The sequence below is a fragment of the Galendromus occidentalis genome, unplaced genomic scaffold (genome assembly GCF_000255335.2).
Source record: "Galendromus occidentalis unplaced genomic scaffold, Mocc_1.1 scf7180000077504, whole genome shotgun sequence".
Classification (NCBI taxonomy): Eukaryota; Metazoa; Arthropoda; class Arachnida; order Mesostigmata; family Phytoseiidae; genus Galendromus; species Galendromus occidentalis.
Window position 1 is genome coordinate 299,520 of NW_003805492.1, and position 140,752 is coordinate 440,271.

At 52.7% G+C, this 140,752-nt stretch overlaps 7 protein-coding genes across 7 annotated transcripts; 5 read left to right on the forward strand and 2 right to left on the reverse strand.

The window, feature by feature from the left end:
* The first annotated feature begins 7,055 nt into the window (after window positions 1-7,055).
* LOC100908426 (protein LZIC) lies at window positions 7,056-9,952 on the forward strand. Its single transcript, XM_003746840.1, has 6 exons — window positions 7,056-7,165; window positions 8,777-8,869; window positions 9,127-9,226; window positions 9,361-9,490; window positions 9,618-9,789; window positions 9,881-9,952. Exons 2-6 carry the CDS (start codon window positions 8,777-8,779, stop codon window positions 9,950-9,952), a joined length of 567 nt encoding a protein of 188 aa, XP_003746888.1. The 5' UTR covers window positions 7,056-7,165.
* A 1,322-nt stretch (window positions 9,953-11,274) lies between these two features.
* On the forward strand, window positions 11,275-14,475 carry LOC100908702 (nucleolar transcription factor 1). The gene is made up of 11 exons (XM_003746842.1): window positions 11,275-11,419; window positions 11,729-11,856; window positions 12,015-12,155; window positions 12,272-12,400; window positions 12,505-12,622; window positions 12,731-12,904; window positions 13,055-13,180; window positions 13,260-13,407; window positions 13,553-13,733; window positions 13,861-14,083; window positions 14,193-14,475. Exons 2-11 carry the CDS (start codon window positions 11,729-11,731, stop codon window positions 14,295-14,297), a joined length of 1,473 nt encoding a protein of 490 aa, XP_003746890.1. The 5' UTR covers window positions 11,275-11,419; the 3' UTR covers window positions 14,298-14,475.
* Window positions 14,476-15,719: 1,244 nt separating this feature from the next.
* LOC100902467 (leucine-rich repeat-containing protein 4C) lies at window positions 15,720-17,935 on the forward strand. The gene is made up of 6 exons (XM_003746805.2): window positions 15,720-15,832; window positions 15,959-16,178; window positions 16,314-16,524; window positions 16,664-16,845; window positions 16,961-17,106; window positions 17,332-17,935. Exons 1-6 carry the CDS (start codon window positions 15,799-15,801, stop codon window positions 17,631-17,633), a joined length of 1,095 nt encoding a protein of 364 aa, XP_003746853.1. The 5' UTR covers window positions 15,720-15,798; the 3' UTR covers window positions 17,634-17,935.
* A 404-nt stretch (window positions 17,936-18,339) lies between these two features.
* LOC100908848 (uncharacterized) lies at window positions 18,340-19,414 on the reverse strand. Its single transcript, XM_003746843.2, has 2 exons — window positions 19,294-19,414; window positions 18,340-18,943 (listed from the first exon to the last, which is right to left on the reverse strand). Exons 1-2 carry the CDS (start codon window positions 19,390-19,392, stop codon window positions 18,380-18,382), a joined length of 663 nt encoding a protein of 220 aa, XP_003746891.1. The 5' UTR covers window positions 19,393-19,414; the 3' UTR covers window positions 18,340-18,379.
* Window positions 19,415-19,638: 224 nt separating this feature from the next.
* On the forward strand, window positions 19,639-22,543 carry LOC100902608 (ceramide synthase 1). The gene is made up of 7 exons (XM_003746806.2): window positions 19,639-19,890; window positions 20,645-20,779; window positions 20,908-21,058; window positions 21,173-21,335; window positions 21,473-21,653; window positions 21,798-22,199; window positions 22,388-22,543. Exons 2-7 carry the CDS (start codon window positions 20,667-20,669, stop codon window positions 22,422-22,424), a joined length of 1,047 nt encoding a protein of 348 aa, XP_003746854.1. The 5' UTR covers window positions 19,639-19,890; window positions 20,645-20,666; the 3' UTR covers window positions 22,425-22,543.
* A 1,000-nt stretch (window positions 22,544-23,543) lies between these two features.
* On the forward strand, window positions 23,544-27,778 carry LOC100908990 (lysosomal alpha-mannosidase-like). The gene is made up of 11 exons (XM_029112460.1): window positions 23,544-23,800; window positions 24,060-24,252; window positions 24,482-24,686; window positions 24,818-24,980; window positions 25,082-25,431; window positions 25,566-25,724; window positions 25,807-26,053; window positions 26,305-26,492; window positions 26,633-26,886; window positions 26,978-27,177; window positions 27,256-27,778. Exons 1-11 carry the CDS (start codon window positions 23,544-23,546, stop codon window positions 27,776-27,778), a joined length of 2,739 nt encoding a protein of 912 aa, XP_028968293.1.
* An 8,322-nt stretch (window positions 27,779-36,100) lies between these two features.
* mbl (splicing regulator muscleblind) lies at window positions 36,101-116,711 on the reverse strand. Its single transcript, XM_018640842.1, has 7 exons — window positions 116,655-116,711; window positions 115,361-115,483; window positions 46,505-46,705; window positions 45,645-45,794; window positions 44,754-44,996; window positions 38,690-38,843; window positions 36,101-36,135 (listed from the first exon to the last, which is right to left on the reverse strand). The coding sequence occupies exons 1-7, from the start codon at window positions 116,709-116,711 to the stop codon at window positions 36,101-36,103; spliced, it is 963 nt and encodes a 320-aa protein (XP_018496358.1).
* Between the last annotated feature and the right edge of the window lie 24,041 nt (window positions 116,712-140,752).

Below are 140,752 nucleotides of genomic sequence, written 5' to 3' on the forward strand. Positions count from 1 at the left end.
CGGAAAGAGCTCTCGCGACGAGCAGCGATTCTGAATTCTCGAATTTTTTGGTCCGTGCTCCGATATGATCGAGCAAGGCGTGTTCCATCGCAACACCGTCAGAACTTTATCCCGAGGAGCTCTATCGGATTGAGAGATGCAACGTTGGTACCAGAAAATGAGGCATGGATTTTTTCCTCAGAATCATCGATGGATTATCCGCTGAAATAGAGAGCCCTCTTGTGGAAACTTCTCGGACGAGAACACATTGGAGCAGTTCTGCCGCAAATCCACTGACTAATTTATTAACATCGATTTCCACACCGTTGAGGATGAAATCGTCGGACAGCTAGAGATTCCGAGAGTCTCATGGACGAACGGAAGCTTAGATCGTCCCTGGAACGCCTGGAGATTTTGCTCTCACTGAATGCCGGCTTCCAGGAGCTCGTCAAATATCTTAGAATGGCCCTTTCTTTCCCGTAAGAAGAGCGTCCTGTGAGAGGAGCTCCAGTGCTCCACGGAGGATCAAATCATACTCGCGTGCTTCGATGGCCGATCCGAGGCTCTCTGGCCTCGCTTTCTTGTCGTCAGAGAGACACCTGATCGACACCCTCATCGGAAATCCAAAACGAGTCGTAGACGAATTCGCCGAGAACAAAAATCGTGGGTTGTGCCCGGTAGAATGACTGCGGCGATCGTACGCCGTCGCTCACGGCGCGGCGCCTCTAAGACGCATCGAGCTCTGTGTACCCCTTGCGCTAGATCATAACACGGGAAGTCTCTGCTATTTCACTATATTCAAATGTGTGTACATGAATGTATATAGTACATGCATCTCTGCATAAACATTTCTCTAAGCATTTATAACTCTATCTCATAAAAAACTCTTTGTGGCTCCAAGTATTTCGACGGTGACTGACTCAGGGCGGGGGAGGTCAAAAAAGACGATTGCCCACAGCAACCTTTTTCTACCACAAGCAATGTCCATGCAGTTTCTAAAATCACAATAAAGGAAACATCCTCATCTACCTAAACAGCGAAATCTTGAGAAACAAAAGATCCTCTCCAAGAGTTCCGTTCTGCGAACGATTCCCGCGAGAATTGAATGTCTAACATTCAACGTTTCCCTCAACTAAGGGAATTTCGATATGTACCGAGGTCGATTCTCAAGAAGCCAGTCACATGCAGAGGGGAGATCTTTGTGTAAACGTCAGTGTAATGATCCATGGAAGGCTGACTCGATGGATCTGAAATGATCAATCGGAAGGCGTCGAGAGACTTCAGCGTCTCTCTGAACTTATTAGGAACGTCATAAAAAAAACGTTTCGAGGATTCTAACAACATCAACCAGAGGCAAATCGTATTGAGGCGAATGGGTCTAAGCAAATGTCTCCAGACGCAAACTCTTCTCCCGATGAGCCCCAATGTGTTATTCTAGAACTTCCGACAGATCATCCGATATAGAAATTTGTGAGCTTTGCTGATCTCGCAAATCAGCTAGTTGTGACCTCTCCAGATAAACCCGGAGATATTCCGGTAGATTCTCGCCTTTCAGTCTGCAGAGTCGATTCAATTGATTCGCCTTGGATTCCGCCATCATCCAAGCGGGGAGTTGGGATTTTCCAATCGGGATCTCTACCACGCCGTTCCCGCTCCCCGATGCATGAGAATCAGCGAGAGTTCTGCTCGATCCAGGGGAGTCTTGACTAGTGCCGCGTTCTGTGCGCCGGTGAGAAGGTTTCGACCGACTTCTAGAATTGCCTATCGTCAGTAAATTCCGTAGCTTGCCATCTCGAGCCGGACTGCTTCCGGATACACTCGCTGGATCGGAGAACAACTGTTCTGTTGAGCTGGTTGTGCTGCGCAGGCTGAGCTCGGACATGTCGTCTGAGGCTGCCGCTGCTGCGTACCTATTAGGAAATAACAAACTACCTAATATCGTATCTTTGTTTGGATCAACTATCACGGCGAACCGATTGGCTTTGTCGTCGAGAAAAACACTTGATCTGCATTGTGCGTCCGATTTGAAGTCTTCCCCGATTCTAGAGGCGACGATGCCCAGCGGCGGAGGGTCATCCTGATTCCGTATGTGATCCGAGCTCATGGGGCCCAACAAAGCTGCATGGTCCGCCAGGAGAGCTGGCGCCGCTTCTGCGCTTCCATCTGGATTGTATTTGAAGGGTAGTTTCTTGCCGACGCCATTCGGCGCGTAGCCGAGCTGGAACTCGCCTTTCCCAGATCTCGATTTAATTTCGAACCTCGCACCGCTGCTTGCCTGCTCCGTGGCGATTCCTCTCGGAACATTGGCCTGACTCTTATCCGGAGAGAAATCATTTAAGTAGGTCAATGCGCTGCCGTTTGTTTGTTCGGACTTCGGTGTCCCAACGACGTAAATTCCGTTCTCCGAAGGAGCTCTGCTCAATATGAAGGCTTCATCCAGCAGAGTATTGTCCCCATTCATTCCTGTGGCCCCGTCTCCCACGGTAAGATCACCTATCGACCCCTGAGGGTCGATCGCTATGACTTCGTAAATTGTTGTGAGCCCATCTGTCGCTTTTGAGCCGTCGCTGTAGCTCGATACGTCATCCGTCAGATCTCCGTCAGTGATATGTAGAATCCGTCCGGTTGTCATTGGCACTTCGTTCATATTTGTGGTCGCCAGAATCTCCTCCGAAGTTATTTCCAGATCCTCCGCCATCATGCCCACATCATCGGTTCCGTCTGTTCTTGTGGATGAGTTTTCGAAAGTGAATCTACTACGACCTTCGGTTTCCGAAGGGGTTCTGTTTTCGTGGGGAACGTCAATTCCTGAGAAAACCATGGCGTCCGCTGAAACTTCACACGACGACCGGAGTTCACTACTGATTTCATCACTGGCTAAGAAAGCTATTTCTCCCTGAACGTCGGTTTCATTTGGCATCCCCAGTCTCGGGGGTGATTTGTCTGTGTGGGGTGTGATTGGAGCGAACTCGTTCGTGGTGGAAGGTTCGAGAATTTCCTGAGCGACTCCATTCGATAGCGTCGGAATTCTTTGATGCTCTAGCTCCGACGAGCTCTCGAACTCTTGCGGATCGCTCCTGCTTCCCGCTAAGGACGCCGCCGGAGACTCTGCCGAAAGCGACCCTTCCGAAATCTCTGTGCCGCTGCGTTCAGGAAGAGGGGGCACACTTGAAATAGCTCGAGCCCGGTGCTCCAACACGAGCTCATCATAACTCGTCCGCCGACCCCGCACCGCTCTCCGATGTCGAACCGGATGGGCTTTGCAGGCTCCGAGCGCGTAACAACACGGTTTGCCTGAAACGACTCTCGTGTTAACAATCCTGTACGAGGATCCTACACGGGGGAATATCTCGAAACCGCACGGGATCGCGGCTCGGAGTACCGGGGGACTTACCGTTCGTCTCGCTGACGACACCACAGTGTTCATTGGGATCATATTCTCGGTCCTTCTCGAGCGAAAACTTGCGTTTGAGGACGGGTTCCGGTATACTATGGTTCGAGCTTCGCTTCAGAGAACTCAAAGTTTCTGTTTGAAGGGCTAAGGCTGCAAAGAAACCTTCACCTTGAGCATCCGCCCCCATTCGAATTCTCGAAGTGACGCCCCGAGAAACGAGGATTTCGATTCGGATGCGTCTTCTTCATTTGGTAGAGGAAATGAAGAACACCAACCCGATGATGAAGGTTCATCAGACGTAGGAGCAACGGGTGCATCAGGCATTCTCACTCGTCTTCGCGAAGAATTTCTCTTCTGGACAGGAATACATTACGGTTAGTTAATGGCACCGCTCTTCGACGGCAACGTTCATAAATTGGGCTTGGGGTAGGCTTATGAGAGCATATGTACTCCATTCGAGCCCCGACGAACCTTAATCACAAGAGTTTCAATGAAGGCTCCCGGAGGGGCAGGCAGTTTTGTTTCGTCTTCGACCGGGTGACTCTCGACGAACCACGTCTCGGCTTGGTTGGCTTCGTCGTCCGGATTTGAATGAACCCGATCGTGACAAAGCTCCGAAGTGCTCTTGTTGATTTCATTTTGATGTTCATCCACTGCGAGAAAACATCACCACCATACATGAAACTAGTTCTCGCGGACGGTCACGGTTCTCCATTAGGAGTATCAGAACGTCACATCCTCGATTACCAGACGTGGGGAGAAGCCAATATCTGAGGTTACTCACGCATGTGTTGTGCGATATTTTCAATTCTGCGCACCACATCGCAGAACAGACATTTAGCCACGACCAGCCGGTCGTATTCCGGAGCTCCGCCGAACAGTGCGCAGTCTGTAAGATGTGCAATTTTCACATTATCGGAACCATGAACCCCGTCAGATCGAGGGGAGTCAGTGGGGAAAAGTATCACAGCGAGAGTTCACCTTGATCCTTAAGCACGACTGAAGGAGCTTCCCGTCGACTGGCTGTAAGAAGAGAAAATAGATCCGCACTTGAAACTTCGGAATACAAAGTCCCCGGCAAGAACCCATCCGCTCTAAGTCCTTCAGAACAGGAACGCCATCAGAAGGTCTCTGAGCGTGAGGCTTTCGAACACATGCCATTCTCTGTTTTCGATAATAATTTGTCCATAAGTTGCCAAAAAGCTCGTGAAGTTCGTAAGTCTGGATTCTTCAAGAGCCGAGTAGCTCCCGAGTTCGATCGGGGCAAATCGCACGCGAGAGAAGCTCTTCCGGGACATTGAAAGGAATCGCTACCAGAGAGGCATGACAAGAGCGTGCTGTGTAGACACCTTCTCAGATGAGGCTTCTTAAAATCTGAGAAAGTCGCGGAACAATCACTCGCAGCCGATCGTTTCTGCTTTTACCTTGCGTAGGAGGTCGCAACCAATCAACGGAACTCCATGGTCCCCACATGCTCATATTTGCCGCGCTGCTCAAAACTATTTGGCAGCGATAGGATGTCAAGCCAAAGCGCTTGCTTGGCTATGGTTCTGGCGCTACCACTCAACGTACGCAAACAGAGACCCTGGAAACAGGCTCGAGAACCCAGACAGACGCCACTGATTGGATCGGACCGCGCGAACATCTGTTCCCACCCCGTCAGTGTAAGCTCGGCGCGCTTTTTGAAAGTCCGAGTTCTGTCCGCCGATCACAGATCCGTCTCGAGCATCAGCTCCGAGAATTTTGGGCTGAAGAGCCCGAGAATTTTCGAAGCCCTATTAGCGAGCCCTCACGAGTCCAAACTTCGGAAAACCCCGGGAGAAAAGGCCTGAGAATCATCGAAGTCCGATCCGCAAAACGGGATCCACGGAGATTCTCGGGTCTCTTATCCCGAGCACCCCACGAGCGGAACCTGTGAGAGCTCCGCGGATGAATCCCCGATGATTTCCAAATTCCTCGACCCGGAGTTTCTCGGGGTTTGCTGCTTCCCTGACGCTGGGGGTCCGGACTCCGGAAAAGCTCGGGTTCCCTATCTCCTGTTTCTGGGCTTCTCCGAATCGATTCCACGAAGAAAATCCTGAGTTGATTCGTGGCAGGGCTTTTGCTGTGTGCTCCGGGTATGGAGCACCGTCCATCGCCGGGCTTCTTGTGCCGAGCATTCTTGGGGTTTGTTCTTACGAAGGCTCTATGACAGGACTTCGACAGTTTCAGGGTTGCTCATCCGCGACAAGCACGGGTATGATCCCTCTGAGGGCTCTGGCTATTGGTTATAAGCTCTTGGGATGGAGTCTAAAATAGCCCTTGCATCTCGATTACTGTAATATTTATCTGATTTGAATAATGATCATGTATGAATGCTTAAGTCGACGACTTTTTTGTTGCTGTTTCGTATCCTTCATTTCATGCTAAGACCGCATAGGATGAGCATTCAACGTGAAAGGGACCCTTTTGTCACAGGTCTTGGGACCCCCGGCCGAAAATCCCCGGTCTAGAACATGAGGTTTCCAGTCTCACTCGTAGAGACTGGCAACAGAGGAAGATGTGCTCCTTCCTTTTGAGTTCATCAAGTACGTCCCCTGATGAAAATGAATGCTTTCACTTTCCCGCGATTTTCGATGGTATTTCGTGGCTCTCCCCGAAAATCCGAGTTCCCTCACCGCACTACGGCGCGATTCTAGCATTTTTTTCGCGCGAGAATCATTGCTTAGCCTCCTGTACAAATCATAGGATACGAAGAAATCGTTAGTCGAGAAATCGTTGTAATCGCCGTGATAATATTACTGACCACTAGCCGTGAGGGCGCTACGCGCTCAGTGGACCTATGACAAAAGTACAGTTAAAACGTTAAGAAGCTCCTCATTTGCTAAGAAAATAACGATAATTGGAGAAATACGTAAATCTTGCGGAAAGCATGCATCTGAGCAGCCTGAGAAATATATCTTGACCTCATTGAGGTGGAAACGAATCGATTGAGAAAAATTCGACATCTGGGGAAACGTGGGCCTCAGACAATCTCGGAGGCTCTACTCAGGAGAACGGTGACTGACACTCTGAGCGCTGGGAAAGGAGCGCGCAATAACTTCGAGCGCTGAGTTTTGTGCGCAAGTAGCGTTGAAGAACCGGCTCTTCCTTGGACTGATTCCGCGAGGCAGGGATCGAATTCACGCCCGCTCCCGCGCGAGCGGGATCGTTGCGACAGACGCGCTGCACCGTCGACGTGCTCGAAACAGGATAGATCATCTCCGAGCGCTATGTGCCGCGATCCGCAATCTATTACTTCCAGCTTCGTGCATCTCGCATCGCGGATCCTGTATCGCGGCATTGCGGTCTTCCTGCTGACTCATAGAGTAGCCATGGAGCAGAACGATTCGCTGTCACCCTTTTTGCGTCGTGGACAGAGGACTCAGCAATCCCTAAGATTCCCCGTGCGTTAGGCGCACCGTCGTGGAGGCGGGTCGATGGAACTCAGCGAAACGGCTCGATCCGAGAACCACGATCAATGCATTCCATAGGGGAACTTACGCTCGAGCTGGATGTAAATTGCCCCTCGATTTCGGCGCCTCTCATTCAAAGTCGCGGAACGCAGTCGCTGCAGCTGTAAACAGCAGACAGCCGAATGGAGAGGAGCTCGCTAGCAATAATCGAGGGAGAGAGTTGTGTTCCCATCGAGTAATATGTGTCAATCGTAGAGTCATTCATCTACTGTTCAGAGTATTGTCCATCAAATATATCCGTGGTTTCTCTGGGCGGACATCGAGCCAAAGCTTTAGGCTGAGCAGGAACGAACACAATGTAAGTAACCGAGGTTTCGTAGAAGAGCTTCGTCACGTTCTACTCACCGTTACATCATTAGAGTAGGATCGAGCTCGAGAGAGTGCCCCTTGGTGTTGAGCAGGACGCTTCCGATGGAAAGGAGCCGCTCTGAGTGGAATGAACAGCCGTCGGAAATGGCATGATGTTATCCAGCTCTTGATGAAGAATCGTGCACAGGAGCGAACGTATAGGTGGGAGCTTTCGCGCTGTTGGTGGAGCCAGCTGATGACTGAGTTGCGATGCACTGAACTATGTTCCACTAGAGCTTTGCGCCGGCAGACATCCTTTCATTCGAGCTGGGTCTTGAGGGACTTCATGCGATCGCGCATGGCATGATGGTGCATCGATGCTTGCGAGTACCGACGGTGGACAAAAGGGCTCGACGGAAACATACGATTTGACCACTACCAAAGTTCGTCTCAAAGATCCTAATCGTGCAACTGCAGCTTTTAGATACAGCCATTGGAAAATTCAGGAGTCTCACACCCGAGAATAACTGTCGAAAGAAAAGCGTTCATCCGAGTTTGACTCTCCCGGATTACTGACGGAGCGGGAGCCCGGCGCTGGGTACAGGGCGGCAGTCCCTAATCGAGATCTCGGTGTTCTTTCCAGGATCGCTGACCATTCATTCCGTCAAGCGCCGGCGGCGGACGCGGAGCTCCAGCACAGGGTTCAGTCTGTGTGTAATAAATTTTGTGATAACGTGCATATCATTGCCAACGAGCCAACTCTCGCTTGCTATCGACTCGAAGAACACGTCCGTAAATCGACGCCAGCGCTCGTCGAACGTAGAATCGCTTTGACCAAGAACGATAGGCTCCTCGAAGGAAGAGTTTTCGATTTGGAATACGATCTGAAAGCTGTCAAGCAGATTTATCCTGCGGAAACTCGATTATGCAGCGTGAAGGAGATGCTGAAGAACTCTGTCTTCATGAAGCAGGAGCTCGGCAAGTCGGCGAGAGGAAGGAAAATGAAGGAAGCAAATGAAAAAAAAATGAAGCGGCTCTCCGGCTCGTTCGATGTCCGTGCAGAAACCCGGAGTCTGGAGCGAACTTCCCCGGTGCCTATCACCTCTATGGCTATGGAGTCCGTTTTGAAAAACAGCCCGACTGAGCAGTCTGGGAGCGCCAGGCCTAGCCTATTCTACAAGACCAGTACTCCGACAAAATGAGGAGACTAGGGAGAATGACCGTGAAAATATCATTTTGTGAATATAGTGATAATATTCGAGATGATCCTAAGTGGGCGTGACCCCCATAGGATTACTCGACGTCATGTTATTGAATGTCATTACATGTTTTTCTAAAATAAAATCGTGGAATACGCCTGCGGACCAGAGATCCCGAGCTTTCCCTTCCTGAGTCCTCTGCGAGAAATTTTTCCTCAAAAGCTCGATCATTGACCATGTCTGCCGGGGTGTTTCCAAAGGATTTCGAAACTCTAGAGAGATCTTCGGCCTTGTAGCGTCGAGAAAACCGACTTCAAGTCAATGCAATTCGGAGAGCCTGTCTTTTATTTCCCGAATTCTTGAACAATCGAAAGATTTGCACCCCCGCGATTGGAGGCTATCAGCTTGGCATTCGATTGCAGATGTCGAGAGGAAAGGCGGAAACCACGCAACTTCAGAAGAAGCTGGAGGAGCAACTCGAGAGACTGGTCGATCAGCTGGCGGATCTTGAACAGGTGCGTACGTTGAGTAGGTTAATGAAATGGGTGAGATGACTCTGAAGTTCCGTCAGAATCTCGCTCAAGCTCCTGGAGAGTTTGGGAAATCCCCAGAAGAAGGAATTTCGCCGATGACACAACTTCTTCCCCATAAAAATTCTGCACGAAGATCATTCTCCTGAACGAGTACAGGAAACCACTCGACGAAGTCTTCCGAAATAGGCGTCGGATATCGAACTCCCGAGCTGACAACGGGATTTTTTCATGTCTTGCAGGAGAAGAGCGAACTCAGCGAAGAGGAGTACAATGACATGAAGCAGGACACGGTAGAGCAACTTAAAGAGTTTCAAGCCTCACTCGATAGAATTCTGAAGGGTCAGTTGTCTGGGCGGATCATGTCTCAAGAACGTCCCGGCTACGGTCCAGCCGATTTTCCGAATGGGAATATCTCCCTCTACGGGGCCCTTCACCGTGATTCGATTGTGGTTGATTGAACGTCTCGACTGCAGGTGATATCACCCTCGTGGACACTTTGAATGGCCTGCAACTCGCGATCCAAGCAGCCATCTCGGACGCCTTCCGAACGCCGGAAATCATTCGATTGTTCGCGAAGAAACAACCCGTGCAGCTTCGACAAAGGTACATGGACGAACTCACATCGAACGGAGCGAGGTTCCAACAGCTCAGGTCGGAGGTTCTGGTGTGGTGAGGCACCGATCCGTATATTCTAATTGTTGATTTCTCGCACGCGCTTCTGCTTTTCAAGACTCACGGAGCTGGAGAGAGACTTGAAAATATCCAAAATCGCGTTGGAACCCTACAACCGAGAGAAGGTCGAGATACTCCTCGCGTTGCGGAAACTCGGTGATACTTTAAGTCCCGGGGAGAACTCGTTCATCGAAAACCATTCGAGCGCCAGCATGAAACAATTCGAGAAGGTCCGTATCCACCGCGGAAGTAAAGAAGGTATACGATTGCTCCTGTCGAGACGAGCAAAATATTCATCTTCGCGAATACTCTCTCCCTCAGATTGACGAAAACGTCGAGATCTCAGATCGAAAGCTGTTCCAATTGGCCGCGACCAGTACCGACTCATCATGAGAAGTCAGCATGCTCGTGCGTTCATGCTTCATCAATTCATGCTGCCAAAACAAGAAGTCAAGAGAGTGCGCTAAGGCGCCGGATGAGGCAACGCACGACTGGCGGGAGTTCCTCCTCTCAACTCCCTCTGAGAATATATACCGCTTGATAACCCCTAAATCATGATGAAGTTCTCCCGCATCGTGAGAATGCATCGTGCCTATTTTCGGTCGGGGAGACTTGGGGATTTGGGCTTGTGGACTGAGGAATTTCGTACTACGAATACACGATGATAGACAGAATATGAGAGCCGGTCAAGGGTGGACCGAAGGCCCGACCGCACTCCGGTTTGTCAGAAGGACTTCGTGTCATGGGCGGATCGGATATTTCCACGCTCCATTATCGTTCCCCTCTCGAGGGGAACGGAATCGGGAGATGCTGCCACTAGTTTGACGGCATCCATTGCAGCGAGACAACGAATTCACCCATGAACTCCCAGGTTTCCACCTGTCAAACATGAGCGGGCGTTCTTTCGTGAAACGCCCGAGCCTGATGGAGAGAGCAAGCTCCAGTCTCACTGTCTTCACCCCGCGTGTGATCGATCTCGTTCTGTACTTGACGGAAGCGTCGCTGGGGATTCTCATCATATCGTTCAGCTCTTCTCTACTGCAGCTCAGCACTACAGTCATGCTGCTTTTCGGAACGGCACTTTTCTCGATGGCGCTTGGGTTCACGATGGTCTTCGCTAGTCTGATCAGAAGGAACGTCGTCTCATTATTCTTCAATACACTCATCCTTTTTGAGCTTTTTATCTTCTATCTGACGTCTTCCATACTGGTGCTGACCAAGTACAGCTCGTCGCCACTCCAACAAGGGAAATACATGACGATTGGAGGCTTGGGAGTCTCCGCCGGTGTGGTGCACTTCGCCCATTCCATTTCCTCGGCGTTGAGTGTGAGAAAATGAAAAATAAATTGTGCATTTCGTGGTGGTCTGCGAGGTATCATCCTTCTGTGAGATAATCTATGATAATATGATCCGACGAACCCATGTCTCGTCCACGGTCATTCGTAGCCCATGAGCCATGAGAGGATCGGTGACCGAGGAGATCCGGACTTCCCCCCGGAACATTTGTCTCTCGCGACTCGCGAGGTCGATTCTGCTCGGGGCAGAACCCCGAGTGAAGTAATCTTATGAGTCCCTCGCTATTTTCATATTGCCGAATCCTCTCCGTCTCTAGGGTGGGGGACCCTGCGCGGAAACCTCCGTAGGAAAAATGGCGCCAAAGTTTTCGAAACCGGGTGCTGTTTACGAATGAAGCCTCCTCTCTCAAACAGAAGAGCGCGTGTGCTGGTGCTGGGCAGAGCAGCGAGAAGTGTGTCTTTCTTCGAAAGCAGAAGAAAAGCCGAAGAATCGACATCAGGTCTCGTTCAACATCTGTTGTCAGTGTTTTACCCCAGGAGACGAAACGAACTCTGGGGTAAAAAGGTACGCATGCTCGGGTGACGCTTCTCCCCTCGGTCTCCGGTCTCGTCTTGATATAAGCCCGAATTATCGAACGTTTGAATTCGCCAGCGACCCCGGTCAGACCGTATCATGGATATTCCGTCGATAATAATTAATGACTAGTTATTGAACCAATCACAAGCTCTATCCCGTCTAGACTCGGGACTCCCCTCCACTGACTGGAGTAAGAGATTTCCTGGGAGCGTTATTTCCGTTATCGTCGTTCCTCTCTGGTGTGGCGGGATCTGCGCTCGGTCGGCCTGTTTCTAACTGATCTTCTCAAATTCGAAGATGGATGAGATGATGAACATAAGTTTCCACGCTGATGACGACGTCAAAGTCCGTCCGGCTGTGGGGGAACAAATGCTCTACGAGTGGACCGTCGAAGATTTGAAGACCCTGTGTAGTCGAATAAAAGAGTAAGTGACTCGATTCGGGACCATATTCTCCGCACAGCGGCGACCAGTGTAGCGTGTTGCTGGACACAAGTGCGGAGCTGTATGTCATCGGGCACCTCGTCCAGGTACGCTCTGATATCGAAGGAGATTCGTCGTCTCATTGGAGACTTCCTCCGCAGAGCTTCACTTCGGTTTCAAAATGCGCTCAATGCGTCCTACACCAAAACCGAAAATCGTTTAGACTGGGAAGAAATCGCCTTCGCGGGACATGACTCAGAAGAGTGTCGCACCAAATGGCAACAAGTTTGCTCCAATATTCGGTGAGGAAAGGAAGGTCGTCAAGAGACCGAGAAAGCTTGCCTGATGTCGCTCACGCGCTCTATATCTCAGATTTCTGTTGGACTACAAATTTATGACGATCGAACGTATCTTGCAGAACTTACCGCACAATGGCGGAAATTGTTGAAGACGCCGAGCAGTGGCTAAGCAAAGGTCCTCGGAGTGCGAAAGTTGCGGGGAAATATCACCCTGACAAACCATCTAGACCACCAACGATCTTCTTTAAGTGAGTGGAGCTCTCAGCCGCGTCTGCCCCCTTCGTGACAACGAACGAATATTTTTCCCGAACGCTTTCCCCTAGAATCATGACCTGAAATTGTTCCTCCCCAGATTCCTCATGGAGCAGTTACCGAAGGTGAAAGCAAAGTATCCAGAGCTCACTCACCGACAAATCGTGTCGAAAATCGGGGCAATGTACAAAACAATCACACCCAAGAAGCTCAATCAGGTACCGCAGAATCGGATTGTCTTCTACCAGTCAACGTAACGGTGGAGGTATACGCACTCCAAGAATTTGAGAGCGTACCGCAATCTGAGTCCGCCAATCATTTTCCAGCTGAAAGCAGAATTCTTGAAAGAGCAAGAATCGTACAAGACCCGCTTGGAAGAGTTCTACCAAGCTCATCCGGGCGTGAAGCCCACGAAAGTTCCTGCGAGTACCGCGCCGAAAGGCACTTCTGGACTTGCCTTCTTCATCGCGGAGAAGATGCAGGACCCCATGCACGCTAATGTGAGTCTTGGAGGCCCAACAAGTGGTACATACTATGGTACTATGGCCTGGTAATCCGAGCCAATGGTAGACATAGCCTCAATGATAGATTCAGAAATCAGGGTTGTCTCGATGCATCAGCTGGAACTCAGCGTCAACTCAACATTTCAGAGTTCGAAAGAAGAGCTACGAGCTAAGTGGTTGGAGTTGAAGGATAAGAAAAAGGTTGCGTACATCGAGATGGCACTAGAAGCTCATCGTAAGAACGCGGGAGCTGCGTCCTTCATGGCGAAACCGGTGGGTTTACTCGAAAGGGGACGGACCAGCGACGAAGTCGCGGGGGGATGCCTCCATCTGAACTTCGATTTCATTACAGACCAAGGATGTGCTGAGTAAAGAGGAACGCATCATTTACGATCGATTCTTGGGCAAACCCGAAAAACCCCCGATGTCAGGCTTCGCCCTCTTCAAGAGCATAGCTAGCGCCACGAAGCATCAGAACTTGAGCGTCGCGGAAAGAAATAGTGAGTTCTATTTTCGGAGTTATCAGAGGCATTCGCACCCGACGCGGGTCATTTCGCTGTTCACTTTGATCTCGTTGATCTGTGCATTAGTTTACAACGATTCGGAGATGGCGAGTTTGAAAACAGGCGAATATCGACTTTGCAGAGGAGATCACGTTGAGCTGGAACAACTTGTCCCGACCAGACCAGAACAAGTTCAATAATGAAGTAAAGATCTTCAAGCAACAATACGATAGGAAGATGGCGGAGTATTTGGATCGACTGGCGCAGCGAGAACAGAGGATTACGGAGGCTGCCAGTAGTCTTCACTCGAGTGACGTCCACGGGTAATTTAGTCCGTTCTCGGAAGCTCAAACACCCAAGGCTCCTTGGCCCCACTACCGAATTATTTAATTTTTAATTCAATTCGATTTTCTAATTTGATCTAATTTAATGTGTGGTTCAATTTCCCAGGTCTGATCCCGCACCGATTTCCAATGGGTCGTCTGCACCTAAGCGGGTCAAGCTGGAGGAATCGACGAAATGTTCGAGTGAGAGTCCAAAAAAGCCTCACTCCAAGTCACTCGCTGTCACCAAACCGAGCAAGAAAACTCCCAAGCTGACTGCTCTCGCGTGGTATCAGGAAAGTCAATGGTCGGAATGGAGGGAATTGAATCCGGGCCTCTCCGATGCAGAAGTAAGACCCATCGCATTTCATTCGATTTTCGGTGTCTCCAAACCCTTATGTTCTTTGAGGCACCTCGACCAAGTATCCTTCCCATAGCCTGTTTTTTCGAAATTTCCAGCTACGGTCGGCAATCGCGGAGGACTACGCCACGTTGTCCGAGAAGAAGAAGCAGAAATGGGCGCGAAAAGCTGAGAAAGAGAACGAACGGCGGAAACAGCAATAGGAAGCTCTTGATGTGAGATACGAGCATCATGACACGACGCGCGTCGTAGGATACCTTATGAGAGACACAATCGAGGTTTCTCTCCGGAATCGATCTCAGGAGATTGATTCCTTTGTATATTGCGAATGCTCGGAAGGGTTTCGACGATGAATAAATTAGATCTCCCATCGATCTCGATGCAAGCTCGCGTAGAACTCACTCCCGAGATCAATATCAGGCGATATTCGCTAGCAAGGCATCACCATCGTCTCATGCCTGTCTCGATGCAGCCCTGATCGAACCTTAAGGGAGGAAGTCGCGAATGTAGTTGAGCGATCCCTTTGAGCGTACATGGCCCTTAGGCTCGAACGGCATGTTCGCTCGCGAGCTCTCTCCTCCAACGGTATTCGCCGAACGCCAGGGTCAGCCGGGGATCGAACGGAAACTCGGCGAGCGGCACGACCTTCGGTTACAGTTGTCCTCGAGTTGTCGGGACGACAGGTCCCCCAGCTTCGCGCAATCGACGAGACAAAGGTCTGCCGGCTTAGTTAGTCCGAATCGTACTCCTTAGCGTTCCCGACGTTATATTAGCAGATTGAAGCGTCCCTAATGGCGCACGTTTTGCAGAGTATCCGAATTAGTGGCGAGAAGGTCCAGTCAGCGGCGCGTATACCTGTGCGCGCGGGACTTCGATCCCATCCCGTCTACGGCATGGAGGATAGCGGGTCTATTGGGGAGACCTTCCGGAAATATCCCATCTGAGTGGCAGCTCATATTCAGATCCTGCGGAATTCGGAGCCTCATGGAAATGCTACGACGGTATTCATCCTTTGCTCAGGGCGATCTTCATCCTCCACCGAGAAGGTTGATCTCTCGTCCTCCATGTGTTGCGAAATCTTTCATCACGTCGGATCATCCAGGACGCTTTCGATGCCTGCCCCAGTGAATGACGCGTGATACCCTCAGTGAGCGCTGTCTTGGCAGCACAGGTCGACGATCGATTCGTGTCATCGATTCATCCTGACGCAGTTCCCGGAAATTTTAAAGAACCGCAGGCTCGCCGTCCGATCCCAGGATGTGTTTAATTAAGATTTAGACACAAGCGGACTGACATGGAGCGGCATTCCGTACTCGACAAGCACTCCGCGCCCCTCAGGCGATTTTGTGCGGTTTTTCATCCGGTCCGTACTCGATCAGATTCAGATGAAGATTGCGACGAAGATTTCTTTCCCGTTTTCGAGCTCTTTCCATCGTAGGAGTGACTCTGACAATTTTGCCTCCACAGCACTCTCAAGGGTTGAAGTCGTAGAGCAGCATTATCGAACCGGTTTGATCGATAGATGCCTCAGCTCAATTTATCTGTCTAAGAGGTGGTAAATCCTGGAATCGGGGGATTATCCTGGATCACAATGCGTCGACAAAAAGCAATAGCTTACGCTTTTTGCGATCAGAAGCTTGAAAGAATTCAGCGGTGCGAAAACGCTACAGAAATAGTTTTTGTGAAGGACCGATTCGAAAGAAAATGCGGGTCTTAGTCCTCGTGACCGCCATCTTGGGTAAGGACCCGACCTTTGAGATCTAACACATAATCTTCCAAAGCTAGAGGTCAAAGCGTAGGAGTACAGCTCCTCGGTTCGCTGAGTGATTTCGCTGTATGGATAATTAAGCATCCTTCGCTCCAGCTTCGGCGGTTACTCTGCCTGTCTCCGACGACTACGCCGCCTCAAGGACAGTTTGTCCGAGTTTCATGATAAACTGTGAATGCACCACAACCACAACGGGGGTCTTGGTGTCGTGCAAAAATTTCAGGGATCGGAGCCAACTCGTATCGACAATGCATGACCTGAAGGGCTATAATCTTCACCAATTCACAATGATGCACTCTAACCTGGATATCAAAAAGTGACTCGACATAATATTATAATTCCATCAATGAATATCACCAGTCTCTAGAATCATTGACTTATCGCAGGAAGGAAATTTCGAGCGGGTAGCCAGTTTCCGCATCCAGCGAACCTTCGAACTCCTCCATTGCAGCGGCGACTTCGATGAGGTTAAACTCTTCAACATGGACGTTGAGTCCTCGAATTTCACCGCTCGCGACAGCTTTCCAACTGGAAATGAGAGTAACCTGAGAGTCCTCAAATTCCAAAACTCAGACCTGGATTTTGGTCATTCGGTCGCGGTGAAGGGAACAAAATTGTCAACTCTCTGGTTCAATCGTTGCCGATTCCACAGGGACCCGACGGTAAGTTCTCGCACGAGCTGAATTGATCCTCACTCTCCAAGATGACGTTTTTCTGTGGGAGGGGCAAGGGGATCTTGAATCAGGACCGAGACGGAAACATTATCAGGATTTCGCTCATGGGATTCATCCCTCTCCCCAGGGGTGGTTCGAGGGGCTCTGGGTGCAGTGGCTACGGATTGAAAACTGCGCAGAAATGAACGATTTCATCGCTGCGAACCTCGGCGGACTCGAAAAATACAGCCACATCGGGAGCAACCTCGCATCCCTGGATCGGGATATGCTGCCCGAAAATTCCGAGAGCATAACCGAGCTCGACTTCAGGTAATCCGAGGCCAACTGTCCCCTGCCATATCCAATGGAAATCCGCTCTGAACTCAATGGCGTCGCGAGAGATGATCCTCCTCACGAATCACTCGAATCCCTTTTCAATTTGCAGCTCCAACATGATAAGCGCGATATCGGATGATTTCCTGGAAGGACTGACGAACCTCCAGCGATTGGATTTATCGAATAACAGATTGGAAACTCTAAATGAAGCCATTTTCAAGAACTTCGGGAACCGTTCCCAGCTTATCCTATCGAGTAAGACCCGTTCCTATCGAATGACATACTATGACAGACGACCGAGACGAATCGACAATGACAGCCAATCCAGAGGGGCGATTGCATTACGAGCTCTCCTCAAACCTCAACCGAGCGATAAGTGATCAAAGAATGCACCGCTGAATGGCGGTCGTGGAAATAATAGATCAGATTGTCGGAAGGGAGCCGGGAGATTATCCAGATATTAACCAATTTTTTTCCCAGACAACCCGTTGAAGTGCAGCCCGAATCTGCTTTGGCTGGCGAGACGACTGATCGATGGGAGTCTTCTCCAAGCGCACCGCTACGTCTGCATCAATGAAGACGGCTCTCGACAGAGTATCCGTAGTTTGGCGAGCAGTACCCAGAGTTCTTTCCTTGACGTGGAGGAGATGATTGAGATGTTCCCCAAGCCTGAGATGCTGGGTGAAACGTTCATGGGAATAAGGAATACCGAGAATGAAGATAGTTCGAGGCTGGACATCCCTCGGAACGTTCGGATTCTTTTCGAAGATCCCATTCTCTGACCCGTGTAGGCCATGGACGGAATTAGCAACGTCTGCGGAACTGGCTCTTAGGTATGCAATCGGCGCTAGAAAAAGCCGACGAGGGTCTCGTTCGAGAATAAATTATTGACCCCACGTGTTTCGGAGTCGGAATTTCAATACTGAACTATGTCAGAAATTCCCCGAGCTCCCAGGAAATTCAGCGGATTGTTGAGCTCTCGCGTAAATCAGCTCGGGCACGCAACCTTCAATGGAAATTCGCGCAGCGGTCGCGTCGACGAACTGTTCAATGCTCTGAATTGAAGTCAAGGAACGTGAACCGGTGAATCAGATCAGGACTCGGATGGCGCGGCACGACCGTGACTGCCACCGAGTTTTCGTTCTTCCCACCTCCCTGTGTCATCAGAGAGCGGGATGGCCTCACGGATGATGAACCATTAAACTTCAAACCCTGTGATTTTTCAGAGAAATATTGACTTTATTCCGACACGATGAAACTCATAAAATTAGCGATGTTCAACTAGAATAGGGAAACGATTAAGTAATCGAATCTGAGTTTCCGCATTCGGGAGTCGATCCACCAGGGTCCGTCGAGTATCCAGTATTTCAATGGACTAGTGGTCTTTAGCGTTTCATAGCGCTCCAGCATTTAAATCTACACTTCTTCGAGCTGCTCAAGCTCACGAGCATCGGATTTCGACGTGATCGAGCACAGGATCAAGAGACGTAATTTCCGGCATATAAAATCGACAAATTCGATCACGTCATCACTTTTTGAATGCTGATGTCACGTCTCGTGTCACGTTCACGCTCGGATCGCGCTCGTCCGGCCCGTAACCATGATGAGACTCTAATGGTTGCTGAGAGAGCCTGAAGGGAACCAGAGGCGGGATGCTCGCTTGGCATTCGACCCATCTCTCATTGGTGGCATCTCGCCGGTTCTGCGATTGGCAGACTCCTTGAGAGATCCGCTCCAGCCACTTGACTTCGCACCGAGCTCCGTCGTCAACCTCGAGACGACTACAACTGTCTGAGAAACCCGCACTCTCCTCGAAAGCGAGTGCGCCCTTTTCTGTTCTGCAGCAGATGATGTCGCATCTGGTTCCGTTCAGATTCATTGAGTTGTCCACTAAATATACAGGTTTCGACCGGTCAAGGAAATTGAGGAGTCGGCTGTCGACGATGTCTTGGGCATCCCGAGCAGAAACGAAGCGTCTGAGGATTTGAAGTGCGGGACGGCCGAATTTTACGTATACGGCGTTCACGTCGACATCGTCCTGAGACACCACTCGCAAAGATCCGTGTTCGAACGAATGACTAGGAGGACATTTCTGCAGAAGTAAGAAGACGGTATTCTTAGAAATGGTCGAAGTTCGCTGCAAGAGGTTGAGGATTTTTTTATCGGGAACGGCGGTTCCCCCGGGAAAAAAACCGACTAATGGTCATCAAAAGACAGAATTTCTGATCCACTCGATTGACGCGGACGGCTGCGAGTGGCGACTCAAAAAAGAAAAACTATCTGCATCTCCTCTCTAGCCTGATAGCTCGAGTTTTTTAAGCTTCCCCTCAAGCACATCAAAACCAGGCTCTAGGTCCGGGAAGCCTTCAGCGAAAACTCCGCTCACGAGCCGAGGGAAATCGCCATCGATTGCCGGAGACACTCCGTTTCCAGAATACTTACCACAAATTCGCCGGAGCGAACTCTCAGGTCAGCGGCACATTTCGATCTGCTGAACCACAGGATTTCGAGGACGAGCACGGCAGAGAGGAGTTTCGCCATTTATTCTATGTCCTTCCTTTATCTGGGGGAACCGGCAAAGGAAATTAATTAGAGCTCCTGATGTGTGCATTATTCTTGCTCCCTCCGACGCGAAGAAGGTAGGAAGACTCGCTTCGGATTTCTCCGATGCGAAATCTGAGATGCAGGACTCTTTTCGTAAGTCCCTTCGCGTAATGCACTTGAAAGCCTTAGAGCAACAAAGTAAATCTTTATGACATGCACGTAACGCTGAACGTCAACAGAAAGGTGCGACTCACAACATATGACTGAAGAGAAGAAGAGGATCAGACGTGAAGAACCTATCGACGTCGGCACGGCTTGTGAGGTTCTGGGAGGGACTAATATGTGAATGAACTTCTGTGGAAAGAGCAGAAGGGAGAGTGTAGGAGTCGAACCATCATCGGAGGTACAGAAGACGCGGGTACCGAAGATTGCGGCATCAACAGACCTCAACTTACTGCAGGTCATTCAACGGCTGAAACTTGTGCAGGCTCGGAGGTAAGTTTGCCAAGTTCTCGAGTAGAGTTTAACGATTTCATGGGTTCGCCGGTCTTCGACCTGACATCTTGTCGTGCTGCATCTATGCTGCGTAGATCACAGTGGTTTACTCACGACTTACGATGACGGTGGAATACCTCAATGCCGCGACATGTTGCCCCGTAAACACCCGTCACACGTCGTCCCGAGGTTGGATGTACTTGACCATTCATCGCCGGACACACTGATCTCATGGTGGTGACATTGATTCTGGTCTGGTTCAATCCGGTGCAGACAGAATAAACCGCAGAGAGCGCTCGTCGTTCGTCGATGAGAGAGGGAGAGGGGTAGTGATCAACGTCACTCGTGTACTGAGCATGCGGAGAACTCATGGAACTTCTCCCGCGGAATTCATGTCACTCTCCAACTTCGCAGTGGGTGCGAACGACGGAGAGGGATCGAAATGTATGCCATTGAACTGGAGAAGATGAAAAGTGATCCTTCCACGTGTTAGACACTGAGTGTTAGCCGACCGTCGCATCCCTCCACCTCCTTCACGTCTCAAAGTTTGCTCCCGACGGGACAACCTCCAACAATGCGTACAGCCACTCGGGACCTGCATTTGTGGGAGAAAGGGCTGTTCTAATTCCTTGATGCTAAGGAATAACGAAGTTGCCGCTTGGCTCACGAGGAGACACAAAAACCGCCTCTGAACAAATACGCTAATCAGAGAGAGTCGCTGTAGACTGTCCAACGTGGATTCGAATCATTGCAGTGACCAGTGACGCGAAGCCGGCATGGGGGAAAACTCCAGTGAGGTCACGTCCAATATGCACGCGTGGGAAACGATGCCCTCATACTGGCAATTGGCGCACGATATGATCGAAATCTTCAACAAATCGATCAACAGGTAGGATGTTGATGATGGCCCACTACAATCAGCCTCCCCTGAAACCAAGAGCGACATCGATACAGGAAGCCTCCGCCCAACTCGATGATTTTCCGATGATTCCCCATGAGCTCGTCTCGTCCTTCCAGGTATCAGGACGGAAGCTATCGCTTCCCGAGAGATATATCCGAAGATGTCAACTTCCTCCTCAACTTCTCCCGATTGGATCTTATACTACTGTTGGCCCTGGCTGTCGGCTTCACCATGTTGCGTACAATTCTCAGTAAGACCATTTTTGTGGTAAGTAATTATTTCTATCTCTTCCATCTGTGTTCCGTGGCGTGACTGTGATGCCGATAATGAGTTCGATCCATCTTACCCAAGTCACCTCTTTCACCGCGAATGTATTTTCAGCCCTTGGGTCGTCATCTGAAACTGACGGAAGAGAGCATTGCGAAGCTCCCCGAGAGCATTTGGAAACTACTGTACTACGGATTGATTGCCAGCTACGCTTTCAGGACGGTGATCAGCGGGGGTCACAATAGATTTTTTCAGAGCCCGAGTAGTGTGTGGGATGGTGAGTCCGGGATCCCCAGCCTGTCGCTTGGGCACCCAGCATATATATGGAGCAGAAACTCGCGACTTACTCGCGAATCGCGGTGGCTCATTGGAATTACCCTCAGGATCCTCGACGGATTTATCCTTGCTTGCCAGGTTGGACGGCCGAAGCGGCGATACCTTCCGATATCTACACGCTATACGTGATTCAGGGAGGATTCTACCTCCACGGACTCTATGCCCTCTTCTTCCAAGACGCTTGGCGGAAAGATTCCGTGATGATGGGGATCCATCACATGGTGACGATTTCCCTGATCTGGATCTCATTCGTTTGCCGGTTGGTCGAACTTCTCTGTCCACTGATGAGATTATATCCCAATGCGCATTCGACGTGCCTGCATGCGGAGAACAAATGATGCGGCCCATTCTGACTCCGATGGAAGTAAAAACAAAAACCCTCATCATCAGCGTGACTTTGCAGGTACCACAACATCGGAGCACTTGTCATGCTGTTCCATGATTTCTGCGATGTTGAATTGGAGTTTGCCAAAGTGAACGTTTACTTGAAAGTACGCAACGGCCAAACGCACAGACTCAACGACATTCTCGCAGCAGGCTCGTTCTTGGCGATGACAGTGACCTGGTTCGTCTGTCGACTGTATTATTTCCCCCTGAAGGTCCTGTACGCGTCGTCCACCGTGCTCCTCCGGCGAGGCTTCATCCCTGATTATACGTTGCTCAACAACACGATGTTGCTCGCGCTGACAGCGATGAACTTGTTCTGGTTCTCCCAGATGCTATTCCTGCTGTATAAGATCCTCACCGGAGAATTGCAGGAAGTTGACGATCTAAGAGAATACGATGTTGTGGAGAAGCTCGAAAGGTACAAGAAGGAAAAGAATATTAGGTGACGAGCTAGCTTTTCTGGGAATCATCGATCATACTAGGATTTGGATGAGCGATCGTGCCCCTTGTCACTGAAAGCTTCCGACGAAGTTTCCGTATGGGAGATCATGAATCGGCTTCTTACGCGAGCTACTGAGTACTAATACTGGATCTTCTCGATTGCAGAACTTCAGACAAGGTCACGACGAAGAAAATTGACTGAGCGCTTCTGATATTTTTTTAAAATGTTGGTATATCATTTTTATTTTGCAATACTCAACTAATTGTTACGTACGAGTTGTATATAATAAATCCTATGACTACCTGCCACAACGAATGAAGCCAGATTTTTCCTCTCCTTGCGACAAGATCGGAGGTCCGAAAAGCTCTGCTACCGAGCGCACAAAGTTTCTGGGCTCACTGACTAGTGGCTCGAACCACTACTTTTCCATCCGTGGACGACCGACTGCGATTGCTGTTTCGCCGAGGGTCGCCAACGAAGTATGAGTTTTCAGACCGTTCCAGCATCGTTTGCCTCGCGAAATCTCCGACAGTGTAGCTCTCGCTCGAGCCGAGGCTCCAGTTGGAAGGCGAATGATCGGCCAGCCCTAGTTGCCCGTGTGTCGAACGGCTCCTTGTTACCAATTTCGACGGGGTCATCGTTCGAAGCAGAGATGCCCCGACGAGAAATTCGGTATTTCAGTTCGTCTGTCCCTCCTCCTCGGGCTGACCGCCTCTCTCCCTTAACAGGGCAAATCGGAATGTGTTTCTGTGGTAGCAGGCGACAAGGTATCACCGAAGATGCCACGAAGCCGTGAAGATCGGCACAACTCATGGTTGTGTAGACGACTTCTGTCGGCTCATTCGAAAGCCATGCAGGCTTCAGAGCAACAGTCGATGATGTTACACACTGATGATCGATTCGACAGCCTCCTACAACTCGTGAAGGCTGAGGACACAGTAATACATATAATCGACGAACGATGCCAACTTGTTGCCTTGAGATTTGTGTTTCGACGATGAAGGATGGGGGAGGAGATGAAGGATGGGGGCCATCTTGATCATTGTCAGTATATCGACGAGAAAGCATCAGATACCAGCGAGGATTGAGAGCCCAGACCGCGCGATCACGCTTGACTGTCCAATCGAGTCCGACTGAAAATGGTGTATCCGATATTTTCTTTGTCGTCGAGGAGAGAGCGGACGATTCCCGCGAGTCTTCACTCCCCCGGATCCCTTTCCCTGAGATAACGGCGTAGCGTGATCATCCCTGATACTCGGCGGCAGTTATCTACAGTCATTGAAGCAAGAATATTCTATTCCTCCAAGCAATCTTTCGACAATGGGCGTGAGCAGGCCACTGTTTTGTCTGGTCCTGACTTTAGTGATTGCCCGCGCCAAATCTCGATGTGTCTCGTGTCCCCCTAGTTCAGAGACGACGTACAATGTCCACCTGATCCCTCATTCGCACATGGATTTGGGTTGGCTTAAGACCGTAGAGCAATATTACTATGGAACCAATGCTAAAGTCACTCCGGACGCTGTTCAATACATCTACGATTCGGTCCTGAAAGAGCTGTCCGCTGACGAGGAACGAAGGTGAGTTCGATCACCGTCTTGCTTGGAGCGAATATCTGCGCCAGAAATTCCGAATCTAGCTGCCTGCGGCTCGGTTTCATCCACAAAGTCGGTTCCCCTTAGGTCTCCACTCGCTACCTTCGCAGGCGAGCCAACATTCACATTCAGATCGGTTGGAGGAGCTGGCCGTGACATCTGCTGCCGTCGATCAATGATTCCCGGGGAGTCTGATTCCTGGCGACCTTCCCATTGGACGATCCATTCAAACAATCCTTTCCAGATTCATCTTCGTGGAAACTGGATTCTTCTCGATGTGGTGGGAGAAAAGACCCGAGAGCCGAGAGCTCTTCAGGGAGCTTCTGGAGAGAGGACAAATTGAGTTCATCAGCGGCGGTATCGTCATGAACGACGAGGCTTGTACTCAGTACGATAACATCATCGATCAGATGTCTTTCGGGCTCAACACATTGCAAGTAATGAGAAACTTAATGTGTACCTCCTCCGACCTTAGTTAAAATCTAGCTTGACTTCTTCCCACACTAACCGAGGGTGCGAGACCTATAGCGCAACGCTGCCTACCGGCGGCCGGGTCTTTCTCATCGTTAGCAGACCCTCAGTGTCTCTCATCGTCCTCCGCGGCGGTCGAAACTCCCACCTCCAATTGGCATTGCGTGTTCCAAGAGCTATTCCTATATCTTACAGCGCTTATTCGGCACATGCGGTGCCGTCGAGACCGGTTGGCAAATCGATCCTTTCGGCCACTCGAAGCAATACGCCTCGATTCTGAGAGAGATGGGCTTCAAACAGCTCTTCTTCGGTCGTATAGATTATCAAGAGAAGAAATTCAGGCAGGAGACTGCGAACATGGAATTCATATGGAAATTCGACGACCTCAAGAACATCACCGGTAAGCTCCCAGAATCCCGCATCCTGAATCCTGACGCCGGACATCCTTCGGGGAAGAAGGGGCGATGGACCTTATCCCTCTCTCGCCTTTCCTCAGCAGGAAACACTAATTGTTCTTCCGGGAATCCTCAGTATCTGTGACGCCGGATAATTACCGAGCCCCGCCAGGCTTCTGCTTCGATATCGGCTGTGACGATCCAGTCTTGGTGACCGACGTCGATTCGGAAGAGTATAACGTGAAGGAGCGAGCAGACATCTTTGTGAACTGGGTCCGGAATAACTCGAAATTCTACAGGTGATTCCGGATGAATCACAAGGGCGTCCTCGCCGGAATTTCTCTCTCGGCTTGCCTCCTTACTGAATGAGTCGACTCGCCTGACAGATCTTTCTTCTCAGGACGAACAATCTGCTGGTCACTATGGGCGAGGATTTCAATTATATGGACGCTCACAAATGGTTCTCGAACATGGACTCGCTAATCGAATACATCAACCGCAACAACTATACCGTTGAACGAGACGGCGAATACCTCGAGATGAACTTGATTTATTCTACGCCAACCTGCTATAGCCGAGCCAGTGCACATCAAAATTACTCTGTCAACAGAGCCGATTTCTTCCCTTACGCCTATCCAGATGAGCACTCTTTCTGGACCGGCTATTTCACGAGCAGACCCTCCTTCAAATACCTCGTGCGTTGGGCCACAGGGATCTACCGCGCGGCGTCTCAGATTTTATCTGAAATAGGTCAGCAATTGGGCACATAAACCCCCGAAAGTTCTCGGCGGAGTCTACCGAGCTCTATCATACAATGTATGATTTTTTGTTCCTATGCAGATGACCTCTTTCCTCTTTAAACTTATGCTTCCTTCCTCCAGGAGTACAAACCGGATACCTGGACTCTTTGCGACATTCTTTGGCCATAGCTCAGCACCATGACGCAATCACCGGCACAGCGAAGCAGTTCGTCAACGACAACTACGTGAAACTTCTGTCGGACGGTGTCCAAAGAGCGGTCAAAACCCTCGGTGCAGCACTCGGTTAGTTCGAGCTTCCCTATGACTTTCCGGAAAGATTTCCGACGGAGCCTGGCTTCAGCGAACTTTTAAATCTGAACCACAGGCAAACAGATTGAGTTCTGTCCCCAATTGAACGTTTCGCGGTGTCCGCTGACAGAAGACTTGCCACCAGAGGGGCTCCCGGTGGTGGTTTACAATCCCCTGGCCTTCAATATCTCTACCTTCTTGCGATTCCCCCTGAGAGATGCGAATGTGGAGGTCCATGACGAACTCGGTTCGATAATCAAGGCATCGGTGACGACAATATCGGATGCGGTATTCAATCTTGCCGAAAGACAGTCATCGACCAGGTGAGCCGGGCCCAATCAAATTCCGTTCAGAGCCTGAACTTGGCTGGAGCTGAACCCATCCGTTGTAAGGCCCGTGGGTCGAACGACGGGCGGACCGTATCACGAACACGGGAAAATCTCTCCGCCCTCGTCAGAGAAACTACCTCACATCTAATACGGCTATGGGCTCGCGACATTCCCTCTAATTGCTAGTAATGTCCTCGTTCGTGCTCGGGAAAATGGACATCTTTGCGAAGCGTGACACATTACAGATTCGAGCTCTGTATCCCCGTCACCATAGGCGCATTGAAGTTCCGTCATCTGAGGATCAGCCCAGCGAGATCTCGGAGGTCCCCTGGCCGATCGGCACAAAAGGTCCGGGATGGAACGTCCGTGGTGAAAGCTGGAGATGTTGAAGTCGGCATCGGTCATGGTGGGATCCAGTGGATCCGAGCGAAAGGTGATCTGTCTCAAGGGCTCGATTCTGGAAGAAGAATACAGATGGCAGATAGGCATAGAACTCGCCACGGCTTTGACCGCGAGAAGGTCTTCCCGCACAGATGGAGTCTAATCATATCCCTCCATCCCGGAATCAAGCAGGAAAGCTCACGAAGATCGGGCAGACTTTCGGGTACTACCAGAGTACTTGTTCCAATGGATCGCGTGCGTCTGGAGCGTACGTTTTCCGGCCGGATGGACCGAAAATCGCTGTCGTCCTGAGAGGGGAGAAGCAAGTTAACAGCGACGACTTCGTCGAGATTCGACAGACTTTCTCAGACAATGTCTACCAGAACACGCGGGTTTACTCCTCGAAGGCATATGTTGAGGCCGACTGGATCGTCGGGCCCATAAATGTGAGTCGCCTCGAATACGCACAGCTAGGGAATCCTGATCTCGACTGTTTACGGCGTAGGATGAAGATTATGATTTCGTATGAGATTTCAGGTCTCCGATAACATAGGAAAAGAATTCGTCATGACAATCCGAACCGACGTAGTTTCCAACGTCACTTTCTTCACTGATTCTAATGGTCGGGATGTGATCGAGCGAGTGCGAGACTTTCGAGAGAACTGGAACTCAAAGCTCAGCGAGCCCGTGTCTGGAAATTACTATCCCATAACATCGAGAATCAACATCAACGATGGGTGAGCCACTTCGCACCGGCTTGACGATCAGATTCTCTCACACGTACTGGGGGATGCTGAAGTTGTCGATCGATTCAGGGATCATCATGTGACGTTCCTCACCGATCGAGCCCGAGGCGGCACAAGTCTACAATCGGGCTCGATAGAGCTCATGCTCCATCGCAGATGTTTGTGTGACGATCGCTTCGGTGTGAACGAAGCCTTGAACGAGTCCGGCGTTGACGGCAGAGGTCTGCAAGTCAGAGGGACCTTCCGAGTTTTCTTCGGTGACGCTCCATCACGTGCCGAGGACCTTCAGATGACCCCGCCGTTCGTGTTCTTCACTGAAGAAAGGTTCTCCGGCGTAGGTCTTTTGAATGTAGGTCCTGTTGAGGGGAAGATTCATATCGTGACCTTCTCCTGTCTCGACGACCGAGATTATCTCTTGAGGATCGAGAACATCAGTGGAGAATCGGTGCGCTTGGACTTCCCGGAGTTCATAACCCAACGCTACCTCCGCATAAGAGAAATGGACTTGGCAGGGCTATCCGCCATAGCAGCGATTGAAGACACTGTGGAAATAATGAGTCATGAGATCAAGACTTTCCTCGTCACGTTATAGAGTAACGGACTCGGCCTTTCTTCCGGGAATAGGGAAGAGTATATGCCAGTGTCTTCTACTCGAATAGGTGACAGTTCCTTTGAGACCTGGAGCCAACCTGTGTGTAATCGGAAGCGGAATCGAATGATCCATCGATTGATTAAAAAGCCCCTATTCTATGTTCTCTTCCAACCCTGAACTCAAGTAGCGTCGTGCCACGACTCGGGGCGCCGAGTGCTCCACGGACGGACCGAGTGATTTGCTGAGAAATCGCCTCTGACCAAAAGGGATATATCTTATTTCCTATCTATTATCAATTATGAATGATAACGGGTTATATGCATCAATAAAAGCATGAGCTTGAGCGCTACTCAATTGCAATCGGTCCCTGGGTGCTCGAGGTCTTCTCTCGGGCGCTATTCATTCCATCTCTCTGGACTCACATAGCCGAAAGATTTTGATAGGGGACTCCAAGCATGCAGACCGTTTTTTTCGAAATGGCTCCAAGTTTTAGAGCGACACGGGCCCAACACCTATTCTGTGTGAATCACGATCGCCAAATCCGCAGAAGCTCTGATCCGTAACATACCCAGGGAGGGGATCAATGCCCGCGAATGCCCCCGCCTCAGCCCAGGACTGCGCCGCAGACCGCAGCCGCGAGGGATTCGGTTTCGCCGGGAACGGAGTGTAGGGTACATGGGCAAGCTGCCCGACTTCATCAATCTAATGGTTTCCGGCGGAAGCCTCAGCGAGCAGGACTGCCCCCTGAAATACCCTTGGAAAAATGGAATCGATCGACGCTCCGAATCCCTGGCAGGTCGCTCTCTTCGTACTTCGTGAATGGATAAATCACACGCGAGGTGTATGTGAAAATTGTTTGAATTTATTCAATTCATTTCGTTTTGAGGTCGACACACACTCAGATAGAATCAAAAGGTCACTGACTCCATGCTGCTTGATACGTGATAAGCTCGAGACTCAAAAGATAGGCCGAAATAGGATTCGCAAATTGCTAAATATGCATGATGAGAGGGAAAAGAGATAAGAGTAGGATAATAATTGACTGAACCGTCCGGCAACGTTGTCAGGAATAATTCGAAGAACAATATCAATGTAATAATCATGATCCTCTTATTCATACTCATCAATATCATCATCATCATCATCGTCATCTTCATCTCCCGTTCTCATCGTCGGTGATGAAGTTGGCCGCTGGGGTTAGCGACCTCATTATGCTCGAATCGACTTGGATCAAAGATTGTCTCTCGTTGATTCCCGGAGTTTAGGAGACCTCTATCGTGAAGCTACCGAACCCGTAGGAAGCAGAACCAAGAAGCGCTTCAGACTCGGAGATTGAGTCCGACAGGCGACAAAATCGTCAAGGTTGAGATCAATCGTTGGTCGGTCGTCTCGCAAGGAACAAGTGTAGTTACCCTGTGGTCGAGCTTCACCCCGTCGGCTCTCGAATGTCGGAAAAAAATTGTCTCTTTCTGTGAATTTTTCGACCGTGTGAAGATTTTGTAGAACCGGAACCGAATCCAGGTTTGACTACTAGCAATCAAGAGCGACTACAATATATCGATACATTTATATATATGGCACATACATAAAACTAGATCGGGAGAGAGGGGAAGACGCGGAGTGATGAGGGCGACGAAACCGCTTGCCGCGGAGAATCATACACCCGCGCCGATAGATGTCCCGCGGTGACCGCTTAACGGCCCGTCTCGAGCTCGGGGACGTGATCCGATCCACTCGTAAGTCGGTTCGTCAGGAGACACGGGATGAGTCGCGAAAAAACTTGTGTCAGCTCCTCTGACATCACTCGCAAAGGTTCCCCTTGACTAAGAACTTAGCAAAGAATCAAAACGAACTAAAAATATATATATATAATATAGAAACAAGCTACGAAAGTTCCACATACAGAAGGATTCTGCTGCAGGTTGGAAATTTCTGTATTGCCGCCATGCACAACAAGGCGTTGCCGCTCTTCAGCCGCTAAGCCAGCCAGACGATGTTCGGAGAGTAGTACTTGAATGAAGACCTAGCTGAGGATATCGATTCTTCTCTTTCTTCTCTCTCAATTCTGTAGAATATATTAATCTTCATAATAATCATCATCATCGGTCATGACAATCATCATCACGACCCGTGTCATCTGGTATTCGCTACTGGTAGAAGAAGTATTATTATGTATAATGACGACCCAGCTTCAAAGGCCTGGTCCAATGTGATATCCTTAAATTATATCATGTTGAATATTATCCGCAATATCAATAATTGTAATATAATAATAATCATCATCATCGTAATAATCAGTAGGAGTAGTAAGATCTCTAATATTAGGAATTAGGATAGTAATGGTGAGGTTGGAGTGGGTCATGGTGCTCCGCTGGAAAATCGGGAAGTTCAGCGATTTAGGGAAAACATGGAGGAGTTTCGCAAAAGTCCTCTTCGTCAATGCTCAGAAATTTTTGGAAAGGTTGGGAGGTGGGGAAACTTTCAATTATCCAATCCTTTACGCCGGCTCCGTTTCAGTACAGCATTATTCATCATAAACATTAATCGTTTACCGACGAATCCGTTTGATTTCCTCCGGCGTCCGTCTCTCGGATCGATGGATAGCTTTCAGAGGATATCTCTTATGAGAGAGGATCAAACGACAACTGAATCGACAGAGCTACCCAGTCTGCTTGTTCCTCGGATGGTTGGTTGAAAAGTGAGAATCGATGAGAAATATTGTGAACAAAAATGTACATTTTACAAAAAACACTATCGACAAGAAGAAGAATCAACGCCGACAGGTCCGAACTCCGTCGAGCTCAACGAAATTCTCGGAACGCGTCGAACCTGTCCCGTACTTTTTTTTGGGATTTCCGTGGAGTTTTCCGAAGGCATCTCCGATCGAGCGCGTACTTCAAGCCGCCTCGACCGCGAATCCTGATCCGAATCCTAATTGAGTTTCTTTTCCAGCTCACGGCGTAAATGTATTGCAATAACAATAAGCGTGGAAATTACATCATTGGTACAGTCAATAATATTCTTCTTGTTGCTCATTCACTTCTTCTTCTGTCACTTGGAAATATCGTTGAGTGTTTGTCGGAATAAAGACAGCCTTTCAAGAGCACGTCCTTCGAGTGAGTCGCTGAGAGCGGCTCACGAATAGCTCCATATCTCAGCTCAATACAGAAGTTTCAAAAAGAGGGCGAAGGATTGCACTAATAAGTCATCTATTGTTCTTCTCAATGGTCACCAGAATCTCAAAATCTTATGATCGTTCTAGTTGTATGTCGGTTGGTTGCTTTGCATGGATCAATGTATGCATTTCTCGTATCATCATCAATATCGGCCTCATATCAGTGGTGTAATAAGCACAAGGCATGGTTTTCACCTACGCCATCTGTAGATTTCTCCTCGCTTGTCTCTGACATTAGAATCTTCGTCATCATTATTGTGTTTTTATAAATGTTTAGACACTGTAATAATAAGACAATAATCGTAATTAATGATTATAGTTGTAATAATAAGAATAAAGGCACCCTTGGGGAATGTATCAACACATCTAGTTCATCATCATCGTTCGCTTCGCATTCCATCATCCTCCATCGATAAATCGGCCGACCAGTTCGCAATCGCAAGATTTGTCGCTGGGGCTCATCCCCATCCGCCGAGTGTGTTGCGACTTCAACGCGAGAATCGTCGTTTGCCATTGTTTGAGCAAAGGAATTTCTTTTTGTTTCCTCGGCCTTTCCGTTTGCTCGGCACCGATTGCTTGCGAAGTCTTCTTGAACCAACCAACGATCTCAGGCAGTTGATGATGAATGTGATTGGCCCGACATACGGTCGGTGCCGTTTCGCCTATTCTCGAGTGAATAAGTCATTCGAGGATCTTGTTGGGCATTTTTAAGATCACCATTGAAATTGCATGCCTTCGACTCCCTGGCGCCTCGACCGACAGGCATTCGGAGTGCTCGGAAGGTCCACAAATTGAGATCGAGTCCTATTCTCTCAAAGTCTCAAGGATTGGAGGTGTGTAGGTGTAATTATCACCGGTTTTGTATGAGGGTGTGTGTATGTTTTTTCCCTGTTGTCTGTCGTGCTCTCTCTTCTCGAAAACCTATCCTTCGTCAGGGGGTGGGAACGATGATTTGATCACCGCCAGAATTGGGCCTTGTGTGCCGTCGGAGTTCATTCCGAGAGATGGATTCGTTGCGACTTATTGGTTGATATAGGTAGGTGAATGAAGACGGGGCAAGACTGCTTTCGCCGACGCCTTCCTCTCCTGAGTTTATGATGTTACCCGAGATATGGTACATCAAATATGACAAAAGGCTACGGTCTACAAGTACGCTACGGAGAGTTCAAAACGTTGCTTCTGTGACTCTTCGCTCAGGGATTTGAGTCGGCGGCCGAACTCGCGGAGCTCACTGGATTATGTCACTCAAGGTTGTTAGTATCGTTACGGCGGCTTTTTCTCAAAGCCGAGCCTTCTCGTCCTCGGCGAGCGAGACGCTTGGAAACTTCGTCGGCACATGTAGCTCGCCGAAGACTGACCTCCCGAGTCTTCCCGTATATTAGCCTAGTGTGGAACCCATCTAGTCCACACATTCAGAACGTCAAGATATACCTGAGCTGTGATACGAAAGAGATTGAGAACACTCAAGGAGACTGTTGACGTTCGTCTCGTACCATGGCATAACGCGCTTCACCCCCGTGAGTTCTTTCTCCGAAAACGTCAATCCCACTCTCTTCGCCGGCCAGCGCGGAATAGCCGTCACGTACCAAGTCAGTCTGTCGGCAAAATTTCCTTCCTTTTTGGGTACGCATTCCGTTCCGGACTTTGTCTCGCGTTGAGCTCGAAGGAATGACGCGCTCATTGTGATCATTGAACCCTTTGAGATTGTTCACGACACCCCTTCTTGTGTTCGTGGTTCATAGCGCTAATTTGTTATGTTGCGAAACCGAGAGCGGATCACCCGATGAATTCGACGGTGGCTTCAATTCATTCGGCCCGATCCGGAATTCTGACGATTCGTGTCACGCTTTTTTGTATATACCTTATTCACACCATATTCGATATCAAACGGTCACCAGGCTGTCTGAAGCCGCGGCTTGTCGAATCAAAAAGTCTACTGCTGGAGAGGTCAATGTGAGGACAATTAGAGGAGGATAATCCGAGGAGCAACAGAAATCGAGGGAGACTCTGAACTAAACGAAACTACACCAACAACAGGTTCGGTCAAGGGGGAACACTGGCTGGGTTCCACTGTATCGCCGTACGCGGGCGCCCACCTCTCGCGGGATAAGTTGTGTCAGCCCGGGAATCGACCCTTACAAATCGTTGCATCGAGTTTCCGGATGGTTAAAGAGTCCCTCTAGTCTGAACTCGAACCGATCCGGAAAGGTATACGTTCACTTTTTGTGTGTTGGCGGTATCATATGAATAACTGGTGTCTCGTATCACCATCCATTTGCTAGAACTCATCTACCGACATCACCATTCCAGAGTAGTTATGAACGAGAAAAAATCGGGGAGATTTGTGACAATATTAATACTATAACGGCTTTGTGATGAGCAAGAGAGATCGAGAGAGAGAGAGAGACAGGTACAGAGTATTCGATCGGCCGGCGGTCATCCACGAGACAGACGATCGAAAATTGAGAATAATTGTTCGATAACAGTCTCACCGCCGATCATTGGTAGAACTCAGGGATCATCTTCTATCTATCTCTCCCGTAATCTTGCGGTCGCTTGTGTTCGTCTCCCTGTCTCTTCGGTAGAGGTATATTATTGCCTGAACTTTGTCAATCGTTAGAAACATTACCTTTTTTCTAGTTATAGGTCAATGAATTGGGTCTCTCAATCATAACCCCTCGAGAGAAGAATAGTAGAATTTCCCGGGCCGTTGAAACAATGTCTACGAATCAAAATAGACGCTACAATCACTTTCGGAAGATATCGCTCGATACCGAACGATAATCGTCATGCGTTGTCATCCTTGTTGGAACGTTGGCTTTTTGACCGATCAAATTTGTTGATGTCAAAGAACTTCCCATCGGATTCGCTTCCTCCCTCTGACTCAGAAAAAGAATAGAATCATCGCTTCCTCTTCCTCGCTATCGTTCTGTAAGTGGCTCATTGTCAGTCTCTACCCCAGTAGGATTGATGTCTACGAAGTCCGGTATAAATAAGGTATATAACAATCGCCTGCCTGGTAGTTGTGTTTAGGTATTCCCGGTTTTCGCTGTTGTTCGTCCACACTCCATGCGCCTTGTGTTCTCCTATTCGCTGGGAACTCGATTCGGGTGGTTGAGGCAAAATACCTCCTAATATACATAGATTCTTCCTGTATATAAATGTGTATGTTTCCATGTCGTCTGTTTGCGTGGGTGTGCTTGGATGCATGGATTCAGAACATTTCCGGAAACCTTTCCAGAGGAAAATCATCGCTTTCGACGAGTCGTAGGTCGAACGTGCGCGGAGCTGGGACGAGCCGAAACAGATCGAGCATCTGTTTTCTTTTCGGTCACCAAAGGTGGAATAGCACCGCAGGACAGCGACCACTCTGTGAGTCGCTCGATCGCCGTGCGAAGAACCGTCCTTTTCCCTAGCCTGGAGTCACTGTGTCTCGTAACATGTGGTGACTTCTCCCTTTTCCCCTAGAAAAATACAAGGTGAGGGTTCTCCGATACCGTTGAATCCGCTCGTGGCACGTTCTCTCCTCTCGTACGCCATCCCTATCGCAGATGAACGAGGAGTTAACGCGATCTGGATCAAGTCGAATGATCTCACGGGATATCGGCAGGTTCTAATTACGGAGCCCCCCTCCCTGCAAATCCATGTAATACGGCCGGTCGATAATCCAAGAGGTCTCATGGTACTAATAATGGTAGTATGTGGATTAATCTGAATGCATAGCTTAGGTATTTCCAACGACTAGAAGTAGGTTGTTGTAATAGTCATGTATAATGGTGTGTTGATTACTTTGTTTAAATATGCTCAAGTCCGCCGCATCGGAAGTTGTAGTACTACATACATACAAAGGGTACGCTACGTACTGCTCGAGAGTGGAATCATCGAACGGAACGGTCTAAGTTGAGAGTGCGCAGACCCTCGGCTTCTCCGGTGCGACGGCCATGAACACGAAAATCCCTGAACAGTTGGATCTTGGGTAGAGGAGCAGTTTAAGAGCTCCTGCCAACATTCTTATTCTCCCGCTAACACTTCAATCGTTGTTGATGTTGTTCTCGCTGTCGATGATGTTGACTTCGCTTCCTTTTCACCTCGTTGCTGCCAGCGCCGACAACGAGGTGGACGGCTTCGACGACGCGGTGGCGGTCGGAGTTACGGCCGGCGATGTTGACGCTGATGGAGAAGGATATGTTGGATCATCCATTCACTGCCTATGTCTATTCGTATTCTTCATTGCACGCGTGAGGGTTATAGCCGTTGTTTGCACGTGAGTTCATCTCTGGCCTTTTCAGCGTTTGACTTCATCTGGCTGACTCACTGAAGACTCACTTTCAAAATAGTACCATTCGCAATATCACCGGGTCGTTGTGTAGAAATAGAGCGGTCTTGTGCAATCGATCTCCACGATGTCGACGAGCTAGCCCTCGACGCGTACAACATGAACAGAGCTGGTTTCTCATCTTCATCCGCCTCCGCGCGGCTTCGGAGCCAAGATCGACCAGACGAATAGATGGCGAAACAGACGACGGAGTCACAGTAACGGAATGTCCAAATGGTTGATGTTCCCAGGCGGCGGGAACTGAAGTCGGTCTAGTTGGGATTGTATCCTGTTTTTCCTCTCTCCATTGCGGGTCATCGATCGTATGGTCCTCCGAGACTCTTTGGAATTCGTCGCATCGAGTAAGTCTCATCCTCCGTCACTTGTTTATATCACTTGAATAGTAGCACTCAATTGTTGAATGGTATAGGCAACACATTGATCATCATCTCCCTGAACGACTAAAATATTCTCAGCCCTTGCGCCTTCCGGCCATCACGGGGCCTGCAAGTTCTGTAGCACCATGAGAGGTATGTGGTAATATTTGCATAAGGGTCGGACACATTTGCCCTTTGCCGCATCCCGGCACACCGCTACACGACCATCAGTCACCTCGACGAAATCTGAAATTACACGCCACTCCGTTAGGCTCGGCTCACTTGAGAGGAAGGGGACGACAGCCTCACGAGATACATATGTTCGTTCGAGTTGACACTCATCCGTGCGAATATTCGCTCCGGAGGCTCCCGCTTCTCGGGACCGGCACGTATGTAGATACTCACCGTCACAGAGATGAACGTAACGGCATTGAGGCCGCTTGCATTGGCCTGACTTAAAATCTCGGCAGACTGGCAGGGTGTCCAGTAACTGTAAAACACGATTGCGGATATCAGTTGCTGAGATGTGCGTCGAGTCGAAGAGCGTAGGCGGCGTTCATGCGCTCCGATGCTCTCAATGAGTGATGTACTGCAGAAGGCAGCCTCAATTTCTGAGCTGATTGATTAGACGCAAGCGAGCCAACATTGCTTCGTATAAAATTTCAGACGGGCAGGCGAGCGGGTGCTTCGGCGCTGATTTTTTTTCTGACTGGCGGACGGGCTGGTGGTTTGGGGAGATGGGGCAGTAGGAGTAGTAGTACGGTCTACTCAAAACGGACAACCCTTTACCATTTAAAGCTGCGACGATGCTAAAGCTGAACGAGTGCGGAAACCGAACGGGCCGGACGTCGGAATCGGGCAGCAGGCAGCATCCCTTAGATCTACGAAAACCTATACACGTCCCCAGGGTACCGGAGATCTAAGGACGAAACGGCATGCATAAATTAGAGAGAAAATTCTACTGTCTACGAACATAGAGAGTTGTGTCAGATTGTTTCGACCATTCCTCTCAGAACGTTGTGAATTTTCGTCAGCGCGTGTCGCTGCTCCTTCTCGACCGAAGTCGAGACGGAATATTTGTAAAGTTATTGGTGTTCGTCGAAGAAAGAGCAATACTAATCCATGGTGATGGGTTCGACTGACAGGTCTGATCGTATATCCGAGGAGGGCAGTATGCAATGTGTTTGATAGACCGACTGTTTTCTTCTCATTACGTAATTCGCCAAGTATGGTACTGTGTAAGGACAGTGGAGCCTCTGTTGTAATGAATGATGACGACGCATGTTCATCGGATGATGCGGAATGGAAACGAATTGAGTTAACGCATCCATAACAAAGACTCTATGTTTGAAGGAATCATTCGCTCCCATTCGACGTCTCTATCTACTTGTCGTCTCTCAGCCGTCAAGATGACAATTTGTCTGGCGTGGGATTATCTACGGACGGTTTTTCTTCGTCTCTAAAAGGGAAACAATTCAACACGGTCATAGACTCCGTTCAAGAATACCTGTCCGTTACTATCACAGTAATTCACATCATGGAGATGCTGGATTGAAGCGGCTATGTTGCTCTGCAGATTGGGCTGGGTACCCAACGAGCTTCCAATGGGAACTAAGGTATGGTCAGTGGATTCGATGGGTCGGAGAGGTGATTCGATATTTGTACGTAGGGTTGCGTAGGCATGGGTTGTGGGTGGGTTCAGAGGTTTCGTAGGTGGGTGGAGGAAAAGGTCGGTGCATTAAGTGATGAGGGAAAGACAAGGCCAAGGAGTTCCATGGAAGAGGAAGCGCCGAGACGAAAAATTCGTTAGTTTCTTTCAAAATCCAACCGGGGTGATTCAGTGTTCGCCATCGGGGCTCACTATCCCGACTGCGAATTCCCCGCGTGATCCTTTCTCAATATCAAATTTCCGGGAATGAAAACAGTGCAACCTTCTTAACCGGCCAGTACGGCGAGCTGCAGTGATCGCTACACTGATTCCAAGGAGATCATGATGCCGTAAAAGCTGTTTTGATCCAGTTCATCGGCCCGAAAATCCGCATCGAGACCAATTCGGTCCGAGCTGATCGAGCGTTATCCATAGATGCGCGAGTTTTCAGCAAGAGATGAAAGGTGAGGAACAACTCTATTGATGCGCGATTGAAGCCTCATTTGAGAACCCCCTCATCGAGACCTCTGAAGGTATCCTTAGTAAGCCAGAATCAGGCTCTAAGAGAGGCAACTGACGAGAGCGTCAAAGCTTCGCACGTTCACCTACCCGCGCAAAACAGACATTGGCCATGGAACGGATCCTACGGAGATTTGCTTCGAGCGTAATATCTTCGCCTCTGGTTCTACAATACCAGGGGACCAGGAAAATATTCCCGATAGTCGGGAAAAAAGTCATCGATGGGTTTGGAATGCAGGCCAGACTATCAGACCAAGCCACTTCTAAGAAAAAATCTCGTCCCGAAACAGGTCGTTTCAGCGGATTCCACTGTATGTCGAGCCAGGCCCCCTTTGGAGGTCGGGAAAGGAGTTTCGTCTCGGGGGTCGGTGGTGGTCATGGGTGCGGAGAGGAGATGCGGGAAGAAGGTGAGAGTTTGGAAGGAACTCAAGGTCAAAAAGGGCTCTGTTTCATGTATGAGGAGGGTCTTCGGTAGAAACTGCAGGGATAGAGCGCGGAAACAACGGGATCTCTACGGTACCATCCGTCAGAGGGTTCAAGGGCCAGCATGGGAGGTAGATGCGTGAGGCGTATAACAAGTTGTCAGGCGTCTAAGTCAGCGGAGTTTCATATTCTACAGTCTACGAGAAGAGAGCTCTGCTCTATTTGGGGAGGAGTGCGTCGAGGCTTGATGGGTGGACGACGATCTACGGATTTGTCTCATTTTTTCATGTGCTTCATTTGCGGATTGCGTGACGATAAGAGGAGTGAATGATATGTGAATAGGTGTGGTGGTCGGCATTTCAAACACTGCCGCAGACATTCGGAATTCACACTTGGCTCATCGATCGGGAAACAAACTTCCCCGGGAAAGAAGTAATCGTCGAATTATACTCACAAGAAACAGGAACGAACTGTTGTTGCATCTGCAATGCCAATGCAGCCTGCTGATAGGCAGCTGCCGCGGCAGCTGTGGCAGATGGTTGGTACACAGGAACACCGCTTTTTTCAAGAGCCGGGCGTTTGTATTGCACAATGCCTGGCAGCGTAGCCTGAAACGTTGCGTCGGATTTAGTTGTTTGGTACGGATGAGCTGGTCACAGCAGGCAGAGTCTCGTGACACGAGACCGCATACGACCGACGAACAACGCAGTTGATCGTCATCGTTCAAGTACTTGAGCTTGTTCACTGTGAGATTTCTTGAGGATACTACGCAAGACTGCTGATCTAGCATCAATCACACGATTTTTTCGGTTTGCTTGCGCGCGAAAGGCGTGACTGGTTCTCGTTGCTTTCAGGACTTCATTTCTTCCTCCATGCATCTCGAAAATTCCGCTCGCCAGCGATTGCAATGGTGGAAGTGGCAGCTTCGGCGGCAGCGGCAGCAGCAGTATTGCGTTGCCTCAATGCTTTCTGTTATGCTACTTGCCGTCAAACATTAGCGGGAAAATTGTCAGCGATCAGCGCGTTATCTACCCAGCCATCGGCCAAAGGTGCCTTTCGAAGAGCGAGGGTGAGCACTGATAGCATATATCTCCGACATCGAGCTGCGATCAGACAAAACAAAACGAACACTCGGCCAAGAAGTGAGAGAGGAACCAATGCCGCCGATTCGGGCAGGGGTTATGATGAGCGCACGGAGTACAAGCACGACCTCGGTTAGTGTTATTTCCTGCCTCTCGACTTCGAAACGCTGACGAGTGTCAAAATCAATCAGACATGAGCAGCAGTACCGGCCTAACACAGAGAAGTTGAGAAACGAGCGTTTGCGGCGGAAAAGCTTCGATTTCTGCCTGTCGACATTCTCGTAGGTCTCTTCTCGCCCTATGATCAGAATGGCATGGCCCCCGACCGGAGATGCGGAGAGCTCCGCAAATCGACGGGGTCTCTGCCTTCATGGGAGATTCGGAGAGAGGATTTTTTCTACAGAAAACTGACATCGACAAGCTCGAAAACCGGAACGGAGAAAACATAATATCAAGAAAATAGGGTTCAGCGTTCCAAGAAGGCAACGAAAACGTAACCGTGCAGCACGCGGGCTTCTGACCCATCAACGAACTGCCGAGAGTCTACGGAATCGACATAGCAGGTTGATGGTCTTCTATTCTCTTTACTCTTCCATGTTGACGAATGTGTCCCGGAAGTGGATCGGAATCGGCAAATGAATCGCCCCGGCAAAAGAGCGATTCGTGTGACATGCAGTTGAACGGCAGAACTCAGTCTTCTCTCGGAAGATTTTTTAAATGGTGTTAGAGTATCGAAGCAACGTCGGAGAGTACTTTTCGATACGATGCGGTGCGCCCAGCACGGCAACAATAGGCGAGACAGGTAGCGTGGAAGTGAGTTCTGTGAGTTCGTGTGAGTTGTTCCGTGTTCCTCTCTTATGCCCTAGTCGAACCTAGACTCGGTCTTTTAGACCACGATCGAGCTTCTAGTTTTGGGTGCTGGATACTAAAGCTTGCGTTTGCAGTGATCTCGAGCGAGCAAGCCCATCTCGAGGCGTGACTGTGCGGATCACACGGTGTCACGATTCTTTTCACGATAACGCGAAGACACAGCATCTGAGTCTGAGGTCTGAATTCTTGAATCGGCGGATCGAACAGTGCGCGGCTAGTCCGTCTCCTCGTCTGGAGGATCCACAATGTCACCAAACGCTAGTGTCCGTATCGTCGGAGTGATCGGAAAGTGCAAGGTTTCTTCCCCGTGAGCGAGTGTCTGCGTGTGTTTCTTTTCCGTATGAAGTCGAAGACTATATAAGCATAAAGAGCGAGCGAGCAGTACCAGGTGTAAGAGTTCAGATTCAGCGTCTCGGGCCCTCTTCTTGGCTTGCGGACCCCCCGTAGTGGCGGCGGCTGCTGCGGCGGCGGCGGCGGCTGCTGCTGCGGCAACGTCGGTTCCGGAAGTGGCCGATGCATACGCCGGGTGAGCCCCCATACCTACGCCCACACCCATCGTTCCCGCCGTTGCTCCCGATGTAACAGATTGTTGGTGTTGTTGTTGTTGCTGCTGCTGCTGCTGCTGTTGTTGTTGGTGTAACAACAGCTGCGCCTGAGCCTGGGCCTGAGCCGTGAACGCTTGCGCTGTTACCATCGAACTGGGACTCAACGTCGTGGCGTGGGAAACGCTCTGGGCGTGGGCGGCGGTCTGGTAGCTTCCCATAGCTGCCATGCTCATCGGGCTTAACGACAACGCCGGCATCGAGGAAGGCATCGTTGGCACGCTGCTTGCGGGCACGGGCGACGAATGCTAAATTAAAGAAAGAAGAACACAAATCAAAATACACTATGTCCATCCCAATCAGTCAACCAACCAACCAACCAACTCACCAACCAGCCAATGAACCCATACATCCAGCCTAGCCAAACGGTTTACCAACGGATACTTTTATCGTCGAATCAGAACACGTTTCAGAGGAACCTAGAGCTCGGAGCTATGCCAGCCAACAGCAGGTCCACGACACATCAAAGCAGATTTCCAAACTTGAACATCCGAGGCTCTCCCTCCCCGGCCGACGAGCCACGAAGAACGTCTGTCCTACCCCGCCGGGAGGGCAATGCTCACAACTAAGTAAGTACGACTTCACGAGAGTCTCCCTCAGTGAGATTCAGGACTTCTACCCGAAGATTTCGACTCTCGCCGCGGGTGGGGCGAATTTTCGGGCTGGTGAATGAATGGCGGTTCGTGTTTTTACCCAAACTCAAATTCTGGGCACTACATGATCAAAAAAGCGTCGAAGTCCGATGAGGATGTTGATGAAACCGAGCATAGAACAACAAATTAAAGTATGTTCATGAAAGAGATTCTCCGCATATAAATTATAGAAGACTATATGAGACCGCCTTGTCTCGTCAAGCTGAATGCCTTTCACTCTGGATTTCTAGGAAGAAAATAGAAGCGTTTTTTCCTTCAATCACAAATAGGTAGAAGCTGGAAGGTAGTACGATCAGAAGCCAAACAGCAGATTCGGACAAGAGCTAGATTCGAGCGTATAGATTCTGAAGTTGGAAACGAGACCATGAGAGCATCTATCGATAAGAAGGAGCGAATCGCTTGATAAGACAAAGCAGGCGGTGTCATCGGGCTGTCTGTGCCGCTCCGTTTGTCTGACTAACTGTGTGTCTTCTCATGGCGCGATGGCATACGAGAAAATTTCGAAGATGAATTCTGGTTTCGGTCGAGGAGATAGCTTCGCTCCGGAGACTGCAGGGATAGCGACTCGGAGCTCGGGCGAATCGCAGACGCCCCGAGAATCGATCGGTAAAATTAGCGTTCTATAACGAAACGGACAAAATCCAAGACAGGATCATGAAATCCGGAGGGAGCGTCTGAGGATTTCCGATGGCTGTTCGATTGAATGCAAGGGGAAGAGGTAGGGACAAAACGAAGATCTCTGAGAGTTTAGCGGTAGAGAGACGAGGCAGACAAGCGGACGCACATCCAGATACCGAGTAGTATATAAAACAGACCTTCGACACGAATGATTAACGAAACAGACCAGCCATTGTTAGAGCTCGGACCAGACACTAGCGGCCGTCCCATTAATCCTGCAGCCATACTCGCCAGGGATTACCTATTCCCTTCGTGTACCTATATCGACACGATGTCTAAAAGCTCTGAGATATCGTGAAGCCTAACTGTTGGCTGGTTTGACACCGGACATTAAAACACGACAAGAAGCTGATGTGGCGGCGGCGGCGGCTGCTGCTGCTGCAAAGCGAGAGTTTTCCGAGACATATCTACGACTGAGATACTGATTCGACGATGATTTATGTTCAAACGAGCGAACTAGCCAGCAGGGACTCGCGGTAAGCGTAAAGCGAGCAAGCGGAGAGACTGATCGCCCGATCGACTGATCGCGCGATCATGCGACAGGATCAAAATGTGAACAGAATTCGAAGAGGAAACGCTCGAACTCAATTTTAGCGGAAGCTGATTTACCAAGTTATAGGCTATTAAGGCAGGAAAGTTCCTTGCGCGCTTAGGGTTTTCGGAGAACTATCAACAATGGCAGAGGCAGCGGCTGAGCGCGGGTGGCTAACTACTGGTGGTGGCAGCGGCGGGTGAGGCTATCGATTCTCGAATGGAGGTTCAGCTTCGGGAATAATTTTTAGTTGAAAGACGTGCGGGGGACCCCTCTGCGATGGGTCCCGCGAGAGCTTCAGAATAACTCGGATTTTCGTAAGATGCTTACAGAATCAAAAAGCGAAACTGAAAACGAAGCGTTCTACAAGCGAAGCAAAGCTGAGGAGCTAGCTGGTCTAAATCTTAACGGACCGCACCTCCTAACCTCTGAACATCTGCAGCGCCGAATACTGCCAGACTAAGGCATTTTTGAAACAGATGATATCGGAGGACTCCCAGTTGAAAAATCTCCGAAAGACTATGGAAAAGCTCTGGAAGTGAGCGGCTTGGGATTTACCCATTCCGGAACGCTCTATCTCGGGAAGTCGTTCCCCCCCACTTTCAAGGCAGATACTATTCGATTCCATGTAGATACAGTACTATCAAGAGTGGGGATGAGGAACTTCGGTAGAAAAAAGACTCATCGGGAAGATATATTGTTGCCCTGGCTTCGGTGGTTCAGAGGAACAGAGATTGGTGGACAGTCCGAAAAGACTAATTACAGTTTCGTCCGCTAATGGAGTTGTTGACGAATGTGGGAACTCAACGTTTGTCAAATATGAAGAATGCTCCTGCGGAATCGAACTTACTTGGGTCAATCCCGTGGTGTCCGTGTTTTGCTGGAGCGTGTTCTGGTCCTTTATTGATGGAATAATAAAAAACAAGAATCAAGTTAGATTTTCTTGAAATGGTCCGAATTCCGACAACAGTATAACCTCAAGACGAATGATGAGATTCATGACTAGTATGTTTGATGTGCGTATGTAGGAACTCGACGACGATGACCCCAAAAATGAGCATTAAGCGATTCCCCTCATCTGATTCCCGCCGTTCTCTCATTTCATCGGATCGAAAAAGGGGATGGGTTATGTAAATCGGAGAATGAACGGTGGGCTCGCGCACAAAGTGGATGCTCCCCACTTTTCTGCGGTGAGCTCTCACGGAGAAATTCAGAAGAGCCTCAGCGAGAGGCTCCGTCTGAAGACTAGAAGGTAGTGGATTCTGATCTGACCGATCGGCTACGCCCCTAGTTACGCTGCATGGAATGTGCCAGCCATGATCGGATTCTACCGTACTACAATTTTTGAGGGCAGGTTATGCTAGCGGCATTAAGCGTCAGGTCGCGCGAGAAACCGCAAAATCAATAAGAAGTGTAACGATAGCAACATCAACCACGACGATGATTGGGAGATGAGATTAACCTCAAGCAATGTTACACAGGTGGCGGATTGGGGAAACCCACAGCACCGAGCCTTCATGATTGTGTGGTTAGAACCCGAAGTCGGCATTGACTAAATCGAAGTCATGGCAACTGCCCCAACAATATGTAGCAGCAGCGATAACATCGAGAGGGGACGGGAGGTGATTCGATGGGGTAATCTCTTGTTCTCCAGTGGGTCAATTGTATATGAGGTGATCGGACGTGAAGGAGAGAGCGTTTTTCATGATTATCAGGAAACGGGAATCATTGGGTACAGGGGAAGATTACTCTGAGGACTAGGTCGGAACAAGTTTTTTGACGATCAGGGAGGTCGAAGGAGAGAACGATACCCGGAGGGTTACAAAAATAATCCGGGGATTCGAGGATACATGTAACTTGTCGGGGCGGCCGGGTAAAAATCGGGGAACAGCAGCAAAGAGTATCAACATGGAGGAACACAGAAGGGGGAAAAGAGGGAGGATCTTTGTAGCCGGGACGGCGTGACATTTGACGGAGTTGACGCGACGTAACGAAAATCTCGGGAGAGAAGGTCTCCGGAGAGTCAGGAATTAGGGGAGGAAAGGAAAAAGGGAGGAGACTCAGGGACAGGGGTGACGCTTAGAGAGGGAATACAGGGAGCTCCAGCGCGGCGATTGCGTACCCTTGCCTTAAGCTGAGCCTGGAGATGTGCGGGCGGATGGAAGTATCGGCATTGTTCCCTAGCGCAGCGTCCCTTAACATAGTCCATGCAAACGGTGACGTCGCAAACCCCAGACGCGGCTTGAGTCGGTGACGTCTCAAGGCCAACGTGCTCTGGCGGGTGAGCGAAGCGGCAGTCATGTTCGGCGCGCTTGCAACTACCGCGTTGGTACTCACGGCACACCTAGACGGAAACGACACCAAGAGAAAGAGCAGATTGAGCAAAGGAGGTTGTTAAAGCAGCGTTGCCTTAGCCTGGAGATGTGGAACCGCAGCAGCAGCAGCAGTAGCGACGGCCGCCAGCGAAGCGAGCTCTGTGAAGCATCGTTAGAAGACCAAACAGGAAAAAAAGTCACAACGACAACACCAGAATCGGCATTGACGGCGACGTAATCAATGAGAATTCGAGGCCAATCTCGAGGGGCGATCAGAGTCGTTTGTCGATTCTCATTCGATGCGATCGCCAACGGATCGACATTGCGGTCGGCAATGCGGAAGTTGGCGGCTTTCGGCAAGTTTTCGTTCGCGGGATGTTTTTCATATTTCTGTCCAAGTTCCGGAGGTGATCAGATAGCCGATAGCTTCGGACTTTCTTTTCCCCAGTGTGATTCGAGCTCTATCATATCAATGATACTTTGCGAAGCCAACGCTCCATTGACGCTTCCCGACGGCCGACATTTTCCCAGGGAATCAGGGGGACGTTTGTTGCTGGATCCGAAAGCCGATGGCCGCCAAGATCACAAGTCTGCAACAGCGGCTCCGGCGCGGCGGCGCAATAGAAGGGTGACAGTGGCGGTGTGTCTTATTGTTGGGTCGGCATAACGATACTCACCTCAAGTCGATCCGTCCTCTTCTGTGGCGAGATCAAAGTCGTCGGTGTCATTAGAGCGGTGGGCTCAGCGGCCGTTGTGGCCATCATTCCTGGTAGCAATCCGGTCAAGTAGGGTGATGCCATCAGAGTGGGCATGTATGGGTTTGCAGCCTGGAACGGGTCCTGCTGTCGTTAGTCGACATCAGACAGAATCGACTTGGGCTTCCAGTTTCCAGGCAAACAAGCAATTAGTGAATTGCGCAGGAGCATCCGCTCGGTACTTGAGATTTCTCCTCCTCTCGACGTCAACGACTCCGCTCGGCTTTGTCGTTGACGTCGTCGGTCGGATTTTCTCTTCCGCCCAGCCCGGGAGCCGGACGTCGAACGCTAAGCGTGGACCAGTCATCTGAAGCCAATGCCCCTTCATGTGCAGAAGTGCTCTGGGTGGTGGAACCTACCTTTGTGTAGTCGACGGTAAGTGCGCTGTGCGAACCATGTGCAGTCGCGGAATTGTAAGCAATGGGCATTCTCCAAGCCAGAGAAGAATACGGACTTACCTACGAAACCAAACATCAACCATCAACTAGTCTACACTTCGCAGCGTCGTGCAGCTCTAGCGTGCAGCAACATTTTGTCGAAACGTCATTTCCTCAAGCCGGCTACGCAAATGATTAGAATCGACGAGATCAACAACGTTCACAAAAATCATTCGCACCGGAGCTTCCGCGAGAAATGATTTCACGGGAAGAAAATCAAAGGAAGAGGCAAAATCGAGGGAAAAAATCAATCCGACGATCGATCGAGAACATCCACGCATCCACACATATCAGACATGCTTCGACACCGCGGCGAGGGTGAGAAATCGCGACAGAGAGAAAAACGAACGGGGATAATAATTTCATTCTCACCATCGTTGCAGCTCCGGCCGGAGCCGCGGTCGGCATAGGCAGTTGCAACGGCATCTGTTGGAGGAGAGCATTTTTAAGTGCCAAGTGATTGCGGCCGTTTATCAGGAGTTGGTCTTTCAGATGTTGTGGGGGATGGAAGTATTTGCAGGGGGGTTTCTCCCTATTGCATCGACCCTGTAAAGAGAGAAAAAGGTCGAGTGTTACTGCGGGCAAGCATCGTGCGAGTATAATCATCGTTAGACACATATCATGAATTGATGGCTTCGCTCCGGGAATGCATTCCGGAAGCTTGTTTCTCTCCACGGAAGGAGCAGTCGCGTCAAGTCGGGAAGTGAAGCAACGAACTATCGTAGGGCGACGTGCCTACTACGATGGTATGTCTTGGCATAAAGATACCGTATGTCATAAGTCATAACAACGCCATAAGTCATTAACGAGCCGGACATCGACGGGATGATACTGTGAGCCGTATCAATGACCGAACGGAACCCTTGCTCATCCATGAGAGAAGGCAGAGGGGAGCAGCGAAGGGGAATATCGTGGGCCTACGGCGAAAATTAGGCGAGAAAAAAAACGGGAGAAAGTCGCAAGAGAAGAAGACCGAAGACTACTCGGAGAAATGAGTCTGCTGCCGGCCGAATCGAGTGATCGAGTCATGAATCGAGCAGAAACTCATCTATATACAGCGTACAGACGGTTCGAGCCGCTTGAATAGCGTCGGCGGCATATGACCGAGCGAGTAAGCCGACGAGGGACGATTCCATGGCGACCGCCGCTACCAGCGACCGACTTCAATTTATGCATGCGTGCAGGCATGCCGTCAACCAGCCGTCCGGAGTGCGGCACCGGACAGCTAGGCGGACGGGTCTGCGTGCATGTACTCTCAAATGTCTTCATTTGGTGCCGAGAGAGCGTTTGTTCGTTGGCTCGTGAGTAGGGACCGACTCGCTGGCTCAACTTGCGTGGTACGCACATACACTGCATCCAGGACGTGTCCTACATCAATGTCTGCGGAGGAAGAGGGGTTCCAGACACAAAGAACGTTCGGCCGGTAAGGGCGCCAGAGGGATTATTAGGAGTGTCCAGAGAGCGGATACGGCAGGGGGGAATATCAGCAAGAGTCCAGGAATCGGGTTATAGCTGCTCAGCGTCAGCCACCTGCGACTGAGGAAGCCGAAGGAGTTCCTCCGGTCGACCGGCGTCTCGTTGTTTATACGCACACTTACGCGCGGCGACCGTTTTGCCACGGCGGCGGTGGCCGGAGAGTAAAGTCCCTAGCCATCAAACGGGCGTTCTGCTGATGTGCTTTGCGGATAATGTTCGTTGTCGCCAGGCGTCTTTGTCCTCGTGGTCGAACGATACCGCCGATGGCAAAGGCGATCCGTCGCAGCTCCCGCGGGCTCATGCGTCGCTTGTTGTTTGATCGCTGCCGGTCGATCTCTCCCGAGCACGCGCGCGCACTCATTTCGCGTGTTCCATTGCTCCCATATCGTACTTCGCGTCGAGGAATCCGCACGCGGTGTCTCTTCCAACACCATGCGTTTAAAGCCTGCGGGCGAGCAGACAGGAAGGCCGCTTCTTCTCGGTTTTTCTCACTATTTCCGCCGTGCCGCTGCCTCTTCGCCCCGACGGACGATGGAGCATTTGCGCTACCGGCGAAGAAAAAGATTCTTATCTTTGACTCACTCCGAATGCCGCGCGGCAGCGATCAACTTATCATCTCCCGAAAGACGGCGGGCGGGTCCGACGGCGGCGCTCTTGTTCTCGATGTTGCCATTCCCCTGCTCCGGCAGCGAGCGTGGAACCGAGCTCCAATGGATTTTAACGTACAGCGATATCCGGAGCGAGCTTTGTCCCCGCACTGCGCTCCATGGCCTTATCCGGATAGCAAGAGACAGCGACGGAGGAGGAAACTGCAGAAGCCCCTCGAGTCTGTCCCTCGGCCTCTCGGTCTGTCCACTGACAATCGTAGGTCAGTTTCTACCAGCTCCGGATCCCTCGCTCCCACCACACACACACGCTACGTCGCCGTTTCCGGCGAGAGATGCCACGAGAAATCTCCATAACAATTCCGTGTAGCTGTACGGTAGAATGTGGGCTCTGCTCGATGTCGGCGACAGCATCGGAGCGGGGCTTCATATAAGTATGTGTAGCAGAAGCACCGAGCGATGCTTCATATTCTCCTCGAAAGATTCGGAGCGAAGGCGACCTCCGTCACCACCACTGGCGAGGCCCCATGTATTCGCCTCGTTTATTTCATATAGTCCCCGCGCTATTGAAGCCGAGACGGTTGCTTGGCTGTCTAGGTCTCCCCGCAAGCATAGCAGTCGAGCACCCCTTTCTGTTCCCCGCCGACCAGACCATTTCACTTGCCTCTTTTTTTCCTTCGTTCTCCTCGCACCAACCGACGCTGTACGTCATTCAAGTATCACTCATCGTCGCTTTCGTACTCTCCTTCTTCGTCCGTCTTCTTCTTTCTCCCTCATTCCGTTCCCATATTCTACTCGAAATCTCTTTTCTTATTCTATTTATGCCCTCATGCTCCCTTCCCCCCTCCAACAGATTCTCCGTCCTTCTTCCCCCAGTCCCGTGCCCGCCGTGGTGGCGCTCTTCTTTCCTCATCGTCGTCGTCTGCTCGGCTGCCTTCATCTGCGAGAGGTCAATGAGTCGTTGGCCGCAGCCGTTCCGAAGGCGAGCAAGTGGAATCTGTGCGCCTTTCCTTTCTCCACCCCTTCCCCTCCCCATCCAACCCCCAAGTCGGCTCCATGCCTGGCCGAGCCCTCAAATGATCATTGTTCTCTACGCGGCTGCTTCTGCTCCACCGTATATTATCCCTTCCTGACCATCCGCGAGGCCAATCGACCTGATCAAGCCGAAGGTCCGGCAACGCCCGGTACGGTGGAACGGCGTGAGGAGCGATTCCTTGAGTCGAGGTTGCGCTCACGGAATGACTTTCCAAACAAGCCGTCGCACCCACTTCTCCTCCTTGGACCTTCTTTATTCCTCTGCCCACTCTGACCTTCCTCGACCCTGACTCGGACAAGCCGTCCTGCTCGAGTCATTCGATTGCGTTGCTTCTCCAGTTACTCCTTGAAGCCGTGCTTCGCACTCTGACAACTTTCATCCACTTACTCCGACGACGACGGCGGCGGCAACGCCAACGGCGGCCACACCCAGTTCCGCGTTACAATTGCACGAGCAATTTTCGACCGAACGATTCCGCCGACCTCTATTATAAGGGCTCCTCACGGAGACTCTTCCGAACGCACTTCACAGCTACAGCTCTCCTCTTCCCTCTGGTTACGAAGGGTGTTTTCTCGAGGACCCGCCGCGACATCCTTGACGGAACGATGAAAGTCTAAACTGACTAGAGACAGGTTGAAATCCACTCCGTTGCATCACTCGGGATTTGTCCGAATTATTTTATCGACAGCTCGTCTCCGTAGGAGATTAGTCTCACCGACGGTCAGGTCAGACAGGAGCCCTTGAATCTCGAATTAAACGCGGTGGTTCCGATTTCTCACCAAGACAACATCGAAGGCTGAATTCCTTCCCTCTTCAGGTTTTTCAATCGAGTCAAATATCGACTCAGCGATCTCGAGGAGGGAAATTCACACGGGGGCATATGAAAATCCCGATCGGAAGAGCCCTCCCGTCGAGAATTCTCGTCCATGCTCGACCGTCGTCGGTCTCGTACGCCGACCACCGTCTTCCTCCTCCGAGATTATTTGAGCGAGAGAGCAATCATCATCGATATCGTTTAATTGCCGCTAGACATATTGAAATTGAGAACTGCTCGTCCTACTGGATGACCAGCTGGAAGCGATGCAGAGCCCTATCGAGGGCAGCTGGCGGCACTTATAGCGAGAGAGCGGACCCTTGTGAGCGTTCTCCGATCGTGCACTCGATTCCCGAGATTCTCCCTGGGGTACAACACAAGTTTCTATTCATTCCCTCCTGGAGGGAGCCAAGTTTTATGAGAGCTTATTTTTCCAATCGATCCGTGAAACATTGACCACGTTTTCATTGGTCAATCGAACCGGCTCCCTGCGTCCGAAGAGGAGTCCGACTCTCTCGAATGCGGTTTTGAACTCAGCCGCTCAGGTGCGATAGTTCTGTCGATAACCCTTCAGGCCTTCTTCTCCGTGCTCAGTTTTCAGAATCGTTCCCCGGCTATCTCGGCTCGCTGCCGCCGCTGCCGCCGCCGCCGCCGCTCCCTCCTGAACGGATCCGAGGTTTTGCGGAAATATCTCACGTCAATAAACCGGAGCATATGGTGCAGGATCCGCTGGAGCGTGCGGTGCACGCTCGGGAAAGCTTCTTTCTGAAACCCTCTCTACGAAGCAGGAAAGTCAAGCGTTCCGAGGTTCGGAGCCCGAGGCGCATGTTTTGATGTCCATCGCTCACATTCAGTTGTGGGAGGATAGCCCTTGACTCGATTTAGACGCTTGATGATTCAATACACGGCGATGCAGATCATCGAATTCCGGCGCGCCCCGCCGAGCATGGTAATGATGTTGATGATCCGGCAGCTAAGAGACCAACCACTTTGACTCGTGCTCGAGCCGCCGCGCCGCTGCCAGCGAGGAGAACAAAGCCCGGAGACGGGTGGCTGCCTCGTTCGAGAACCAAAGGCAAATTTAATTTCAAAGTCATTCCTTTCACAGTGGTCCCGGTCGGCAGCGCAGCAAAAGCGTCAGGGTTCCCCTTGGATGCGAGCTTCTTCCCCCTCGTCGTACTCGACTTTCGGCGAGAGAGGAACAACTCTAAATACCTACCAGACTTGAAACTTGGCGGCCGACGAGGAGATGGCTCATGAAGGGGGGAGCAGAGGCTAAAGCAAAGAACAAAGGAGGTGGAACCAAGGGAAGAAGACACATGGATGAAACAGAATAGCATTCGTCTTGAGACAGTGACGGCGGCCGCGCGGCATTGTCCATTGTCCTCCTTCCGGTAGAAAGCGAGCGAGCGGGGGAGCGAATTTTCGAGCCTGAATCGCTCGACATCCCCAGCTATCTTTCCTTGAACAGGTCGGCTCTTCGCCCTCTCCCTCATGTGTTCCGGAATGTCCAGTGAGCGTACCGGAGCTTCTTATCTTCGGACGGAGCTTAGGGGACGGGGCATCGCATTCAAAACTGGCTTTAATCGGTAGGGGAACTATGCGGCAACTCGCTCCGGTTTACTCACGAGGCTGATTATGAGAGTCGAATTAAATGCCCCTCGAAAGGAGGACACCACCCTCCTCTAAGAGTTCCTCGATCCGATTGCGTCGAGAATTCCCCCTCCCCCAGAACGAGAATGGGAGTAATCTACCTAAGACGATACGGGGAGGATCACGTGGGTCGTACACGATCGGCCTCGTCGATGGGGCTCCAGAGTGGCCCAGTCAAGGTGTTCGGGAAAGTCTTCAAGGGAAGCCAGCCAGCCAGCGAAGGAAAAGCGATAGGCGCGCGGAAAAGGAAATCCCACGCCGCGCCGTCGACTTTAATCTGGCTGGATTATGTCTGCTTCCTGTTACTAAACGCTGAGCACACAGAGCGCTCACACTCGCGATCCGCCGCGAAAGCGAGCGAAAACGTCCTCGCTTCGGAGCTTCTTCGGCTCGAGATCGTTAAGCCTTCGTACGCAATCTGTGCCTATTCCAATTCGCTTGAAGCATTTTGAGTGCAAAGCTCGTTGGTCTCTGTTATCTGCTTGCGCGGGGCTTGACGCGCCGGCCCGCCCGCCCGCTCGCTCGGTCAGCGATATGGCTTTGAAAACGCTCGGCGGGTTTTCTCTTGAGTAAATGGATAGCGCCGGGCAACGTGAACCCCATATGCGTCAGATGCTTATCGCGGTCACCGTTGAACATACAAAGGCCTACGCACGCTATCGCCTCCCAAAACGAGTCCAGGCGGCTACTTACAGCTGCTCTACTCCGTCGACTTTTTCACGGGCCGCCCGCGCGAAGATTGCGGGAGGGCCGCTGGTTGGGCAAATATTTAGTTTTCTGATCCCGAATGCCTCCGGAGTCAGGGCTCAACGGCTTCCCGGGAGAGTTTTCATCGCTCCACGGCTCGTCTAACTTTGCCCCATTAGAAAATCCTGCGCGAGTATGACTGCGCACACGCCCGGCCCCCGAGATCGGCGGTGATTGCGAGACGTCCATGAATACCTTCCGCTTGCGCTGGACGATTCGGTGCTCATGGTGAATGCAATTCCGGATTTATGCCAGGATGGGAATTCAAAAAGGAGCGACTCTCCTGATTCCTGTCATTCCGGAACATTCCGAGGAGGAGACCTGTTCTACTCCGTGCGACTTCCGATGAAAATCCCGGTCGGAAACCACGTATGAGCGCTCTGAAAATATCCGGAGCCGTCTCGGGGCGCGGGACTCCGCCGTGAATGTTCGCGTGGAACGGGAACGAACTACATAGGTCCGTTATGCCGCCGAGCGGAGCTCGAACGGGGCGCAATTCAAAAAGTCCATTCGGACGAGGATCGTGCATCCATTCCACGGGGCTCCGACACGGTTTGGATAGTTTCGGCGCGGGCGGCCGGGCAGGAGGCGAGCAACGAGACAAACCGACAGGAGAACTGGGATGGCTATAATGAATACCTGCTATTCCCAGGCGTGGCTGACAACTCATAGATTCCGAAGCCACATTTATTGTTCTCTGGCGGGCTCGGGCAGTCGCGCGGCGCCGATCGTGCATGTTGGATCCGACCACCGTGTACTCGGAGCCCATTGGGTCACGCTTCCAACAACAGCGGCGGCGGCGACGACGACGAGCGAGTCGCCTGGTCGAATGTTTTTCCGGTGACCATGGTAACAACAACACTGACGGGGACAGATAGCGACGATCTCATCCGTTAAAAGGTGAGCGCCACGGAGGCCATTGTGGCGCTCGCTCGTCCCCAGCTCCCCCTTTCTATCAAACTCCAGTTATGCTGCTGCTGCCGCGGACGCCGGAACCGCCGAAGCCCATACACTGGGTTCCCTCACTTTCGGCCCCAGGACGACCCTCAACGTCCCTCGGCTCAGTTCTCGTCGCCCCCCCCCGGATCGGCTGTCCTGCTGGCAAAAGGTAGTCGGATCGTGGCTAAAATCCTGCTTACGTGATTCCGAGACGGACCACGAAGCAGTCATGGATGGAACCACGCCGTCGCTGCCGCCAGCGGGTATTCCACTCGAATTCTGGGAGAAAAACTCTGGCGGAGCGTCCATCCGTATCGGTCGAATGGGCCCGCTCTATAATTCAGCACCAATCTGGTTAATACTGGCAGTAGGGAGGGGGAGGGGAGGGGAAAGGGTGGGGAAGAGCACGCTGCTGCTCTCGTTGCTGCTCGCCGATACTCTCCTTGGGTTTTCGTCGTTTCTTTCCCCGCACCGACCCACATCTTATTTTCCTCCAGCGGCGCCTCTCTCCCCGACCCAGAGAAGAAAACACGAGGCCCAAACGAACGATGCAGTCGGAGCGGGGGAGGTTTGGTCGGCCAATCGCGAGCTCCTTCCACAGAGAAACGAAGGTAATGGCAATGGTTATCTTCCCGAGAAAAACATTAATTGTCCGCCGTTCTGTCGCTATTTTGACCTGCTCTCCGCCGTAGTGCTGCGTCGTTCACGCCCTCGGAGAGCCGGTCGATGCACATTCTTGCTCTATTCCACTTGAAAATGACTTGCACAGCCGGCAGGGCGGTTTTGGTTTGTGTTCACCTCGGGCTCGTATCCTTCTTCTTGTTCGGACCATCAATGGCCTCCACTGAGGCCCTCCTTCCGTAGTGACTGGATATTTGCCCTTGTGGTCGACTTGCGCGATCGGTGGATCTGCTCACCCGGTCGATTTTTTCCCAGTTGGCGGTGTAGCTCCAGAGGAGCCGGACAAGCAGAACGGGGCAGCGGTAGAGCATCATGCAGCGGGCAGCTCTGTTCAGAGGCCTCGTAGTCCAGCGGACATGGATGCGAGGGTTTTCCCGGTACTTTTTACACGAGGAAGCGCCGGGGGAGGGGCGAAGAGGAAGGTGGAGGAGGATCGAACATTTTTATCCGATCCGATAGACCCCAAGGGAAACAAATGGTCCTCGTTCTCCACCAGCCGAACGGGATGTCAGCTGCTATCCGTAGGCCTTGAGGAGACGGTCGTATTATTTTTTTTATAAACATCATCCATTGGAGATCTGTCAGGAGAATCGGAACAAAATCTAACTCCAATCATTCCATTCAGGGGGGTGGAACGACTGACATCATCTTACTGACTGACTGACTGACTGACTGACTGACTGACTGACTGACTGACTGACTGACTGACTGACTGACTGACTGACTGACTGACTGACTGACTGACTGGCCGACTGACTGACTGACTGACTCGTAGACCGACCACGTCATCAGCAGGAGGTGGCGCCGAGTACGCGTTTATAGGCGATTCCCTAGGGCTCCATTGTCCACTCTTTTGGTATTTGTGGATAATATCGACGCTTCAAGCGAGATTCGGTCTGTCTGAGGCTGGTAGGAGTTTTTCCAAACGGTTCGAGTCGTAGGAGAGGCCCACTGATCAGTCAGCGATCACGCAGCGGAACGGAATCACCGAATGGCCGATGAAGCCACTCAGTCGCTCACAAGGCCCTCGATGGCTTGCCGTCTAGGATTAGAAGCGAACGGACATCAAGCGCAGGCTCGGAGTCGTCTATTTGCCGAAGGGTCAGCCGATCGCTTAACTAGCCCCTCAGTATCCTTACCCCGACTGAGTGAGTGAGTGAGATGACTTCGACTTACAATAAGTTTCCTTGCTGCTTGCTCGACCGCTAAGCGGTCCAATCCCTGCCGTCGGGAGCCAGGTCTCAGCGTTCCCTCAGTCTTTCCCTCGGGCCTTTCTCTAATCGGCTGAGGAAAATTGCGGTCAAAAGCTGCGATGGACCGACTAATTCTCTTAGTCGAGTCGAACCGCTGCTAGCTAATCTATCGCTTCCGCGGCTGCTTTTCCCCGATCGTAATCCACTTCCGAGTTGTCATGGAAGCGAGCCATGTTTATTTTTCACAAGATTAACTCGAATGAGCTCCGACGCCGCAACTTTCCCCCGCGGAATTCCATCGTCCCGACGATTCACCTCGACTCGCCCAATCGTCAATAGCGCGGGTCGAGCAGGTGGACGGGGAAAAGGGTGAAAAGGAAAGATCCACAAGCGACACACGAGATGGAAATCGGCCAAGAAAGCGGCAACTGATATTCCCGCGAGGGGAGAGAAACCGCCCTACAATGAAGCCGGTATCGAATCATCTAGGCACCGCTGGCCTGGGATCTGATCCCGAAGGGTGATGTGACGTCCCGCGTTGGCAACCTTGATCCGAGCAACGGTGTATTCCGCTCCTACTTGTCATTCCGTCAGTCTGTCGACCAGCGAAGAACTCCTACTCAGGTTCACGTCGGCAGAAACCCATGCAAGCTTCGCGGCTCCTGCCGTCACCACCAGCAGCACTCGATAAGCTCGAGGTTTATGGATCAGAGGGAAAAAGACTCCAGGAGGGTCCCTCGGAGCCTTCCCTCGGCCGCCGCCGCCGCCACCACCACCGCTATTCCTACCGCCGCGCCGTCGTCGACGACCGGGGATAGCCGCGCACGGGGCGCCGGAATCGAAAGGCTCGGGATTGCGCGGGAACGGGTAATGTAATATTCGTGAGGAGGGCAGAACATCCATCGGCAGCCGGCGAGCCGGACCCGATCCGTGCATCCCTCCATTCTTTATAAGGAGCTGAAAGGAGCCAGCCAGTCATCCACCGCTCGTTCGCCTGCCTGCTGGGGCGAGCGAGCGAGCGGGCGGAGGGACGAACGAGCGGGTCGCAGCGGAAGCGGCTTTCCCCTTTCGTGCTCAGCTTTCCTGCTTCGTTGTCTTATTCTTGCTACCAGCAGGCTGTAGCCCGGAGACCGATCGAAGCCTGTGCAACGACTTGATCCCTGTCCGCGGCTCCTCGATGATCTGTTTGCTAGCTAGCTACCCAGCAAGTCAGCCGGCCAAGCAGGCAGTCCCTGGACGGGCTCGCTTGTCCAGTGGTAAACTCGCTCGCCAAGTTGTCTGTCTGTCTGCTCGCTGACTGCTTCGCTTGCTTGCTTGTCCGCTTAGTCGCTAACTCGCTTACAAACTCTGCTTGAGTCTGCGCAGGGCAATTGTTCGTCACTGTGTCAACTCAGTCGCGGACGTCTTCAGTGATCAGCAATGCTGCAGATCGGAGCCTCGGGCTTCCCGTGAATACCCCCTCCATCCGAGCTCTCGCTCCGCCGTCGATGTTCACCTCGCAGCGTAAAATCATCGGAGTGATGAATTTCACGAATTCATCGATAGTCTGAGCTTCGAACTGGGTTTGGATCAGAGTTTCGATCACCTTGGAGGAGCGCCGCGTGCGGGGCGTCCTGAGGAGCACTCGGGTTTTTTTCTCGCAGGAAAAAATCAACCGCAGTTTCGCTGAAACGAGCGTCGCTCTAAAAACGCCTCACGCTGGCGCCTCAATGATAGCCCTTCCAAGTTCCTCCTCGGTCCGGTCACTTGATTTGCTCCAGAGGCTCCTGTTCCTTGTTTGATCCGACACGTCAGACACTTAAAATGAAGTGTCTTGCCCACCATCATCTCTCCCCTTCCGTCTCCCACCACAAGGGTCCACTGAATGCTAGCCCTGTCACCGCAGAACACAACGCTCCGCCAGACCTCTGAGCTTACGTGCAATAGAGGCATTGGTAGATTTCTCCGTACTCGTTTTGCATTTCTTCACATGTCCTCTTCCCAAGGCCCATATCCACCCTCTCCTTCCTCCCCCTCTCTCTCGCGAAGACTGGCGTCCCAGTTCCGAAAAACGGTGGTTGAGCATACGCGAACCTTCAAGTTGACACCACGATCTTATGGAGATGCTGGCTCTCTTCAGCTGGAGTTCTCCCTTCAGCCTCAAACCTGGGAGCACTCGTTGCCAGAGTGCAGGCTCTCCCATGTCACGACCCATAAGCCAAGCAGTTAGAAGTCGCCGAGCTCTTCGGGCAAAGAATGCCTGTGTTCGGGTGACATAACGATGATCACCATAGGAAGTCGAAAGATTTGGGTTTGTGCTCCGGAGCACGGAGATCGGGGTATGGGCGTTTCACAACCCACCCCTAGAGTCGAAAGACTCAGTCAGTTGAAAACTCTCGCTGACAGACAGATGAGACAGAGTCATTATCACCTGATCGTGGTGATCATCATCGGCATCATCAAAATGATCATCATCATGTGCCTTGCCACTTTGATTGAATCGGCAGATGAAGGAATTCCTCGGAGTGTCCAATCCATGCGCATTCACTCGAGACCGAACTTCCGAGACCGAGATCGACAGTATCTATTGTTTCCTTGCGGTTATCGCAGATACGGCGCGGAGTGGACGTCTGGGCGAGATCGCCTTGAGTCCGGACGCATGCGATACCGAAACGAAGCCGCCAAAACGTAAAAATTATTCGATGCTTTGCTGGCAGAGACATTCGTCAGCGGCCATCGAGCGGACAGTGGAAAACGAACATTCTTCCCGCTGAAGACCCCCCTGTGGTCGGCGCCTGTTTCAGCCCGACCATCGTCATCGTGGCCAAGAGGATGGCGGGCGTTCTCTCGACGGCAGAGGTACTGCATACCACGGCGGGGAAGCCTCGCGAGGGAAAAAATAAGGCGCTTCTCAGTCAGTCTTTTTTCTTCCTCGCCATTCGAGGGGCCTCTCGGCTGCCGCACAAAAGACTCCCTCAAGCGGCGAAGGAACTTCAAGTTGTTGGAAATTGTTCTCTGAGCAAGAAATGAAGATTCCTTTCTCTGGCGCCACCCTCAGGACCTTTCCTGCTGCAACCGAGGCGGCGGCGGCAGCAGCGACTTCACCCTTGGTGGCGGCCGCCATCGCCGTTTTTTCCCCGGACGTCGTTTCCTCCTGCGCCACACAGCCAAGAGCGCATATGCCCTCCGTACCCGGAACTCCCCGTATATGGTACGCCGCTTCTGCGTGGCGGGGTACGTCGTCGTCATCATCGTCTACGTCTGCCGTCCTTCAGGAGCTGGCGAACAGCGCGAGAGCGGACCGCCGGGAAAGCTCATTTATCATTGCGAATGTCCGTAATTTGCATGAGGCTTGTTATATTCCCGAGGCCGTAACAGCAGCAGAAGCTTCCTATTCCTTCTGCACTAACTCTGCTACACTTTGAAGTTCACAAGGGGAAGTCACTAGCAGACATATTTCCCCGAAGACTAGGCGTCATCAGTGACCTGATTATGGAACGTACGGCTCACCTACGGGGAAATGGAAACTCAGACGAAGCCAAGGCTGAAGGAATGCTCGAATCCGCGAGCCCTCTGACCTACCCTGGGTCGGTCACAGGCCATCCTCCCACACGGGACAGGAATAACTCGAAAAGAAAACAAGAGGCCTGCCTTCGATTGTCCAAGGATGCGCGGCTCATCGAAGTATCTCTCTTCGGTCAGACAAGTCGTGGAGGTGAGACGACAAAGACGGCAGCCCACGCGGAACTCAGGAACGTTACGAGCAGTCGCGAGAGACGATATGGCAAGACGCAAGAATCGCTAGATACACGCCTTCAGGCCGACCGGATTGCTTGTGCGATTGCCGGTCCCGATGACATCGCCGATCATGGTGCACGAGGCTCCATGCCGGCGGCATTTCCATATCTCTCAGAAGTGTCGGGCGTACTGCCACCGTAAACGTTGGTCGTGAAGAGCAGAATCGGAATGTGGAGTCGCGTTTCCTCCTCAGTTTCTCGGAAGGCTGCTGCTACCGTTTTCGACTCGATTCGCCTTCAGGACTCTCCCCAGACCGTAGGTTTCCGATTCGATTACTTTCCACTCCTTGGAGGCATCTGTTTCGTCTCCGTCGCGAGAACCGTCCTGTTCTTGTGATTCCAGAGAGCTTTTTCCCCCCTAACGGAACATTCCCCTTCCCCGCTTACCCCTAACTCTCGACCACAGGACCCTTGTGATCTTCCCTCGCCAACGTTCGTCGCCGTTTGTTTCGCTGCTCCCCCGACAGCATCAAAGCCTTGATGTGTCACCAACCAGAAGGAGTTCGCGAAGCGGGGCAATCTCTCCAACAAGGCATTCAAATCCGCAATCCACTGCTTCGCGAAACACGCCGAGTGTCTTTTTTTTCGGGCAAGCCCGTGAAGAAGGGTAGGAAGCGCAGCTATCATAAAACAAGCCCCGACGTACGGGCTATGTGAACGAGCGAACGCAAGCTCCTTATCCAGCGAGAGACTTATCCCACATACGAACGCTCTGTGGTCTGATTTGTCTCCATGAACGTTTTCTACCGCCCGCGAACTACGAAACGCCGCTTTGTAAAGATTACCCTCGCTCCAAGTGCGCCGACGACGGAGAGAAATCGCGTAAGAAGCTTCTGTTCTTGACTCTTTCCGAACGACCGACGAAAAGGGCGAGCAAGCACTTTGTGCGTCGAGCCGTGGGAACGACTCTGATTTTTTTCATTCATCACGGCGAAATGCAGCCAACGGCTCTCCGTTTCTCCGGGCCCTCGTTTCCTCTCTCTCTGCGGCTCTGCACTTTCATCCTCAAATCGGTCTTCTATTCCTCTTGCGAGGTCGTTAAACATGAACCCCCGAGCATAGGGGACAAGTTCTCCTCCTCAGTTTTTCCTCTTTGTATCTACCCCGATCGCGCTCTCGTCCGGCGTCCGTCGTTCTCGGAAAGTCAACGGACGGTGCGGCGGTGAGAAGGTGCTCCATGTGCTCGTCGGCTGCGGAACTCGTGAATATTTCGAGCCGACGAAATCTCTTAGTTCGTTGAGTGACACTAAAGCCCCGGTGTCGAGTACGAAGAAGTCGATCGAAGCCCCTTACTCTCGAGCATGAGCACTCGATCGCCTCTGTGTATTCCAATCTCCGTCGAGAGATCCGTCAAACACCGAGACCTCCCCGTTAATTCCTCAGGACTCGGATAGGATACATCAGACGCCGACCCTGACTTTGAAACGCAATCCGCGGGAAGATGGGATTCGACTTATGGGGAGCCCCCGCGCGGGATCATGAGCGAGAGAACCCGGGTTCAAAACGCTCGTCGGGAAAAAAGCACCGCGCCGTCGAGCCCGGGTCGGATATCGCACAAAGCGCTCCATGAGCTTCCTGCGTAGAGGGGCGATGCGGGGGGGTGCAAGGCTACGGAGGGGCAGCGGCGCGAGAGGAGCGGGCTGCTGCGGAACGAGCGGCGGAAGAGGTTATAAAAGCGTTTGTAGCTATTATTTCTCCAGAGCAAGAACCGGCATGAACGAAAAGCCAACAGCTCCATACCAGGATTGGCACCGTGGTTCTTTTTTCCGGTTGCCAGCGGGCCGGAAGGTTGATCGCTCGGCTGGTTGGTAGGTCGTATGGTGATTGGTGGGAATATAAACTTGGACCGACGGCTGCAGTCATACCGCTGGCGGCAGAAAGTGGATTTCTCTCTTGTTCTTGCTCTCGGACACCTGTGCCCGAGGAGACTGATTGTAGTGTCCGGATCATGACATCACGGCTGTCACCTCCCGACACATAGTGAGAGGGAAAACGGCTCTGAACGTGTGTGTCGTCAACATTCCATCAGACTGGATGGGATGGCGAGTGGTTACATATGAGGAATTTCTCGCTGAGAAAAGTCCTTGTCCTCAACGCTCCTAGAATATTATCCTCCGAGCCTCCCGGTCTCACGGCCTTGGCAGAGCATTTTTCTCGATCTTCGCTGCGACGTCGCTATTTCGCTTCCGTGCTCGAATTATTTCTCTCTCCCTCTCTGCCACTCCACGTGGTCTTTCAGCGTTCTCGCAGGACCTCCTCTCTGCGTCTCGCATGCCGACTCGCGTGTCTGAGAAATTAAGCCTCCGCTCTCTTCACTCGCCGTTGTTTCAGTCCGTTCACATTCAGCAGTACGAGAAGTGTTTGGCCTTCATGGAAGGCACGAAGTCACATTTCTCGGTGGCTCGCGAGCAGAACCGAAGGAAGACCCTCGGAGAGTTTTCTGATTTCTGCGAAGTTCGCAGTTCGCCGGAATGCGCGTCGAATGGTTTTCGCTTTCCCTTCTCCCCAGAGACAGGACAGTGGTCGGGCTTAAGCGCATAAGCATGCAAGCAAGCCGGCGAGCGGCGAGCGGCGAGCACCGCCCATTTGTCCGCGACCGACCGGCAGACTTGTATTGTCGCCTAACGAGCGCGTGATATCTCAGCCAACGGCAGAGTCGGCGCACAATGGACTGACTGGGCGATGATAACACGCTCAGTTACCGTCCGTCCGTCCATCGTTGCGTTTGAGCAAGCCGGCAGGGCGAACCGAGCTGAGCGCAGCGTTGCCGCGTGCGGGGCGCCGTTCCCCTGCTTGAAACAGCCGTGCCTGTGCCGTTTGCAGCGGCAGGACGAGCCGCAGCCGAGTCGTCAACGACAAGCAAAACATACGGAGCAAAACACCGTGCAAAGTGGCATTCTATGAGATAGCAGCTCTGAGCGCTCCAGCGGACTCCTCCCGTGAGCAGATGCTTGCAGGCAGGCAGCTGCCTGAACTACCCTGTCCCGGCAGATAACACGGTCGTTGAGCGATCTCACGGTCACAAGCAAGCTCCTGGACCGTTGCTTCGCTCTGATTGCGTCCTCACCGCGTTCTGGTCGTTCGAAGAATGGGTTCCCGGTTTTCACAGAGGTCGCCGCTGGCGTAATTAACGTTTTCGGTATTCGGGACGCATGGCGGGAAGAGTGTACGCAAAGGAAATGGAAGCGAGGTCTGAGCAGTCACTGAGAGCCGGAACGCCGCTCTCTTCGTTGCCAGTTGGCTTGAAAGGAATTTATCCGGGGAGGGGGGACGAGAGCTGGACGAGACCAAGAACCAGCATCGACCGCCAGCGCATTAATACCACTAAAAGCCTTCTCAATCTAGCTAGCAGTATGTAGCACGTTGGCTCGCTGTTTTTGTTGCTCATTTCATTCTTGTGAGCGCTCCTGAGAGGACTGCCCCTCCGAGCGAGACCGTGGAAAGCCTTCTCTTCTCAGCTGACCTCCTGTGCCCAGACGAGGCAGCTGTGGAAATTCCTACGGCGACAACGTCGTAGGATGTCGTTGCCGCGTAGTCCACCACTGTGGTCCATAAGAGAATCTACTCAAAACTTTCATGTAGGTACTCCAAAAGCGGAAAGTGGGAATCAGGAAAGGAGAACGACCCTAAGTAGATTTCTAGTCTGACGTGAAGTAGAATCCCGGCTCTCGGAAGCTTGTTATACGCATTCGGGCAGCCCTTCCCTCGCTCGTTCCTCGTTTCCCGTGGTTCAAGCGAGGTCCTGTGACGTCGCTTGCGTTCAAACAGCAAGACTGGTTTTCTGCTTACTTGAAGGATCATGAGGGGGAGGGGGCGAGCGGAAACTAACAGCCACTCGTTATGGTGTTTAATTCACGAGGACCAGCCCAACCGGTCAGCCTTCAGTGAGTCGTGTTTGTCTGCTGAGAACGTAATTCTCGCCCTAATGCCGCTCGCACGCCATGGATCCGGTCGGCCTTCTCTCCAAATGGGCTCGTTACCGTACACCACCAGCCAGGTCCCCCTCTGGTCGCCCTGGCTGGAAGCCTTGATGCTCGCTCGATCCAGCCAGGCGGTTCTTCACTGGTCTGCTCGCGTTCTGGAAGGACTGCAAAACGAGCTGCCGACGATCTGCCCTCGACGGTGGACTCGAGCCCGAACCCGAAGTGATTCGACGAGATGCTGACGATAATTGCGACGGCCATGCTTACCTGGAAACGGAGGGACGCTTAGTTACAGACACTTAGCCTCGGAGCCCGATCTCGGGGTCGAGATCGATTTTTTTTCGGCTTGATTGGATCCCCTGTATACAGCCTATCATGATTATTTTTTTCCTGCTCAGGCCCGCATTCGCGGAACGATTTTCTCCAACTCCATAAACCACGGGTACCGACGACGCGTTGCGAAGGGTCTGGCTTGGCCGAGAGCGCAGGATCAGAGAACAGAAGCAAGAAAAGAAGCGTGTCAGCTTGAATGAACGTTTCGCGCCGAGGAACGGGAATACTTCGCTCAACATGGCAGCCAAACTGGCGGGCACTCAAGTGAGGGGAACGCGCTTGATTAAGTGGATCAGAGACTCTTACTCTCTTGCCTTTGCTTTCTACTTCCTCTCTAATTTACCTTCTCGCCGCCGCCGCCGCGCCGAGGCTCTTCAGTCTTCCGGTAGGAGCGCTTGTGGTGGTATGGAATCTCCACCAACTCTTTACTCCGCGTCCGCGACCCCGCCCCCCGTCCACCAGCTCCCCACCGGCTTCGTCCCCGCTACTATGTATCGTCTCCGCCCTCTGTTCGTTTACAGAGCCCACCGCCGACATTCTCCCTGAATATCTCTGCCCCTCTCGCCCTCACTCGTCGTTCCTCGCAAGTATCCGTTCTACTTTTTCAGCAGGGCGACGGCGTTCCTCTTCTTCTCTCTTTTCTCTTAGCGGAGCCGGCATCCTCGGCTGAAATATAGCCCGCCATTAATTGCCTGTCAGTTTCCCCTCTGAATCTGCGACCCGATTCCTCCCGACCGACTTCGGTCGCTTCGCGTTGGTGTAATTTTCTGATCGTTCCGCTCACGTTCCGGAGAGAGATTCATCGGATATCGAATCGATCGAATCATACCCTGTTTAATCCTCAATCGAGATTGTTCGAAATACGGAGTGAAGCTTCCCCGGACCGCGACTAACAACGACGACGAGTCGCTCTGCCCTTTCGTTGGGCGCAAACATTGTTTTTCTTTGCTCGAATCCGTGCTGCTTTTCCTGTTTGTGCAGCTGGTTTGGTTACTGCTGGTGTCGCCATTACAACCGTTGGGCTGCCTTTGCTCTTCTAGTCATTGACGTCGTTGCTTTCGTCGCTGTCGCCGTTGTGCTATCAGAGTATCCACAGCCGTCGGTTCTCTAGGGAGAGTGATGGTTCCTTGCCTTCACTCGAGCATTTTTGTGCTCACCACCTCCTGCGCTCACTCCATCTGCACAGTCCCCCCTGTCGTGGTTTCCACCGAGGGCGTTGGCCGGGAATCCGAACTTCGCATTCAGGCTCCAGAACTCCGTAGAACCGGCCGACTCGTTCGACGACCCCTCAATTTCAACGGATCGTCTTCCGCCGCCGCGCCGTCTGTGCTGTGCTATCGGTCGGGAACTCGACTGAACCGGAGCTGACACTCACTTCCCACAGACTACATTGAATATAAAAATGCTGATGACTGCAATAAAGGCCACGGAATTAGTTTGTCCAATGAGAAATGAGCGTCTGCAACGAAGCCTCCCGCAACTCATGCGACGGACCCGGGTCGGCCCCTATTGAGGGCCAAGCCTCACATATCCAGCGGGCGGTGAGGCAGAGGCTGCGGGAAGCTGACCATTCGCTGTCGGCCGACGGGCTGGCGCCAGAGACCGAGGCAACCGAGCAATCTAGGGAACTCCGCAAGGATGCTTGACTGGCGGACTTGCCGGGTAGTAAGTACGACTTGTCCCCACAACAACAGCAGCAGCGACATGAATTCTCTTCGCTTTCGTCGTAGGCGCTCCCCCTTACACCCTCTTCGAGCTTCGGTCGCAGCCGTGGCTTGGGAGTCGGTCCCGAGCAGGGGGAGGGAGCAGGGAAGGAACTCTACCAGCCAGCGAACCGACCGATGGACCAACCCTCCCCATGTGACCACTATAATGGACGAACAATGTTCCCCCCAGGCTGGCTGGCGCTTCCAAGTGCCCCCCATCTGCAGAGCAACCCCCCACGAATCGAGGGCCGCCGCTGAGTTCCGCGAATCTGTTCTGGGACTCATTCTCGCAGTGAGTATTTCACGAAAGTGGTCGTCGTTACGGTAAGTCGTTTCCGAAGCTCAGCTTGCTCGGCCGAGGTCGATCCATCCCACCGCTGGGGGGCTCGTAACTGGGCTCCGGTAGAAAGCGAAGAAGAAGAAGTTGCGAAATAAATTTTCTCGGGAATCCTCGGCGCAGGAGTACGGCGAGAGCGTGACTTGCGGGAGCGGAAGTGAAACACTTCTCCCTCCGCTTCAGTCGGTTCCCGCCATCGGCCGCCTCGCTGCAAGGTGAGAACTTGCAGAGAGGAGTGCCTTTCCTCCCCGCTCGCTCTCGATTTGCGGTTGAGCTCGCGTGCATGCGATCTGTCAGCATTCACAATGAGCACTCGCTCTGCGGAACGCGCGCCGTACATTCTTGTCATACGTTGCTGAACTTCATTGAGATCGAGGAAGAGGGAACGCGCGATAAGGAACTCGGCAGGCAACGCTACAGACGACCCGGGGGCTCTTGTGGTGGAGAGAATTCATGTGTAAAGGAATCCAGCTCGGCTCGCATGCGCTCTGTCTCGCTCTCTCCGTTCATCACCATCTCCATTGCCACGACGAACGTTCGCTCCAGGCTCTTCTATGCGGAGCGCTACCACGAGCCACTACTGCTAGCAAAACGAGTCCTCCGACCGGTATCTCCATCGAGAATTATTTATCACTATCATCTTTTTCAACGATAGTGAGTTGGGACTTTCACGAGCTCCAGAATCCGGAACGCCGATCACAAAAGCGGGGTAAGACTCGACTCTGAATCAAAACAAATCCAAGCGTAGTGCCTAGAAATCTCGGAGACGTGGCACCACTGCAAAGCAGGCGAACCCTGCCCCAGGCCACGATGCATTCAATATGTTTTCTGATAAACGCGATGAGCAGGAGCGGCTGGAGGAGAATATCCCAGGAAATCATCTCAGAGACGAGACAGCTCCCGAACGAGAGACAGCAATGATGTCGCTCGATACCTCAGAAGGCGTCGTAGTTTCTCGCCCCCCCACTCTATCTAGAAAACCGAATCCAGGCTCCAATACGGATCTGAAGTCAAACTACATTTTCTCCCGGATCTGGGAGTTGCATTCCAAATCGTCTCATCCGAGTCCAATTGAGATGTATTGTCTCGACGGTATCTCATGTCCGTGTCGCACCGTGATCGTTCGCATTCCGGCCTCACCTTCTCTTCTATGTTTACTGGGCCACTGGATTCCCAGTATCACCCATTCTCATTCACCTGGTCTTTTCTTCCGATCGGAACCGATTTCTCCCGAGTTCGATCCGCGAGGAATCGAATTTTTTCGCATAGGTAGCTTCGAAGGATTGCGCTCGTTCCGATTAATTTCTCGAACGTTGTTCTCAGGTCATGCCGAGGACGCTCGTGATTGCAAAGCTTGTTTTGACGGTGGCTACACTGAGTGAACATCGCATCGAGCCGGAGCTGAGGCGGGGGAAAACCTAGGCGAGCCCCGGCGGGTAAAACATTCGACGTTGATTGGCCGAACATGCAGTCTCCTCTCGTTTTCGCTTCCCCATTGAGTAATACGTCGATTCCCTCGATGACTTCCTCTTTTGCGCTCGCTATCTATCGCCACTTCCACCGTATCTGTCGTTGTCGGGATGTGCGTCGGAGGGATGACTAATACGGAAAGCTATCACAGTGCCGAGGGATCCGTATGGTCGCTGTGGGGTTTTCTCTATGAGCATTCGATCGACGTAATGCCATGATCCCACCAACCTTTGATTGCGATTCTATTTGGTTCACGGAATGCCCCCCTCCGTTCCGTTCTGAGAATTCATGGATTAGTTCCCATCACCTAAAGGTATCGTCCCCATTTTCGCCGGCTCCCAGGCTATCGTCTCCGCTCCTCGTTCCCCATATGGCTCGCACCGCCTTATTCTCACATATTGTACGTCGCTCGATCCCCGTCACACACTCGAAGAGATCGAGGGGGAGACTCCACGCAAAAACGTAGCCCCTCGGCAAATAGGATTCAAGGTCCGCGGGATCGCTTCATCGTCGTATGAGGATCTCAGGATAATAGACTTAGGAGGTTTCTTGCTCATCCGCAAAGACTGTTCCCTTGTAGCTATCCGCAAGGTCTCACACGTCAGCTTCTGGTTATTCTCTCTTTCCGTCTGCAGCCATCCCCGAATTGAGTTTCTGAGTTGCCGAGCGTGAGCTGCGTCGGTCGCACTCATGCTCGGCAGACGGGAAAGCCGGGAGGAAATTTATAAAGATGGAGTGCATTTGGACTGCACAGCTAAGCCTCGGATAACCCAACGTTGGAGAGAAGAAAAAGGTTCCGCTTCCTTTCTCCTCATCCTCAGTCCAGAAATTCTCGTTCCTAAATGTATCACAAAACGGTTGGCTTGCACGTCCGGGCCCAAATCCGTTCTCAAGGAGAAAAAACATTCTTTCGTCCGCAATAGACAAGCGTCGTTGAGTTGCGGACTCCGAGGCGGCGACGAACCGAGAGCGTCGTTGACGCTCCTAAAACACGCATTTGCTCCCCGAGCACGTTTCAAATTTGGCCTGGGGGAACAAGAGCACTGACCGTTGCGACTGCTGCCGATCGGAAAGAATTGACCGAGACCGCGAAATATATTTATTCCTGAAGAAAACAAACCCAGGCATGTTCCAGGAATAATTCCGAGGAGAGGCAACGGGGAGGGTTGCATCGATCTGCTTTAACCAGGGCTCTCATCGAGGGATTTCTTCCCTCGTTTTCCGAGTCGAAATGCGCTCCCATATTTTTCTCTAACATTCTCCCCTCCGAAAAGAATTGCCCTATCGATGGGCCCTTTGGAGATTCTCAACGGCGCGGCGACGCGACGCCCCCTCATCCTACTCCGAGCTGGGGCGATTCGCTCTCGCGACAAGATGGGTTCGCGCTCCGGCCTAGGTTCCTAGAGAGTCTGAATGGATGGGAGGCAATTAACATCGAAAAGCCCATGGTCTCCACCAGCCCCCCCCCCCCTTTAGGCCCTATCTATGAAGGTACAGTTGTTGCATTCGCCTTTTCAGCACGAATCGTTACACCGAGAGCTCGGAGTCCTCAGGACACAAACAGAACCGACAGGCATAGGAAGTAGTGACAGCCTGTCCGTCCGTCCGTTCGTCGATCTATCCCACCGACACACTGACTCATCTCCGAATGGTGTCTGTACGAGAGTGACGACGAACAGGGAAGCGACTGCCACAAAAACACAGAGAGAGGAGCTCGGCTCGGGGATGCTCCATCGGCTTCAGCTTGCTCAGTCAGACTCTTCGGAATCGATTTCTTCATTTTCTCTGGAGATATTCCGGGAAGGGGGTCAACGGCTGTGAAGGACCCATAGAGATCATCCGGTGACCTGAGAGAGAAATCGCGAGAGAGCTTCTGCCAGCCTGAGCCGGCTGCGGCTCTGTCCAGAAAGAGACACTCCCTGACAACAAGATTGGCTCTTGCGCCTTGCCTCGAGGAGGGACCAAGACTCGTCATTATCCCAGCCAGGCGAAGCGGCCAGCGACAGATTATGCCCGTGGTTCTGGTCCGAGAGCGAGGCAAACACCGCGGCGCATCATGAGCGTTCCTAAGAAAATCATCGCATCGAAACCATCCATTTTCCCTTCAGATAGGCGCTTCATAAATACATCAATATTATATAGCGGTATACCATTCGCGGAGCGGAGAACAATCCGAGCAAGGGTCCAAGTCCGGAAAAATCCAAGTACGAGCAGGACCACGACGGCTCGGACAGCTGAAATTCTTCCGTTGCACTAACACTGTTCCCCCGGTCCTCCACGCCCGCGTTCTCTCGTCGGTGGCCGTTCCAATTCATGTTCCAGAGAAGCGTCGCATTCCACAGCTTTCGAATTACGATGCCATAATTCTTCAGCGTCAATATAGAGAGCAACCGATCTTTTTCGCAGAGCTGCGGCTCCGAAAACAGCAGCAGACAAAAACGACGATCCTTTACGAACAGAGTGGAGAAGACTTTCTCCGTCATGGCCGCGGGTTCTGCTCTGGCTGCTTCGCGGGTACCGTGTGCACCAATATTCCAGCGTTATTTATCACGGCGGCGGCCGCGGCCAACCCCCCTCCCCCTGAGACCACGTTAAGAGCTCTCCTCTCGCTCGCTTCTAAGAAGCCTGGAATTCGCCTCATCGTGTCCTCAACTCATGTGAATCCATTGAGACCTGATCCATTCTGACTTGGTATGCACATACACGAACACGCTCCAATGAAACCACATCCGCATATTACCAACTCAAAGCCATGTCCGGACCCCTGTATACATAGTAGATATGTATTATTATTATTCCTCCCGGTTCGCGGCGCTGCATTTCGGCACCACCGACCACGTGGGAACATCCAACGGTCTTCGATTCGGAAGACAAGCTTCTTCATCGTTTGTTGCTGTTTCCGAGAGCGAAGGGCGGAGACACCGATCAAGGGTACCGACAAAAACAAGAATTGGAATGAAGTCAGCGAATGGGAAAAATCCAAAGAGTACTGCCCGTCCGCTTCGATGAGTCGTTTGAAGAACTCCGAGGCCACGTGGACGAGCAAATGTCCGAGGCGGCAGCCCCCCTATCGAAATAATGACGTGGAGCTCTTCCCCACTTTACAGCGTCGGCCATTTTGTGCTGCTGTTCTGTTCCGAATCTTGTAGTACGAAGCAGGGACTCCGGGAAGGAGCGACGCGGAAGGGCGGCGGGCAGGCAGGCGAGGCGAAATGAAGGGGACATTGAGGGTCTGCCGGGCTGACTCGCCGTCGGGCCGCTCGTCTGACCAGCATGCCGGCTAGCTGTCTCGCCCGAAAGTTACTCCACCCTTCATTCCCTGTCTAGTCATTGTATTCTAGCTTTTCTTTGGCAGAATCTGGCCGCCTGCTAGCCAGCTCCGCTGAAACGAGTGGAAGATAGCTGCGGCGTAGATATTTTTCACACGAGCACTGATACACGCCGCCGTCTCGCGCTCGAATTGAATTGGCGAGCCCTTGTAATCCGCGTCACGACTCATCCATGACCGAGAGAGGCGGCAGCAACAACAAGAACGGGAGCGACAACAACGTCATAGACAGGAATAGCCTTAGTGTCAACAAAGTGATAACAATGGCAGCAACCTCGTCAACAAAATTGCTTGCTCCGACTGAGATCCCGATCGCGGCAACAACAAAACATACTGGGACCCGTCATGTATCGTTACTGTCTTCTCTCCGATACTTTGTGTACATATACGTAGAATTGGAATGATCGTCATCCTTTTCCGAGCGCTCAGCCTACTTCCCTCCGGGGAAACTCTCTCCCAAGGATAGGGAGAAGAGGAGTCGACGGGGGACTTCCCCGTCCCGTCCGGGGACGAGTTCGACCTGAATCCATCGAATGTTTTTCTCCTCAACAGTCAGAGCATATCGGAGCAGACACTCTCTGAGGCCAAGCTGATGTGTTATCTGAGATGACTCATCTCCGAGTGAAGACGAAACGAGTCTGCGCTGCCCCAAATGGATGTTCGGATTCGGGACGATCGAGTCCCCTCACCCTAGATTTCATTAAGGGACCCGGCGATTCAGTTTCCAGAGCTTGGATCTCAGCCGAGCGTTGAACTCCCTCCGGCGATCGAAAACAACTGACTGTCAGTACGCCGACAAATTGTCTAGAAACTCGCAATTCCTATCAACTTGTATCTGATTGTGGTTGTGAGCACACCTCACGCAAATCCTCCACCCTTTCAAGAGAAGCTTCAACATCGGTGATGGTCGGGAGGCCAGAGGCTCATTGCCGTCTTCCGTGAGCTTGTTTAATCCGGCGTCGAAACCGAGTCCAGCGCCAGATAGGGTCTCGGAGCATCGACTGAGCATCCCGGAGCAGACATCTTGATTTTCGTCCACGGTGGAGAGGATCATCCGGGTTCCCCGCCGCCCTATCGGATGCTGTGTTGGAGGCGGCGAGGGCAAAGACCGAATCGTTTAGACGCGATATCCTGACAATGAGCGTCATTCACGGTTTGGAGAGCCTCGACTCTGCTCTACATAAGATGTCACCCGGTGGAAGCTATAGAGCTCGCAGAAGCCACCCAGTCAACTTGGAAGAAGCTTCTGAGCCGTACACAAAGTACAATTCTGCGGCACGCGAGCGGGTATTGCACTGTAAGCCTCCGGAATTGCCGCGCAGGTGTCGCAGAGGTTATGTGAAGCCCTTGCTTCCGTTTCAAGCGATGTATGACGCGGGACGAACGCGCCCCGCCGGGCGAACTTTGTCGGTGCACGGCCGCCAGTCTTTATCCCCTCGAATTTCGCGTCCGAGATTGACCTATCGACACATCTCCCCCCTTCCTCCTGACTAGTCGTCTTTCGGGCGTACGGAGGATACCGTACATGGTATTCTTCCTCGAACTGCTTGAAATATCAGAAGAATTCGGTCGTGGTCTCCGGATTCTCTTCGATGAGATCCCACCGGAGAAGGCGGAAGAAAAATGTTCCCTTGTGATCCGAGTAAACAGCATTTGCGCCACTCGATAAGGGAGAACGACGATGAAGGGACCGCGGGACGGTCGAACGGAAGGACGAACCAACGACCGGACGGGACGAGAGCGGGAAGGAACGCGAACGGAGCAAACGATTTTTGCAGCTTAATGACGGAAACGCTCTCCCGCGACGTCTCGAAAGAGGAGGGAGAGAGGGAGAGGTGAGGTCGGAGTGGGCTCGGAGTCAGCTCGGTGTTTGCCGCGGCCCCTCGTATTTTTTTTTCTATTTTACATTCGCTCTCACCCCCTCGTTCCTTCGGACAAAGTAATAAGAAGTCTTATAAGTCCCATCATCGAAAATCGAAGAACGTACTCCCTGGACTAAAGGTCCGTTCACCCTCCCGACTCGCCGGTCGACGAGTCTTCTGGCCGGCGATCCCTCCAAGATTGGGATTTCCAGCATGATTCCTTTTCCGCATCGCCTGCCGGGTAGCTCTCTTCTCCCACCCGGTCCTTGTTGTAGAACAAAATATCGGCGGTGGACTCGATGCTTCGACTGCCTTCTAGCCGAGGTGCATTCGACTGAACTCATACACGGCCCCTTGGCGCTACCCGGTTTTCAGGCGAACAATGCCCTCATACCATCGATCATTCACGAGATATGTGAGATAGTCCCGCAGACCGGTGGACCTCCTATCCTGGCGGCGAGGGAGAGGCCCCTTAGGTCGGGGAGGCATCCGACGGCGGGAACGGTTTGGGGATGAGGTAGAAAAATTACCGGGGGAGTTCCTCGGACGCGGACGGCAGGCACGGGCTGGGGGAACTCCCAATTTGGCCTCTATTGTGAGGCCGAGACTTGGCCGTTTGGCGGAAGACCGAAGATCCCGGCCCACATGATCAGTTCCAGAGATTGGCGGCGAAAAGGGAGAAGCTGAAAGGCCGATCCACCGTTCGACGGCGAACCCGGTGGTCAATGCCTGCGCGTCTTCCACGAAGTCTCTCCTGCTAATGGAGTGCAATTTCGCCGAGGGATCGTTGACTCCAGAAAGATAAGCACCGGTTAGCCTGGCTGCGGCCCTTGCGGGTGGATATCACGATGGTCAGCAGGCCCTCCCGTGCTTGTCGTCTGAGAGGACGATTCCGATCATAGGAAGCAGGAATAAAAGTAGGGATTCGTCCTTGATTGGCATCGTTCTATCAAATCGTCCCAAAAGCTCCGATTGCCTTTCGTCCTCGTCACGACGAGACGGAATCAGCTCCCAGTCCGATACAGGACCGATTGGTCGGTTGACGATCATGGTCGAGGTCTAAAACTCATAATGCAAATTCCTCCGCCCTTCCGCAGGTGAAATCTGAATGGAACGGAGAAAATATTTTTTTCGTGTCTGGGCTGTTTGACTGCGCCATTGTTGGGTTGTGACTGATAATGACGTTCTCCGACTTGATACTGCCACGGGTCAAGCCCGAGTATATATCGGGCTCCCGAGACGGGAGAGGAGGGAAGGAGGATCCTCCCTGACGCTTCTCGAAACTGGATCGGATACCACCGCTCACGACTCGTTCCTTTAGACTTCATTAGGGAGTCTAGCACGTGAAACAACTGCAAGGGACTTGCTCTCTGGCTGGTGTCCAGGTTGGCGACTAACGAGGTTCCGCAAGACTGCCGAGTGATCTTGGCGGGTGCTTGAGTTTATTTTCCTCCTTTCATTCAGTTAACTTCCAGCAATTCTCCTCCGGACCTTTGGCGAAAAGAAACTCCACGATCTAATCGAGTACTGCCAACCGCACGAAGCGCCTGACCCTGGGGATAGATACCCGCCGACTGGGCATGGTGTTTTTGTCACCGGCCTCAATTGGCTCCAGATAAAGTTCATGACTCTCATGCCCTTCCGTTTTTCCGAACGGAAGACAATTCCATCGGTTCCTGTCTACCTCCTCTCGATGCCCGAAACTAGCAGCTGATCGGAGCCTGACCTCCACGGGAGGCAGATGTTGGACTGGGGGACACGGCTTCGCCCCCAGACGAAAACTCCTCCCTGGCCTACTCCTCATCTTCGGCTTGGGGAAAAAAACTCCCGCCGGGAAAAAAGTCCGAGTAAAAATCGTGGACTGTCACCTCTCCGGTGGGCCGGCTCGACAGAGCTGCGACGGGCGTAAAAACGGACCAATGACCACAACTCTTAAGAAACGGAGGAGACCGTTTTCCAGCTACAATCGGGTAGTGAGTTAACCGATGAAAAAAGTTCCGCGCACAGCCACGCCCGCCGATATCAATCGGGTCGATAGGCCCGATAAATTACAAATACAACTTGATTGCTATGAGTTTTGTGGAGCGATCGAAACAAGATCCTGGAGCGGAGCTCAGCGTATGAATTACTCCTGGTCGACTTCATTCAAATTCATTTCTCCAGAGTACTCGGCGTGGTTCTCCGTTGCGTTGGGATGAGGATCACCGCCGCACAGGGTTCTGGCTCGTTTACGATGGCTCTCCGGCACCGGCGCGGCGAAGGCTCTGCCAGGCGTTGAACTTTAGAAGCGAACGCTCTCTTTTCGGGAGTATTTTGGGTTTGACTGGCTGGCTGAATGAGTAAAGAAGGTGAATTCAACGTCCCTTTGGCGCGAAGCCATATTCATGGCGGGGATAATTCCGCGAGCGACGGAAGCGGCAACGACAACCGAGTGAGAATCTCATAACGTAGTTTCAATTACCTGTCATCGTCGCAGTGACCTCTTTCTTATGAGCCGGGTGCACATGACATGCGGACGAGCTGAGCCCGGCAGAGCCTAACGCACCGACCGAGGGCCTGACCGTCCGCCCGCCCGCCTGCTAGCCGGCCGACTCCTGGGAAGAGGCGTCGGGCCAAGTCGGCTGGCCGACCGACCGATCGACCCAGCAAAGGACTCGTCGACAGACGAACGGTTACGAGTTGGGCGAGCGAGGTAAGGGTTTCAATGTCAGTACCCGATATTGCAAGTCTTGAACAAGCATCGTTCGAGTACCGCTTCTTCGTGAGGTCTCCGAGCCGGATGTATCTCTCTGAGCGAGATAATGACAACGGTGAAGGCGATAAGAGCGATGATGATTTGTCATCGCCGTCGTCTTCAGGTGTCAAGAAAACCTTCTCGTCCCTTCGAGCGAGCTTCGGCGACGAGGCCGTCGTCGACTGAAACTTCCGCGATACCCTTTGTTGTTGACGCCGGTACGGGCGCCGTTGTCTACGCTTCTCTGTCGAAGCCATTGAGGAGCTGCTCCCGTCATCGGCCACATCGTCGGAGAAAGGCGACAAGTTTGAAAAATTCACCATTGAACTCAGAGCGAGCTCGGGATCACTGTCTTCGTTAATCGTTATTTCCGTGATTTTTGTGTGGCTAATGATGCTTCACTCGCTCTAGTTTTTATCGCCGTATTCGCTATGGGCTCAGCGATTCACTGTACATTAGAAATCAGCTCATGTGAGCCCGGATACCAATTTGCGCGGTGCTTGACGCTGCAATCCGTATAATCGTCGGGGTAATTTTGTACCCTCGGCCTCGGGACTTCAAGCTCGAGTCGATAGCCCTACTCGCCGCGATTGTCGTGATCGTCGCGTTATCTTCGTGACAGTGTCGCGCTTGGTGCGATCGCCCGGCCGGCGGCGCTGTTGTTGGAGTCTCTGGACGAACGGCTGCCGCTCCCCCGCTCGAATCGGATAAAAGACTCTCTAATTATTCTAATGCATTCTCGCTCCGGGTGTGGGTTTCTGGAACTGGCCGAACGACAGCCGGCAGATTTATAGTCTGCGTGCTCCTCTGTTGTACTGTCGGTCGCTGCTCACACGCTTCCTGCTCGAGTGGATGACTCCGCAGACCAGTGGCTTTGAGGCGGACGACGTCGACGACGAGTTCCGCATGCTTGCTCGACTGTATCATAGTATGTGCAAGAGTTTTGGAGGAGGCGAGGGCACCGGCGTTGCTACGTGCCGCACTCCGCTCGAACAACATTCATTGTTGGAACGAACTCCTGTTTTATTGTGATACGTTCGACTCGACCTCGAGCTAGCTAACTCGAGCGAGCGAGTGAGTGAGTGGTAATAATTACCAGAACTTGTTGTCCATTACCAACGGCGAACGTTATGCCGATGACTCGTCGTGGTCGTCGTCGTCGTCGTCGACGACGAGTGACCGAGCGAGCGAGGGACACGAGCAGCAACTGAAACAGCTACCGCGGACACGTTACCAACGAATGGCCCGGGGATTCCGAGGCGAGCACCATAACATGTGCTGCGGCCAACACGACCCGTCGAGCGGCTACTGCGGTTGGCCGGTCGCTACGTCGGTACTCGGTTGGTTGGCAGACAGGAGTCCAGCAGCCTCTGGCTACGGAATTTAGCGCTGTAGGCCACTCACGTAGCCTCAAGTTTGGATGAATTGCGGGAACAGACCCTTGAGTTCCGATTGGTATTCGAAATAGAGGCAGACGGCAGGCTCCGTAACTACTTGAAGCGAACAGCTGCCGCTGCTGCCGCTCCTTCGGAGAGAGCGGGCGAGCGACGACAAGCTCGGCGGCAGATGGACCAACGCCTATGTCTACTTCGATGCGACTGGGAACCGCAGACGCTCTGTCTCCCCGCTAATGAGCTGTTGCCGGAAAAGAGAAGCTCGATTGATTTCTCGGAGTCCTCCCGTGGACAGCTCCCCACTCGATGAGGGAGGCAATCGATAGCCTTGCTCCCGCTGGCTCTGTCAGTAATTGCCATGTGGAAACTATGGTCGAAATTATCCAACCGATTTCCGTCATGATTCTCATCACCTTCAGGCGCGGATATGAATTCCAAACTTTTCCGGTGCCTCTCGAGGCACCGGTCAGCCACTCCCACTAACTTCCCTCGGATAGTGGAGCTCGTACTCGCATCACGGAAAGAGGGGACTCCACCTTAGAACGGACACCTTAAAAGTTCCACTCGAACAGTACCGGATTCCGTCAACATTCCTTCAGAGATGCTTCTCCAGAGAGATTTCCTCGTCGTCCGGCGAGAGTGGAAAAATCGATATGAAAAAAAAACGGATTATGGATCTGTGAGAGGATTCCGGTTTTCGGATGGGGGTTCTTTCGACACAGCGTTCGGAGATCCAGCTTTCTGAATCAGGTTGAAGCTCGAAGAGTCGCTCGAAAGAACTGAGGGCTGCGAGCCGATGACTCCGTATCGAATTTGATGTCGAGAGTAAACACACGTTCAACGCGATAGGAAACCGATTGGAGCGATACACTGAAAGCGAATTCCTCTTTCCTTTAATTCTGTTCCCTTTGTTCGTCGTTCCCGCCGCGTCGTCGTTGATGTCCTCGCTACCGCCTTCGCAGCCGGTACAGCTGCCGCGAGAGCTCTGATACCGCAAGCAGCGTCGAAGCTGGCAGATGAGCTAAATAGCTGATTCTTGAGTATCGGAATAAGAACTCCGGCCTCGCTGTTCAGGAGGGAAGCGTGACTTGATTCGGAACAAGGCGGCCGAAAGAACATACTTCCGGATTCAGGCATAAATTCCATGTATGTGATCTAGGCCGTGTTTCATCGGTTGGATCTCCCGCAGTGAGCGGAATCACGATCCCTCGGCAGATAAGAGCATTTTTCGAGGGATTTACAAGTCTGCTGTGAAAGTCGAGGGCGCGGAATTCTCTGTGAGAGTCGAGCATTCCCACATTGAGCGTGGTGCGCGCTATTCTCCATAAACCCCATCCTGTTCAGCTCCTATCCGTAGAGCTGTTTTTCTTTCTCTAAATTGTTTCCCCTGGATTTTCAAGTGAATCCTTCCGCGAGTTCACGCGAGACCCGCGAGGCGACAGCGTCGGTCGACATCATCACGATCGATGGAAAATGAAGCGATTATCACTTGGGCTCTTTTTGCTCCCTCCGCGCGTTCGCCGCTCATTTTGCTCTCCTCTACACAGAATCTCACCAGCGAAGCAGGGAGCGAGAAAAGAGGCCGAGTGACAATAACTGAATCGATAGCATCGAGTATCCGCTGCGGGTGGAGCGACGAGAGGATTCTCTCAAAAGGGATAGATGGATGAGCTGCACTCCATGTCGGCTAGTCGCAGTTTTCCCTCGAATTCTCGTCACATAATTCTCTTCTCTTCGCTCGTATCCCGCTAATCTCTCTCACTTCCCCCCTTCCCACCCCTTCGTCTCGAGCCGACGATTTTTTCCATTCTTGAACACTGGCAGCCTCATATGGCCCACTCTCTTCCATCATCCTCCATCGCGAGTCCTCCAAATTCCCCATATATATACTACCCCCTTGCCTCCGCCCGTCAACGGTAATGCCGTGCTCCGTACTCTCTGTGAGTGCGTCTGGCTTCCGACTGCCGTTCTTGCGGACGATAAAACGCCGGGATAAACCGAATCCAGCGGTCGTCCGGAGAACGTTGGAACGTTCGAACAGGGAGAGAGCCATTCGGTGACAAGTAGATGGCATCTCCTCGCACGACCGTGGGACAAGAGCGGGAACGGCATCGATACTTCCGTGTGGGATTCTACGAGCCGCCTTCAGCATGATCGCGTAGCGGCTTCGCTTCGCCCATTGAATAATTCGCAGACGATCGCCTCCAGGCTCTTCCGAACCGAGGGTCTCATCAGTCATGTTGTCTCTTCGATTAGGTACTTCAACAACTCCCCGAAGATTCATCGGCCGAGGTGAAGTCGCTGCCAATCGAAGCTCTAATCGTGTCCAGGAGGTCAAGAAGCAGCGAAATACCGAGTCACGGAGCTCAAAGCACGAAACATACTGAATGATCTATCGGCGGAGTCGTGAGCGCAAGCCACAGAAACACTTCCTGCACAACGAGATTAGGCCCTCAGTACGATAGGCGAAAAAAAAATCATACTCTGGAATCCGGCTCGCGAGTCGAGTAGGTGAGGCAAACGAGGAGAGTGGGTTTGTCGGTGGGCGTCCGCGTTCGGATGGTAGAACAGAAAACGCCAAAAACGGAGTTGAGCAGCAGGGATGGGGATGAGAGGATCGCACAAAAGAGAAACAGAGATAGACGGTCGTCGCCTCCTCTTCTCCCTTCTCCTCCCTTATTCTGCTCGTCGGTTAGCTGCAGCAGTTTCTGCTGAATAATTAATGGTCTGAATAAATACTTGAGTACGACGGGCCCAGGGCCCCTATGCATCCTTTGCTCCTTCTCCGCACTTTCTCCCCTCTCGATCCGGGCGGCTCAACCCGAGGGCGAACTGTATCGATCCAACAGAAAATGCGGATCAACACGTTCGGGTTCTCTGTCTCCCTTCGTCGTCTCTATCCCTCCCCACAGGTCAACCCGAGCTGGCTGCGTCATCCCGGGCTTCGAATCGCCCCAATGATTCTTTCCCGGGGTAGTCCTTGTCCCAGTCAGTTTTTTCTCCAAGGTTGCCGCCCGCCAAGTCATTCCTCAATCGTTTCCTTTCCGATCCCACAATCAGAAGACCTCCAGTACAAACCGAGGCATTTCCCTGAGTGAGGTGTGTTCGAGCAATAAATAAGAGCGGGAAAAGTCCTCGCCGGTCGGAGCGGGCTGCCTGCCCCCGAGAGCGTTTCGGTGTCTCGGCTCTTGCTTGGACGTTTTCCCCCTGCCCTCTATACCATTCTTCCGCTCTCCTTTGACTGCCGCTAGTAGAGTTGACGGCGGCCACGGTGGGGGAGAAATATTTGAAAACTCGCCCCGTGTTCTCGATAGTGGCACGCCTGCTTTCCGATGACGTATATAAATAATATTTGGCCCACGCACCACCGTTGTCGTCCCTCCTCACCGTTTGCCTTCTTGCTGGCGTGCTCGAAGGTGCCGCTGACTGCCTGCCTGTCTGCCCGCCTTCGCCGCAGCTATAACACCTCATAGATCGAGCGACGGTCATTTTTCAAGCCCTCGGTCTTGTATTTGTGCCCCTCTCCTGTCCCCCAGACACAAACGTTCCTTGCGAACGAATCAAACCAAAGACGTCGGCGGGGCGCGATAGGCTCTCGCATAGGGTCCCCACCCCGCGGTGGCTCTCTTCCTCCACCATCCATCCAGGCGTCGGTGATTCGACTTTTCAGCGGGCGGCTGCTCACTGAAAAAGCAGTTCTTGGTGGACGATTCCCGATCGTTTCCGTTTCGCCGTTTCCTCTAAGAAACCTAGACGACCAGCAAGGAAATGATGCCCAATTCTAGGCGACGCACGAAGCTGAGCGTAGTTGCGATGAATGCTGCGAGAAGGAAACGCTAACTTCCCCTCGTAACAGCTCGATCGAACGGCACCGACGAAGACATCGAAAATGGGGAGCCGAACGGCGGGGGAGAAGGTTTCCCGGGGACTTCCCGGATTTCCTCCGAAAATGGAGGACATGATCTATCACGTCATATATCATGAGCTCACCTGGAAAGACGGAGAGGAAACGGACGTTAGCTTTGCGTGGAATCGAGGAATATTGACTACCGTGGACCTTATCCGCGCCATCCCCCGCTAGAATTCCCCTACCGTCACCTTGCCGCCGCTTTACTATCCTCAATATTGTTAATCCGGTCTGCTGGGTGGGCGACTGCTGAGTCCACTGAACGACAGCTGACGAACGCACAGACGGGCGCACGAACACACAAACAACCAAGCGAGCTTGCGAGCGCCGGGCAACCAACTCCGCCCTCTTCAGCGACGAATCAATATGCGAGCTTCATCAGCGCGGTAACAACAACAACGCTAGCCTTGATGTTTCTCATTTGTCCCGTACTTAGCGGAATCGCCTCCCCCTCCATCTGTCCGCCGACTGCTCGATATCGAGCCGCACAATCCCGAGCCGTAAACATAGCGGCACATAATTGCGCAAAAACACGGAAAGGGTCGGTTCACGGAAAGCAGCTCATCCAGCTCCGAATTCGGACCCAGGGGAATGGGAGAGGAACGAACGACACGATTGCTCTCGGTGTCAGTGAGCGTACGTCTCCGACGGACTCGTCTCCATGATTCAGAGCTCGTTCACTGTTCCTTCGTTCCGCCTTCGCTCGAATTCACTGTCTAGAACTCTCTCCTCGGATCTCGGAGAACTGTATTCAACTCTTCTACCGAGATTCTCTGGATAGACCAATGAGTTCCTCGATATTCAGCCAGAACAAGGTTCGTCCCCTCTCCCCCGTCAGATGGGGGCCGCGAACAGCTGGTTGCGCACCGCGCTGAACCAGGTCCATTGGCTTCCCTCATCTCTGCGAATTCGTTTGTGTGCCCAAGACCAAACATACTGACTGACTGATCGACTCCCTGGCTTTCTTGCCGGCCGCCAGAGTTGTTTGACCAGCTGGCCACCTTTCGGACCAAGTTGGCAAAGTTGCGCAAGAATTATTCATCTTCGTTCAGTGGAAGAGCGTTGGCAGCCTTCGCAGCAACTCAGCCAGCCGTCGTCTAAGGTCTAAGCAGCCAGTGGAGCAACGCGGCCGCAGATGCAGCAGTGCAACCAAAAACAGGAAAGTGCTTCTGCGGGATAAACCAGATCAGTTTCAGTGTTTGAGTGGTATGGCCTCTCCGATGTGCGCTCGCGCGAAGTAGGCATCGCAGAGCCCGCTCAGATGCGAGGAGCACAGAAACGGCCAGCTCGCGTTCCCATGCGTCGGAGATTACCGAATCCAGAACTCAGCTGCTCCGTCCTTCGAGCTTTCTAAGAGATGCAGAAAGCCTTTCTCTGCGATCTCGTCGTTCGACACGTGATCGATGCTGTCATTGTCGTTCGGCGGTCATGGAAATCATTTATCCTAAAAAGCCGCCCAGCTTCTGGCGGATGGGAAGGAGAAAAACGTGATTCTCCGTTTCCGAACCTCATCGGAATGGACCACTAAGCGCATCGGCCGCCCGAATCCCATCTACTTCGACCCAGCGATGGGAATCTCCCTCCTCGTCTGAGGACCTTCCGTGGATAATATTGTTATGATGACATACGCGCCCGTCAGTACACAGGGGACTCGATGACCGATCCCTGTGGTGGCCATCAGCCGTCTACACCGGATCGGGCGAAATGGCCCAAAGAGTTGAAACATCTTCAAGCGAAAACCCATCTCACTGGTCCACTTACCCATCCCCGCCGAACGGAAGAGCGACAGACCGAAGAAGTGACCGAACAACGAATCAACCAAAGAGCCGCAAACCGCAAACGTCTTCGTTGTCAACCGAAAAAGAACGCTTGCAGTGGCTTTACTCGGAGTCAGCAGGACCGGGGGAGGAGGGCAGGGGAGGCGGGGAGGGGCAAGAGAAGGACGGCTGGGCGGCCGGCAGGCAGCGAGGACGAAGTGAAATGGGGGGGGGGCCGAGGCCAAGGACCAAAACTCTGGGGCTCTACTCAGAGCTGCACAGGAAGTTCTCCCGAACGAGTCGGGGGAAGATTTTCAGGGAGCGAGGACTTTCGGGGAGCGGACTCGCAGCGAGAAAAGAGGAGCCAACAACGCCCGCCCGCCAACCGACCGACCAGCCGGCTTCCACCAACAGTCCCAGACAGGACCGGCGCGGGAGGGAGCCCCGGCGGGAAGCCTGTCGGGAACTTAGGCGGCCGGGCAGGGACAACGAAGAGCAAGCGAAAGAAGGAGCGAACGCACCGAAGGATGGATGGACGCACGGACGGAGCGAGCGACCGACCGACGAACGGGAAGGGACGGCCGGGGATCGGGGGGTCAGTGACGACTGAAGCCAGCGGCGCCAGACTGGCGGCCTCCAAACTCGAAGCGAGTCTGGCTAACATGTTTTTGAACGAACCGACCAAGCCTGGCTCCAACCCTCCCACCCATCCACCCAGTCAACCAGCAAGCCGGCGAACGAGCGGAGAACGAATGGAGAAGCTGTTCAAGTCTTGCTGCTGCTGCTGTGAGCCAAGTTTGTCTCTCGTTTAAAGCTGACTCTCGTATTTGGGAAGCGAGTGGAGTGGACCGTCTCCCCGCGCACATCAAGCCGGAGCGCGCCGAGCGGGGTTCCCCGTGCTGCTCACAATGGGTCGTTCCGTGCGGCGGTCCGTCAATCTGTCCGACCGACCGACCGAAGGTCCGTCAATCAGTCCTTCGCCAGTTGTGACTGTCCGGTCCCGCTCAGTCGGCCGAAAAGCCTTCCGCGGCGTCGCAGAGCGAGGAGTCACTGAACCCGTACGAATGGCGGAGAAAACGAGACAAGAAGGTTTTATGGAAACATAATCGACCCGATCCATCATAGCTATTCAGATGACCCGACGACGTCGACGAAGGCAGCGCGGCGGTGAACTCAGCGGGAGCTAGACTCCTTCGTCCAACGCCTCTCATGAGCTCATCGCGTCGTCCATGTAAAGGTCTTGGAAAGACCATCGAGCCACTGATCGACGGGTACAGGGTAAGGCGGACGAGCGAGGCTCGAACTGGGGGAACTCCAGTAATTTCCCTGTCAAAAATCTCCGCTCCGTTCGAAGTTTCTCTCGCTGCTCGAGCATAGTACACGCCTATACGCGGAACCGCTCCCTTCTCTTCGCGATGCCACTCAAAGCAGAACATTGGTGAATTCGTTCGCATCTCATCGTATGCGACCGATCGTAGGCGTTCAAGGGCAGAAAGGAGCCGGGAAGAGCGGGTTGAACACGAGACGGCTCATTCGTTCCAAGGAATGAGGATCGACGTGACAAGCAGAACGTTGAACCGCAAAAACATCCCCGCTTGATGAGGGATTGCATCGACATTGGCCGACGTTAGTCCACAGGGTCCGGTCTCTCACTTCCTCGCTGGTAAAGTTCCCCTGGGTGGTGCTTTTCAAGAGCTGTAATCTCATTTGGCTGATTCGATTTCTGTTTACCATTCGGCTGACCCACTCAATAAACACACCAGAGCGGCTATCGCTTTTCAGCACTGGTCAAGTCGCTTGGAGGAGAGAGAATCCCGGACAGGTGTGGAGTATGAGGGGATGAGTCCGCAAGGGAGCTAGAGACGACAGGTAATTATGTTATATTATATCTCCGGGACGCCACTCATTCAAGATTCGTCGCAGACGTTGAAAGGAACGTTCCGATGAGACTGTCGACATCGGTCGCGTCTTGTGCTACTAAATTACGTCGATGATGTACCTTCCTCTCCTTGACACTTCTTTCCGCCAGTGTAAAATGGTGTGAATCATTGGATTTCTCTGTCGATGAACGAGTCCCGCAGTCTCAAATATTGCAACGGAGATCGAGCCACATGGGGATTCGTTCGCAGCGGAGTTCTTTCCAGCGTGACATCTAGAAGGCGAGAGAGGGGAAGCGGATGATGAAGCGAAGGATGGGGCGATGCGGGAAATGAGAAGGACGAAGGGAGTCATCAAGTTCTCGTCAATAGTCCCCTCTCGGTTTTACTTTCGTTTTCCCGTACCCATTCTTTCCAGCAGCGACAAGCGAGCGAGCTTCCGTTCCTTTTTTCTCGTTCCCAAACGAACATACACCGCGGTGTAGCGCTCACTCCGCTCCGAGCTATATCGCGATTTCATGTGGAGAGGCTGACGTTCTCCACTTTGCCTTATCATCATTGCCTCCAGCCAGCGATTCAACCGGAGAATCAAGGACCGAGAAGCATCGTCGCTCGTTGCTCCTTGACACTTGGTTTGCAGAGGAACGCTGGCTTCGGTGTTCGAGCAATTCCACCGCGGCAGCGTTCACTATCAGTAATTTCCAAAGGAAATCGTTTCTGCGTCTCAGGGCAAACAATTCCGACCACGAGAAGATTGTTGCTGCGAATAGGGTCGCCGAGAGCAGTTTTCAAAAACGTGCAGATAAGATCCTCTGCGGGAGAAGGACCTTTCCCACTCCAAGTTCGTCGAATAGAATGGAGCAGAGGGAGAGGAGAGAGCCGAGGACCCTCTATGGACGAGATGTTGTTTTCAAATCAGGGGGAATGCTGCGTCACAGAGTGTCGAGAAGAGCCAGGGAGGACAACAGGAGGAGCCTTTCATGTTTACCTTTTTCTTCAACCTCACTCTCTTCTCAGTGTTGCTCCTATCTCTCGAGCTTTGTCTGGGTTCCAGTTCCTGCACCGTGACAGTGCAGTCGGGTAACACGTCATGAAGAACGCCTCGTTGTTGCTTCTGCCAGCTTTCTTGTGTACGTCATAGCGTCCACGCGAAACTTTTTATCGGAATGGAGGTGTCTCTGAAGGTTTGCAGCTCGCCCGGTGTGGCAGATGCCGTAGCCAGCGGACCGGGAGTCAGGGCAATCGAAATTTATAGTGGCTCTACGACGTCGGCTCGCCATATCTCTCCCGATTCTCCTTGTCGCTCCATTCCCTCCTGTTCTGCCTCTTCCCGGTCTGTGCTCTTAGTACGCCGCCGAGCGAGTCATGTTCCTCGCCACCACGGAGGCTCTCAGCAGCCTTGAGCCATTTTGCTCTTTGGTCTACGACGAAAAATTCGGTCGAAGCAAAAAAATACGCATTTAGCTTGTTTCTTTTGCTTGTCTGTGCGCCGCCGCCTGCCACAAAGAGCTCAGTGCTTGGACTGCGGCTCACGTACGCGCCATCGCTGCGCCCCGTGCTATCCTAGCTTGCTTGTCTCGGTGAGACTACCAAGTACGCCGACGTCGACGAAGACGGCGGAGGAGGGGGAGACGAGAAATACGAAGAAGAGGAAGATAAAACGCGATCCAAGGGGATGCCTCCGCCTTGCCATCATCGCCCCTTCGACACGACTACCTTTCTCCTTCTTACCATCACCGCCCTTTCACTGCTAGTTCTCCACCTCACCGCCGCCACAGACACCACGACTATCTCCACCATTCTCTCACCGGGCCAGGGCTATCTCTTCTTCACATCCAAGCTTCAGTGTCCTTACATCAGGTGCCTCCCGGTCTAAGCATGCCTCTCCCGAGTGCCGACACCATTCCTTGTACACGGGGAAGTGAAGGAGGAGCTGGGCGATACAAGGGCTGGCTGAAAGCGCGACAAAGAGTGACTGTTGTGCTCGGTTTCAGAGCGGCGACTGAACATCACACGCGCGCCAGCCATGAGACACTCTACGGGAAACAGGCGTTGCGATGCACGAGAGGCGGCATCGATGCGATCGAGGCGAGACGTGCAACGGTCCTACGGATACGCCGCTCGAATGTCTAATCAGCTAAAGGGAAGTTTCAACAGAGAGGAGACGTACGTTTTCGAGAGGAACGTACACAGCAAAACTATTGGATCGAGCCGCTCACTGGAAACATCGACGTCTCGTCGTCGGAGCATCGGCATCGCTCTTCCCGGGCAGCACTCAAGGACAACGCTTCCAGCACGCTCACCGACGATAGCTGAGCCAACGCGGTTTTATGGCGCTGCTTTCGAAGAGGGAAAACATTTGCAATCGAATCTCGTAGAGCCGTCCGGGACTCGGGACACCCCGCACTCATCAGGTCACCTGATGGTCGGAGTGCGCTCGGTCGCAGATATTCGTTATCAGCACGATTTTTCAATCACGATGCCGATTTCGGAAACCGTCTTTTTGTTCACGGGGAGTCGCGGACCGTGTTCTCTCCACAGACAATGCGGGAGATCGGAGTGGAGAAGTCGGGAATCAGTAAGTCAGAGCGAGGTGAGCGAGCCAAAGTTGGTGTAGCTAAGTTTACCATGATATCCTATTCGAGGTCCGTACGTCCGCTTTCCCGTTGGCTACTCGGCTGTTTGCTATTCGCTGCCGCCACCGCTGATGTATTGATCCTAAGTGGAAGATGGTCAGCAGAATTCGTTGAACGCGAAAGCATGGACGCAAGAAGAGTACCAAGTTGTTGGCCACGTTCTCCCAGAGCCCCTCGCTTATCTTCCCAACCTTCACTACTCCCCTCATGGTCTCTTCTCCTCTCCTCACCGTCTTTCCCAAATAGTCGAGGAGTGCTCCTGAAGTGCGGCTGTGCGATGGAAGTTGGCAAGAGCTCGATCCAAGATCAAGCTGCGCCACGCGAGATTAGGGAGAGCCGAGAGGAGAAACGTTCAATCTTTCCGCCATCTAGCTCATACTCACCAACAGACAGCCGTTAGCCTGAGGGGCGGACCGGGTATCTGCTGAAGGTTCGGGCCGCTTCGTCGCTTATTCGACCGACCACCGATCGGTTTGCTTCTACTCTGCAGGGTCTTGCTAGCAGTGCTCTCGATACCTGACCAATCAGCCGCTGAGCAGAACGGACCACCATCTGCTTGCCAAACTTTGTCTGTCAACTCTGGCCAGAATCTCGATGGAGACATCTTCGTTGCTGACCCATCTTGAAACTCACAACTTCTCAGCTTCTGGAGCAAGGTTGAACTACCTGATTGCCAGTCCAAGCCGGGATGATGGATCAATCCATCACGGTGAATGCGGCCGATAGGATTAGATCTTGCTGTCGTTTCATAGGTTTCGGTGGAAGTTTGGCAGAACCCCGAGGTACGTAAAATTCGATGTGGCTGGGCTCGGTGTCGGAGAACCGGAATCGAATGCGTTCCGTTCCGTTCCGTACTCGATTGTACGATGCTCTCGCACTTTATGCATGAGTATACCTTTGCGCTACTCCCTCTCGGGTTCTTATTCACTTTCAATATCCGATCTTTCCCGCCTTTCGAAACCATATAATCACGCAAGCGACGCAGCATTGGGGAAGAAACTTTTCTGAGGAGCTGATCCTTTCGATTCCAACCATATCTCTGTCATTCTTTTCTCCAAATATCTGAGTGAGTGACACCTCAATTTCGGATTCGCGATAGAGAATCGACACTCTCGAGTCGGCGAGCGCTATATTCTCCGAAAGCAGAACTGACAAGTTTTTCTCTTTCTGTGATTTCCATCTCCGACGGATATCCCGCTTCGAGCCGGACGTCCGGATAGGAATGGGGAGGATGTTTTTGCAAGTGACTGAACTCCTTGGCAGAACAACATCGCCTCTTCCTCACGATGCTCCTTAGTTTGAACGATTAATGACGCGGCAGCTGGGGGAGGGCACTCATGTCGGACGGAGTACAATACGGTTTGATGGAAGACAAAAGCCCGGCGACAATACCCACACTCTTGTGCAGGTTTTCCTCAATTCTCTCACAGTGCCGCGGCTACATCAGAGACTGGACGAGTGCAGGGCAAAGCTGAACTCTGATGCACAATTACTTTGATGGCGTCTGGTGGTTCCGTATTAAAAGGAAGCGCGCATTTAGTGCCCGCTGCCGCTGGTGCTCTTATTCATGGTCAGCAACCGCACGTACCACTCGAATCATGCCGTCATCCACTCAGGCAGCGCGCGAGCGGACGAGCCAGGCTCCGGACCGACGTTCCGATGGCCCAGCTCTGAAAAGAGCCCCAGATATCTGTGCTACCAACCCGTAGAGGTGGACGCCGCGCCGCCGTCGTCGTACCTCGGTCACGGAGCGCATCATCTATCATCCGTCTAATTGGAGCTAATTCGTTTAATGGTTTCTTGATCTGGTCGGGAATTGACTGACTGACACTGTGCACACTCGCACACGATCCGGACCAGTCGTCGGCCGAGCCCTTATTGTTGTTGACGTCGCTGTTGTTGTCCTTATCGTCGCCGTATGAAGGCTCGCTTGGAAGACGCCATTATTTATAACATTGGAGTCTGTCCTTCGAAAAGTTCTAACGCTGGGGCTACCGAGTGAGTGCCGGACGGTCTTGTGGAGATTAAAACGTGATTTGGATGGATGATCCACCAACTCCTCTGCTGCGAACTAACTAAGTGGACGCTGGACAGAGGTTGCGGCCGAAGTACGGAGTTACTTGAGCTGATGACCCTCAAGGTTCTCCGAGCGAAGTAATGGATAGAATCGTGCTTCACGGGACGAGTGGAGGTCTCGTGGGCGAGAGGTCAAACACGTCGCGAAACGGGAACCGAGCGACCAATCGACCGTACCCCGTAGCGGCCCATGGTAGCAAGTGAATGAGGCCGAAAGGAGTTCGAAAGACAAATTCTCACAGTGGGAGAAGCGAGGGAGGGCACCGCCGGCTGTCTTTCACTAGAGGAGGGACAAGGGGAGTGGTGAGCAAGCTTCGTCTCATAGTCGTGAGCCGCTCGCCCGGCCGACCAGGAGATCATCGCTCAGACATAATTACAGAGCTCTGTTTTGGGTGGGCGTCTGATGTCGCTGATGCTTTTGCCTGTCGAATTGCCTCCCCGAAGCTGCCGGCCGCTCTATCGCTTAGTCGCTGGTGACATCGCCAGTTAGCCGGTGGGAATGGGCTTACTAAGCCGTCTCGTTGTTCCTTAGCTGGTGCGCCTAATTGACGTTGAATTTGGGTACTCGCGTACGGAACGAGAACGACGCGTTGTTTCTCGGCAGCGTCAAGCCGATCTCAAGCTCGGAGCCAATCAAGGGAAGCCAGACGCCACTCAGAGAGACAGGCAGGCAAGCAATCATGTGACCAAAAGCTTTATGTGGCTCGGACGGGTCTTTTCCGGTGCGATCGGAAGGGGGGGATATCTCACGTCGCGACAGAAATCTCTAGCGAGTCAGGTCGGACGAGACGGGGGGAGAGAGCATCCTTCGAAAGAAATCAACGAAATTCCCGACCTGATTTTCCGCTTCCATGCGGACTGCCTGAATGGGCGATGTTTCGCTTGAGTATCAAGTCGGGGTTACCGGCAGGCAACATCATTCAGTCAAGGATGCGACACCCAGTATGGTTGAGGTTGATCATGATGATTCTCCTGCTCACGAGTTGACTAGCCCACTCCCCGCCAGGAATGATGAACATGATATTGTTTTAAACAAATTCACCTGGCCATGGGTGGAGTCACCGGAGGAAGACGAAAAGCAACCCGGTCGAGAGAGAGAGGCCAGAGGTGAGGCGCGCCGGATAAACATGAGGACGGGGACTCGTAAAAAACTTTACGATGACACCGACGAACTCTCCATGCTAGTTGACAGGTCTCTGAATATTCAGGGAAAAAGTAATATTCGGATTGAGAAAAAAATGAAAGTCTCCGGGCCATGGAGCCATAGGTCGGGACCTCGGATTCGAGAACCTCGACGTCCCATCTCGGATCCCGGACGGAGCGCGGACGAAGTTCCCCGCTGGCGAAGTTTGCCTCACCGCTAAGTGTTACTTGCTCGAAGGCCCGATTCGTTGCTTGGTATGTCGGAAAGCCCGAGCAGCCCATCAATTTTCGAAACGTAGAAGAACTAGGGTCTTTCGAGTTGGATTTGTGGCGGATCGATCGCCGGGAATGAGCGCGAGAAGAAGCGGTCATACGAGACGGAGACGAGTCAAGCACAGCGATCCTTTCGATAAGGAGGAAGGCAATCAAATAGACAGGATGAATAGGAAGAAGTAATTGTGAGTTCCCCCTTGGGCATCTGACGTCACAACCGGAATGGGCGAGGGGGCTCAATATTCGGGAAGGGCGAAGAGGCGCGCAAAAAAGAGGAAGGGGAACAAAGTATACGAAAGCAAGGGAGAGAACGAGAAAGGGAACGACTTGGGTGAAGGACGTGTGGAAAACGGGAGAGAGCGAAACTATGACCGGAAGAAGAAGAAAAACGGAAATAGCGGGGAAACGACAGGAATAGAGGGAAAGACACAATGAGGAGATACGGACTTGAAGAGGGAGGAACGGTGCCGGGAAAGCAGAACAGAGACGGAGAAAAAGATGAACGCCAAGGGGAAAAAATCGTCGCTGCTATCTTCACGACCTCTCCCGCGAGCCACAAGCCTGCGTCGTTGCCGCCGTTATCTGAAGTGTTTTTTTTGCTCAAAAAACTTCGAATGTTCGTCGGTCCTCTTCCACTTTTCCCCGTATCCTCATTTCGGCCTCCCGCCTCGCTTTGCTGTTCTTGCGGTATCTCTTCTCTGAAGCACTGTATATTTCGGGAAACACAGACGAGCATCATTCGAGAGATTCGAGTGCCCTGAATTCACTGTATCAGTCTCTGGTCGCTGGCCGAGGGGTTCCTTACCTGGAAAGATAAAAATTCCAGCAATCAGAAAGACGCGCATGTTTCTCGGTGGTTCCCGAGACCGATCTCCGGGAACAACCAAAGAACGGCCTCAACCTCGTCTTCGGACCACAAGGCGCGGGGCTGAGATCGGCGCCTTGACAGAAACGAAGACCCTGCTCTTGAGCGAAGAGCTGATGGCGACCACGGAGCGGATCCGCTCGACTCCATAAGCCCAAGCGACAGACTCGACCAGACCATTACCAACAACCGACACTGCTGCCTCGATTAGACTCGGATGAATGGAGGAACAATCCCATTCATTAGGGAAGTTTCAGCTCGGATCCTCTCCCTCCGCTCCTGTCGTTGCTCGTCCCACGTCACCTAATCTTCCACCCGGCGCGCTGTATGATTATCCGATCGACGGAGCAGCCAGATCCGAATCGACAGCGAGTCTTGTCTCACCCGTTCCCGATTCGGGAATCCCGATGTCTAGGAGTGCAGGACTCCCCTTTCATCGCGCACATGGGGACCGAACCGCGATGATTTATTCAATTGATTTCTCCGACTGAATTCTTCCAAGGCTCTGGAATCTCTTTCCCGACGATCGCAAATCGTTCGAATCCTTCAGGAAGATAAATAATTGACGGGATCGACAATCATCGCTTCTGCGACTTCTGTTACTCCATCATCCCACTCCACCGCGGAAATCCCGTCGCAGAAATTCTAGCGTCGTCCGCAACCCGCGACCAGCTACAATGGAGATATGGAGGGGTCGCGAGTCACATCCGAACCGAATCGGCGTCCTAATTACTGGAGCTGTCGACTTCCGTTTCCGTTGATCGTGCTGAGCTTGATTGTAGACCACCCCTTGAGCCCCAGAAGGGAGATGGCCGGCCATGCCGTCTTGGCTCTCATGAACCTACGTGGGAGATTGAGCTTCGATGGTCGCTCCAGATATTTACGTCATCCGACAACCCATAGTTGTAGGTGAATACGACTCTCAACGTGAACTACTATGGGAGACAAGTCCTCTGTGGATCCAGAGTCGCGATTGAATCTCGCGAAGTTATCCCCGAGATCCACGAGAATCACGTAATCGCTGCCGATCCTCCCGGCGGAGCGCAGGAGATCGATATTCCTCCGAGCTCCCGACTCCCGCCGGCGCCGTCTCCCGTCGGACTACCCTCTACCCAACTCGTCTATCTCTCTAATCGCGTCGAAACTCACATCGATTTATTTTCTGAACGAAATTCCATGATCGCTGCCCATGATCTCAGAATATGATTCACGGGGTCTTCCGTCTCCTACACAAGGAGTCGCGGGTGGAGGGCAATGGAACTGAGCACTGCCCCCCAGAGGAGATCTCATCTGCCGCTGCTGCTTCGTTGTCTTCCGTGCCCCTCTCTTCGCGCTCATCTCCCCTACAGCCTGCCGCGCCTCCTCGAAAACCCAGCAGCCCCTTCGATCGCACCCTCAATTTCAGTCGACTCATTCTTGTCGAAATCCTAGCTGAAGCGACGGCATCATCCCTCGCACAGGAGAGAAAGAGCGCAGCGGATGTGACCCACCCAAATTGTGGAGAATGATGCATACAGACATAGGGAGTCCCTTGCTCGCTCAGATCCTAACAGTCCTCCATGGAGCACATAATGTCGTATCCCTTGCCGTTCCTTCTATAGCTCCTCACTGATCGTAGCAGGATCGGCGAAGCGAATTATTATCGGGGGAGACTCAACGACATCGATACCTCGGATTTCGTTTCCCGGCAACGGCCCCAGACATCACGATTTTCAATTGCCCTAGGCCCTAGGATAAGGTTCTTTCAAAACTCAATGAGCTCCAGCTCATTTCCAGAAGTCGGCCTTTGACTCCGGTGTCTCGTGATCTCAGGAGAAGCTTCTTGGCAATCCGGGAGAGAGGTCTCTAATAGCGGAGGATGAGTTCATCCGAAAGAACACAGCTTTCCAGCTCACTCAGAAGAAACAATCGCGTCTTCGCCACCCCTTCATTCCGCGCGACGAGAGCTTGGAGCTGTTGTCGAGCGGAGCCAGAGGGCAGAAGTAAAAGCTCCGTCAGCGGAAGTCGTCGACAGATAAGCACGGCCGACCTTGATCTCGGCATACAGCAAGTCGCGCCTTTCTGAGCTTCACAACCCCATCTGACGGCTGGGAACAAAGTTATCCCGACGTTGAGCTGCAGCGACAAGCCACCGCCTACGTCATCGGGAGATTTCCGAGATGCTGGGAGAAGGCTCCCGGAAATTTGTATCAGCATTCTTACCGCAAGCGACGAAACATTCTTCGCACCTACATGACTGATCAGAATTGTATTTGATCCCGATTCCCTTCCCATCTAATCAGTCAGCCGGAAGGGATCGACGTTGCTCGACGGATATGCCGAGCAGAAATTGACACGACCGAACTCGATTCCGACATTCAGAGTTTCGATTGTTCGCTGTCGTGTGATTCTGCCCTACGATAGACGTAGCACCAGCAGTCTCTGAGATCCCGGATCGATGATCCTAAATAACATCCAAGGCTGATTCCGCAGCTCAAATCTAATTACCTATTCCACAGCGAGGCGACAGATCTCCATTTTTTCCCGGAGGATTTCTCTGCCAATGAATTTATCGTAAGCCGGCACCGACGAACAGGCTCCGCTTCCTGAGGATGCGGGCTGTTAACGCGATGCAGCTGCAGCAGCCTTAACTCGGGAAGGCGTTCGATGTCTACCGCAGCTGGTTTCCGCGAGTTGCGACGACTGTGTTTGAGCACCTGTCGCCGTAACGCATTGCTTATTGAGCTTTACAACTGTGTACTCCGACAAAAAGCGAGAAGGCAGATCCCCACCGACGAGGCAGGCGGCGAACACACTCCTCTCCACGCGCGGGACCTTATGGGATTTTCCGCGTTCCGAATTGAGCAGCGATGGTTTCATTCATCTTCCCCTCGCGGGAACGAACATCTGGTTGGCTTTCGTGCTCAAAGCTTGAAGCCATCGCGCTCCTGATTCCTCGATCCGTGGATTTGAGGCGTACCTCAACAATACGTTCCTGCGAGCTGCGATCGAACACATATCGACGAAACTCATATTCTTTAGCTTTGGAGCTCATGAGTGGAAATCGTAATTTGCTCGGTAGCGAGAGCCTCAATCGCGCGGGTTGCTACCGAAATCGCCGGCCGTCGGATGCTTGACACTGGCACCATACCAATGCTGGAGCATCAGTCCGCCGGCTCGTTGAGGAAGTAGGCAGAGCATACATATTACCAGGGGGAGTCGGCGAAAGGGCGAAAGCTCAATTGGAACCGCTGCGTTGTGTATGAGTCAGGCAAGCATTAGATGATTGGATTCCGACGCAACAACGAGCTAGCGCAGCCGACGAACTTTAGGAGTGCTTCACACAATTTCGTTGCTCCACTCGTGAGAACAGAGTCCATACTCCGGAAGGCCTCAACACTGACCCTTGGCGAATTCGGTTTCGAGTTTCGACCCATCCCTATGGGACTCCATGCATTCGATATTGGAGCAGCGGATGAGAAACTCATCATGCATGGGGAAAAGTCGAAGTTCCCTATAGACGACTACATTAGATGAACTTAAGTCCGACAGTCGATTTGCTCAAGACAAACGATGCGAGGGAAAGTCAGAACGCCCTACCCTACCCGCCTCCGACTCATTTGCCCATCTTTTCTGCACGGCCGGGCCGAAGAAGATGAAACACCGTCACCTGGCCGGCAAGGAAGCATCAACCGACATCGCTTACGGCTCTCCGGTCTCTGCTTTATTTCGTTTCCCGCCGCTCCAACCCGGACCGTCACAGATTGTCCCAGGACTGAGCTGTCGGCGCAGGTGGCAGATGGGTTGCCAGACAACCGGACAGACTAGGGGACTCGATGGAGGCGCATACTCACGGCATCGACAACGATAACGGAACGTACTATGTATGACGTGAAATGCTCGGGTGTTAAGCCTCCAGGATTGGGAACTCGGCGAGAACCGCCGTTATCTGACTGACTGACTGAGTAACGTGCCCTAGCAGCGTCTGGTCCTCTTTGGTCCGATACCACGTTCGGTCTCTATTTTTCCAGTCTTCGATTTCTTTCTCGGGTATGAGAGGGAATGCGAACAGTCTAGTCGGTGGAGAATGAGAAACCCATATCTCTAAGCTTTCCCGCATCGGCTCAGCGGTGCTCTCGAACCCTTTTTTTCATAAATCGATCGATTCCCCCACCTATATGGATCGATTGATCGAGCTCTCTCCACAACTGGAAGTTTGCCGCACCGGACCCCACTGATCGAATAGAGTTCCGGTCACAGCTCGCGCAGTCATCGGTCGAACGAGACTGAAGAATCATCGCTCCGGAGTTCGCTGGATAAACTGATCCGAGCCCTCAACGGATCGGACAGAAGAACCCTCAGGCTCTAAAGCGATTTGATCGTTTTCTCGATTTGGATAGGGATCAACTCCGGATTATACCGAGTTCTCGGCATCTGTGTTCGTGTTTGTATTTCCGGCCGTCATGTCGACTGTCGCCGTCATTTCTCCCCCCTAATTCTCGCCCAACCCCCTCCCCCACTCCGGAAGCAAAATAAGACGGAAGGGAATTATTTCGAAGCTGCAATGAGAGCAGCAGATGGCGCACACCTGATCGCTGCTTTTACGCTTGATGGCTTCCTGCCGTGCACACCCACTGCACCGTCTGGCGGACTCAGAGTTAGCCATTCGGATATCGGATGCATTGTGATGATTAGCACTATCGACGTCGTTGATGCTGCGAAATGTCAGCAGACAGCACGAAACACCGGAAAAAGTTGAACGGCCTCGCTCATTCGCATTCTCCGCGGTCCAGTTCCTTACCCCCCTCCTCCGCGCGCCCCATCGCCTATAGTCTGGTTCGTAAATCTTAGTTGAGCAAGCACGCAATCATCTCCCAGACTGCATTTCCCCTCTCTTACCTTGCTTACGACCCTTCGCGAGAAGAAGCAGCGCTCTACCTGGCGAGCTCGGTCTGGGTTTCCCTTACGATGACGAGTGCGAGAGAATTATAAATCGATGAGAGCTGGGAGCCAGAACAAAATATGTACAGATGTAGAAACGACACGTGGTGCAGCCGGAATCCATCAAATATCCGAGCACCGCGCTGTCGCCTGTGCAGCACAGGGTCGTCATACACCACACATAAATACATATATTGGAGCAAATGCCAATCCAGGCCGGTAAGCAGGGATCCTTGGTCGATCGACCGGACGCGATGGCGTAAACGTTTCCTCCTGCGCTTCCGCAACCAAGTTCAGGCCGGAGTCTGCAACTGTGTCAGGAGGACACCTCCTTCGTTACGGATGAGCACCGCTGTCGAAGAAAAAATCCTCTCTCGCTCCTCCGTAAGGAACTTGGGCATCCGCAGCCATGGAGACTCTGCAGAACCGAAGCCTCCGAAATAGGCCACCGAGCTGACCAGCATCCCGCCTGCGATAGCTAAATGGCTCAGGACGGGGATGGGAGGAGTTGCGCCGAATGAAAGTCAAGTGGCGGTGCTCGTCAGAGACCGTTTCCCCGAGACCAGTCGCTCGGATGGTCGACGGCAGGATGAGTGAGTAGGCGGCCAGCTCGCCCGACACCGAGTTGGTGCAGCCCGAGAGGCGTTCGGTCATTACGCGTTACGGCACAACGTTTGTTCGCACATCCTCAACTATCCCACTCACGCCCCGCCAGCGAGCCCCTCGTTCGTTTTGTCCGCTGGTCGTCCATTCGCTTGACCGTTTGTCCGTCGGACCACTTTACGCATACGGCAGGCGCTCTCTTCGCGAGAGCAGTTGGGTACAGATGGCTGCTTCGCCCCGACTGATACGCAGACGAACTGCAACGGAGCAGCTGGCTGCTCGTCGGATGATGGTCCACCTAGTGCCTCCCTTGCTGCTCCACTGCGTCCCTCCCAGGCTTGGCTGAAAAACCCATGGTAGGCTTGTGCGCGGAGCCGGCACCTCGTTGTAGGTCTTTGTTCGCGTCAGGGAATCACATGAGGCGACTTTCGGGAAACGCGAAAAATCTCTGTCTTTCACCGACAGTCGATTTTCAATTTTTCACGGCTCTGCCACGCTCCTAGCCGTTTTTTTTTCGCCGCGCCCGTTTTTTTCCTCCGAGTTTCTCTTCGACAGGCTTCGGTCGGCCGTTGGGCAGCCCCAGTTCCTCCCTCCACATCTGCGAGCGTCGTTCATGCGTACATGCTACCATGTTTCTACAGAACAAAGGCGGCAAGAAGCATCGTCCCCGCGCTCTGTGGCCCTCGGCCCCTCCCGCAGCCCCATTTACACTCCGGATGGGAGCATCACAGCTTCCTGGTTGACAGACTTCCGGTCGCAACGCGAGACACAATGCGCAATATGTCATTTATTAGAAGCGGCTCCTTCATATATGGCTTTGCCCGCTGCTGCTGCTGCTGCTGCTGCACGGGCTCCATCGTCCGTTCTCGCATGCTCACCGTTTCCCCTCCGTCCCTCGCTGCCCCTGTCCCACAACATTTTTCTTCGGCCCCGACTCTTTTTCCTCCTGCTCCTCTGTCATCGCCATGCCATTGTTTCCGTCCTGCCGGTGACTGAAAGCCGAACCACGGAGCGATTCTTCCCATTGTCTCCCATTTTCCCTCCGATCTCGTTCTTTTTTTTCCAAGACTTAAGTCATGAATCCCTGATGGAAGTGCAGATGTTTTAACAAAAGTCGCTCGTAATCCCAGAATAGTAGATGCGGCCGCGTTCTATTCGGCCGCCGCGCCGTTGCTGACGACTGATCCGCCTGTTACCGCAGGTGACGAGGTGTTTCGACAGAAGGGGTTGCTGCTCGGCTGTGCAAGGCAGATGTTTTCCCCGCAGGTGGTCCCGTCTGAATGCAGAATCGGTTTTTTTTAAACGCAGCCGAGCATCTCCCAATCGTAAAAGCGCTCCTCGTCATTGAGCACAAGCAATCTTCCGCTCAGTAAAAACGAGCGTCGGAGCGAGTGCACGAATGAACGAGCGCGGCAGAGAGAGACAGCGACATCCACATTTCGCTTGTGCGTCGTCGGAATCGTCGTCGTCGTCGTTTGTTTAGGCTACGACCTTTTGCTCCCTCCGAATGGGAATCGGGTGGACCCAAAAGAGAGACTGTCATGCCCGAAGACCCCGGCGATTTCGCTCGGCGCGCTTTCGCTTCATCGCAATCGTCTGTCGTTGGCGCAATGTTCGTGCGCGGCTGGCTGACTGCATGTGCGCACACGCCATTTTGCGTGCAGTCGTTCTCAGCGCGCTTGTCGTCACCATCACCGCAAAAAGCAAAACCGGAGAATTCAGAGACAGAGAGCGAGGGCGAGTTGTGGGGGAGGGGGTCGAATAGATGAGACAACGGCCCTCGGCCGGCGCGACTTCTCGCGTTCAGAGAGCGCTCTACGAAGATTACTCGTCCTCCCCGATCGAAACATGTCCAAGCCACGGATGGTGTATCAGCGTGGACTTATCCATGCGTTCTCGTCTCGTGCTCGCTGAGTGACGTGACTCTTATGCTTCTTGTGGGATTCGCGTTTTCTCACTCGAGACTCGGCAGCGATGTGCTTGCATTAGGTACGCACGAGAACCGACGTTCGATTCGGCTCTCGTTCTCAATTGACTGCGCTGACATTCCTGACTCATTCAATTTTCTCGGTCGACCCGATTCGATTGTCAGGCGGCGAGGCGGCAATCTTGGTGAACAAGAAAGCAACCGACTCGCTACTAGTGAGGTTGTCAGGCGCTCGGTCACTGATGGCTTTCATGCGATGTCTCGCGGCACGTCGCGACGGCTCTGGCTATGGATCCCCCTCTGAGAAACTCACCCTTTGACTGATTGTTCGATCCCTGATTTTTCCGGATGTTCTCCGTCAATCGCCTCTCTCCTTGAAAGCTCCATAAGAAATTTGTCTGACTGATCTTGAGCACCGAAAAACCATTTTTTTCCTCCTCAATAAGAAGAACCGAAGAGTTCCGAATTTAATTGATTGTTCAAGCGCTTCCCGGATGAATATCGGGCAATGGACTGCCTCCGACTCATTAAATGCGAATACAATGTTCGAGAGATTGATCGAACCGCGTGATGCTGATGGATGAAACTTTAATTAAACATTCAATAAGGATATTCTCCTCATCCAGCTCGAATCTCAACGGGGAGATGCTAAGGTGAGCCGTCGATTGGGAATCCACGAAGCTCCACGAGAAGCCAAGCAACAACGGGGCCGGCTAAGCGAGCTCACAGTGGTGTGAGAAAACCACTCTGAGAGTCGAGAGACCCAATCGATTGAAGGACTTCGACAACGAATCGATATCAGCGTGCCGCGACAACAACGAGAGAAGTCTGATCGTGACTAAGATGATTACTCGGGTCGGGAAGCTTGCGATTGACTTGGAGCAAACATCAAGACAATCATGCGGCGCATCTTCCGCTAATCTTCCTGTTGACACTTAGATCTGAGTGCAACGATCGCGAATCTCGAGGATCAGTAAGCTGTCAAAGAACAGCGATACGAGATCTCTCTTTGGAACGTTTGCATCCGATCGGAACGCGCTCCTCTCTGTAGGAATGAACCTGGAGCCGAGGCTCCAGCATCCCATTCCTCGCGAAGCGTCCATCTCCGTATTCTTCTCTCTCGAGCGAGATTCGCAGACCGAAATTAGCAAGAACGCTGTTCGGTACCCCAGAGGCGATGAAAAACTGTGGTCGGAACTTTCTCGCGGAGAATTCCCCTGGATCTGCTCCTAGTCTCTTTGTTCTCACCCTCGACTTTTGATGAGCACTCGAGGGACCCCGAGACGACTGTCTAAAGAACGTTGGAAGCGAGTCAGTACCGCGGAGCCCGCGATCACGGGGCGAGCAATCACAAAAAATTATGCGTCAAAAGGGATGCGGCCGCGGGTCTCTCCGCAGTGAAGTCGCGCGTGTCCCCATACACTGATCGCGCTTACCTGGAATATGGAAAAGGTTTTGTTAATTTCTTTTTTCGTTTTCCGCTCATTCCAAGAACACACACTCGGGCCTTCGGAACGCGAATGCGAGTAGTTGAAGACGATATGGGTCGAAGAAGCTCACAGAAGAACGACGGTCAAGCGAGACTCGTTGTAAAAGTCTCCAATACGTATAGTCGATTTCGCGTCTCGTTTCCCGACCGGCACGGTATATGTACAGCGAGCTCATCATCGGTGCTCTCTATATATTTCCGTTTTGTCCAGCTGGCCGAGTGACCCGTCGCTTAGCTGATCAGCGTCCATTCCGGCATGAAGGAGGCTTGGTGTCGGGAACGAATATGAGCTTCGGGGAGATGTGCAGCGTGGAACGACTATGATGCGAGAGCTAGCGGTTGTAGCGGAGTAAGAAGTAGCAGAGGGGTAATTTGCTGCTTCAGGCTTTCCTTCTTCTCCGCTCCGGTAGCCAATGGAGCAAATGTTCTCTTTGGCTGATGCTGCCGCCGCAAGAGCATTGCGAGGAGCCGCGGCAGAAGTAGGAACAAAAAATAACTTTATACTTCAGCGACCCCGGAAAGGGCGTTTCTCCATTTGGATGCTTCCGACTTTCACATCCTGCCTTATGCTCAAATGAATTCCCATATATATATAGGGGCACTTCACTGACGGATAGAGATAGGGTAGCATCGCTAAGCAGCAGATCGCACTCTCGCTCGAATTGACCACATGGACGCCGTGCCGAGGCCGTCGGCTTCTCGCTACGGAAACCTCGCATAAGTGTACGGGGAACAGGCGTGGTGTTCCCCTCACGATCGCCGAAGCCGTCTGCGTCCGTCTCCAATTACTCTCACGTCATTCCCTCCGCATGGTACGCGCTCAAAACCCCGGCGATGCAGAAATCGTCTCCTCCTCGCGAGACGGTGATCTTCCGGAAATAATAATTGACGTTGACGTCTCGCTGTCCTCGTGGCACGTCTCACGCGCGGACGAGCTCCTCGAGAGAGTTCTTTCGAGGAAAACACACAATGCTCCGAAGCCCCAACTGTATTCCCCTCAATCCTCCTGGAGCTCTCGAGGAGTGAAAGGGAATGACAAGACGAAAATTACTGCTACACGCAGTAGAAGACGGACCATGACCCATGACCGGAAACGACAACCACATCCAGCAGAGCACTCCGCCGTCATAACCGCTCTTTGTCCGGCCTTCGCGTCGGCTTGCTTCGTACGTACGAGCAGCAAACAACGAGAATCTAGACTGCACGAGGCGCGTTCTGAAGACTCTCGCTGAACGGTCTCTCAGCGAGTCCGGCGATAAATCGCACCGCACTCCGTGCGGTTATTCGGGACGGAACACGGAGCTCAGAATTCGGCAGGTGGGCGCGAGAAGAGGTCGTGGGCGGAAACGTGGTGCTCTGTCGCCACTACATTTACATAAAGTGGATCTCGCTTCTTAAAATCTCATCTTCGCGTCTGATCTGTTTTTCAGAGCTCTCCCCGCACGTAGCTTCACTGATTGCTCGGCAAGACGAGGAATTCGCACAGTCTTCCGCGGTCTTCCGGCTCGGTGCCGGCACGGGCTTCCAGTGCACGGACATACCATCATCTCGACCGCGGATGTTTCACCGATCGCTTCGAAGTGGTTTCTTACACATCCAGGTCCCGGCTCGAGTAATTTCTTCACCGAAACGTTCGAATAGAAGAGAGAAGGAGGGAGACTCCGGGTTTCCCTCTGATATCATCGCTTTCAGCGTAAACCGTGTGGGGATCCTTCCCCAAACCCGTCGGGAAGGGGGGGGGAGGACGTCTCGACCAATGGTCTTCGATAACGTAGAGGAAACGAGAAAGCAGACTGAGTTGTTCGAGGGCGTTTAGGCGTATTTCTCCCGAAGGCCAATGAGCCGAGATCTGGCTAATCGAGCTTCGGGAAGAATCGTGGATAGCGATCCGGCGGGCTTTCGGAACCGCTGAACGGAGAGAAACAGAGTAAAAAATAATGGGGGAAGAAATACGAGCGACAAAGAGGAGAAAATAGGAGAGCTGTTATCCGGTGTAGCCATAAAGTTAATTCCCTCCGCTCAGTTTATCGGTCGCTGGAGTCTGGGCGGTCCGCCGTCTTCTTCCTCTGCCGTGGCCGCCAAGTGGCTTACCAAATGTAGAACAACAGAGGAGGCCCAGCGACAGGGAAGAAAAAGCAAATAAAAAGTTGGTAAGGGTAGGTGCAGGAAAGTGAATCAGAGAGCATCGAGAGAACCGAGGAAGAGTTACCGAAAATCGGTAGAGGAATACGGATCCTGAATCGTCCTCGAAAACGGATGGGTGATTTTTCAGGATCAGGTATTTAATATCCTTGGTCGATCCGGTGCGGTCAAATTACCGCGGAGCCTTATCCTCGATACTCTATTATTCATGTGGCTTTTTGCTTTTTTTGATCTCGCCTGCATCTGCGCGTGCGGATTTCGCTATGGGACGCGTCGTCGGCGTTCTGAAATTGCGTAGCCCCGCGGGGAGCGGAAAAAAATAAACTCTCCGAGGAGACGCCGGCGACCAGGAGAGAGCTACATGAGCACGACACATACTTAAGGGGATCAGGTGCGCCCGACTGAGCCCGGCTCCGGGTCTACTTGATAACGCCGCACCGCTGATGGCGATCCAAGCCCGCACAAAATCAGTGAGCGAGCCCGAGTCTCCGCCGCCGGGGCCTGCCTGGTCATCTAGGCGAGCCGCGCTGCAGCAGCCGATCAGGCCAGGTATGGTATGTGAGTGAGAAATCCCCTCTTATTACGTACATAGAAAGTTCACCAAGGACAGACCTTGGATCTCATCAGAGACGCTCGCGAATTGGCTCCCGGGAAGGAAGACTCTCTTGAGACCCTGATCTCATTATTACTCAGCTCCGGCCGTATGACTCTCCCACCTCCGGTGCGAGACTTGGCGGCTGAGGAGGGCAATGCGGGTAAGAATAGGGAGCTCTTGTTCCTCCCAGCTGGTAGAAACCACCGCATACGACGACGGAGACGACTATGGATTCCACCGCTACCACGAGAGGGGAGCGAATACCGAACGAACCGCGACCGCAGGCTCGACGACGGCACGGACGCTCGCAGGAACACCTCGTAGAAACTTTCGGCTTTTCGGGAAACGCCTTCGATCGAAAGCGGCGGCGGTGGCACCGTCGGGGAGCAGCGTTTGATAAAGTTCCTCTCAGTCAGTCAGATCGATGGCCGAGGATGTGTCTGATTCCCCGCCAGTCTTCCATTAGCTCCGGAGAATCGCAATCCATTAATGCGCAACCATTCTGAAACACTCGTTCCTCCCCTCCTTATCTCCGTCCGGGGTTCTCTGAGCCCTTGCGGTCTCTCGACGGATCCTGCAGTCGATTTCGCACAGCGCCCTCCGACTGAGTGTAGTTTCGGATCGGGTGAAATTACGCGTGCAGCGACGATGTTCAACTCGGTTAGTGATCGTCTCAAGTGAGTTGGTGCTTTCAACTCGTCCAGGAAAGGACAACGAATGTTCCCGCACTCACTCAGATCGTCCTCGTTGCGAGGTGGCTCGCTCAACATAAAAGGGTTCGCCGAAATACTGTCTCGGCTTTCACGCGGGTGTCCGACTCCGAGCGAAATGACCACGAACAAGAACTCGACATTTACATAGTCCGAATTTTAACGCTCATGGGGTAAGTTTCAGGTTGTCGCTCACGCGTCGAATTACAGCTCGAGCGAACCCTAGAGGGTCGTCTAGCTTCGCCGGACCGCTGCGAGCGCCCTCAACTCGGAGTTATATCTCGTCCTATGACGACGGCTCTGGACCTTCCAGCTCAGCGTTCTAGCCGAATTTCTCTCATCATTTCGAAGGCTCCGATCGAGTTCGATGTTGCACAGACGTTTGTGGTGATGTACCTTCTTTAAGATAACTCTCCAAACGTCAGCTGCGGCTCGAAAACCCACCGAGAAGAAATTCAAGCTCTACAACGTATTTCTTCGGCGGTGAGAAATTCCATGGCTCTCAGCTTCGGAAATCTTCCCTCTCGTTCGCAACTTTCGGTCAATGCGCACCTTGACGATATATTTTCGTCGACTTACTCGAGTCGTCGTTTCGAACAATGTGAACCCATCACAATCTAAAGTTCGTAGACGACCGCTGTCATGTTTCTTGGGCCGACAGGTCGAATAATCTATTCTCCGTGATAAATAGATGTTGAGCTCCGGAGCTGTGCTCTCGACCGCAACTTCCTGTTCCCAGGAAAGATGACCTCAGCCGGGGTCCGCGTGGTTTCAGCAACCCTCGCCAGGCTAAGCGAGAAAAGTCAAAAACTACGGCGCCGGCGTGGGTAAATTCCGTGATTCTTCTTAACGTTCCGCTCATATACTTGGAATTGAGCAGATCCGATGCGTCAGCCCGAGATTTCGGAAATAGGAATGAGGAAAGGAATCCTGAGAGGAATCCGCCACTTGTCAAGGGACCAGCAGTGAATCGACTCAATTTTATCGGGGACCCTGATAGCTACCAAGGTGATGTCGGAGAGGGCTAGCGGAATGAGAAGCATGACATCCTCGTAGAAGAACGCGCAAGGAGCAAGGAACAAGGAATAGTGGTTCAACGTATCCCCTCGAAAAGAGGAACGAAGGGATAGAGCGTGAGATCGATCGTGAGGGGAAGAAATAGGGAGCCGCCTGTGGGAGTGCTAGAGGAATAGGGAGGAGGAGACCGAAGAGAGACTCTCTTCCGCGAAAGAACAGAAGGAAAGAGATAGCAGACTGTGTGAGGAAAGGAAATGAGGATAAATTTAAACAGGCGGAGAGTCCGGGCGGCTCGCCGAAAACAAGAATAAAGTAGACGGGATCGAAGAGCTAAATAGGAAGGAAAGAAGAGCGTCATAACGCGGCCAGTTCGTTCCCATGAGCCTGAGTGCATCGGATGGCAGGGGACAACAACATCCAGGAGGATCCTTGTCGCTGCGTAGAGCCCGTGAATGGCCCAAAAGATGCGGAAGGTACACCCTGGTTTCTAGGAGACGACGCAAAATTTGAGAAATGTTCCCCCGTTAGTGCTTTCTTCCCCCTAGTCGACATTCACCCCTCCATCTGTTTCTCCCCGAGGCCTCAAGCGAAGTCGCTCCCCCATTCTTCCTTTCTGCGTCCGCAGCGCTCATGCGCCTCGTACCTCTATCTGGACGTCCCTTTTGCAGTCTTTCTTCCATTTACCGACTCGGTTCCCCGGTCATTCCCGCTGCCACCGGAACTTCTACTAGCTGCCCGGTCAGTGTGGACGGACTACCTGGTTGGTAACGGTACGGCGTCGGCGTACGAAGCACTGGAGCTGGGACCACAATGTCGTGGGGATAGCTAAGAAAGCTCTGCCGATAGCTGACAAGTTTGAAAAAGCGCGCCATTTCGACGCGCTTGGTCAGCCCGCTCGGGCTTCCTGCTCCAAAGTCATAGCTGTTTTCTCTCGCCTCCGCGGCTTCTCCTCTTCTGCTGTCGTCTCGATCACTCGTGAATGGTCCGCGCATCGAGGGGGGGGGGGGTTCCAACGCACAAGTAAAGACACGTTTCAACTATGGCTACAACGCCAGCCACCGAGCCGATTTAGCGATGCTGGACGTTGCGACAACCCTGGGAGAGGAGCGGATGAACAGGATTCCTGTCAACACGCCATCCGGGGGGTTGACGTCTGGCTATAATGCCACCGGAGGCACGGCGAGAGCTGCGAAAATCTGCGGCGGCTGAAAACCGCAGGGCGGCAAATAGAGATCGACTCCGGGTTCTATGTATTTGGGAGTTATCAACTCTCTGTTCCCCGGAGAGCGTCTCCGATTAGAGTCTCCGTTTTTCCGGCCGCGTCGCGCGTCCAATACTCTGGATATCTCTGCGAAATCTTATCGCATCGATTCGGAGACAGCTGAACGGATTCGAGTCATTTGAATAATGAATGTCAGCCCTAACCCCGGAACGCGAACGGGAGAGGTGTGTGAATACATCGACCGCATGCAGTTCATTTGGAAGATGTAGGTACTCATCCCCGTCGTTCTATCAGCACTATCGGTATGATGCATCTTCCTTTTTTCTTTGAGAATACCATAGTTCGAACGGATTGGACACCGTCCGTGTCCTCGCCGCGTTGGTTTTTCCAGGAGAGCACTCTCAATGGACACTTCATCAACGCCCGATATACGAAAATCGATAAGTCGGACGCGAACCGTCGAACTGCGAAAACTGTGGAACAAATGGTAGCGAAAGCTGACGGGTGGGCGGCAGATGAGATCGACGCTTGCCTTGTCTCGCACTTTGACGCATCTGCAACGCATAATTCAGCAGCTACTTCCAGAGAGTGGCGAACAAGGCGGTGGGAAAGACAGTGGGAATGTCGGAGAGAAAGACTGAGAGAAGAACTGAAGAGGGGATAGCGAGCTGTCCGTCGCTGTCGAAAATGGAAAACCCAATACATGTCAAGGAGCACGCATCGCTCCTCGAGGGAGGAAAGCCGGGAGGATCTCGCCGAAAGGAAAAACGCTATTTTCTGTTTTGCTGCAATTTTTCTCTCTTTGCGTTCCTCAACCCGCTTTCCCAGTTTCCATGTCCTCCTTCCTATCGCAGCGTGGGCTCTTCTCAATATATCTTTCCTCATTTCTGCCGTCTCCTCGCTCCCATTCGTTTCCCGTGACCTTTGCTTCTAGACTGCGCGCGTAGATGATTCCTTCGCTTCTCCGCGTCCTGAGGGTTCATATGGGGAGCGACTGTCCCCGTGGAGTCTCTCCCTTCGTGTTCCTAGGTATCCTCATTTTTTCGGAAGGAATATTTGACCGCCCCGTCCAGGACTTTCCTTCCGGGTGGTGCCGTCAGTTTTTCCTCCAGACCTGCTTATGAGCATACAGCTTTCCAAGGGCCTCCTTTCGCTGCTCGTAACTCGCTCAGTCAGAGAAACCCTCTCTCGCTCGACCTTCAAGATATCTCAAGCCGTCGTCCTTGAGGACCCTCTTCCGGTCTCTCGCAGGGAGAGCTGAGCACCCAGCGAAGAACGTTTGTTCCATAGCTGAATCATCCACCCGTTCATTCATCGCGTATCGATCGGCTGGTGTCGCTCGGACGTGTCGCCCTGTCGTCTATGGAGGCGGCTGTCATTCCAAGACGAGGCGCCGGAATAGATTAGCAGACATGCGAGAGTTTGCTTTTTTGAACTTTTCCCGTCCATTCGACGTTTTTTCCCCTTCATACTCGTTTCTCCGAATGCTGGACAACTTCCCGCCTTCAGGCAAGGATTGTGTGCTCAAGTAAAATAACACCTGCAACTTCGGCCGAAGGTCTGAGAGCCTGAGCTGGGCTGTCTACTCACGCGCCTCCTGCGAGTCGCTGGCAATCAAGGCGATCTCGGCAGGTAAAAATTAATTCTAGGGTGTGGTTTCTGTCGCCTATTTTTCGTGCTCAGAACGCTCGATCAGAACTCCCGCCTAAATAGCCGGAGAGCTCGCCGAGAAAAAGGAGCTCCTCCGTCCTCCTCGAGTTTTCAAACTGCCTCGAGCCTCCACATTTCGGGGCCGGGCAAGATCGATGCAAGTCTCTTGAGAAGACTCCAGGCTCTCGAGGGTCCTTATTCAGATGCGGATTACCGAATCGCAGGCCTCTCGAGCTCCCCCCGCGGAAGTCATTGACAGTAGGGACCGTACCTTTGAATGAGGAATGATCATTCCCTTCCTAGCAACAGGCGATATCTCTGACTACATCGAGTCTCAGTTACAGGGGACACTGTCTTCCTGATAACGCTTTGAGATGCGAGAGGGGGAGAGCAAGACGGAAAAGTGGGATAGAAGAGCGAACCTGAACAGATTGCCTCCTGTCAGATCGCAATCCCATAAGAACCCCGATCAGGATTTGTGGAGTTCCAGAGCCGCCGTCTACTAAATGTAGGCGGCATGGAACGCCGCGAGGGAGCGCATGACTAAAAGTCTAGAGTGAAAGGGATGCCAATGCTCCGCACTGGTTTCGAGGGAACTGCCTCGACGGTCATGGGGAATCGCGAAACAGACTCGTGACTTCGGCCTCCATTCCACCTCCGCTCCCAAGCCGGGAGGCATGGGAAGGAGCCTTGCTAGGGGTTCAGGGCGAAGATCAGGGGGGGAAGGAGGAGCGAAAAGAACAAAGTGAAGACTATCTCCGCTCACCACCGCGATTTACATTGGAACTGCTTGATTCCATGCCCCTCGTCTATCCGACCTCAGAGCGCGACTGGCGAGCCGGATCGTTGATGAAATTACCCAGAATTAACATTCAGTTTGGTCTCCCCTCGGCCTCCGAGCCTAGATGAGGGATTCAAATGTTAAACGTGCTTGCTCCTGTCGAACTGACATCGTATCGTCAAAAAGAGGTCGAACAAGCCTGGGGCTCCGACCGGGTGTTTGAAAAACAGCGGAGCCGCTCCGGGTCCTAATTTAATATTCGAACAAGCGTTTCTCCTTCTTCACCCACACATCCATCCCCACACTCTTTCGAGCCACTAGCTTCATCCTCGGAGGGTTCCGCCGTGCGAGTTTCCTTGATTAGCAACGAACATTCTGCTGCGGAGCTCTGAGGGAATCGATAGAGAGGGGAATAAGGAGTCAACTGATTCAGAATCCAAGCCGGTCGGAAGGATTCGGAGAAGCCGACGGAAAGAATCGCGGGGACGATGTCTGACAGAGATGAATGAGACAGAGTCGAATTCCGGGAAATTCGGAAGGAATGCCTCGTGGCTCTCTAGAACGAATAATTCATATCTCATTGTCAGGGCATCGTAGCACCCTTTATCGAGGATACCGATCTCCTACAGTGATGGCCTTTCCTTCGCCGGGCTCTTTCTCCGAACTGGCCACGTGGTCATCATCGCTGTCGTGATGACAGAGACAATCTCCTCATTAGAACAGCTGTGACAGATCGAGCCATGCCAATAACTGACCAGATTAGCCTCGAGCGTAGAGACCTCTAGTTCTCGGGTTGTCTCTCCTCGGTGATCCCTCGGCGTCGATCCGGCACCTTCCGGCGGTCTCGTCATCCTAGCTATTCCTCGGATCTCAGCCTCAACCGGTAGAGCCGATCGTCGTAGTGACGGGAGGGAGCGAGCTCCGGGCCTGCGGCACCTCATGGAAGACCACACTACTTCGCCTGTGCGTTGTTCCCGGCCCGCCGAGTCGTTTAGCTCCGAGACCCAGAGTACCCCTCTCATTATCGCCGTCTCATCGGGCATCTCATTAATACGCACCGACCCGCACGAAGCTGCAAACAGCCTTCGTGCTCCGGGCCGTCCTACGAGGTGGAGCGGGTCAACTGCGGTAGGAATTAAATTTCAACGTTTCCATTTTGGATCTCGTCGACATCGCGACGGCAAGGTCGGGACGATCGATGCGCGAGGCCTGGGGGTAGTTTTCGATAATCTCGTCTCTTGAAGATTCTCCGGAGTTGATCGGAAGGACACAGGAATGAATCGGCGTTTTTCACGGGGCGGTCTCGAGTCAGACAGAGCAAGATCGATCGCTCGAACTCGTCGCGTCGGTCGTCCCGTCGAGGTAGAAATGTATTCAGCAATGATGTCATTTAGCCTGAGGTTGAGGGCCCGCAGGTCCTCGGGGAGAAAACACGGGGACGGGGAAGATGACAGACGGACGATAGAAGGAGGCACAGACAGACCGACAAGCGAGCCGGAAAATGTGGAAAAAGAAGCGATTGGAGCTCATCGAGCCCGACCCGGTCGTCTACGCCGTTGTTGTGATGGTCGTCGACGTCGTTAGGGTTCCTCCCCTCGCATGTACGCAATTTGATCGAGTTCAGAAACACGGACGCCGATAGCCGAATTCGGCCTCCGTTCGCTTGTCTTCCAAGATTAGAGGCAGGAACCTCGGAGACGACAAACCCTCTCTCGAATCGGATAGTTCCTCAAACTTCCTTGGTCCCTTGGAGTGTGCAGAGAAGGAGAAAACAAAACACGGAGTGCATCCCGAACGAGATCTGGCTCCATGTCTCGGTTTTTTCGCGGTGAAGGTTCTGGATTCCATTCCGATTTTTCCGAAGGAATTCTAGTCGCCATTGATTCCTCTTCCCATTCCTCTGGCGCGGGGAACGCGACGGTCTCCAGCGGGCTGGCGATTAAGGTCAAACACTTGATCAGGTTTCTGATTAGACCCCCGGCGCTTTTTCTCGGCTGCTCTGCCAGTCGGTGATCGCATCGAATTCGAAGCCTTCCCGAGATCATCGACGATTTCCCCCGATATCCGGTGTCTCCAATGATTTCCTTGATCTCCGCTGCTTTTGTGATTCCTCGGAGAGAAAATGACGACGAGCAGTATCTGTGGGAAATTGCGCCCGACAGCGTCGAAAAACTCGTTTTTATCCTCGCGCATCCGACGTGCGTCACATTTTTCTTTCTCCCTCCTCCCCATTGCTCGCGCTCTCCCGATTCCCGAGTCTCATTCAGTCCGCCTTTGACGGAGTTCGGGAGACGGTCGCGCAGTTTTTCGGGCCGTTAAATGTCATTAGGGATTGATAATCCGATGATGACTTCACATTGAAGTGCCACCACTGATGATAGTGAAAAGCCTACCCGCGCTGGGGAGTCTGGTTGGATCGGTGAACCCTCTCCTTGGGCAACTTGGCGCAGATCTGTGGTGTTCGAACACTCAGAGGAATTATGAAATGCGATCAGGAGACCAGGGCTCTAGGTATTCGCCGACAGAGACAGGGGAGGGAATCGTCATCAATTTCGCCTAGTGGTCTTGTCTTCCACGGCTCTGGCAGGACACGCGTTTCTCGCTTGCCCGTCCGACATCTCGCTCCCTCGCGATAGAGGTTCGACCCAGCACTTGGTTCGCCCACGGAAGGAGAAAAAGCCCCTGCAGAGACCAAATGCTGCTCACTTTCTCTCCAGTTCCGTACGACCCGTTCGTTGACCAGCCGTAGCGACCCCTTATTACGTAGGAAGTCACAGGAAGCTTTCTTCCTGGAGCAGCAGCAGCAGCGCTCTCTCCGTCCGGGTCGTGTCCGTCGTCACTGTGCTCGTTTTCGTCATCGCCTTCCCCGACTTACTGACCGACCGACCGGACGGCCATCCTGCTTCATCTTCGTATTAGCGTGCGATGTTGGAACGAACAGACGAACGAGCGAACGGGGGACGATAGCGAGCGGCGTTGATTACAGTCAGTTCGTCTGTTTGCGCGTCCCACCGGCCTGTCAAGATTCGGGTGCGAAATTCTGTCGCAGCCAGCATCCTGGACTACCGATAGCGGCAGGCAAGCCCACCAGCCGACTCGCGACGCCGACGTAAGCCCGGCTGTCTAGGACCATCGTGGAAATAGACCGTGCCGAGTCGTCTCAGATTGTTGAGCGAAGGAAAACAGCCGTACCCATATGTGATTTGTCGTTTTCCGCGGAGAGCACACGGCGCAGCGATCGGGTTCCGTCGATTCCGGGCCGAGTTCTGGGTTCGAATGGAACTCGCTGTATGACCTTGTCGAGAGAATGCCATGTCGCCTCGATTCTCATTCAATCGATCGATGCAGGCATACAACTCACATAAGGAACTCGCCAGCAACTCGTTCGACTCATCTGCATATACGGCTCAAATGAAGCTAATGAAGCCCGAACACCCACATGAACACGGCGCCTTTACCTATTCGAATGCGGGCTTTCCGTCAGAAACAGTGCATGGCGATGCTCGCTTCGATATGCACCCCGGACCCATCAGCAGCGTTCCCGTCTCGGGAGGAAAAATTTTCCCTCAGAATATTGTTTGTGGGACATCGTGTTTCCAAGATTATCCCTAAGGAAGTTCGATAAGGCCACTCGCGCTGTTCACCGGGACAAGCGACCGATTCTCCGGTCGCCGATCGACCCAGGACACCCTCGCCCAGTCATCAGACGAGCTTGACGATTGCCACATCTTTCTTCCCTCTTCTTCGTGTCATCGAGCTCTGGATGTCGAGTACCCTACCCAAACGGAGGATCGATCGATCAGGTGATTGGAGGTTCGTTTTGTCTCCTCCGCGCGCCCCGTCCAACTGTTCGAAGTGGTCGGATACAAGGACGAGGACAAGGGATCCCCATAGACGTATAAGCATCATCTGGACACGGAACGTCCATGGGACTCCGTTCCTCGTGCTGAAATCTCCTCCGTGGTCTGCCTCCCTCACGGATTCCCCACCCCAGGCCACTTCCGACATGTCTTGAGTGGGATCTCTCGAACTCGGAATCGTTCTAGTCGGACTCATATCTCGCTGGATGAGGAAGGTGGAATAAGCTTAGTAGACCGCCTGGAGGAAGGAAGTGATCCCGCGTCGTGTTTGCCGAGACTCGTGTCCATATTATGCACGGGAATCGTCGGGGTCGCTGTTTCGTCAACGCCGCCACAGCAGCCGCACGAGCGGCACCTGGAACTACCTCGTCGGCAGAAGTCGAGAACGCTGTTTTTTGTTTGCCGACTCCTCGGCGGGAAAAGAAACACCTCGTCACATAAGACATGTAGCTCCGCCGTTTCTCGCTTATTCCTGCTCGAGGTTTGCCCCTGCGCCCCCTCCCACGTACGTCGCGGTCGTCGTCGTCGTTGCATTTCCGGCGTTGCATATGAATGTGACCTGCCATGAATATAGATAATATATACCACAAACGAATTATCATCACGAGGTGCGTGGGCCGTGGTGGGAGTGGTGAGTCTATGACGATTGTCTACCCGTATGAGATTACAGTTTTTGAAAAAAACATCATCGTGGGAGTCGAAAGACCGGTCCGCGAATGATAGTCCCGCCTCGCTCCCGGAATGAAAACATCTCGCGAATCGATATAAAAGATTCGCGGAAGAAAAGACGCCTGTTTCCTCAATTTACGTCGAGAAATGAGCCGATCCAACCCGTTGGCGTCGAGGGCTCAATCTCGCTCTCCGAAAGCTATCGGGAAACACCATTGGAGATCGGTCACGATGCTCATCAACTCGTCAATCACAGATCGCTTTTTTCCGAGACGAATTCCACCCCGCGTTCTGACTATGGTTTTTTCGCTCGCCAAGAGTCAGATTAATTAGCAATGCCCCATTTCCTGAGATTCGCGGAGCCTCAGCGTCATCCAGTCTCTATTTCTTCGTTCTTCCAGGAGATTTCCTCGGTCTCGTCTACCAGGGCCGGACCCTTCGCGTCGGAACTTTTCAACCTAACTCCTCCTCTGAAGCGGAATCTCTTGCCGGAGCCGCCCTTCCCATGATCCGAAATTCCGCCCTCGATCCCAACAAATCTCTCCATCCTTGGAGCTTCGATCCTGATCGGCGGATCGCCGGCGCTCACTGATTTTCTATTCTGCTGAAGTGAGCACGCGGCGGTGCCGGTGGTGATAGCGGGAGGGTTCCGTGAAAGGAATCGATGTGTGGTCTGCTGGCTACGCATTCTTTTGGCTACTTTTCCGGCTCAGAGCACGCTCTCGCCTTCGTCCCCTACGACCGATGCTCTTCCCTTGAACCCCCCTTTCCCCCACCCTCTTTGCCCTGCTGCGAGGCCCCAGCGTGGCGTTCCTTTCGACCGAGACTGCGTTATTCACTCTGCGATGCTTTTCTATATATATTCGCTGTTCCTTCACCGGCGAGCAGGATGCCAGCGACTCGGCGGCCATTCCAGGAGCTCCGGGAAATTCGGCGTGTTCTTCTCGCTCCTCCCGGCACTTCAAGCAATTTACATATTGGCTGCTCCTGCCTCAACGGATGCCGGGTCCGTCTGCTCGGAAAAGGGTGCATTGATGCTTCAGCGTTCGAGGACAATCTGAACAGTTTTACTGAGTGGATCCACAATGCAACGAAGGTTGTCGACGTCGCGACGGCCTCCTGCGCGAGTTCTGTCTCCTGCGCGAAGGGAAACGATTGCGCTCTTTTTCCTGTTTGTGAGTGCTCGTTCGGATAGGTCGGCCGGTCGCCGGCTCGGTGGGCGGGTGCGTGCCTGCGTACGTTTGTGCTCTGTCGGGGCTGTTGTACTGCAGAAAGCTTGATAAGATCCACGCGACAGACCTAGTCGCCTTTTATAACGCAGTGAGACAATTTGGCCGAGGAACAAGGGCTGGCCTCTCGACGAGAACTGCTCGGCACCGAGTAGGTCTGACCGTGCCGTCCCTCAGAACAGAGGCGAATTCGACGCCATTCCCCCCGACGGGCAGGGATCGATATGCCTCCTCCTGAGGAGCTTCGAGCGGTACTCATCCTCATCAGTGATTGAACCACTTCAGCAGGTAACTCTCAGTCCCGATAAAATTCTGAGGCGATCAGTGCACTGAAACGTATTTCCCGCGGAATTCTACGTCTCGCAGCGCACCGTCGGAATCTCAAGCTGGACGTGTCTGGGAATCGATCCCCCGCCTGGTGAGGCGATGAATCCCGAGTCACGAAAAGCGTGGAGGAGCGCGCCTCGGATCGTTCACGCACTCGTCGATTCTCTTCAATCCCCCCACCCCACAAATTTCGTCTGGCAGAAATGGCATCCGAACTGGATGCCGCGCCGCCGCGAGACGACTCGTCTAATATTGATACGCATTCTCTTGCTACTATTGAATTCGCTATCTGGTTGCGCGCCAGCGTTAGGAAGCATAGCCATCCGTCACTGTCAGGACTCACTCGTTGGCAGGACGCACAAAGGAAGCGGCCTTACCCTGCTCGTTTCAGTCCACGCTCGCCTGACTGACTGGCTGGCTGCCTGTCTGCCGACTCAACTCATTCTTGCTCGTAGGACTGGTTCGTCGTCTGTCTGTAGTCAAACTCGCAGACGCAAGAGCGAGCGAGCGAGAAAGAAAAGCAACAGGGGAAGGGGGGAGCTATGCGCGAAGATGCTCCGGAAAAGCCGACGAGTGCAGGCAAACTGCAACTTTCCACCCGAATCCGAACCTGTTTGAAGCATCACGGTCCTTGAAGCCAACTATGAGGAGTTTGCGAGTGAGGACCCACTTCGTGGTGGGGCCGACCAGCTTGACTGCTCGAGCGGATGGGCAGGCCCGGAGATTTCGTGTTCCCTTCATGCGACGACAGGTTTCCTCCTATCCGGACCCCGGTCTGAGTGAGCCGCGTTCCCCAATATCATCGGATCACGAAGACATCAGGAACGACGGATCTGCGAATGGCATCACCATTCGCCTCGGAAGGTCGGAAGCGAACAGACAGCTCTACGTTAGCCACTCCGTCTGCTCCTGAACATCGGACTAGATGAGGGTATCCCGAAGCAGAGGTTCGCTGCGAGTCCCGGATGAGGACTACGTGGGAACGAATGCGGTGATGTGAGGGGAAAAGGATACAAGTGTCTCCGAGACGTCTAGCAGCAGCGAATCCCCGCAACAGCGGCCGTGGCAGCAACAAAACAGCATTCAACTGCTCCACAAAGTGGTTTCGTTCGTCTCGTGTTTACCCGGGAAAGAACACTGCTGGAGGCGAAAGTGTCTGCTGACACTCACAGGCACACAGCAAAGGCAAAGCCAATTATTCCAACAAGCGCGACCGTCCGTCCCACCGACAGACCGTCCGCGTGTCTGCCTGTGCACGTTTGCGCCCGACAGATTTGTTCGCTCCCCGCCGCCCGGCTACCATGTGCTCGTGTAGAGAATCTTACATTCGAGACTTCACCGATTGGATCGGCTCAAGGACGATAATGTTGTTCCGGGAGAATGTGGCTCTTCGGATTTGTTCGGCGGACCGAATCATTGAGCTCACACCCAATTGTTACCTAGGACTTCCGTAGTCGCGCGAAAACATACGGGGAACACCGCTCGAACCGGAGTCTGCAATGAAGAGGATATAGTTTACCTTTATTGAGTCGTAGCAGGCGATCACTCTGCCGTTCTGTACTTCGACGTTCGATGCTGGATGGGCGAATTTGCACTCTGTATCCGGTCGTGTGCACTTATTCCGTTGAAACTCGCGGCACACCTGGAAACGGAGGGGGAGTTCATTCGCGCTCTTTGGAGACCTCGTCCGACAATGACCTCAAATGTAAAAACGTTATTAATTATAATGAGTCGATTTCTCCGGCTCGGCGAAAATGGACAATCGTCGAGAATCGGGCTCTTCGCCGAATCCAAATGTCGCAGGCCCTCCGATTCGAGGGAAGAATCTTCCTCGGCTTATACGTGAGTAGGTACTACGCTATAAGGTTCCCATATGTTGGCTCGTTCCGGAAGCCAGGGAGCCCGCGCATACTGAGCTATGGAACGTTTGCTTACGCATCGATACCATGTCCGTCGAGACTGACATTGTTGGCGTTGTCGGTGCCATCACAGTCGAGCTTGACGTTCCGCTGTCGTCGTTGCTCAGATGCGGCCGAGTTTTCAGAATCTGTCAGGAGAGCGCGCGGGAAAAGGGAATCAACATTCCATTCCAAGAATCCCAAACGTTTCGGACGGCAAGTTCGGAACGTACCGCCCGCAAGCGCGGCTGCTGCGACGACAGTTGCGGGGACCGAAGACGAAAGTCGAAATTGCGAAATCGAGTGTCGAAGGAAGAGAGCGCAAAGAGCCACGCTAATCTCTAAATTGAACTGCCGATAAACTCCACCCATTCTGATCCCCCCCGGCGAGTCTGCTCGCTGCGCGCCCGAAGGCGATTTCCACACCGACCCACTATGGGACCTTAAGACTCTACCGAGTCGGAATGGGGGAGTGGGCACGGAGTTGGTGTAGGTACGATTAGTTGCTCGGGTTCACGCCCTGGGGTGCCTGATGAAGTCTTTCTATCATATGGACATGCTTGAGTCGGGAAGTCGCCGTGGACGAGTGAGCAACAACCGGCTGCTCCAATGAATCAGCTATCGAATGGGTTTGAGATTCGACTAATTGGCGTTCCCCCGAGACTTCCGACCCATTGGGTTCTCTTGTCCAACCTCCGCGTCGCGCGAATGGACCATGAATTTGCGTATGTAAGAATTCCCTTAGGTTTGGGGGAAAAAAGGCCCAGCAGCTCCCCCTCGGTCAGATATGGACTACGATTGCTCTTACCCTCGAATGGGCGAGGGTCCGCCGAGTTTTCTTCAGTGAAAGTTATATTTCGATGATGAAATAATTTTTAGAATGATGGGTGCGAGATCATGTGAAATGGAACATACCTCCAACTGCAACCATCTGGAGTCCTTGACGTTCGCGAGAGAAGTCATCGTAGCCATGAGGGCAGCTGAATTGGCTAAGTTAGTCTGGTTATTTGTCGATGGAGGGGGACTCGTTGTTGCCGTGGTGATTCCCTGTGCGGATGTGCTGCTAGCAGCCGATAACTGCGGCGAGTAAAACCAATAAGCTGCTGGTGGTACTTGAGTGGCCGCTGCTGTGCTTACAGCTGCCCCAAGACCCGCGTGCACCCCCGGTACGCTTACGCCGACACTCACGGCGATTCCGGGAGAGAACGCTGTCTGAGGCGATGAGGACTCGGTCGATGAGCACTCAGGCGGCGACGGAGACACCGTGAAGCCGGCCGACGGCTGAAAGAAATAGTTCTCATGAGAATTCATCGCGCTTTCAGCTCTCCTAGAGTTCTGGAAAGTTCAGTCATAAGAGTAGACTGAGTTTTAAACGAATCGAATTCTTTCACGGAATAATATCGAAGCTCCACAGCGTAAGACGGACGGAGGAACGCGAGTCGAAGAACCGGCGAGGATATAAGCAACTCCTTGTCCCGGTCCCCACCACCGGGGAAGAAGCAACGAGATGGCTTGTAATTAGCCTCTATGACGGCAAGTATCATTAAGGCTTATCGGTAACTACTTGACAAAAACTCGCCTCGCTCTACCGTTGCCAAGCGCGGTAGGGTTTGTCGCGCTATAGCAGTTTTTCATTTGAACAGAGAGCCCAGCGCTGTTGTCATCAAGTTGGAGTTTTTCTAATTTCATTCCCGCCGCACTTCTCTAATTCACTCTAACATTCGTTAGAAGAGACTTGTAAATGGGCTTCGGGCTCCTGTAGCCGGAAGCCGAGCCGATGTTCCCCACTAGAATAACCGAATGCTCAGTTGGTTAGTTTGTTGTCGCTAGAGAACAACGTGGGCTGTGGGGTTTTTAGCTTCTACAGACGTAATTAGTAACCAGTGTAAAGCCGAATAGAACACTTCCAGATCTGATGGCGTCTTGAACGAAGTTGGAATTGAATGACGCGAGAAACCCCAAGCATGGACGACCCGGAGGACCGAGTAGCGAAAAGCAAGAAAGCAACCATCGGATGACAGATGTTGAGAAACGAGTATGTCGCCAACTTGAGAGATGCGACTTCCAACGTGGAGTAGAGCGGGAAAAAAACCCAGCAGACTTCGCGTCTAGTTTACGAGTGATGAACGAGGTCAGAGAACCTTCTCACCCGTCGCTGTATCTATTCCCGCTCTCTAGTCGGAGGTGTGTTCGACTATTCTGTGAACCTATGCAGCGATGGCGAACGGACTGCCAGGGTAGGTTTGAGTCTAGAGCTCGAATCGTCGTCGTTCGAAAACGATGTTTCGAAAGAAGAGAATTTCAAGCTAAAGGCTAAATGACAGCTTCAGGCCGGAAAGAAGTTTGTGATGATGATGTGATTAACGCCCTACTGTCGACAGAGCCACGGCCGCGACCGACGGGTAAATAAAAACGCGTCAACACTCCGCCCGCTTTTGCGCTAATCAGTCGATGTCTTGCCTACGTCGCCACCTCTGCCGAGTATGAGTAGGAACTCCATGGGCGTCCGTGCGTCGGCCTGGCCGTCGAGTCGCTTGGAGTCCCGAGGCCGACCCAGGGCATGCGGCTTGTTGCGTCGGACAATGGTTTCAAAAACGTCATTCTGATCAGCTCCAGGAAGCTAGAAGATCCTGCAGCGTCCCTTACGGCAAATCGAGGACCAGTGCGTGAGCGGCAAAGGAGTCACGCAAGTCACGGTTTCTGCGTAAAAAACGCTTGACCCCCTTCAGCGCGACCGAGCTTAATGAAAACTAGAGCAGTTGTTCGCAACGAGCATTAAGCGAAGGGAAGTCGAGACAAGAACTTCACCAGAGACCGATGCTTCTTTCTTAGGCTGATTTCCCAAGTAGCCACGGCAGCCGCGGCGCGTCGTTGGCTAAGGAGCTCTTTGTCGGAATCCGAGAGTAGCGGTATACCCCACGGGCATTGAAGGGCCGGTCTGGGATAGCAGAAGGACGAAGGCGCTATTGGTAAAATTGGGTCGGGCCGCTCCGGAGTCGACGTGGCCAAGAGTCGGAAGAGGTTATGCCTGGAGAGAGTGCTGGCTTCGGGCTGAGCCAAATGTGGAAGAATGGACAGAGGAAGGCTACTTCGAGAAAGAGGCGGAATCGGAGCCGACCAAGGCTGGCCAGGACACGCTCGTCACACAGGGCAGAGCGTCTCAACTGCGAGGCATACCGGATGCGCAGCCCACGGGAATAGGCGGAGGACGGCTCAACCCGTTCGGAGGGCCAGAGAACAGTTGGTGCTCAGGTGGTCAGAGAACGCTTTATCGTTGTTCTCGTGGTTGTTGCTGATGCCGCGGCTGCTGCTCCTCTAGTCTCGTAATCCTTTAATTCCGGGACGCCGGAATTAGCGGACTCGCCTTTGCGGGCTTCCACCGGCAGATTCTTTCTATCAACAAGCCGACGGCCGGAGACGGCGGCCTCGAGAAGCGGCGGACGGGCGGGAGGTTTATTCATTGTTCCGTCTCTTACGCACCAATAGATCAAACTGGAAACATTGTCCGCATTCGAGTCGAGGATGCGGCGACGACGGTGGAACAAGCAAGGAAGTCCCGTCGGAGCTCAACTTCCGAGGGCTCCAGCTCTGTCTGGCCTGCGCCTGTTTAGGACGAGTTCGGCTCCAGGCGAGGCTCTTCGTCTTCTTTCCTTCCTGAGTCAACGTCCCCCGCATCGCCCTTCCGTTTCCCCACTCGCGTCCACGACGTCTCCCGCTTGACTCCGGAGCTCGGTAGAACCCTATAGCCGGCTTCGCCCTGTCGGAGTGGTTATCGTCCTCCGTCGCCTTGCGCTCTTTTCGCCCACGCACAGCACCGGATCGCGGCTTAAAACGCTTCCTTCCACCCTCATGCTTTCTGCCCAGTCTCCTCCGTCACTCCACTCCGGTCAGATTCGGTGAAGCATCCGTTCGAGTCAAGTGATTATTAATGCTTGTGCTGAAGAAACAACATGCCGATTGGATGAATGAATACAGAGCTCAAATTCCATTCATTCTTGGGGAGTAGATTGATGAATGAATGAACAGATGAATGAGCGGAGAGTGAATGCGCAACTTTCTCGAAAGTCGAGCTTTTTATGTGAGATGCGAGCTCGTGTCGTCGTCGTGGAGAAACCATTTGCTGCAGGAACCAACTTCCTACTTTGGCCGATTCCCTCTGGGGTACGGTTCTTCTCTTTTTTCCTCGGCGCGCGCGGGCAAGCGAACGAGCGGGAGGCGGGCCGGCCGGCCGACCGACCGGCTCGCAGACCAGGGAGGCAATAATTGCCCATCGTCGAGTGAGCGCAGTAAAGCGGCCGCAGAAACATTGATACGAAGTTCGATGCAAACTCTGCGGCCGCGGCGCAAGCTTTAATGGCGTTTTCTACCTGACTGGCCGATCACAACCGCGTGCCCGGATTGGGGCCGCTGTCGCTCCGAGAGGCTGCGGGGAATTCGGCTTTAGAGCCTGACGCTGCATTTTGCCGGCAGATTTTCTCTGCGCGGAAGCGTAGGCCACTGCCGGGTACGGAAAGCGGAGGCAACGCCGCAGGCGATGCCGACGGCGAGCATTCGCTCGAGCGAGCCCAGGGCAAGTTCCGTCTCAGTTCTTTCTCTATTTATCTGAATATTATCTGCTTTCATCTGGCTCGTCGCTCTCGATCTCTTTGTTCCTCTTTTCAGTTAGCGGCACTGAATGAGTCGAGGGAATCTTCGCTGAGATTGGCTCTGTAATCAGAGTGCTCGACTGGTCCTACGGATGGATGTCGAGCGAGTCGACGAGCGGCTGAAGGCTCAGACCGACGGACGGACGGACAGATACACAGACGGACACTAGCTAAAAAGGCTCTCGTTGAAATAAGAATAGGCGAGGAGCCGTCCTCGCTCGTGGCGCTGATGAGGGAGGATAACAGCGAGGGCGCCCACCGACCGACGACTGTCGAGGGGAACGATAAAGCAAGCGAGAAACTCCATCGGCTGAGGGCTGTATAAACACCGTAGCCCTTAAGAGGTTCAAAGGTCTCCGCTCCGAGTCGAGTGAGAACGAGCGACGAACGAACAAACCAACGACCCTATCTGGGAACGCCGAACAGACGGAGGAAGAGCGAACGGGACATGTAATCTAAGGAAGTTACCCGAGAGCTCCACGGATTATTTTCGGGATATCAATTACAGAGCATATTCAAGAAGGAGCCGGCCGGCGCCCTGGGCATGAGTCGCTAGGGAGCTCGAGCACTCGCTCGGGACCCACTCGACGGGTTCTTCTCCTACTCGGTAGCTACGGAAAAAACGGAGACCTATGGGAAATGGTTCCAGCGTTTGCTTCGTTCTCAAGCGAGCTCTGCCAATCCACTCGAATGGGCGACTTGGGCTCCGAAGTCAGTTCTTTTGCCCGCGCTGTCACTGCTCGCCGCTTGCGATGCCACCGTTGCTGGCGACGGAAGCGCTCTTCGCTCCGACCGTCGTCGCTGGTGCCGCCACCGACTGTCACGGTGAGGCCGATTTCTCTTGGTGATGCGTCTGAGTGAGGTAATAAGTACAAGAGCGTTTCGGAAGCCGATGGTTGAGTCACTCACTGACTGACTTCCTTCCGAAGTACTTCGTCGTGCTCGAGTGAGTGCCGCAACGACAGCGACAACTCGTTCGTGTTCATTCAGAAAAAGACCCCTTTTACTTTCTCGGCGGCCTCACTTTTTAGACGGGTCGCATTTTTTTTCCGCGTGGTTGAGTCGTCGCCTTCACCGATACAATTCCTCTTCACTCCATGAACCAATAAGCCGTAATCGTGATTACGACGACGGTGGCGGCGGCGGCAGCGCCAACAATGAGAAACCGCTCCAGGCACCGCGTACCTGGGGCCGGCAAGGAGACACAATTCCGTCGTCGTCGTCATTCATGCCGGTTCGTACCCTTGCTCTGGGAATCGGAGAGGAACGGCGAGGATAAATGGGTTCCGATGTCATGTGAACCGTAATCCGGCTGATTGAGCCAATAAACGAGTTATGGAACTGATCTGATCAGATGTGTTGGGGTTTTATCGAATCGTAATGCGATAATCAGAGCACTACCTGCGGATACCGAGAGCATTGCGATGATAGATCCGCTAATGAGATCTGTGTGCAGGGGTGGCTTTGCTTGACACCGGAATGAGAATATAGGTGAGGTATCGATCCGTCCGACTCGGAATGATAATGATATCACAAGTGATATGATATCAATAACGATCATCGCTGAGATGAAACCATGCCTCCGCAAATAATTGAGAGCATTTCATTCCGTCATTCTGTTGAGAGCGATGGCGTCACCCAAACCGAGGAGCTTGCCTCCGGATCGATATCTGAAGATCCACGGACGAAGCTCTCGAATCAGCGTTGCTTCCCTAATTTATCTCCCGTCTTCCCATTGAAATCACGGTGGAGGAGATTCATTCAATCAAAAAGGGAATAGCTTTGAATCGATGCGCTCTTTGAAGGTTGCGTGCCCGATTTGTCAACCTCTCCCGAACAGATCCTCGAAGGCCACGGAACCAACTAATCTTCGATAAGAGCGACGCATGTGGTGGAGGCGGTTCCGCAGTGTTTCAAGTTGAAATGTTCTGTTTCGAAGAGCGTTTGAGCGGAGCATCATCCGAGAGCAAAATAGCCCTTCGCCGGGGCCGGCAGAGCTTCTGAATGAAATATATGCAGAATAATTCCTCGTCGCCGCGGCCTGACGGCCCTTGCCAGAACGCGTCGTATCTCCAGTGTCCATTAATGGCAGGCGTGTCAAAGTCAGTACGGGCCAGCTTAGTTCTCCCGCCGACGGGTCCCGATTTGCTTACTCGTTGGACGACACTTGAGCGATTCGAAAAAACGCGCGAGCGGACGATGATCTGATTGAATGACTGACTGGAGCGCTTCTTGGATCCGAATGTCATCCGAAACAAGCTGCACCATGAGCTTTCCGGATGTCAGTTCCTTGTTTCCGATCACAATCGAAGTCTTCTCTTGCTCTGTTCTCTCCAATCATAGACTTTTGTTAGAGGGACATGATTTTCGTTCCCATCTAAGCGCGTTCATGCTCTTCGGGTACATCCATGCTCTCGACTGCGACAGAGTCGGAGCCGACTGGCCGGCCAAGATAGCACGTCACAGGACATGGGTTTTGAATATTGGCTGTTATTGTTTGCTCCTTGGTGCTTTGCCCGAGGAGACACAAAACCGGTCTGGGAGACGTTTCAGAGGAGGCGAGGGCGCGCGAAGAAATCGACAGTTCGGTATCGAGGCGGCCAAGGTGACCAAGAGACCGAAACACAAAGAGGCAAACGACAATGAAATGCCCACAAACACCCAGTCCACTGGAACAAACGACATGAATCACGTCGCTTCCCGAACCTTCACCGTCGAAATGCTGTCGAGTTCCACCCGCAAAGAGAATTTCAAGAGGAGCCGGACGCTTCTCGAGACTACTACTTGTCTCTCAAGACCCAATCAAGAGCAGATGCGAGCGGCTCGCGATGACTCAAAACCAAATGAATACTGCGAGCGGAAGGAGCGGACGCGTCGCGGGTGTACGGGCCTGTCGAGTTGATTGGCGGCCTACTTTTGGCATAGAAATCGCTCATGGACAAGCAGTTGAACTGTTTGTATTCGTCGAATTGACAGGATGAGATCGTTATTCGATCAGATTCTGACGCTGCTCGGCATCGCCCGACCGCCAGCGGCGGGCGCGTCAAGTAGAAGAAGAACATGCTCTGATCTGAGCGATAGGCCGAGCCAAAGAGAACCCGGAGGGCCCGGTTCGCGATCCGAACGAACAGTCTGCCAGCCACACCGCAGGCCAGAGATGTCAACGAATCTTTCAACTAGCGTCATAACATCAGCAGATTCCGCTCGATACGAGACACTCGATTCGAAACAAAAGCATTCTCTAGGATACACGCCAAACCCGTCGGAATCTGCGCTGTTTGTCGGAATTCCGCCAGTCGGACTCCATATACAGATCGGAAGTTCAACACGTCAAGCCGAGCAGGACGCTGCCGTATAACGGCCCTCTGCTGCATTGCCGGCCGCGTGAGTGACCGCACGGAGAGCCGAGGAGCGATGCGGATATGTGCCGAAGGGATTCGCCCCTAAGTTTTATGAAAGGTAGATCATCCGACAAGGGCAAAGGCGGCGGCGGCGGCGCGGCGTTGGTCTCGACTTCACAAGAGAAACCACCCGTAGTGATGAATAAGTCAGCCTCATTAACATTTTTGCCGGAGATCTTGACTTTGGTTTGATCGTCGACGGGCCGTGCATATGTATGCACGTGCAACGCACGTACGCACGCGGAAGGACACCGGATGACGGCTGAGTGCTGGAGAACGTGACATGCAAACACGAAAACTGAGCTAGATGAACAGCATTGTCCGTCGTTGGGTTCAATCAACTATTCGTCTAGTCGGCCGCTCAAAAACCGTTCCCAGCGAGGCTCTCTGAATCGCGACTTGGGAGAGAAAAACTTCATCGAGCGACGGTCAGATCGGTTCCCTCGGAAGCGCGCGCGCACGAGACAAAAAAGAAAGCTGCCTTCCAGCTCACAGTCGGACAATCACGGGAGAGCCGACGAAACTTTCCCCTCTGCGAAGCGAAAACCCCGAAAAACTCCCGCTCTTCATTACGTCTCCCTCACGTGAGTGTCGCGTTCACTCGGAACGCGATAGCGATCAGGAATACGAAAGACTCGAACAAGTCGCGAAGGAGCCCGCCGACCGAGGCATCGTCGAGATGCTCGCTCGGAGTAATTCGGTATCCGGTTACTCGGCCGGAAACGGCGTTGCGTCGAGACGAGAGCAAATGAAACAAACAGCGCCAATAGCTCCCAACGGTGTTGGGGGAGCGCGTCTACGTGGACGAGATCCGACCGTCCTCCTCGCTTCGCCACTTGAGCACCGGCCGCCACGAATCCGCGAACGTACGAACGGAAAACAGCCAAATTATAACTTACGGTTGTGACATAAGCCGTCGAGGCCTGCCGCTCACTCAGAGCCTCTGGCGGCAATGATGACGGCCGCCGTTCGCATCACATGAAAGCTCGAGCAAATGACGGGTTTCTGAGGTTTAACAGCATAGCTGCGTCCTCTCGTTGTCATGTTCGCCCTCGCGTTCGAGTTTTCTTTCTCCGTCCCATTTTCTCTCCTTGTCCCTCAGTCAGTTCGCTTATCTGGCTAGCTCGCTCGCTCGTCCGCTACCTCATCCGTCGGGGCGCCCTCGAACACCCCGCTGCCCTGTTTACTTGCCCGCCTGCGTGGCATGATAGCTCGCTCATTCAAGCCTTATGTATGATGAAGTTGATGATGGGGACCCGCGGAGGCTGCGACGCGGGAACCCTCCCCTTCTGCAAAGGATCTTCTAACCTCTGTAGCAGCCTCTGCATCAGGAGCGGCGCCGGCACGAGCGACCATCTCTGTGTTTCTCCCCTCGCTTAAACAACGAGGCGGCGCCTCCGACAGCGCATTTTCGGGTGGGCATTGACCACGCAGAAATTTTACTCCCGGCAAGCTCGGCATGGGGAAAAGCGGACACACACCTCATAATTTGCACGGCCTGTCACCCACCACGACAACTAGACTCTCCACCGAATCAGGGGATTCGTGCTATGCCGTAGAAGGGGCGCGAGGAACCCTTCGGGAAAATACTTCGATCAGGAAAAGGAGATCTGGGGTTGCTTCTCTATTCCGGATTCGAGAATCCGCAACCCGTTAATTGAAGATTCTATAGCCCAGGGGGTCTGTGTGATTCCTGTGGTCGAGGGAGTCGTCGGCTACTGCTCGTGGCGCTCTCCGACCTTGTGTGGTACTCCACGGAGATATTCGGGATCCCGTTAGACGTACGATTCGTTCGCAAACTCCTCCAGTCGTCTCTAAGTGGATGAATGACGCATCGCGTCGCTCTCACTGACACTCCGAAAATGGGAAATGCTCCTCCCCCTTACAAAACCGGAGAGACGAGAAGCGGAAGGTCGATCAGCCGACGGAGACTGATAGAATCACTAATCGGTCCCGTTTTCCCTCACTGATCTTTGTCTGAAATCTGAGCTCGGGTCCGAATGAGCGACGGTCGTTTGAACGACCTCTCTCCCCTCTCGCTGCTATCACCGACGAGGAGTAATCGGATCTGATATTTTCCTCTCTAATTTTGAGACGCATCTCCGCTATCTCAATCACCCGCGCCGTCAACGTCATCGTCTGCTCTTCCTTCACTGCTCCCCTTCCTTTCGCACACTCGGTCTCTCGCTCGTTCGCCCCGAGCCCGAAATTGTGCCCGTCGAAATTTCGCAGGGGTCGCGATTGCTCGCGACTCGTGTCAGCGTGTTTCATCTCAACGGCAGCGGACGAAGCGTACGACTATGCAACGGAGAGCTTGTATTTCATTCAGGGAATCTTGAATTTCTTACAGAGGGAGTTCTATGCCGAGCACGTCTCTATGTCTTGACGTGTGCGTTCATTTGAGCTCACCCAATTCGGCTGTGTCTTCCATTCTCACTGGATACTCCGGGCTTTCCACCGACTATAACTTCAGTCAGGGAGCCAGACAGCGGGTCACTGACGAGCTCGACGCTCGACGATAGCGCGATGGAAAGTCATCGGGCCGATTCGGCTCAAATATTTGGGTGATGAAATCTCACAGAGGTCCTTTACGGGATGCCCCGAATGCTCCCCATCGAACTGCCGCTCCGTCCGTTCTCTCATTCCTCGCCTCAATCCCCTGAATGAATTCCCAAAACCCCGAAGAAATTTCATATCGACCATACGAAAGCCCGCCACCGAATAGGGGCGTCGAGCTCGAGGGTCGAGGACGTGACAGATTTTGAACGAAAACGTCCCGTCCATATGGGTGTACGTCGATGCATGGCGGCGCGAAAACGAAAGCTATGACGCAAGGACGGTCAATAGCGGAGGAAGCCTTTCGGAACTTCTCCGGCAGACCGTTATGGATGACCTATGACTCCGGAAAGGTCACAAAGTTCATCGGATCCAATGCGTGGGACAGTCCGGAACATCGGATCACAGCGAGACCAATCTACGCTATACCGACCGACGCATAGCTGGCTCGCTCGACTGCGACCACTATTGAATCGACCGCATCGCGCGACAACAATTGAACTCCGGGGAAAAATCGAGGGAAAACATCAATTGAAAAAAAGCGATTGTCTTCACGATGAGCTTTCCTTCCGATTGCGTCTACAGGACTCTGGAGAATCACAGCTTCCGCGGAGACGTCTTAGATTGAGCGTTCAGTCATTGGATTCCAATGAGCTACAGATGAAGAAATCCCTCCTATACTGAGGTCTATTCTCGGACTTTTAGACAGCCACCGAGTATTCAGGACTTACGCGCGATCAATCAAATGAGTTTACAAGAGGACTTTATCACGTCTGATCGCTCCTCCCGAAATTCCACCGTTGGAACAAAGCGGGCATTGTCAACTTACCTGGAAAAAGAGAAAAGGAAATTTAAGATCACTTATCGTAACGTCAACTGGTTCTCCCACTCGGTCATTCACGCTCTCTCGAATTCGAGTTCGTTTGTCTCCTCCACACTCATCGTCGTCCATCGGTTTGTCCGGCGTCAGCGTTACGAAAGAGTTTCTAAAAAGAGTTGAAGCCGTTCTAAGCCGCCGTTACGGGTAATCCCATTCTTCGGCCATGCGGAGAGACCAGATGGTGAGATCAGAGAAGTTTTCGCGCGCACCCGCGAGCTACCCGCCAGCTTTTGGGTGTTCACGGAATAGCTTCGCAAAGCTGGAACACCTTCCCCTCAACTGTTGAGATGAGCTTCCTCAAATTGAATGATGAATATATTTTTGATAACCAAAATAGTTTTGAGTTACCTATTCGAAATTCACTGACACGAGATCGACGCCAGCTCCCATCCTCTCGGAAATCCCAATGGCGGATTACGAGGCCACAGAGTCATCGGTCGCCAGGGATAGAATTCCGCTCTGAGCCAATGACTCCTAATCCCCGATCTCTATCTATAGTTTCCGAATAGAGCCATTGAACGCCATGCTGGTATAACCCGACGGGCCGACACAGCTTCGGATCGTGGTTTTGATTCAGGAGATCTCTGGAAATTTATTGATTCGTATGACAGTCGAACCATTCGGCGAGGCCCCCTCCACCGAGCCGCGTCTCCCCCCGATTCTCGCCAGCGGTAAACCGACCGCACAGCCCCCACGAGCAAACTTCGCCCGTGCTCTTCAGAGCCAGAGTTCAGAGATCAGAGAAATGGAAGTTTTGGCGGACTCGATCCACCTGACTCCGCCACGATCATTGGTTTCCATGTGGGTTAGACGGGGGCTCGCTCGCTCCATACAACAGTCGGCCAGGTGGATTGCCGGCGAGCTAACTCGGCGGGTGGGTAGATTCGTTCATCCGTTTGTTCGATAGCTAGTCTGTGCTGCCAGCTGCCGCTCCCGGGGCAAGCTCCACTGATCGGTCGGTCGCTCGCTCGCTCGCTCGGAGGTTCTGTCGCGCGGGCCTGCGGACAACAGGGCAGACCGAGGCAGAGGCGGTCGATCTCTTTCAGGGCCATTAGCTCTGCAATTAGCTGCAGAATCCTCCTTTACCTCATGCCGTATGAACACAGGGTCCTCTCATCGAGAACGTTGGCGTCGATCGACGACTCGGATACGACGAGCCCTGGCAAGCGGGCCCGTAGATAAAGCAGCAAGCGAACGACTAGAGTAGGATTGAAGCCGGCGCCGGCGGCGAGGCGTTCGATCTTCTGCGAGCGAATTACGCAAAATAAATGACAGCACCTCTTTGGAGGGAAGCGCGTGTTCGAAACCTTTGGAGCTGTCGGGATTCTCCGAGCGGAGCTCTTGACAATGTAAACGAGAAGTGATAGGTGGGGAGAGCAGGGAAGATCTACTCGATCGATAGTGATGGGTACTTAAGCTCGGCGAGAAGTTCAGACCGAGATGATTCCAAAAGGAAGGATGGGAACACGTCATGATGGGTTTTGTGATACTGGGCGCGAAACAACTGAAAAATCATTCCCGAAATAAAGTATTTCTTTCATTCCGTGGAAACAGGTCGCGGGGGGCTCCACAGCCGACACGGTGAGGGAGAACGACGATGACAGCCGAGGAAGAGGCGAGGTTCATTGCGAAGAATGAGAAGAGTTTGTGAGGCGGAAGGGAACTCTCCGAATGATAATTATCTCGTCGCAAATCGATATCATCTCCGCTGCCTCCATCAAATCCGAGCATCAGCTTCGCAATCGAAATTCATAATCGCTCCCACTGAGTTCCGCTATCACGCTCACCGTTTCCATCAAGTTTCATCGAGTTGCGGCAATTTCCTCAATCAACTTGAATGAATTAGTGGGAACCCTGAGCCGGGGATCGGGCGACTGCGTCCTGTCCGACAGGACGACTGGCGAACCGGCAGGCATTGAGCGGACGTTTGTTCGAGTCTAACTCAATCAAAATTCCGTCCAAACGTCAAACTATCGGGCGCGGTCGTACAATCGTAGTTTGGAATCGGAGACGATCACGGCTCAGACGGAGAGCTCGGCGGTAGACAGGTCGGCCGGTCGGTAGGTAGGTGGGTAGCCGGCTCGTCCGCTCTGTGGTTCCTGGCTCGCTCAGCAACTTTGTCGAATTCACAGCGTGACAGTGACACTGTGTCTGTCCCTCATCCGCAACCCCATAGCCCCACGTCTACCTCTTGGCCTTCGTTCGAACCGAGGGTCACGCTCCTCCTCTCGTATATGTATTCGCCCCCAATGTTCGGACAGATGGATGACCGACCCACTGCCGGCCGAAATATCGTTTTTCACCAGATCTCCGAAGCGATTCACGGATTCGCCGTGTCCGACTGGAGAGCTGCTGCGAGTGGAACATCGCTGCCGCCTTCAATGGTGGGTGGGTGGATCGATTGATTCATCAAGAACATTTATTGTCGTAGACTCGCAAAGCTGGCCTCCGACGCGTATATCGATTCCAGGCACATATACATAGGCGCTCCAAGTGGAACACTCGAACAGTGTTCCAACCCACTCCGACAATCAAGATCCGCGGCTCTTTGAATTAATTCGACCGAGGATTGACAGAAGCTCCCTTGACAGCTCGGAGCAAATACGGTCGCCGCAAGTCAGTGATTTGCATTCCAGAATGACCGGGACAGCCACAGTTCCTTGGAAAGCCCCCGATTCCCCCCTAAGGACATCGTCATTAGAATCTCTTGGCTTCCGTCAGCTAACGTCTTTAGCGTTCCCCTCTCTACGATCACGGAATCCGGGAACGAACCACGGCTGGGAATGTTCCAAACGTAATTTCGATCCTCGAATAGTGCGTGTATTGGCCCAGAGCCTCAGCTTTATTCCCTCAGAACTCCTCTCGGAGTTCTCGTTTCAAGACGTTCAAGAGTCTGATGACGCATTTCCGATCGAGCCACATCCTGGGATGCGCCCCGAGGAGCGCGGTTCGGCGTGAGAAAACTCTGGAAAATATTCAGCGTCAGATCTGACCCGGCCGCGGCGGCATCATCTTGTCGAGTGCAAAGTTGTTCCGAGGGCTATCTTTATATTAGGGACGAAGAAGATCGGGTCCCGATTATGGTCCCGAACGAAAATGCCAGTCAGCCGTCTACTAAAGCCATCAGCGAGCACTTCACAAACGCGTCGACTCGACTTTGCTCCACCCATTGAGCGAGCCGGCCGAGGATCTATGTGTTGGTCCGGGAGCTCGGGGTTAGCGTTGGGTATCCCCCTTCCCCCTCGCCCTCCATTTTCTCACAAGCCATTCCCAAACTCCTCGCCCCGGCCGGCCCTTTCTCCCCGAGTCGAAATTCTCTCGAAGTCTCTTCGCTCTCCCGTAGGGCAGAAGCGGCAGCCGCACCATATCTGCCGCCAGTCCAGAGTCCTCCAGATCCAAAGGCAGTGCGAACGCATTTATATTAAAGTTGAGCTCCTCTCGAGGGTGTATAGCTGCATCATAAATATTCTCAGCTGCTCCGACGGCCATCCGCAAGCTAAAAGAGCAAAGCGACAGGCCGGGTGGGCGACCGAGAAGCTTTTCCCATGATGGGCTCGTTTCGCGACTCAAATGCGCTACTCAGTCGAATCTTGAATACCAAGCCCCGTCTCCGCAACAATTATCATGTATGCATGTAATGTAATGTAATGCTAGAAGTGCTGTCTCATGGTTTGATGGACGACACTGAATCAGTGACGGAGCGGAACTGAACCTCAGCGAGCTTCTGGGTCCGGAGATGCCCCCAAGATTGAAATCATATTGAGGTTAAAAAATTTGCCCCTGTATCATCGTCATAATCCGGCGACGGGATTAATCTGGCTTCGGGCCGTGTTCGGGGTGCCAAGTGAAAATTCGGTACAGCAGGGAGAAGGATTCGGCCGGATCAATCTCATTGGAACACACAAAAAACGTGACGGAAAAAAATTTGCGAGCCATCGGAACCAATACTCGAGCGCACCTAGCATGAACAAAAGAGGACGGCATTGATTGCTGCGGCGTTCGCGGTACACACGGCGTGATATCCCATTGTCTGAACGCTTGTTATTGATGACGGAAGTCCGATTCGGAGCTCGCGCGGGAATACGTGCGAGAGTCGCTACAATGCAGGCTATTGGTGACGTAGATCAAAGGGACGCGCTTCGAGTTTGTCAAACGTTTGCCATTCTTCGAAAATTTGATTGGAATCCAGCGTGGGGCTTCAGCCATGGAACACGAGCAACAATCATTGTCACAGATATTCGTCGCAGCTCATCGAAACGATGATTTCAAACGCTCGGGTTATTGAGGTCGCATGAATGAGCACGGACGAGAACAAACGTCGCTATCACTGGCTGTTTCTTATCTATGACGATTGCATCGAGTAGAACGCTTTCACGCCTGGTCGCTTTGCGATCGAAGCACAGTGTCCGCTGCAAAGCCGAACACGATTCGATTCTCTCGCTCACTCGAATATTAGGGAGATTTTCCCGCTGTGGATTTCGGAGAACCGAGGAGCCGACACGAAGTTCTCCTTGATGGAGATTGAACATCTATGCAGGACGTATATTCGAGCCAGGGACTCGCCGCCATCCTATCGAATCGTGTTAGACTTGGTTGACTGATGTCATGATGATATCGAATGATTGGAAACACTTCTAGAATAGAAGCCCCTTCTGCAGCGTGACCTCGAACATCGTGTCGAGTAGCATCGGGACTTGGCTTCGAAGTCATTGAAATTCACTCAGATTGAAGTTGAATAGCAGTCGACTGGCTGCTCGTGAGAAAGCCCCTACCTCGTGGATTACTCATGGAAAACTGAAAACACGAGGCCGAGAGAGGGACTTCCCGAATAATCGACGTAGTACTCGCAGTCCGAGTCAGTGAGCGCGGCAGTAACACTGTCACGTTTACTCAGCCCGACAGACGGACAGACGGTCGCTCGGTCCGGGAGAGAAGGAGCCAACGTCGCATCTCTCCTTATCATACATAGTCTTGCGGGGCGACGTCATCCCGGTTCTTGGAAATTAAATTCGTAACCGGCTACTCCCTTGTTTTCGAGACGGTCAGACGTCGTCTATCTTGCGGCCGGCCCGTTCGGCCGCTGCCACTTGGAAATGTCTCTCAAACGAACGCAGTCAGCTATCCAAGCTGCCTCAGGGAACACTCTAAAGATAAATGTCGGAGAGATAAATGTAAAAAAGAAACATGGGCAGGGAGTTTACGAACACGTCGAGCGCAGCGGAGGAACGTCCCGATCCGACTCGTTTGGTAACCGTTTGAGGTTTGCCTCGCACGCGCTGCAAGTACTCTCGAGTTTTTCGTTTTTTAGAGCGCCGGATCCAGGAGCGGTCCTCATCTAGAATGTCGCGCTGCTCTCCCGAGATTGATTTTTGCTATCGCCCTGGCTTCGCCCCCTGTCTCGCCGAGTTGTATCGTGCGCAGCGCGAGACACTGTTACAGAGTCCTAACTACCTAACAGAGAGACCGCCAACCACACTACCCTGACAAATAAACATTTAGACGGGCGGAAACACTTAAACCCGCGTCCACGAAGACGTCTACATGTTCATGACGTGGACCGGAACTCCGCGCTAGGCACGTATCAGATCCAGGATTGGTGGTGAGAGCACTGTCACGTCGCTCGCGTCTGAAGCAGCAGTCCCAGAGCGACGTAGCGAATCCGGGAACGACGAATTAAAGGCATGAAATTCCGAGACCTGTACCGCTTGTGCTGCTGCTGCTGCTCAAACTGACAGAAAGAGCAGCGGCAGAAGAAACAACGAAGAAGAACCTCTACGGTTCGCGGTCTTCTGGTCAAGGCTGCGGATCGACGGTTTAGTGATAGTCATCGTTTCGTGGCGGCATGCACGAAGCTCGCTATGAAGCAGCCCTTCATGCTCGTCGGCGGCCTTCCGCGGAAGATGGGGAGGAGGAACAACAACAACGAAAACAGGCTACGGAAGAGAGAATACAAAATAAAGACAAGAACGAACGAGTCAAGGAATGAATGGCATATCGCGGAAAGTGATTAGCGAGAGGTCAATTGAAAAGCTTGCCGAATGATTGTCGGACTGATTCCTAATTCCTATTTTCGAGCCAAGTTGTTCATTCCGTGAGTTTCGTTCCCGCGATTCCACCGTCAATTCCTACGATTTAAGGAAGATCATGGAGAACTATTGTTTCCCTTCATCCGAATTATGCATTATAAAATGATCACATAGTGTACGTTTCATAATTGCAGAATATTGAGCTGACGCCCGCCTCAATGAGCTTGGGCTGACTCATCGATGTGGTTTGCCTCCAAGTATATTTTTCGCAGATTTTCCATTTTTCCGACTCATGCTCTTCCGCTGAACAGACATCTTGTAATGGACAACAACCGTGGCAGCCGTGTTGCCGAAGCAGCAACAACGTCAAGTCCTTATTGGCAAGAAGCAGACTGCCGTGTATCCCACGCGCTTTCCATACAAGGACATGCGCGGGACGTTGGACGGCAAGAGCTCCGTTCATTCGTCTGTCCAACGTCTTTCGTTCGCCGTGTGCTTTGGGCGGATCCGTATTCTATCAAACGACAACTTACTGACCGGGACGGAATCTGAAGATAGGGGCTGACTCACTGATAGACTCAGCGAGTCTGTCCATCGAAATGGATGAACTTTCGCGGCAGAACGATCAAAGGGCGGACAACAAGAAATTTCTAATGGAGTTCTTTCTGTCAAGGCTTAGAATAAACCTCCATCCACCCTCGCTTTCGAAATTTCTTCCGTTCCTCTTGGAAGGAAGGAATACGGAGAGAACCCTCGTTGACAAAAATAATATACACCGTGGAGACTACAGCCGAGAAGCTGAAACTTTTGCTCGTTGGCGATCCGATCCCGACCTGTGAGTTGTAAACGGTGCAAAGCGAGAGGCTCTTCGCTTGTTTTTAGAGCATTGCCGCGTTCGTCGCTTCCTGCGACTGCTCTCGAGTGTTTTCGTTTCCTACCGTTTCGCCAGCCATGCGGCAGCGTCCGAGTCGTCCGACCGTCCCTTTTGACGTTTTTCCCGCTGCTGCCTCCAGCGATGGGACAAATACCTAGCAAGCCCGAATCTCCTCTCGCGTCCTTTCCGTTCTCCAGATCGAACAGGAAGCGGACGCCACGTGCGAGGATCCACAAACCAGTGTGTAAGGCAACGTGAGCTTGTTCGGCATTGAGGGTCATGGGGTAATTCGCGTGGAGATCGGTGCGATCATATTCTCATAGCGAAATTTCGTCCGGACATTCTCGAATCACTCTTGAAAACCCTCCGCTCGATTCTAGAGCTCCTCGGAATGCAGGATCACGAAAAAGAATCAGAAGCGTTCGAAACGCCCCCCGTTTTTGTTAGGGATGTTAGGGATGCCTTTCGTCGAGCTTTTTCTGCTGACGACGAGAGATATCGATTGTCGCGCCTTCTTCTCCTCTCATCTCACGCGCAGCGATGCTGCAATCTCCGTGTTTCAAAACTCGTTGCTGGCTTAGATACAGCCAGAGCGACATGTTCTGAAGTTTCAGCAAAATCGTAAACAAGATCACCCCAGGAAACCCACGCGGCAAAGCGAATTACTCCGAGCTGGAAACCCTGCGAGAGGATGAAGTGGAGAATAAAATCTTTCGCCCGAAGGAGAAGGTTATCCTCAGATAGAACAACGCGAGAATCCCGTGAAGAGGGTTCCTACAAAGTCACAATGAGGCGACGTGCTTAACCGGGACTGCCGCGCGAGCAGAGGTGCCGTCGTAGAGCCGGACGTTTTCGGCGCATGACATGCGAATCACGCAGGAGACATCTAATTCGTAAACCCACAGCGAGATTATTCGAAGACCGAAGTCGACGCGGACTCGTTAGTTGCCTCGCTCGGCGGCAGGTTTTTCTCTCTGGAATGTTTAAAATTCTATTCGAGTCGATGCCGTCTACTGCAGAGTCGCACAAAGTCGGAGCAGCCGAGCTCCCACGAGAGTCATTCAAAGCCGATGATATAAATGAATCTGGCCGGATCTAATGACATTCGAAGCACCGGCGATCGCGTGTGTATCGGCTGCGTAACAACTCTCGAAACGGAGACTCTCATTTCCCTCTTCCGCTCGGCGCGGAGTTTTTTTTAGTCACGCTTTCGTTTGGACCGATTTGCTGTCGGAAGCCCCACCGAATATCCCACCCGAGCTCGACCGATAGCTTTTCGGTCTCTCGGAAGAATTGAAACAAATATTCATCTGATCCTACGATGAGCGGAGTGCCTCGAGAGTCGTTGCTCTCAAGGAAAGCCCTTCGAGGGTGTTTCTGAGCGTAAACGCTCGGAAACCCGATTGAACCTCTCGATTCATTGGAGCGTTTCCAGGCGAAGCGCTACGTCGTTCCCGAATTTACGCACAGTCCCCGCTCTTCTCTCCCCTTCTCCGCGACGCTATTCAACACGGAATCCGACCTCATCAGGGCGCGGCGGAACTCGATAACGTCGCAGCGAGCCTCGCGAGCTCTTCAGGAGAATCTTCGCGGATACTTTCGCCATCGTTTGAAATCGAATACATGCTCTCATACACTATCGAGCCGCAATGCTCACTTGAAGAACCCCGAGCTGTGCGTTTCGTTCCCTAGATACACGTCGAGCGCTGCGGTGTCAATTAGTTCTGTCGACACTGAGTAGCTCGTTCCGCGATTCACACTTCTTAGCACAAGATCGGACCTCGAGGAAACTCCCGTCGAAAGCTCGACAGGTGCACCCGTCATTTTACAGGAAGCGTGATGTGTATCTCTTCTCTTGTCAGGGTGTCAGCGCTCAATTCGGCCTCGAAGCCTTCGACCATTCATTGGCATCGCATCGCACCGACCGAGACAGGCCCCTGAATCCCATGCCTTGCGCTCGGGAGGAGACTCGTCGCGTCGGGGCGACTGTATGCGAATCCAGCCGAAGATGAGGGAACACAAACGGTGGAAATCTTAAGGTATATGAGTGAACGGCCTGGATATCAGCACATGACGATGATCTCATAGGCTCAGTGAAAGTCTGTGGAGCAGCTACATTTCTGCCGAGACTGACGGAAATAAGAGGTATCGTGACCTTGCTCGCGAACATCTCTGTGCTCCAGCGCTCCGCCTTGTGCAACGCAGATTTTCCGCGCAGCATCGGCAGCTGATACGGTAGCCTTAGCTGTTTCTTGACGCGGCCTATTGGTCGAGTTTAGAGAGTTCAATTAATTACAGCGTTAGGGGAGCAGCAATAACTTCACGGGCGACGGGAGCGGTCGCAGCAATAATCCAGTCAAGCAATAACAAGTCTGACAACGATTCGGCCGGGAAAGTGGCCGTCCGGTCCGACGGACACCCTTCGAACCGCCCGCGCCCATCGTCGATCCTCTGCTTTCTTCCGGTGACCGTCTCGGCCCGCTTTGTTGGCCGGCTGGCTGGTTGGTTGGTTGGTTCAGTGGCCGTGGCTGCAGTAGCAAAGTGAAAGACCAGAGATCACTGCTCCGAGCCTTGTTGAGTGAGCTGACAGCTTCAGCCACTGATCTGTGAAGGCACAGTTAGCTGTCGGAAACTTGGCCAGACGGTCTCTCTCTTCGGTTGCTTGCAGGGCTGCTTTCTCGAGCGGCTTGCTTCAACGCGTAACAAGGGACGTTTCCCACCTCTCCTCTCGCGTCATCCCGATCGGTGCGAGCTCCGGGTAATTACGGTCCCTTTCAACATCCTCCGCGCGGCTGAAGCCGCTGGAACTTCATGGAGTTCCTGCTCTTCGATCAGGGAAGGATCAATTCAGGTCCTTGGTAGCAGGGGCTACGCTCTCGCCCATCCTCCGAACTTCAGGCTCCGGGTAGTGGTACCGCGAACTTCATACGGAACGAGCGCAAGGTTGCTGCAGCTCTGGAATGTCGACTCCGCTGTAGTTTTCCCATTTCGCGAGCTTCCGCGTAAAACCGAGGTCTCAGCATCCTTCGGGTCGCTTCACGCATGGGATTGACATTCATGAACCCAAGCGGTACACCAGAGAGAGAGCTCTCCAACTCTGCCCGCAGTGAAGTCGCTTGCCCTCGCTCACGTGTCCGACTCGACGGTGTTTGCTCGTAGCCTCCCCTTTTGCGTCCGTGAATCTCCGGCTGCCGCCGCCGCCGCTGTCGAGCTGTAGTTCTGTCGTTAGACTCTTCGCCTGTCTCATGGCTACTTCACGCGCGTCGCCAGAGGCCTTAGACTATAAATACCTATCCTGACCCCGCCACCCACTTGGGCAGACGGCGGCGGTGGTGGTGGAGAGCCTATTGCAGCAGCGATTGAGGCTTCTAGAAGACTGTGTGTGTGTTTGAGCGTGAGTTTGTCTGTCGATCTGTGTGTCCCGTCTGTCTGTTGCTCACTGCAGGCGGGTGGAAGTAAACTCTTGAACGCACACACTTTCCTTATAAAGAGCGGTCGTCCGCTTGTCTGTTATGCCTGCCCTCACTGACTGCTACTGTTGAGGTCGACGTCCAAGGAATGAGTCATCGTTTGTTACAAATTTTTCAACCTTTGACCGATCCATCTTTTCGTCTGGCTGCATATATCTCACTCCCAGACGATGCGGTCGCAGCCGCGAAAAAAACGCCGACAGAAGAAACTGACTAAGTCAGCCGATTGCGGAAGTCTCACGTGATTAGTTTTACACCACAAATCCAACGTTGACAGAACTTATCCAGACCGTGTTCCGAATCGGAAGCCCGCCTGACCCGATCTCGATAGGTATCCGCATATCGTGGATATTCGAAAGAAAGAAAAACCGATTCGATAGAAACTCACAGCTGCGTACGATATCCGACGGCTTCCGAGACGAATCAGCCATTAGTCGGGAGAACAGAGCCCGGGTGCATAACCGAGCCGGGAGAACGAGCTCAGGCGAATACTCAAATCACGTGACACACTCGAGAAGCTTCAGCCGCGGACGTCGTTGTTCAGCATCGAAGCACCGATTTCTTGAAACACGTGACGTTCCTTTTCTGGCGACGGAAATCGTTGGAGAATACCATTTCCGGAGCCAACCGATCAGTCTCAGCCGGAAGATCGATATCTCCTTTTAGGTGCCCGAATCTTATTACATTAGCCTCTTCCCTGGCTAACCAGGGGCTCGGCATCTGTCAAGGTCCTCTCGACAATGCTCTGTAGTCGTTACCGGCGGCGTTGCTCATGATCAGCAATCAGAATGATCATTCAAAACAATCAGCGACGGCGGCCCTCGATCTCAAGTCACTTAGGATCACTTCTAAATTAGATCGTATGCGGCCGCATGAATTAAGGTGTCGTGGTCCTAATTGCTTTGAACCTCATTGCCTCTGGTTGCAGTCATGCACGGGTGATAGGGAGCGAAGTGCGGCGACCAAATATAGAATTCGCAGTCTCTGCGGGGGACGCTGCTGCTCGCCCTGCGGAGGTGAGCTCGACGAAACCTCGTACAGGCAATGAAGCCTGCGCCAGAAAACTACAAAGGGCTCACTTGAACACTTTTTAGGCCATTAGCCTCGTGTCCTGTTCCTCATCGTTGTCGCCGACGTCGTCGCCGCTGTTATAGTTTCCCAGTCGAGACCTAAGTGCCTTGCTTAATGAGCCGAATCTCGATGGGAGATTGCGCTTCGAGTCCGCTGTCCGAGAACGGACATTCCCTCGCACCTTGGGGCGCAGCCCCATCGAAAACTCGGTCGTTTCAAGGAATGGCGGCGACGGCAGACGGGGCACGATTCCTGGGTTGACAAAAGGAGAATGTGTACGAGTAATACGAGTAAACCCGAATGCGGACTTGGTTCTGGATTCTTCCCGCTCCATGAAGATCCCAGCGCAAGCGCTCCAAAACAGGACGATGTACGTGTTTGCTCTTGGTTGATTCATATGGCTCATTGCTCACGCTTCGCTCAGAAGCGACACTATTAGTTAGGGAGAGTTTGTTGATTGTAACGCGACCATTGTTCCTCTCTTCAGACGGAACGAGACCCTGGAGGAAAAAAAAGATAGAGAGAGAGAGAGGGAAATCGGCTTGAACACGTAGAATACAGTGACTTTTGTGAGCACGTGAGATGGTGCGATCATTTTCCGGATTAACGCCTGATCAATTGCAATTAGCGACCGGCAGATATTGGGCTCATCGATTCCTGCTTCACGCGTCCCGAGCTTATGGCCTTTACTTCTATGAGAGTCAGCGGAGAAGCGGTCACATTGAAGTTCTCGCGAACGCATCGTAGTTTTTTTGCTGGTTCGGGGCAGACAGCGCGGGAGATGAAGAGATTGGCGTCGAAGTTCGCTGGGATCTCGCTCCGGACGGTTCCCGAGCCGTCCGACGTTTTTCTCCTGCATCGTTGCCGGCCTGCGACTAGTCGCACGCCCTGCAAGTTCTTTCGCAACGTCGACTCCGCGACAAGCGGAGACATCAGTCTGTAAGCCCGCCAGCCTGCCTGCCTGCCGACGTCTTGACAAGAGTTTCCCTGAGCCGATATCAGAATCGTTCCTAGCTTTTCCCTCCTCGACCAGGAATCTTCACCGGATCCACTCTCTCTAGAAGTCTGGTGTCGAGGAAACGGCGCCGCATCCCGCGAACTCCGGAGTCCTCCAGAATTAAATTTGGAATGGTTTCCTGAAATAGATGCCTCTATTCAAATGAATCCTCATGAAAAGGAAGTCCCGCATCTCGCAGCTGAAGCAGCCAGCGCAAACGGAACCAGCTCCATATTTTTCAAAGCGCTCACTCTATCCTGGGACGGCCATAAGCCATAAGTATCAACCCAGGTAGACGGAAACCACCGACAGGAAGGGTACGTATCCGTCACGACCGTCATGCCACCGGCAATTCCTGCGAAATCGGAACAGTGCGCGCTCGACACACGAATCAATACCAAATCGAGTCCATGCGTCTTGGGCTCCGCACGCTGTCGGTTGAGCGGATGGCCGTGGGCTATGCCGCTGCCGCCGCCGGCGGTCGAGGCGGGAGTAACCGCAGCAGCTTTATCTTCAAAATATCGCCACGACAGCTTAGGGAAAGAATCGCTACTAAGGCACCGAATGTCTGCGATCGTCTGAAACGGGTCTTAAGTAAACAGAGGAACAAACGCTAGATGGTGCAGTTCTCTGTGCCAGCGACTGTACCCGTTGCGGCGGCGGCGCGGTAATGACTGGAGAGTTGAGCGCTGCCAACATGGAATATTGTTGAAGTGTCCTGATAGTATGGAGTACGCTCAACGTGCTTGTCCCGCAGCGGAATGAAGGAGTATCGCGCCGTTTCGCTGCTGAGCCCCTAGTTCCATCCTGACAGGAGACTGTCAATCAGGGAATTCAGCCGAATTTAAAAGCTTGCCCCCATCTGACATCCGCCGATGTATTCCCGCCCCAGAACTCATGACATCGTGACGTACGTAATTCAAAAATGCACTGCGCGCTGGGGATCGCCTGAGTCCCGCGGCAATACCAGAGGGTCAGGTCATAAGGCCACTCCTGATGACGTATGGTCTCCCTATACATATCGAGGGTGATTCGCTCGAGAATCACCAGCTTTTATCGTTGATCGGTGCTCCTCGAAAAGTTCTGAGAATG

Excerpts from the sequence above, each read along its gene's own strand:
- LOC100908426 (XM_003746840.1), top strand. The coding sequence starts at position 8,777 with ATGTCGAGAGGAAAGGCGGAAACCACGCAACTTCAGAAGAAGCTGGAG. Across the intron at positions 8,870-9,126 it reads AGCTGGCGGATCTTGAACAG|GAGAAGAGCGAACTCAGCGA; the intron begins GTGCGTACGTTG and ends CATGTCTTGCAG. Across the intron at positions 9,227-9,360 it reads ACTCGATAGAATTCTGAAGG|GTGATATCACCCTCGTGGAC; the intron begins GTCAGTTGTCTG and ends TCTCGACTGCAG.
- LOC100902608 (XM_003746806.2), top strand. The coding sequence starts at position 20,667 with ATGGGGGAAAACTCCAGTGAGGTCACGTCCAATATGCACGCGTGGGAA. Across the intron at positions 21,336-21,472 it reads CCCGAGTAGTGTGTGGGATG|GTTGGACGGCCGAAGCGGCG; the intron begins GTGAGTCCGGGA and ends CTTGCTTGCCAG. Across the intron at positions 21,654-21,797 it reads TGGATCTCATTCGTTTGCCG|GTACCACAACATCGGAGCAC; the intron begins GTTGGTCGAACT and ends GTGACTTTGCAG.
- LOC100908848 (XM_003746843.2), bottom strand. The coding sequence starts at position 19,392 with ATGGCGAAACTCCTCTCTGCCGTGCTCGTCCTCGAAATCCTGTGGTTC. Across the intron at positions 18,944-19,293 it reads TTCGCTCCGGCGAATTTGTG|AAATGTCCTCCTAGTCATTC; the intron begins GTAAGTATTCTG and ends TTACTTCTGCAG.
- LOC100908702 (XM_003746842.1), top strand. The coding sequence starts at position 11,729 with ATGGATGAGATGATGAACATAAGTTTCCACGCTGATGACGACGTCAAA. Across the intron at positions 12,156-12,271 it reads CAAGTTTGCTCCAATATTCG|AACTTACCGCACAATGGCGG; the intron begins GTGAGGAAAGGA and ends CGTATCTTGCAG. Across the intron at positions 13,734-13,860 it reads CACTCGAGTGACGTCCACGG|GTCTGATCCCGCACCGATTT; the intron begins GTAATTTAGTCC and ends TCAATTTCCCAG.
- LOC100908990 (XM_029112460.1), top strand. The coding sequence starts at position 23,544 with ATGGGCGTGAGCAGGCCACTGTTTTGTCTGGTCCTGACTTTAGTGATT. Across the intron at positions 24,981-25,081 it reads AATAACTCGAAATTCTACAG|GACGAACAATCTGCTGGTCA; the intron begins GTGATTCCGGAT and ends CTTTCTTCTCAG. Across the intron at positions 26,493-26,632 it reads CCAGTGGATCCGAGCGAAAG|GAAAGCTCACGAAGATCGGG; the intron begins GTGATCTGTCTC and ends GGAATCAAGCAG.
- mbl (XM_018640842.1), bottom strand. The coding sequence starts at position 116,711 with ATGGCTACGATGACTTCTCTCGCGAACGTCAAGGACTCCAGATGGTTG. Across the intron at positions 46,706-115,360 it reads CCTGCTACGACTCAATAAAG|GGTCGATGCAATAGGGAGAA; the intron begins GTAAACTATATC and ends CTCTCTTTACAG. Across the intron at positions 36,136-38,689 it reads ACAGTTCGTTCCTGTTTCTT|TTACTGGACACCCTGCCAGT; the intron begins GTGAGTATAATT and ends CGTGTTTTACAG.
- LOC100902467 (XM_003746805.2), top strand. The coding sequence starts at position 15,799 with ATGCGGGTCTTAGTCCTCGTGACCGCCATCTTGG. Across the intron at positions 16,525-16,663 it reads GATTCCACAGGGACCCGACG|GGGTGGTTCGAGGGGCTCTG; the intron begins GTAAGTTCTCGC and ends CCCTCTCCCCAG. Across the intron at positions 16,846-16,960 it reads ATAACCGAGCTCGACTTCAG|CTCCAACATGATAAGCGCGA; the intron begins GTAATCCGAGGC and ends TTCAATTTGCAG.